This window comes from Telopea speciosissima, chromosome 3, assembly GCF_018873765.1.
Source record: "Telopea speciosissima isolate NSW1024214 ecotype Mountain lineage chromosome 3, Tspe_v1, whole genome shotgun sequence".
Lineage (NCBI taxonomy): Eukaryota > Viridiplantae > Streptophyta > Magnoliopsida > Proteales > Proteaceae > Telopea > Telopea speciosissima.
The window spans coordinates 65461405-65605583 of NC_057918.1; the positions used below are offsets into that span (position 1 = coordinate 65461405).

At 39.5% G+C, this 144179-nt stretch overlaps 5 protein-coding genes and 1 pseudogene across 6 annotated transcripts; 3 read left to right on the plus strand and 3 right to left on the minus strand.

Moving 5' to 3' along the window:
• Positions 1 to 11058: 11058 nt before the first annotated feature.
• LOC122653951 (BRCA1-associated RING domain protein 1-like) lies at positions 11059 to 32824 on the plus strand. The gene is made up of 13 exons (XM_043847915.1): positions 11059 to 11214; positions 11360 to 11413; positions 11525 to 11595; positions 11682 to 11795; positions 11942 to 12387; positions 14759 to 15088; positions 15750 to 15850; positions 25894 to 26080; positions 26222 to 26328; positions 27001 to 27094; positions 27860 to 28025; positions 32172 to 32290; positions 32409 to 32824. Exons 1-13 carry the CDS (start codon positions 11120 to 11122, stop codon positions 32742 to 32744), a joined length of 2220 nt encoding a protein of 739 aa, XP_043703850.1. The 5' UTR covers positions 11059 to 11119; the 3' UTR covers positions 32745 to 32824.
• A 26229-nt stretch (positions 32825 to 59053) lies between these two features.
• Positions 59054 to 64389, plus strand: LOC122657132 (protein NRT1/ PTR FAMILY 5.2-like). Its single transcript, XM_043851910.1, has 4 exons — positions 59054 to 59220; positions 61217 to 61434; positions 62904 to 63469; positions 63558 to 64389. The coding sequence occupies exons 1-4, from the start codon at positions 59106 to 59108 to the stop codon at positions 64384 to 64386; spliced, it is 1728 nt and encodes a 575-aa protein (XP_043707845.1). The 5' UTR covers positions 59054 to 59105; the 3' UTR covers positions 64387 to 64389.
• A 3077-nt stretch (positions 64390 to 67466) lies between these two features.
• On the minus strand, positions 67467 to 72510 carry LOC122656349 (protein NRT1/ PTR FAMILY 5.2-like). 2 transcript variants are annotated; one of them, XM_043850826.1, is made up of 5 exons: positions 72159 to 72509; positions 71817 to 72034; positions 70055 to 70099; positions 69525 to 69991; positions 67467 to 68417 (listed from the first exon to the last, which is right to left on the minus strand). In XM_043850826.1, exons 1-5 carry the CDS (start codon positions 72346 to 72348, stop codon positions 67544 to 67546), a joined length of 1794 nt encoding a protein of 597 aa, XP_043706761.1. In that variant the 5' UTR covers positions 72349 to 72509; the 3' UTR covers positions 67467 to 67543. The 2 variants fall into 2 exon arrangements, with proteins under 2 accessions (XP_043706761.1, XP_043706760.1); XM_043850825.1 differs by having other exon boundaries at positions 69525 to 70099; positions 72159 to 72510.
• A 10751-nt stretch (positions 72511 to 83261) lies between these two features.
• On the minus strand, positions 83262 to 91072 carry LOC122655542 (protein unc-13 homolog). The gene is made up of 5 exons (XM_043849733.1): positions 90528 to 91072; positions 85199 to 86071; positions 84623 to 85078; positions 84317 to 84503; positions 83262 to 84232 (listed from the first exon to the last, which is right to left on the minus strand). Exons 1-5 carry the CDS (start codon positions 91068 to 91070, stop codon positions 83268 to 83270), a joined length of 3024 nt encoding a protein of 1007 aa, XP_043705668.1. The 5' UTR covers positions 91071 to 91072; the 3' UTR covers positions 83262 to 83267.
• An 18936-nt stretch (positions 91073 to 110008) lies between these two features.
• LOC122655546 lies at positions 110009 to 127658 on the plus strand (annotated as a pseudogene).
• A 10103-nt stretch (positions 127659 to 137761) lies between these two features.
• On the minus strand, positions 137762 to 139367 carry LOC122655419 (uncharacterized mitochondrial protein AtMg00810-like). Its single transcript, XM_043849613.1, has 3 exons — positions 139147 to 139367; positions 138853 to 139044; positions 137762 to 137786 (listed from the first exon to the last, which is right to left on the minus strand). Exons 1-3 carry the CDS (start codon positions 139365 to 139367, stop codon positions 137762 to 137764), a joined length of 438 nt encoding a protein of 145 aa, XP_043705548.1.
• Positions 139368 to 144179: the final 4812 nt, after the last annotated feature.

Genomic DNA, 144179 nt, shown 5'->3' on the forward strand with positions numbered 1-144179 from the left:
GCTGAGCCCAACCTGATCCGACCCTATTTTAAATTTATAGAATTTAGGAAAAATTTCACAGACACCCCTTAAAAGTATCCAATATCTCATAAACTTATCATACTTGGTCAAAATGTCACAGACAGTCCCTATTTTTATGAATTTATTTCAATTTAGTCCACTCTGTTAGTCTCTGCAGTTAAGTGTCTGTTAATTCTTTTTAAATGGCGAAATTACCCTTACCATAGTGAAATCCCTATGATACCCTTAATGATGAATTAATGATGTTAGAAGTTAGTTTTTAGAAAAAGACAATGTTGCCCTTATTTTTATTCAATACTTTTTTTTTATTCCTTTTTTCTCCCCTTCTTCTTCTCCTTCTTCTCCTTCTGTTGTTTCTTCCGCCGCCGCCACCACCACCGCCACCCCCACCAGCCCTCCTTCTATGTCTGCACAATTTCCTCCCCATCTCCTTCTTCTCCGCCCGGGTTTCCTCTTCTTCTTCCTAATCTTCTTCTATTTTTTCTGCTCCACATTTCTTTGCACCACAGCCGACAATGGATTCCAGAGAGCTTGAAGAAAAATGATGGCAGCCAATGGATTTTGATTCTGTGTTGGGTTTGGAAAAATGGGAATAAAAGAAAAGAAATAGGGATCTGATGGTTATTGGGAGGGAAAATGGAAAAGGAAATCAAAGACATGATGGGATCAGAAATGATAAATTAGTTGAGGATGGGTATGGTCATGGCTGGAATTCAGATTGGGGTTTTGTTTAGACAAGGATGTGGGTTAGATTAGAAGTGAAAAGAAATGGAGAGGAGAATCGGTGATGGTGGGATGAGGGTTTTTAGAATGAAAATGATAAAAAAAAAATAAAGAGAAAAGAATAGAGATGAAAGGAGAAATAGGGGTTACTGGAGATGATGGCGGTTTTAGCAAAGATGGGTTTTGAGAGAGGATAGGTGATGGGGTTTCGGAAATGGAAGATGTATTTGCCTCGTTTTGTCACCCTTTTTCACTTCGCTTTCTCCTTGCCTTGCCACTGGTAATGGTCGTCGTAGCCGGAGCAGGTGATGGTCGCCGGAGCCGGAGCCATAGAGGGAAGAAGATGAAATGACAGTTTTGTCCTTTTATTTAAATAACTAAGGGGTAAAATGGATATTTCACCTTTGGGTACCAACTGTGCTTAACGTTTGGGGTGTCTGTGACATTTTGAACAAGTATGGTAAGTTTTTGAGATATTAGATACTTTTAGGGGGTGTCCGTGAAATTTTCCCTAATCTTTAAACATCACACACATTTTGTTATATAATATACTATATATGAAGATAACAAGTGATATAATATATTTTATTATAGTGTTGTTTTATGTAAAATTGATAATTCTCTCCTCGGCCCAACCTAACCCATGCATCTCCCTTCCCCCTCCCCATCAGGGCCAATCAGGGTCAACCTGGCCCGACCCTGAGGGTGGGTCCAGCTAAGGGAACTTAGGGTTGGGCTGGGGTTTTAAAAAGCCTGGCCTAACCTGACCCTGTTGCAGCCCTAATCTGTATGTTGGCAAGGATTAAAAAATTGGGCGATCCCAATTTCGATCGATCTAGATCATGCCGATCCCAAGTAAACCGATCCAATTAGGGATCTAGATTCTGGGTTTTTAAACCCTAACTGTTTGCTCGTTTTGGTACATATGTTGGTAATAAGAGACTTAAGTGGTCCTTAGTTCCTAACTCCAAACAAGGGATTGAGGTATTGGCCACCGTCGCCGATACCAATCTAGAGCGGCCCGAATCAGGCCTAGATTGGCCAAAAAACAAAAAAGTACCAAATTTAGGAATAGGTCCCCTGGTCAGCTTGGAGCAATAAAAAAATAAAAAATAAATCTGAAACTTTTCCAAAAATTCAAAAAGTTGAAAAATACCTACTTTTAGTGAAATAGTCATAGTTGGAAAACCGAGGTTTGATTGGGCCGAGACTCCCAAGTCGAAGCAAAATTTTGAAAACCTGTTCAAGAGTCATGTAGACTAGGCAAGGGTAAAAAATGATGAGACTGGGTCATAAATGGTCCGAGTCAAACAAAATTTGGTATTTATTATCTGAGTCATAACAAAATCGGCAAGTTTAGTCGTTTTTAAAAAAATTATAAAACTAGTTCACTTAGAAACATAGTTAACTAAATAGTAAATCCATAATCTAAAACAATAGGAAAGCCTAAACTCCTTGACTCCCTTCTCTTGTTCAATGGTATAAACTCAAAACTTTTATGTGGTATATGATCTAAATACTTGTAGTATACAATCTATTTTATAGTACGGAAATAAGATATCGTCCTATATAATTGATTTTTATGTGATGGAATTTATAATCCGTCTTATATAATGTAATTTATACGACGGACATAATCGTTCGTCGTTTATAAGGTACTTTATATAACGGAGTTAATTGTCCGCCGTATATAATAACTGAACTGATGAACCAAATATTTCCGTCGTATATGGTTACGACGGCAATCTAGCCAACGGATGTGCGATGGAACTTTTACCGTAGTATATAATATTTTTTAGATGGAAACAAGTTTTTTTCCACGAAAAATTTATGGCACAAAAGTCCTGATTTGTTGTAGTGCTATACGCATCAAAGTTGCCAATTTGGGTTTGGTCGCGAAAGGAATCGAAATCGGAGTCAAACATGGCAAGTTTGGGCTTCTTGAATTTGCACAGAATCGACATTGAACTAGAGTCAAGTCAACATCAAGCAAGGGTTAGATCGACATCGAGAGGCTGTCAATGAACAACTCTCGACATCGAGGGAAAGGCTTCGAATGTCAGCGTGAAAATTCTGAATGTCGAAGTGGGATAGACAGTAGGAATGCTTTGCTTGACATTGGGTGGAGAGGGCTCGATGTCAATGGAAGATTGGGTCGATGTTGACTCCGGGTCTTCGATTGTCAACCTGGACTTCGGTGTCGATAGAAAAGGTTTTGGACTATTTGGGCCAGGTTCTATGCTGGACCAGGCTGGTTCCAAGGGTTCTAGGTCAAGGCTAGCTTTTCCCAGGGATCTTGGGGGGCTTAGAGGCTCTAATTTTGGGCTTCGATAAGGGGATTGACGATCGGTAAACGGATTCGAGCAGTGAACATTGACGCTACATCTACAGATACATCGGCTCTATGCCTTGGAGGGTGCTCATCATTGCCATGAGAAACCTCTGGGGAGAAAGGCAAAATGAAGTTTTTACAACCTACAAACATGAAAATTTATAAAGCCTCATTGTGTAAAAAGGTGAATACATTTTAAAGAAGCTCCTTCGCTTAGGAGTTCTACTACAAACCCAAGTGAGGGTAGCTTAAAGTCCCTTTTTTTTTGGGTTAAATACACGTACCCCCTAAAATGCACCCAATATTCCTCGTACCCTCCTAAGGTTCTGAGAAGTCCATGTACCATCCCTGAAAAAGTGAAAATTCCACGTACCACCTCTACTTTGCCCCCTTAAAGCCATTTAAGTCCACATCAGACATTAAATGCTAAAATATGACCAAACTACCCTTTGTTGTATCTTTTCTAAACATTGAAAAGACCTAATTGACTTGACCTATTTGCTAAAAATTGAAAAGACAAAAATGCCCTCATCTTCTTTTACATACCCAATACCACCACCACCCACCATTAACACCATCACCACCGTGAAACCCCACCTCCAGCACCACCTCCAACTCCTCCATCGTTACCAATTCCACCACCGAGTCCCCCTCTCTATCTCTTTCCCCATTTTTTCGGTTGCTCCACTTTGTTGGGCAAAATTTTTGCTTTTTTTTTTTCCAGATCTGAAACTAAGTCATGGGCAAATCCCAAACTTTTGCTGACTCTGTATTGAGTTCAGTTTTAGATCTGGGTTTTCCTTATTTCACTTTGAGATCCTTCTTCCTATTTCACTTTGGATTTGGGGTTTAGTCTGAAAGCCCCTCTTTGATCTTGAGATTGCTACAAACAGTACTGCGTTCCGGTGGTTCCGTCGGTGAACTGGGTTAGTAACGCAAGTAGATGTGGATCCAAAGAAGAACAAGGAAGAAGATGCGACCTAGAGTTTTAGATCCAAAACGGCTCCGCCTTCAGCAATGATAACCCCGATGCTTGTTCATCTCTCTCTCTTGCTAGCTTGCAGTTGTTGTTACAGATTGCATTCATGGTTTTTCTAATTTTCATGGCAATTTTTTCACTTGGGCTCCTTCGGCTTTTCATCTAGGACTGAATTTTCAGATGCCTTTTTTGATTTTCTGAATCTGAGCTCAATTATAGATTTACTAAATAGATAACTTGTGAGAAGTGGGCTTGGGAGGAATAGGCCAGGGAGGGGGGACTAGGTGGTGGAATTGGTAAAGGTGGATGAGTTGGAGGTGGTGCTGGAGATGGGGGCTTCACGGTGGCGTTGGTGTTAATGGTGGGTGGCGGTGACGGTGGTGGTAGTATTGGGTATGTAAAAGAGATGATGACTTGGGGAAGATGAGGGCATTTTGGTCTTTTCAAATTTTAGAAAAGATAGAAGAAAGGGTAGTTTGGTCATTTTTTAGCATTTAACACCTGGTGTGGACTTAAATGGCTTTAGGGGGGTAAAGTAGGGGTGGTACGTGGACTTGTCAGAACCTTAGGGGGGTACAAGGAATATTGAGTGCATTTTAGGGGGGTATGCGTATTTAACCTTCTTTTTTTTTTTTGTAGGAAAAAACCCACATTGAAATAGCATGGGCATAACCATTGCCATTTCTTTATACATGTGAGAAAGAGTGGAACTCAAGACATGTCAAGAGGAGCCTGATATCCAACAAAATGATGAAGGCCTCAACCGTTGGGGGCACAAAGTCATCCAAAAGGCATTTGATCAACACTTGGCAAAATCCGATAACCCGTCTCAGTCTATCATCAATAGCGGTCTTCAAATTCAATCTCATAGTCATTGCTTCCCAAACAAATGTCGAACTAGGAAAAGCATGATCAATAGCTACCATATAAAGATGGCCTCTATCATTAGGCACAAGAAATCCCAACCCATTGTTTGAGGTCTCGAGGATAGAGATGCATCATTGTAGATGTAGTGGACTCTTGCAAGGAGGCATGTGAAGGCCGAGGAGTAGGGATAGGCTTATAGGAATGGGAGGCAACTGCTGAAATGGTCTCATCCATATACATGTTAACATATCCATACAAGGGCGAAAGGTTGGGACCGTCCTCTTGAAGGCTATGGCATTCTTGTGCTTCCAAATCTCCCATAATATGTTTGACTATGTGAGTTGTAAAACACCCCTTCTGTTGCCTCTTCGTCATACTCGGACACCGGCCCCATTGCAAAATCCAATTCGATATAGACCATATCGGGTGGGAAGATGAACGCCTGGAGACACACGAGGAAAACCAATCACATTAGGTATGAGGGCACTTAAGAAGGGCATGCTCAATAGTCTCTCTAACAATCCCACAACAAAAGTACACATTTTTGCATTGGAGACTACCATGGACACCAATATCATTTATGCAAGCCTTCCAATAAAGTTTTGGTGCCACTCTAGAAAACCATCAAATTTTCCATACTGCCTGAGTCTAGAGATAGAGGTGGAAAGTGGTGGGGATAAGAAAATTCTTAGATGATATGCTTATTTCACACAGAAGAGCCTTTGGAGTGCCCTCCCCAACAAATATCGTCGTGGAAATTCTCAAATCTGAGGGGGATCATAAGAACAATATCCACTTCACTTGGAGTAAAACAAGATCTTCACCTTGGAGGTGTCTCTATACTCCTCATTAGTAATAAGCTAAAAAACCCAAACAACTGTGTAATTTGGAAGTTCGGGGAATGTACTTTATAGCCTGGGAGAGAGGGAACCTAAAGATCGCCACATATGGAAGCCTCTACCATTCCCCACAATATAGAGTAAACCTTTATGAAGGTTCTACCTTTTAATATGCTCCTCCATGCCCAGAAGGGCTAAGCTCCATGTTGTGCTTGTAGTAGATTGCCATCCTTATAGTAGATGACACCAAGCGGATGTGCCCATAGAGAACCCTAGTTATTGAGAAGTTGCTACCCAATTTTGCTAATAAGGTCACGTTTTGGATGTGAAGGTCTCTAATACCAAGCCCTCCTTCAAATTTTGCCTTGTATAGGTTTAGACACTAAATTTAGTCACCCCATATGCCCCCAAATTTTGATATCAGGGATCATACAGTAAAAATGACAATTTTACCTCTAGAGTGATTTGAGTACCCAAACCCTTTCGGAATTGACCAAAATTTATAGGATGAGCATATTTGAAACTTGCAGAGGAAAGAAGAGACAAGATGAAAAGTGGTGGAATTTAGACTAGGGCAAAGACACTAAAGCAGGCCCGATTCAAGTCTATCTCTGAGGAGAAGGAGGAATAAATCTTTCACTCACCCGTCCATGACTTTACAACAACTATTCCCATTCTAAGTCCATAACTCCTAGACTAGTCCAAAAGATCCAATTCCTATACCAATTGCATAGAACATAAACCCTATCTTTAAAAAATTCTACATCAAAATGATGCTAAATCGATATCATCATGAGTATTGTTTAAGATTGAACACTTGCGAATCCCTTCCAAAGATGGTGAACCTTAGGTTAATCATTTAAATGTTACATTTATGAGATCTACCAGACCTCCTAAGAGAAAAAAGAAAAAAAAACCCCGAGGAAAGGAAAAAGAAGGGGATGTCCCTTCGATCAACCCTAGACCTCCCCAAGGAATCTCCTTGGAGGATCCTCCAAGAAAAAAAACAGAGGGGAAAAAAAAGAAATAAAGGAAAAAGAAAGAGGAGAAAAGCATATGCGAAGAAGGGAAAAGAAGGAAATGGTCATTCGACTGATCCCAAACCACCACATAAAATCTTCTAAAGGAAGAAAGGGAAAAAGATAAAAGAAAGAAAAAAAATTAAAAAAAAAAGGGAGAAAGAACTCTACTTGGTCTTGTAGGTAGAATATATTCCACGTTGGCGGTCTTCTTACCGTTAGATTAGGACTAACCATTTAAGGCCATTGATATAATTAAGGGAATAAAACAAAACCAATTCAATTAAATAATTAAGCAATTTGTAAATGAAATTTACTTGTACAGGTAACCGGTTGGTTTACCATAAAAATTATTTAATCATGCCAAGATTCTCTACCTACAATTAAGGCAATAAAAATAAATCAATTGAATTAAATAAGGTAGGCATAAAAAACCCTCTCCCCCCCTCTCTCTTTCTTCTTACTCAACCCATTTGGTTTTTTTTTTTTTGGGTAAGTAACCCATTTGGTTATGAATTGAGTATAAAGCTGGATTTTTTGGCAAGAAACATGGAGAAATTAAGGAGATATAGCTAGCTACCTTATAACAAAATAAAAAAATCTGTACAAGAGCAGTGGAGAAGAGAGAGAGAGAGAGAGAGAGAGAGAGGGGGGGGGGAGAGGTTTTTTTATGTCTATCTTATTTAATTCAATTGATTTCTTTTTATTGCCTTAATTGTAGGCAGAGAATCTTGGCATGATTAAATAGTTTTTATGGTAAACCAACCGGTTACCTGTACAAGTAAATTTCATTTACAAATTGCTTAATTATTTAATTGAATTGGTTTTGTTTTATTCCCTTAATTATATCAATGGCCTTAAATGGTTAGTCCTAATCTAATGGTAAGAAGACCGCCAGCATGGAATACAATCTACTTACAAGACCAAGTAGAGTTCTTTCTCCCAACAAAAGAAAGGTTAATTATCCTTCTCAATGCCCAATATTGGCACGCATGCGTTAAGTCCTTTTCGTTGCACCACAAACATTGCTCTGTATTACACTAGACATACCACATTAAATCTACCTTCACATAGTGTCTAGTGCGATAGTGTTTGTACCCTATTTTCAGTTAAGAAATAAGGCCAGTAAAACCTGGGTCCAAAATGGCATAGGCCAGGGAATGACTGAAGCAATGTGGCAGGTCTACCTAGGCTTGACCAGGATAAGTGAACATAGTTATTCATACTACGTGTGAGGCAATTAAGATCAGTCTATCACCAGTATAGATGATTATGGGCGGTTAGTAAAGGAGTTGTAGACACTAAAATTTTGCCACCACCCTTGGCAATGATGATAACAAGACACAGATTGAAGGAATTTCACCTAAGTCTAGAGGAGCCCATAAAAGCCTATGAAAACCCATAAAAATGGGAAAAAACAAAAAAAAATCCACTAAAAAGCCCATTTTTAAGGGGCTAGGGACATCCTTCAACCACAGCGTCGCGATCTTTAGGCCCTTGCGACACAGAAAATCTACAAAGCCATGTAGAAGGGAGGACCACAACCTCACGTCAGTTGAATGACCTCCTCTGCGGCGTCACGAAAATTTTGTCCACGACGCTACGTAGGTGAGGTTCACCCCTATAAATAGAAGGGACCCCCACCCTTGAATCAAGGAAGAAAAAGAGGAGGAAGAAGGCCCAACTCCGTGTTTTTTGAGTCTTGAGAGTGTTTTCTCTCCCTCTTTCCGATTATTTGAGGAAATTTCGAAGATCATTCTCTCTATGGGTAGATCTGTCAATTACCCCGCTTGAGCGATGATCTTATTGATCATGTTTTCTCTACAATCAGCATAGCCGTTATTCTGTCTGCATATAGGCAACAAAACCCTCGACACAACCGTTATTCTGTCTGCATATAGGTAACAAAACCCTCGACACAACCATTGGTCTATCTTCATAACCAAATGGGTTAAGTAAGAAGGGTAATGATCTGACCATCTGTCTCCACCTGAGTCGAGGGACGATAGACAATCTGAGGTCCATTGCATTTTTGTGTACGAAGGTATATCATCTTAGCATGATGTAGTCTTTTAAATTTCATCGCTTTAGTGTACATAATAGTGATATATTTGTTGCTATTTCTATTTACGTAAATAGACTTCAATATGATGCATGTTCACTATTATTGTCCTATACAGTTTCGATAATCTTTTAGTCTCACATGATAATATAGAAATACCACACAGAGAAAATATCCGACATTAAGCATCTAAACTAGTAAGACTCGTTTAATCGGGCGAGATGGGGTACTAATACCTTCTCATCATCGTAACCTGACCCTTTATCCATTATCTGACCAGACCATTTGGAATCATGTGATTTATCCATTAACTTAAATAAAGTCACACCCATTGGGTCCTAGGCCCTAATCTTAGATGGTGACTTCATTTATTATAATTTGATAAGCATGTCCCCTATCTCGTATATGTCAAGCAAGATTGGTTTTTATATCCCATTGTCACAAAAAAGAGCCATGTAAATCAACGGATCGTGCCTGAAGGGCAGAGAAACCCACATCTGAAGGCCATTGTACCTGCAGGAGTTATAACTGCTCCTGGGAGAATGTGGAATTGACCAATTATGTAAACTGCTCTGTATAAATAAGAGAGTGAAAAGAGCAATAGAGACCCTTTTTGTCAAAATCACACTTAAATTACTTATCTTTTAAGAATAGGAGTACAGCTAAAATAATCTTAGGATCCTAGTGTAGCAAACCCTCTCAGGGGTTACTTTTGTGTATCTAACCGTTCCAATGAATGGTCACTTCAATTCCATCCTCAGTTACTTCTGTTCGTTTGTTTCTTTCCTACAAATATTTTTGGCATTATAATTCGAGATCATTAAAAGTCCTTGAGCGATCGAGGTAGGAGAACAACTCATATTTCTCCTGGTAGTAGTCATGTCGATACCTTTAATCAATTCTACTCTTTGAGTCCTTGCAACTCTAGCACGTCCGCGCATCCAACAATAGGTTTGTGACCAAAATTGTCACCAACAGATAGGTTTGTACCCCGATTCGGTTCACTAGGTTCACCACTCCACCTTCACATTGTGTTTAACCAAATACATTTGTACCCTGATTCAGTTCACTATATTCACATCGCCACTCCTCCTTCACATAGTGTCTAAATCAAACTGGTCTATATCCTGAATTTTTTTGGGTAGAAAGAAGGCTATTCATTCATGCACGTCCAACGCCAAACAAAGGAAAACAAAATACATAAAACAGATAGAGAACATGATAAACGCAAGATATGAATATACGGTATCCAAAACCAATGAGCGAAAATTGACCCGGTATCACATGCCATTGACTGGATCATCCAGACTAGGAGATGGGTCATAATCACTTCCTTAGATGAAAATCTATAGACACAGCTAAAATTAAGTGCATGCACATGCATGCCACTAGAGGGGCTCCATACGTGCCAAAAAGTTCAAAGTCACACCACCCACGTGTGCCGATACGCTGCCACAACCTACTTTCAAATAGATTTGTCAAATTGGCAAAGATCTGCTGGATCGACAAGTGAAGCTTCGACTAATAGCAAAAAGACCACTAGAATTGCTGTCTCAACCTACTTTCGAATAGATCTACAAATATCTACTGAATTGGCAAGTGGAGCTTCATCCGATGACATGGAAGGGTTGGTGAAAACTGAACGGTGGGTGGAGCTTCGAAATCGATGATAATCTACAAGCACCTGAGCCGATCCATATCACGGTTTGGTTCACTATGTTCATTAATCATTACTTCGTATTCTTTTTTGTTTTTTTTTTGGTAACAAATCATTACTTCATATTCATGTAGTCTATCGTGATAGGTTTGTAACCCCAATTCGACTGCCCCTTATGTTTATCATACTTTCCGAATTCGGATTAGAATCTACGTTCAAAATCAGCTTGCGCACGTTAGCAAGAAAAACCTGGAACACGTTAGCGAGAGTACGCGGTAAAAGTGGGCGTTGGGAAGACCGAGCGGTGTTCCCACAATCTGATCCAACGACGTTTTTCATAGAAAACCATTTAATGAGTCTTAGCTGTCCACGCGAATGCAACTTTCAAATCGTATCCCAGATGGCAGTTGATGGATCTCTCCCGCCGCTCCGCGCAACTCTCGAAAAGCAAAAAGCATGTCAGAAGTCATAACCCAGAACCGCCGTTTTTCTTCTTAAATCTTAAGCAGTGGTTGGGTTCCTGGGCTTTCACTTTGCATTAAAGAAGCAATAGCAGGCCTGCCCTCACTCTCTCTTGTGTTCTTTCTTTCCTTTGAAACGAGTAACCACAGGAACCGGTAATGGCGGATTCTGTGAAAAGCGGTCGCTTTCTTTTCCTCAATCCATGGATACTCCACTTGCAGAAGATGTGTCTAGAACTCAAGTGTTCCCTATGGTATCAGTTCGATTTCGTTATTTCCTTGATTTTTGGTAGTCTCATATTTTGGCCGGCAGAGGATTGGACTACATATAATCGGTGATGTTTGCTATTTTCTGCTATTTTAATGGAATAACTTTAGTGCCAAATTTTCTCGCTGCAGCTTGAACTTGCTGAACCGACCATTACTGATGCCATGCGATCACATATTCTGCAGGTTCTTAATCCTTTTTTTCTTTTTCACGAGTTGTTTGTTCATTAGACAATTGAAATTCTACTTCTTTATGTTGTATTTTTATTTAGGTTTTAATTTTGTTTCCTTCCCCAGTTCTTGCATTCTTAGATCAACAGAGTTCGGTTCCGAGTGTCCCGCCTGTAGATCACCTTTTGTTGATGAAGGTAGAGTTAATGTCTGACTTTTTTAGTTTAGATAATGAAATTTACAGACATTCTCAAATGATGCGAGTGAGAATACTTGTTTACAGATTTAAGGCTGGCTCCTCACATGGAAAATATGGTTAATATCTATAAGAGCATGGATGCCGCCTTTGGCACTAATCTCTTGCACTGGGTACCTCAAAGTCATATTGATGCGGCTGGTAACGTCATGTTCATCCTTACTAACCTATCTCCCCTCCCAAAAAAAAAAAAAAAAAAAAAAAAACCTCTGTTACAGTCTATTTGCACTTTAAGTTGGTAATTTTATTGGGATGTTGTTCTGTGTTTTGCATTTTGATCCTTGTAGTTGTGGCAAGGGCATCAGACCGACTCCCAGTTACGTTTACTGATGTTATTGAGGATAGATCCAGGAAGGAACCAGTTAACACCAAGCGAACTCGAACGGGAACCTCTGGCAACCCAAACTCATCCCCTGCATTACGTGCTACTGAAGGGGCTAAAGTTCCTTTGCAACATTCAGAAGTCAAAGTTGAGAAATCTGAAATTCCTGATGAATCTCATGTTCCAAGTAATAGTGGTGCGCTGAAAAAGTTAGAGCAACAGCTTGGGGAACAGAGGGTGCTTCAAGGGGAGGAGAGTGCCCCGTCATCGCAGGCTCAGCAGCTTAGAGATGAGAGTGGAGCTCCAGAAGGGTATTCGAATCAATTCACGCAAACATCCCCGGACAGCCCGCCATCTTTTGGCGCTGGGAAGGATTCGGATGATGACAGCACTTATCATGGTAGCCAGCATGTATGTTATAATCAAATTTTGGCCTTAAGGGTTGATGGAGAATTTCATTCTTAATAGATGGAACTACATGAATAAGGAGCATATGGACAAGTTGCTATCGTAACCAATAATTTACCAGTAGTAATTGAGTTCTCATTTTCTATACTTAGCTTTTTTAATAGTTTAGAAATGTTCATTTTGAGATCCTATATGTGCTGTTTCATATTTATAATTTATTCTGTGACTGAATAGCCTGTTTCACCTTTCATTAGCTGATTGTAATTTTTTTTTTTTTTACTTTGTATTGTTTGCCAAACTGTTCTTTCTTTATGATTTGACCATTTATGATATTACCAATAATATCTTTAATGAGATGTGCCTTTAGTGCACATTTTGCTCCCAGTGGTTGAATGACATGGGGAAGTTGAATCGGATTTTTTTGTGATTTTGATAGCAGTTCTTGTAAATCATATGAAATGCTATTTAGCATGTATCTCTCAAACAATCTGTAATGGACTAACCCAGTGCAATTCCAGGAATGCTACTACAAATGTTGAGAATATTCGTAGAGCTTTTCATTAAATGAACACCTGTGGGATACTCCCCTCCTCCCAAAACAAAAAGGGGAAGGGAATTATTCTATTTAGGTGATAGGTTTCTGCAGAAAAATCCAATCAAAGCTAAGTTTAAACTATTCATTTTGGTGGGTCCCAGTAAACAAGTAAACATGGAATCTATTGTGTGTGGCAGAAGATACTTAATTCATTAGGATGGTGGACAGGAAGGATATCATTCGTTAAAATGAAATGGAACATAAGTGTTCGTATTTTCATCATAGTTTCTTTATACCAATTTTTTTTTTCTTTTTTAAACTTTTGTTGGGATTGGAATTTTATATGGTAAAAGTCAACAACAACTCAGCCTTATCTCAACTCGGCTACATGGATCCTAGTGAAGACAATATATTAAAAGAAAAGAAAAGAAAGGGAACACATCAACAACAGATACAAATCAGTCTTACACACACTAGCTGGGATCGGCTACACGGATCCTTGTCCTCCAATCAGCTCTATTCGATGTCATACTTGAAACAAGGCCTAAACTATGCATGTCTTTCCTCACCACTTCTTCTAGGGTCATTTTAGGTCTACCCCAAACTCTTTATTACCTTCAATCTGGATCAGGTCACTCCTCCGAATTGGAGCACTTGAAGGTCTCCATTGAACATGATCATGCCACTTCAAACGACTTTCTCGTAGCTTATCTTGAATCAGAACTACTCCCAAACCAGATCTAATATGATTATTCCTTATTTTATCCTTCCTGGTTTTGCCACTCATCCATCTCAATTCTCAACATTCTCATCTCCGCTACACGTAGCTTATCTATATGATGCTTCTTAACTGCCCAACACTTCAGATGCACTTCTCCACTTCATCCATCCTACATTAATCCTCTGTGAGACATCATTTTCTATATCATCTTCCTTATTGATGATTGATACTAGATGTCTAGATACCTAAAATGGTCGCTTAGAACCAACCCTTGACTTTTATATGGAAAAAGTCATGGGTTGGAATTTTTTTATGGTACTCATTGTGCAGTTAAAGCTCTCTCCGATGGTCTTTGCATGTGATTCTAGGCACATTGCTGAACCGAGTAAATATGTTGTGTTTTGGGTGTTCCTTCTGCATTCTTTCTCTCTGTGCTACTGAGTATCTCTACAATAGTCTTTGTCAATTTAGTTTTCACAAGATGGTCAACATTAACTACCCTCCTATTTGTCCTGGCAAATTTGATCTTACGTTAGAAGTCTGAGACATTCTCATTGTCTCTGTTGGGTAATCTTTGACTGGCTTAGCATAACGGCATGGGGGCCTAAGTTCTATCATAGCTTATTTATTCTGACTCTTGTATGTGTCCTTTTAAACTTTGGTAGTCAGTTTTTTTGGTCTCTCTGGCTTAGCATAACGGCATGGGGGCCTAAGTTCTATCATAGCTTATTTATTCTGACTCTTGTATGTGTCCTTTTAAACTTTGGTAGTCAGTTTTTTTTGGTCTCTCGTATTTATTTGGTGATACATTTCCTCATTTCCAGCTTTGGCAGTTGAGGTATGGGTGCCTTCATCATTTCCTCGTTACTCTTCAAATGGCTTGTAGAACTTGGGTCTCACACTTCATACCTTGGATTGACAACTTCTTAATAGTAAAATTTAGCTTTTCTGTATAGATTACATTGCTACTCTACTCAATAGCTTCGTTAATATTGCTTTTAAGAGTTTTAATCCAATATCAGTCTGCATTTGCATGCATTCACTTAATCAATACCTATTCAAGTATGTATTAGGGTTTTAGTATTTCTCAGATTTGTGGAATTTGCGTACTTCTGCAGAGTGTTGATAAATTCTCAGCAAAAAGCATGCTGAATAAGGAATCAGTAGATGGGTTTGTAAGAGAGATGGGTCGAGGACCATCAACTCAATCTGGAGAAGATCATGGTAGAGAATCAAAGAGGATGAAGTTGAACCATGAGGCTAGAGATATTGCCCCTGAAAACGACATTCATAAGTCACCTTTTACTGGTTCTGAGAATGTGGTGATGTCTAAATCCATACCCAAAAATTGGTCATCTGCTACTGTGCAGCCATCAGTTGGTCCAGACTGTTCAGTTTCAAAATCAGCTGTGATCTGTGCATTTTGTCAGACATCAAGTTTGTCGCAGGTAATCATTCATTTTGGATAATGCCTTCTATTTTCCTCATGTTTCCTATAGTACCTAAATTCTATTTTCTAATGTAAAAGTATTGGTTTGACATTATTTAATTGATGCAATAGCACTTGATTGGTTGGACCAACATGACCGCATTTGGGAACCCAAACCCAGAAAAAACCTGTCGAACAAGGGTTGGAAGTAGTTAGTTAAATTTTATGTCTTTTATTTGATTGGATAGGATACAACGTAGGAATAAGCTGGTTATTTTATTTGCACCTTATTTTAGTTTAGAGTTGGATTAGGAGATAGTTTTACATTCCCAATATGATTCTTTTGAATTTTACTTATTTATACATATACATTGTCACCCAACGTTGGACACAAAGTCAATTGAATATGCTGATGTATACATTGACGCTGCCCTTCCCTAACAGTTCGAGCTTTTAGGTGAAATACTGAAATGGTAGCAAACAAAACAGAAATTTGAATTGGGTTTGCTCTGCCTGAGTGTGTGGCTGTGTGCTTCCTCTTTTCCCCCCTGCAACTGAGATCTCTCAGAATCCTCCCCTTCTCCTAATTGGTCCTCCACCATTAATAGAACCTTTATCTGTACAATGTCTCAGCATTCATAAAGTTTAATTTTAAGTCTTTTTATTGTGGTTTCTTCCAGTATACTGGGCCAATGATGCATTATGCCAATGGGAAGGAAGTAGTGCCAGACAAGGTAGCACAATCCAATGTCTTGCATGTACACAAGAAGTGCATTGAATGGTAAGACTTAATCCATGACTTCTGATTACCAAAATTACAGTTGCAATTTATTAAGTCTCCCCCTAACATGTCTATTTGTTTAAGAGAGATTCGGTGAGGGAACAACTCGTATAAGAATATGGGTAGCTGTCAAGTACACGAAAGATGGATTATGAACAATGGTGTCTAAATGACCAGGCAAAAGTTCCTATCTGATTCCTTTGAACTCCTAAGAATGTATAAACATAAACAAGTAGCTTTTCACCTAGTTTACAACTTGTTACAGTGGAACATAGCAATCTTAAGGATGTGCTGATCCACTTCCAGATAGACAAATGCTGTGTTTTGGATGTGTGGGCAGCTAGTGCTTTCCCTATTTTTCTTGCTGCATACTGGGTCCTTACCGTGGACGTAGGTAATCTTGCCGAACCATGCAAATCTTTATGTGCGATTATGTGATTGTTGTTTATGATTTCCATTTGTTTTCCGCATCGTTTATGGTTCTTGTTTTTCTACACTTAAGTGGGTCGATGATGTTTAGATGTCCGGTTAGCTGGTGCTTTCTGCTGGGTGCTTCCTTAAAAGACATTGGCCAAGCTATCAAGCTGCTGGGTGCATCATCCAAGGATGACCCACTGATGCCCAACAGATTTTGCCTTTTGCAACCACCAAAAGTGGCTGGGCATCCCACGTTTCCAAGCATGCTTTAAGCATAGAATGCAGAGAAGATTTGAAAAGATTTGGCCATGAAGAGAGCCATTGTATACCAAATAATGTAGAACCAGTTCAACTAAGAACCAATTCTACAGGAGGATCAATACTCTAAGAACCAACAACTACTTTCAGTAGTAATATCAAGCCTTCGATTGTCTCTCAATTGCAGGTTAACTTGCAGAACACTAAAATAAAAGATGAAGAGTAAAACAGAAAACAGGGAAGAAGGGGAAGAAGGGGATAAACGGTTTGAGTCTCTCATTCGCACCTAGGCCTCTCACCTCATATAGGACTCTCTCCTCGCTGCTTCGCACGGTCATCGGTAAAACCCAGAATTCAAGGTTCATTAAATTGTGAGGAATCTAAATGGTCCATTACATATGTAGTGATAGTTGCTATTACAAGAAAAGAAATAAAACAAAAGAAAGTCTGTTACAAGTCAATATTGGGACTTGTATGATAAGAAAACTGAATAACAACCTAGCATCCTAGTCTTTACCTCAAAATAGAAATTACTAACAAAGACGAGAAAATAAAATCTCAACTAGATAAAAAAAATGGAAAATAAATAAAGTAGAAACTAATAAAATAGAAAGTAAGAGAATTTTCCCCAAAAATGGAAACTAAAGACCAAATACAGTCTTCTAGTAGAATCCATCGAGGAAACCACCACTCCAGCAGTACATATATAGTGATAGTTGCTATTACAAGAAAGGAAATAAAACAAAATATAAAGTCCGTTACAAGTCAATATTAGGACTTGTACAATAAGAAAACTGAATAACAACTTAGCATCCTAGTCTTTACCTCAAAATAGAAAGTACTAACAAAGACGAGAAAATAAAATCTCAACTAAATAAAAAAAAGAATGGAAAATAAATAAAGTAGAAACTAACAAAATAGAAAGTAAGATAATTTCCCCCCAAAATAGAAACTAAAGACGAAATACAGTCTTCTAGTAGAATCCATCAAGGAAACCACCACTCCAGAAGTCCATATGGGGGCCCACACCTCTGTTAATGTGAACACTGTTTTGGTTCTTTTCTTCATGCTTCGATCTACATCACTGAGGGTAAGTGATGTAGATCACAAGTCCAATTGTACCTACAGGAACAAGCCCCAAAAATCAGCCCAGCAAGGTTGTGGATTCGACTGCTGTGAGAGGCAGCCTGGTTTGATGATGTGGCAAGTTTTTGTTGGTTCGATGGAGCATCACTTAAGTCAGCCCCAGTGATGTAGGACAAAATATGAAGAAAAAGAGGTCAAAAATCTGTTCACATTATTGTTTACGTGAACAGTGTCACAGCCCCTTATTTTGCCTTGGTGAGAATAATATTAGAAGATCCTTGGTGGGGACCACATGAGAATCCAAGCTTTAACAAGAAAGAGGATCGGCTGCTAGAAGACTTGAAGATCTGATTTTATTTTGTTACTATTCTCTTAGTAGGACTTAGTTACTATATCTATTAGTTTCTATTTTAGTTATTCTTGCATGTGGCTGAACTATATAGCCTTATTGGCTTCTAATTTTTAGTACCTTCTGTTTTAGTTAGGATTTAGTAGCTTCTATTTGCCTATGTTTCTATTTTAGATTTGTTCTTATTTTAGAAGTCTCTATTTTCTAATGTAAGCTTGCCTAAGCTAATAATAGGCCTCTTATTGTAAGGAAGGAACACAATTTACAGAATTAATGAATGAAGTTATGAGGCATTCTTGGACTCGATTATGGGAGTAAGACTGCTGTTCAACAGCTGGGATAGCTGTGGGTGAGAGACCCAGGGCTGAAAGGGCCCTTCTCCTACCCCCTTCTTCTATCTTCTTCTTATCCTTTTTATATTCTTCATCATATGTAACAGAAAAGCAGCAATAAAAAAAAAGAGTTTTAGTTATTTAATGTGTTCCTTATCGTGTTGATCCTGGCTGCAATCGATCTCCCACGGATGTCCCTGGTTCGAGGTCGACTTTTGCATTAGTAAGACTAATGTAATTCTAGATGGCTAGAATACCAACTAGAACCAATAACCAGGATCTGCTAAGGATTGGAGGAATCAGCTAGGTCAAAATATGTGAGATTTTGAAATTAGGGTTAGGGTTAGATGGAATCTAGGGTTTGATGGTAGTGTTAGGGTAAGTTGGTGTAGAGAAGTCTTCTAGTGAAGGTCCTGAGATGTTTATGGAGGTGAAGTGTGTAAGCAAGGAAGAATAATGAATTAGGGTTTGGGTTTTTGGGTTTTGGGAAAATGGAAGAAGAGATCTAGGGTTTAGAGTTAGGGTTCAGAGCAGAAGTTCAGGTCGAGTTCTCCTAAGGGTGTGATGGTTGCTCGATCCAAGTTTGGATGGAATCTAATGGCTGGATTTGCCTGCACAGAATTTAGGGTATGGGGAATGAAGTTCGGGTATGGGGGAATGTTAGGGTTGGGTTTAAAGGATTAGGAGAAGAAGGGTTTGGGGATGGGGATATGAACTTACTTGTTAGCTTAGTGTTGCTTTGGGGATGGGGATATGAACTTACTTGTTAGCTTAGTGTTAGATTATATGGGCCAGAATACTGTGGGGGTATTCTGGACTTTTTCCCCTTTTTATTATGTCTTGTATGTGTGGTTTAGTCCCACATTGCTTGTGTAATTATTTTCCATACTTCATTATGATTATAAATAGATGTGCTTGGGATGATAATTAATCATCCAAGCATTCAGCCTAATTCTAATCTGTTAACATGGTATCAGAGCAGATTTCAAATTAGGGACACCCCTTCTCTTCCATTCTTGATTTCAACTTCTTCTTCTTTCTTTCATTCTCGAGTTCTTCCATCTCATCTTCCCTTGTTCTTCATTCTCCCACTAGGGCAGCACTGATGAGGTGATCTACATATCCAGTTGCTGCCCTCAATTACCTCTTTCCATGGTGCAATTTTCTGCTCGATAGGGACACTACTACCTGTCTGGGATATTTGGAATCTTCAGTTTTTTGGGGTGTGCTTCCATCTCTGCTACAAGGGACCACTCCTCCTATTTGAAGACCAAGAACTGCAGCAGGCCATCTCCTTTACATTTGTTCCTATCTTCAGATCTGTTCAAGACCCCCTAAGATCGATTTTTCACCACAAACAGGGTTTTTTTCAAAACCCTGACAACTATCAATCGAAGGGCTGGTGACTTCTATTGGTTCTAATTTTTTGAATGCTGGTTCTCTACTTATAAAGACACACTCGACCTTGGTTGGAGCTGCAACACTTCAGTTTTTGGGCATCTTATATCCTTCATCGATTTCGGCAATTCAGGGTTTTTTCAAAACCCTGAGCAATATTGATCTAGGATTTGCAGGTTTCTGTTGCGGCTGATATTTGGCAGGGTGATTCAGCATTACTAGAGGACCATTCGATCCTATTTTCAGCTCCATCTGCAGTGCTTTAGCTCTCCTTCTTCCCTACATCGATTTCAGGAATTTCAGGGTTTATTCCAAAACCCTGTAAAAATCGATCTAAGGGATTCCCTATACTTCTGTTGCTGATTTTTGGAGACCATTATTCTACCATTACCAGAGGGCTCTCATCCACTTTTCAGCCCTTAACTTGAAGGATTTCTTGGGTTTCTCTTCACAACAGCCCCTCTCTGTGATTTGGGCTTCTCTACTGTTCTAATGGGTGACTCAGTGGATTCGACTGCTACTTTTGTTGGTGATGGACACAGCAAATCAGATTATCATACCTTTCCTCCTAATCCAATCAAGTTGGATGACACTAATTACTTGCTTTAGTCTAGGTCTGTTTCCTTTGTCATTGCTGGCCGTGGCCTTACTGGTCATGTTAATGGCACCAGTGTTATGCCAACTGAGATTGGAGCTGCTCAAGACAGGTGGCTGGTCAACAATGGAGTTCTCATGTCCTACCTCATTGGCTCTATGACTACCGATCTGCAGCATAATTTTCTTCTCCTTGACACAACTTTGGAAATTTGGGCTGCTTGGCAATGATGCCCAGGTATATGAACTCAGGAAGAAGGTCCTTCACACTACTCGGGGAGAATTGACAGTCTCCAAATATTATGCTACTTTGCGCAGCCTTTGGCAGCAACTGGATCACTTTTCTGACTTTCACCCAAGTACAACTGCTGATATTACTTCATACAAGAAACATGTGGACAAGATCAGAGTTTATGATTTTTTGGCTGGGTTAAATGTGGAGTATGATCAGATTCGGGTTCAAGTGTTGGGACACAAACCGTTTCCCACACTTGAACAGTCCTATGCCCTGGTCTCCTCTGAAGAAAACCGTAGGGCTGCCATGTTGCACCCTCCTATTACTGACAGATTAGCTCTCAAGGCTACCGCCCCGGCCCCTCCTACACCTAGTGGCACTGCTTCTCTTGGTGATTCTACTACAGGGACTGTTGTTTGTGAGTACTGTCATAAACCCTACCACCCCAAAGAGAAGTGCTGGAAACTTCATGGGAAACCAGCTGATTTTGAAGCTAAAAGGGTTGCCAAGACAAATATAAAGACAAAGACCAAGGCCCATCAGACTGAGACTGTTACTGCAGCCCCTGCTACTGACACTGGTCTATCCCAGGATGATCTACAAACACTCCTATGTATGCTAAGGTCTTCTGCGGCTGCTGCCTCTACTACATCAGCTACTGCCAATTCTTCTGCTCCTTCAGGTTCACACTTTGCCCGGTCAGGTATCCCATTTGGAGGTCATTATGCTTCTGTAGCTTCCCATCCTTGGACTATAGATTCTGGAGCTACAGATCACATGACCGGTTCCTCTAGTCTATTTCACAGATATTCTCCCACTTCTGGGAAAGACAAGGTCAAAGTGGCTGATGGTTCCCTTTCTTCCATAACTGGAAAAGGAATCATCGACTGCACTTCCTCTCTTCCCTTGTCTTTTATTTTGCATATTCCTAATTTTACTACTAACCTTCTTTCCATTAGTAGTATCACTAGTGATCTTAACTGCAAAGTCACTTTTTTTCCTTCTCATTGTGTGTTTCAGGATCTGGAATCTAGGAAGCCGATTGGATTGGGTAAAGTGCACGGTTGGCTGTACCTGCTTGATGATGGTCGCTTCTCTCCACCACCATTACCTTCTCTGCTACACCAGAGCTCCTTGGTCTCTTCTGAACTCTACCAGTGGCACTCTTCGTTAGGTCACCCCCCTTTAGGAATTTTAGCTCATTTATTTCCTAGTTTGGTCACCCTACGTACTAAGGATGACTTTTTTTGTGAGGCTTGTGTTCTAGGCAAACAGACACGTTCAACTTATCCACTTTCAAATAAAAGGAGTTCGTCTTATTTTCAATTTGTGCATTCTGATGTTTGGGGCCACAGTCGTAGGACATCTATTTTTGGTCATCGTTGGTTTGTCTCTTTCATTGATTGTCATTCTAGGAACACCTGGATGTATCTTTTGCATACAAAAAATTAGGTTTTTCATGTTTTCAGCGTTTTCATAAAATGATCCAAACTCAGTTCCAGGCTACTCTTAAAATATTGAGAAGTGATAATGGAACCGAGTATACTGAATCCCAATTTCAAAAATATTTGGCTGATCATGGAATTATTCACCAAACTAGTTGTGTTGATACCCCTGCCCAGAATGGTGTGGCAGCATTGTTGTCAAGGCGTTGCCTAGGAGTCCAGGCACCTTGGTCGACTTGGGCGCCTTGGTCGCCTTGTTTGCCTAGTTGGTGTCGCCTTAAGCTTTGGTCCTCTCCACCTCCTTGGGTCGCCTAACCGCCGTGACAACTATGTGTGGCAGAAAGGAAAAATCGCTACTTGTTGGAAATGGCCAGGGCTTTGATGTTTGCGAGGAATGTCCCATCTCAATATTGGGGGGATACAGTTCTCACTGCAACCTATCTCATCAATAGGTTACCTTCTCGGGTTCTTAATTCCTGTAGCCCCTCTGATGTTTTACTGGGACATTCCTCCTTTATTGTGCCTCCCAAAGTATTTGGTTGTGTATGTTATGCTAGAGATACCCGATCTCCAGGCAAACTTGAACCTAGGGGGTTCCGTTGTATTTTCTTGGGTTATTCTCCAACCCAGAAAGGTTATAAGTGTTACCATCCCCCTTTCTGCCGTACCTTGGTTAGTATGGATGTTGTTTTCCATGAGACCCTTTCTTATTATTCTTCACCACCTCTTCGAGGGGAGAGTTCTAGTGAAGATGTGTCTTTTGAGATTCCTCCACTGGAGGTTCCTCTGGTTACTTCCCAGCCTTTTTTACCACCACCCACGGCTACCGCCCAGCCTCCTTTGACTTCTGTTCAGCCTCCTTTGGATGCTACCCATCCTACTTTAATTAATGCCCAACCTCCTCTGGCTGTTCCTCCCTCACCTAACGGGAATCCTTTACAGGGGGAGACCATAGAAAATAGTGTTGTTAATGTTCCTATTCAGGGGGAGCTGACTCCAGTCCAGAGAACTATTGGTGAATTTCAGAAGAGAATTGACAACTCCAACATACTCACGTATACAAGGGGCAGAACCAACAGAGGGCAGCTGCAGTGGACTTCCACTTTAGCACCAATACCCATCCAATTGCCAGCTCCAGATTTAGATCCTCCATCTCCTGGTAATCCCTCTTCTTTCGACCTACCTATTGCTCATCGCAAAGGTACTAGGACTTGCACTTTACATCCCATATCTTGTGTTGTTTGTTATAGTTCTCTTTCTCCCTCTTTTCGTGCTTTTGTATCTTTTCTTTCTTCTGTTTCGATTCCAAAAAATTAACAGGAAGCATCTACAGATGGAAAGTGGAAGGCAGCAATGTTGGAAGAAATGAGAGCACTACGTAAAAATAATACATGGGATCTTGTGGCTCTTCCTCCAGGAAAAAAATAAATTGGATGTAAATGGGTCTTTGTGGTAAAAAAGAAGGTTGATGGTTCTGTAGATCGATATAAGGCACGTCTGGTTGCAAAGGGGTTCACTCAAACTTATGGAGTTGACTATCAGGAGATCTTTGCACCGGTGGCAAAACTCAACACTGTCAGGGTGTTAGTATCTTGTGCTGTAAATCTTGGGTGGGATCTTCAGTAGTTAGATGTAAAGAATGCCTTCCTCCATGAGGAGCTTGAGGAGGAGGTATATATGGACATTCCACCAGGCTTCTTGAATGACAGGACCAAGGGCAGGGTTTGTAAATTGAAGTGTGCACTTTTTGGGTTGAAGCAGTCACCTAGGGTCTGGTTTGGCAGATTTCACAAGGCTATGATTTCAGCAGGTTATAAGCAGAGCAATGCTGATCACACTTTGTTTATCAGACGAGTTGGTGACAAGGTAACTCTTCTCATAGTCTATGTGGATGATATTGTGGTCATTGGTAATGATGGTGATGCTATCAAGAATTTGAAGCTCTTCCTTGGTCGTGAGTTTGAAGTAAAAGATCTTGGCCCTCTAAAATATTTTCTAGGGATAGAAGTTGCTCGATCTTCGAAGGGCATCTTTCTTTCTCAAAGAAAATATATCCTTGATCTATTGACTGAGACTGGGCTGCTTGGTTGTCATCTTTCAGATACTCCTATGGAAGCTACTACAAAACTTAAGGAGAAAGAGGGTGAACCTGTTGACAAGGGTTGTTATCAGCAATTAGTGGGCAAACTGATCTACCTCTCTCAAGCACGACCTGACATAGTCGTTGCTGTAAGTTTGGTGAGCTAGTTTATGCATGATCCCTATTCCTCACATATGGATGCAGTTCGTCGTATTTTTCGGTATTTGAAGTCTGCTCTAGGAAAGGGAATTCTTCTCTCTCCCAATGGTCACTTGAAGATTGAAGCTTATATTGATGCCGATTGGGCTGGTTCTACTGACAGAAAATCTATCTCTGGCTATTGTTCCTTTATGGGTGGGAACCTTGTCACATGGCGTAGCAAAAACCAGAATGTTGTGGCTAGGTCCAGTGCTGAAGCCGAGTTTCGTGCGATGGCCCAAAAAATTTGTGAACTTCTATGGCTTAGAGGATTATTGCAGGATATCGATGTTGCTGTCCATCTTCCCATGTTGCTTTATTGTGACAATAAAGCCGCCATTTGCATTGCTCATAACCCTGTCCAGCATGATCGTACTAAGCACGTGAATGTTGACCGACATTTCATCAAGGAGAAGCTTGAAGCCGGACTCATTTGTGTTCCCTTTGTGAAGTATACTGACCAATTGGCTGATGTGTTCACTAAGGGACTAAGTGGCAAGCTGTTTCTTCCTATCTTAGTCAAGTTGGGCATGCATGATATCTATGCTCCAACTTGAGGGGGAATGTTAGATTATATGGGCCAGAATACCGTGGGGGTATTCTGGACTTTTTCCCCTTTTTATTATGTCTTTTATTATGTCTTGTATGTGTGGTTTAGTCCCACATTGGTTTTGCCCATACTTCATTATGATTATAAATAGATGTGCTTGGGATGACAATTAATCATCCAAGCATTCAGCCTAATTCTAATCTGTTAACACTTAGGGATCCTTGAACCTTGTAGCAGAAAACCAGGAACTGAATTAAATCTTCAAGCTATCCGGCTATGGCAGAACTGAAACTTGAATACTTGAATGCAGATCGATGGAGAGAGAGAGGCATTGAAGGCTATCTCAGCCTAGGTATCTCACCCTCACAGCCTATCTCAGGGCAATGACAATTGCAAAAGCAAATTTCTTATTCATTCAATCGTGGGGGCTCAATTTTAGCTCTTACATATTTATAGCCTTATGGCTGGAAAAGAAAACAAACTCTAACTATGACTCAAAACATAACTAGGACTCGCAACTGAACTAGGAATACTGAGTTACTAACTAGGACTTCTAACTAGGATTCAATCTTACACACTAGGAATCCCAATTAGAATTTATAATTCAATAAAAGATTAACTAAAAGAATTATCAAATTAAAATCCTAACTTCAGCCCACGATTGCTGTTGTGGGTGTAGGGATTCCCCTACACCTACCTGATGGCTACTCCTGCTGGTGTAGGGAAGAATCCCTACACCTGCGGATGGTTTTAGACAACCAATTTACATCAAAGACAGGTAGGCTGTGGTCTTCGTCAACCAAATTATCATCGACCCAATTTTTGAAGCTTGTTGGGTGATTTGATTCATGTAATGAGAGATTTGAAACTACACATTGGTTTATTGGATGGATATCTTTGTTCTGGGTTACAAAGAGGGAAAGTTTATTAATCTATTTGGAACTTCGGATTATTTTCCTTCATTTTAGTGGTAAAGTTTATGTTTTTGTTAATTTTGAAAGTGGTTCTGAAGCCTTCTATGCATTTTCTAACTTCCTTGACTTATGCTTTTTTCATACTACCGACCTTTGGTCTGGATATGTATAATATTTGATGTTACAGGACACCCCAGGTGTATTTTGTTGATGATACTGTTTATAATTTGGAGAAAGAAATTTCAAGGGGTGCAAAACTTAAGTGCAGCCATTGTGGGCTGAAGGGTGCAGCTCTTGGCTGTTATGAAGAATCCTGCCAAAAATCTTTCCATGTTCCCTGTGCAGTACAAATTGAAGATTGTTGGTGGGATATTGTAAGCTATCTATGCTCTTTAATTTTTTTGTCATGGGCAGTTCTGCTTTAAAGATGCAGAGCTCTTTTTCTTTTAAAAAAAAATTCTAAAATTTCGGTGCTCGAATTGTTTGTGCTTGTTGATTTGTTGGACTTTTCACAGGAAAATTTTCTAGTGCTTTGTCCTACTCATTCTTCAAAAAAGTTTCCAAATGAAACCTCCAAGCTTGGGAAGAGAATGGGAGCTTGCCATGTTTCAGAAAATCAAATGTAATCTCAATATTTTCTTTTCATTTGACCAACTGCTGCATAAAGCTTCCTCAATCTTCCGAATTGTTAAGATTCTGCTTTCTTTTTTAATTAATATTTTTCAAAATGTAGTGAACTGTTTTATTTTTTGATAAGCTTTTGGATATATATATATATATATATTTCAACTAATCATGAAGCTGGTACACATTGGGCTTTCCTTTTACATGCGATTAGAGCATAAGAACAGGTAATTTGTACTTAATTAAATATGCACATATTTCTTCTGTGTATGTGGGCGTAATTGGATCCCTTCTTGTGTGGTGGATGTGCTATACCAAAATATGGTTGTTAATGGGAAATTTGCATATCCATTTGTAGCACTGAATCTGAGCAAATGATGGTTAAATATCCCAAGTGGTGGTTTAAGTATTTCCTTCACTTTTTATTAGTCCTTTGTGTAATGATGATAGTGACAATCAGATACCTTTGCCACTGATTGTAAAGGGGCAGGGTGTCCTCATGTGCCTATGCTTGTGTATGTGTGCTCTGTGTAGATTTTTTGATTAACTGTCCATAATATCTGAAGTTCCTATTTTTTTACAATATTTGGTTTTCCTGTTATGTGGATTTTAGCGTTGGGTTCCAGAAATGTATTCTTATGGTGGACTGTATATCCTTTTTTTTTGACAGAGACAGTTGTCAACCTATCAAATCAGGGGAAATGCTGGCTGGTAATCATCAAGGATGGGTTCTGTGTGGATCTTCACTCTCCGTTACAGAGAAGGTAAGTTGCAGATTGGGTTGGTATCTGGGTTTTGTGCATGTTTGCTGTCTACTTATTCTTCTTAGAACTTTTGGGTGGATGAGATGGTTTTTTTTTGGTAATAACATAATATTAAGGGCCCACAAAGCGTGGAGCAGCAGTGTTACAATAGTCTAAATACAAACATTGGGATAAAAAGGGGAGAGGAGGGGTGAGGAGAGGTGTCCTAACTGGCAGAACTGCAGAAGTTCGATTCTTAGAGGCAAAAGAGGCCAGGGCATCTGCAACCGAATTACCCTGCCTATGGATATGAACAAAAGTAATTGAAACAAAATGAGAACTGAGATTCCTAAAATTCGCAGTCACTGTAGGTAGTCTCATGGTATGTCACTTTCCTTATCATTCAACAAATCAATGACCAACTGAGAATCCCCTTCTAAGATAATATGTTGATACCACTTTTGTATACCTTTATGTTATACAAAGCCAAAGCAATGAGGAGTTTGCTTCATCATTTGTCAAGCTGTTAATTGGATCTGGTTATCTCAATGCAGCTTCTTACAGTCTTACATGGGCCTGTGATAAGGGATTTTTCATTTTGGGCACTGTATTGCATAAAAGACCATTAGGTTTTCATTGCATGTGAAAAGCTTCTTATTGTTTGGTTGAATCCAGTTGACTCATTTTGGTCCCTTTTCTTGGTTGTCCTTTGGTTTCTCTGAAGGCACTGATATGATTCAGCAGCAATAGAGTATCTAACTTGTTCTTTTGGTTACTGTTGTGTAGAATCTTTTGACCAAGTTCGCAAAACTGACTGGTGCTACTATCTCCAAGGTTTGGAAGCCAAATGTCACCCATGTGATTGCTGCGACAGATGAAATGGGTGCTTGCAGCAGGACTATAAAAGTCCTTATGGCCATCTTGCATGGGAGATGGGTCTTAAAAATTGACTGTGAGCTGCTGTCTTTTGCTTCTCTGGACTTGTCTGTTATGTTCTGTAGTCTTGTTACTTCATTCAAGTGTTTGCTTCATCAATTATGAACTTATGATGTGGTAACATGAAATGGGATCCAGTTGTCTGTAATTTTTGGCCATGGATTTGGTCCCAGTTTATGTTTGTTGGGAGAATCGTGGGTTAGAAAGAGAGAAGGAAAATAATAGCTTAGAATGTTATTTCATCATTGATAGTTAAGCCCCTCTATTTGTAATAGAGGGGAAATTACAAAGAGACTAAACTAGGCGAAGTGGGATTAAAACCCACATATCCAACTTAACTTAATAATATAAAAAGAATAAAACTACCCCAAAAAGATCAAAATACCTCCACGGTATTCTGGAGTACATATTCCAACACTCCCCCTCAAGCTGGATTATACAAATAAGTAAAGAAAGAAGATCCAGCTTGAACTAAAGAAAAAAAGAACTCCTAATAATGCTAACACTCCCCCTCAAGTTGGCGCATACAAGGTACTAGTGCCCAACTTGAACAAAATGGGAAAAAACTAAGTTGCAGCAGAGTCCAGCTTGACATATGAATGCAGCTCCCAAATAAATCTTCAAGAACTTGCAAAATAGATCTTCAAAACTTGGGTAGATTTGCTTAGCAAACAGGGGCTGGAATGTCTTCCAAAAAAGGCAGTTTTCACCAATCTTCTAGTGTTGTCCAGTGATGAATCTCTGAATGATAATCTTGAAGATAAGTAACTAGGATATCGAGCAGATGAATCAAGCAGCAGAAAAGATCAAACAACGGAAAAAATCAACCCAACTGTAGAACCTCATATACGCAGGCAATAACCAAACATCTTCAATATTTTAATACTTCATTCTCCCCCTTGCGGTAAACTCAACCTAATAACAAAGTAGATGGCAATGGCAATAGTGGAAACTCTGATCTTCTATGTTTTGCATCAAGTGTTCCTGCAAGTTCTACTTCTACAATGTCTGTAGGTGTACTGTACATAATCCCCCCCTCACGTGTAGTACACGTGGATATAACAGAGATGATGTAAGAGATAGGGCAAAAATATAATATTCCAGAATTTTCCAAGAGGTGCTAAGGGTAATGGAAAAGGAAGAAATGGCAAATTAGAGAATACCATTATCGTCCAAAGTGGTTATGGGTATATGCCAAAGGTATGTTTTGGGAGGTGGTGAAATGAAAAGAGCAGTGGGATAATGAACCATGGTAAAAAACAATGCAACAAAGTAATCTTCAACCTTATTCAATTGATCAAACTAAGTCCAAAACACCAATCTCCAATGATCAGATCTGAATTATAAAAAAACAGGTCTGATTTTTAGAAGGAGAAGGCACTACCTTCAAAAACTTGATCGATCTGTACACAAGGAAGAACAAGTGTGAAAAACTCCAGTTTATAAACTCCTACATGCTAAATAGAATAGACGAAGATATTTGGACAGCAATGGATGTAAGAAGCTTCAACAAAAAACTTGGATCGGATCTGAATTTGTGAACAATGCTAGGATCAAGCCTTCAAAGTAAGCCGGATATGAACCAGAAAAGCTTCACATAACTGAATCGGTTCGTAGTTGCAATCAATAACTTTGGAACACACTGTTGTAATCCCAAATAAGCTGATTTCCAGGGTAGTAGATTCGAGTCTTCAATAATGAAAGAAATTCGATCTCCAATAGTAGGATACTTAGTCTCAATAACAGGGCAGCAGTAGTCCTCATAAAGGCAGCAGTAACATGTCAACCAGTCATGCTTACAGAAGCCAATCAATAAAACCAGCAATATATGTAGTAAAGCTCAATAGAACCAGCAAATATAAGATAAAGAACCCGAAAGATCCATAGGTAGTTGAAGCAGCCGGCCACATAGGAACAAGTAAAAAAAAAAGGTTGATAATTGGAGAAACCGAGCCATAAGAATGAATCTGAATTTTTGCCAAAAAGAACTGATGAATGTTGCTGAAATATGGGTTGAATATTCCTCTGATGGTTATAAAACTCTCCTAAAAAAATCAGTAAGAGTGGACTGCCTTAACCCTTAGATCGATTATAGTTAGGGTTTTTTTACTGAAAGTGAAGATCGATTGTAGGGAAGGGGGCTTCAACAAAAGTGATGATGACTTGTCAAAGGTGATGTCTTCTGGTAATAGATGCTGACCACAACTGCGGGAATGGATCTCCAGTTCGAATAACCAATCTCCTTAGTGATTGAGACTTGATATTCAAGTGAGAGAAACACCAAAATTTGCAGGAAAAATAGGGCAGCAGCTATCTTGTGTAATATAACTTCTTTTAGCCATGAATAGTTAAAGTAGAATGTCCCTCTTGATGGTAGAAACACCTCCAAAAAACTCCAACAGCAGCAATCAACCCTAACCCTAAAATCGATGTGTCAGGGTTTTATAAAACCCTGAAAAGGAGGATCGATTGGGGTTAGGGGTCTTCAAACACTTGGAAAGAGGCTAAGACTGAGGTCAAGTGGTCCTTGTAGTTGGAGTAATCATCCCTCAAAAAATCAACAAAAATTGAAACTTGTAACCCTAATGTCGATTTGAGTTGGGGTTTTAACAGGTACTCAAAAATAACAGGTTGAGAAGGTTTTGCTGTAAGAACAAATCCAGCCATCAGAAAGTGTCCAGTTGCATCTGAAAAGGGAAACCCCAAAATCGATTGGAGTTAGGGTTTTCAGGTTGAGATCGATTTGGGTATGGAGGCTGGAAAAGTTAATAAAAGATGGAGAGAAAGAAAGAAAGGGAAGGAATACTATGGAATAGGGTAGAAGAGTGTTGGAAAAGGCTGCATAGGGGGCTCCAACAATGGAGGATCAGTCTTCATTAGGTAGAAATCAGATCTCCAAAAATTCTGGACAGCTCCAATATCGCAGGTAAGGCTCCAGCAGATTTCGAACAGAATTTTTTTAATAAAAAAAGGTAGAAAGGGAGGGGGGCAGCAACTAAATCTTTGATATGCTGTGTTTACCTCATTAGTGCTGCCCCTTTACAGGTTGAGAGGAAGAAGAACAGAAGAAGGAGAAGCCGAGAAAGGGAGAAGAAGGGAGAAGTCGATTGAAGAGATGGATGAGGGTTTTCTTCTCTTTTTCTAACCTAGATCAGACTAGCTCTGATACCATGTTGGGAGAATCGTGGGTTAGAAAGATGGAAGGAAAATAATAGCTTAGAATGTTATATCCTCATTGATAGGTAAGCCTCTCTATTTATAATAGTGGAGAAATTACAAAGAGACTAAATTAGGCGATGTGGGACTAAAACCCACGTAGCCAACATAAACTTAATAATATAAGAAGAATAAAATTACCCCAAAAAGACCAGAATACCCCCATGGTATTCTGGGGTACATATTCCAACAATGTTGCATGGACATTCCGTTTCTCCTTTTTTTGCTTAGATTCTCCAATCCTGTACTTTTACTCTGCTCTACTCAATTTGTGGATTCTTGTTCCATTAAAGCAGTGTTAGTGCATATGTACACACACACACACAAATATTGGAGTGTGACATCTTAGGTGTCCGTGTTGTGTTTAGTTTTTTTTTTTTTTTTAAAAATAAATTAGTTGGAGGTGTTTTTGTGGTAAAAGTGACATGTTGTATGTTTCTAACTGTCATTGTGTTGTCGTGTTGATTTCCCTGGAGTTTCCTGTTTTGTTGTTTAGTTTGCCACTTCAAATGCTTCTGGACAATAGCTTGTTTGGAAGCTTTGTGACAATCATGGTTGTTCTGATGGCCCCAAAAATGGTTGCTGCCTCATTGAATGAATTTAAGATGTAGGTATATGGACTTTTGATCTGGGTTCCAATTTTTCGGTCCCGGTTCATTCTTAGAAGTTCCCTCTTGTGGCTTTACATTGTTGTGCCCTACTTCATTGCCTGAATTTTTATGCACACACACACAGAGTGGCATTTGGGGTTTTGATTTGTTTTTTTTTTTGGGTTGTGTGTGTGTGTGTGTATGGATGGAAAGGGTAGTGGAGGTTTTATTTTTTTTCTGGCAGAGGTGACCAATGTGTTTCATGTGTCTTATTGTCACTATGTTGTGCTGATTTCCCTACGAGTTTTTATTTCGATTTCTTTGTTTAGTTTTTCCACTTCAATTGCTCCTGGCAGGGATAAAAGCATGCTTGGAAGCTGTGCAGCCTTTGTCTGAAGAGCCTTTTGAAGTTCAGCGTGACATCCATGGTTGTTGTGATGGCCCCAAAAATGGCAGACTTAGGATATTGGAGAAGGTAGCACTCTCGCAATGCACTTAAAACACACTTATTTAATTGCTTGCACACATTGCACTGTGAAATATGAATGTTTATGGTTGGTTGAGGTTTAGTGATCTCTGCAATTATTATTTAGGCACCAAGGCTATTGACTGGCCTCAACTTCTACTTCTTTGGTGATTTTGTGCCATCATACAAGGAATGCCTCCAGGATTTAGTGTTGGCTGCTGGGGGTACCTTTCTTACGAACACGGGCATCTTGCTCCCACAAGATAGTAAACACGCAACTTCCTCGACATTCATTGTTTACAACCGTGATCTCCCGGAAAATTGCACTTCAATGGAGGAGTATATGGAATTTAGATTCAAAGAAGCAGAAGATTTTGCTGCCGAATTCGGATGTCGAGTCATTGGCCATACATGGCTTTTAGAATCAATAGCTGCTTGTAAGATACAGCTTCCTAGATGCTAATATTTTAGGTTCAAGAGCTGTGTTTTTTGGCTTGTGTAGAGAAGCGTGCTTTTAACTTCATGAATGAGGAGGGCAAGTAATCTACCTTTTTTGGTTTTGTATATATTTTATAAAAACCGGATCAATACTGTTTTTATTCTACTAAATCCAAACCAAAAGGTTTTTTTATTTTTTTATTTTGTATATATCAGAACAGACTTAAACTGGACCGATACAATTCCTATCGATTTGTTTTGTTTTGGTCAGTCGATTTTGATACGGTTTAATTGATTTTGTTTGATTCACTTGGGTCAGTGACTAATGACACCCCCTAGTATCAGGACAGTGAAATCGTATCACTCAATATACGATTTAAGTTCAAGATTTCTCTCGATGCCTGGAGAAGGAACTGATTCATCTTCTCCCTTCTATTGCTATCACTTCGACAACCCAGGAACACCTCGCAATAACTCCCAGGAAAAAAGTACCCATTCTGGAAGAGAGCCATGAGGACTGCTCTTGATGCCAAGTTCAAACTTGGCTTCTTCAATGGCACCATTGATCAGCTGGAGGAAGGTGCATTCAACTATGCTGCTTGGAATCGTGGTAATACCATGTTCGTGCTTGGTGCGTTGGTCAAGTGCTCACTTGCTGAGCGCTTGGTCACAAGTTCAAGTCCTGGAAACAGCCTCTTTGAAAACAGGGGTAAGATTGCGTTCATTTGACCCTCTCCAGACCCTGCTAAACGTGGGAGCTTCGTGCAATTTCTACTACAAAGAGCAATATCTTCACTATGGATCCATTGCCTTCCATGAACAAAGTGTATACTTTGATACTTCAAGAAGAACAAAAATGAGCAGTTCAAGGATTTTCTTGAATAATGTTAACTATTTTGAAACCATGAAAGAAGCATGAGAGGCATGTAAGAAATTTTTTCACAAAGGTAATGTCGCTCAAATTTATTGCGTTACTCGTGATATTTCCAATCATGTTCATGATCAATTTTTTTGTCTTGCAATATTACGCTACGCTTAAAGGGTGTTTCAGTTCTTCATGGGCCTAAATAACTCATTTTTCATTATAAGGAGTAATATCCTTGGAAAATAATCCTCTCCAATTCCCTAAAGTGTGTAGTGCGGCAGTTCGAGATGGAGATGTCGACACCTAGTAGCTTAGATAGCCAATGGTGCCGAGCTCAAGAAGAAATAATAAAAAAAAAAAAAGAAAGTTGATGAGCTCGGACCATTGCATGTTCGAGCTGCCAGGTGCCGACATCTCTACCCCAAACTGCTACACTGCACATTTTAGGGAAATTGGAGAAGATTAAAATCCAATATCCTGACTATGGATCCATTGCCTTCCATGAACAAAACATATATTTGATTGTTCTTCAAGATTAATGGAAACGAGCAATTCAACTTCGTCCCGCACAGCCCTTGGAAGATGCTGCTATGGCTGCAGGTAATTTGGTGGAAATAGATGTGGGGAGGCCGAGCTGCCGAGGACATGACATGCCTCATTGTGATCACTACGACTATTTTTCATAAAATAATTGTAGTTCTTGTGAAATTTGCCTGGTAGCCAAGTAAACTAGAAATCCATCCCCTTTAAGCAAGGTTTAAAGTATCGGTATCGGTCGGGTCATTTTAAGAGACGTATCGTATCGTTTCGGAGATACGTATCGAACAATACAAATATGCATAGAAATGGTCAAGATACATATGAAAATACACTTTTGGAACAAAAAACAATATAAATAAGCAATATATAATAAATGTCTTGCATAAAACCTAAAATGGTGAATAATGTATAATCAAACAAGTGCATTGAATTGAAATTGTTATAAAAGAAGAAGTTTCTCACATGTTGTTATCGCCTATAGCCATGAAGAGTATTCGATAATGCAAAGGATGATGTTGTAGCACTCCTTGATTCATTTTTTAGTTTAAAAGTGTGAAAAACCAAGATTAAATGCAAGATTTTAGACTCTTAGTTGAGAGTTTTCCTTCATTTTTTCGTTAAATTAGGAATTGTATGTGAGTGAAAGTGGATTTTTTTATGGAATGTATCAAATGGTATCGGTATGTATCGGTGCGTATCGGTATGTATTGGTGCATATCGGTATATATCGAGCCGTATCGGCCGATATGTATCGATACGTATTAAACCACCCATTGAACCCTTTACTGAACGTATCGATACGTATCTGTCCGTATCGATCGATACATTTCGATACAATTTGAGACAGTTCATTTTTTTTTAAAAAAGGAGACATATTGGTATGTATTGTATCGCGATACGTATCGTATTGGTATCGATCGATAGCGATACATATCGTATCGATATCTACCGATAGCGATACGTATCGATCTGTATCGTATCTTATCGATCGATACTTTAAACCATGCCTTTAAGTTCTATAATGTGACCATAAAAATCCTTAGATCCAATAATGACTTTGAATTTTTCTCGCATCCAATGCAAATTTATGAGTGAGAAAAACATTATACACCAAAGATCTTGCGTCTCCACACCCTACAACAAAATGGTGCGGTTGAACACAAGCACATGGCTGTACTTAAAAAAGCAAGAGCCATTTGCTTCTAAGCTGGCCTACCCATCATTTTTTTGGGGAGAATGTGGTTTTTACTAACACATCTAGTAAACCGATCGATCCATTGCCTTTTTTCTGTTTTACAATGACGCTCTCCTAATGAGGTCTTGTTTAATGCTAGTCCTTCCTACCAAGCTCTTATCGACGACTTGTTGGGTGTCTCATTTATTTGACCATCACTCAATTGGAAATCACTTTCTCAATCAATTCATGCAACCATCGAGGCAACCTCATATGGATGCAGCTATACGTGTTCTCAGATATTTAAAGTCAAATCCCGGAAAAGAAATCCTCATGCCAACTTCAAAGTCATTTTTAACTCTCAGCATATTCAGACTTTAACTAGGCAAGTTGTTCCACTACCCGTCGTTCTATAACTGGATATTACACATATTTTTGGAAACAACTCCATCTCTTGGCGAACCAACCAAGAAACAATCCATCGTATCTAACTCATCTGCCAAAGCTGAGTATCGGGCCATGACCACCACCACGTCTGAGCTCATTTGGCTTAAAAGTCTTTTCCAAGATTTAGGAGTTACACATTCACAATCCATGCATCTCTATTGTGATAATCAGGTTGCCTTACACATTGCATCCAACCATGTGCTTCATTAGCGCACCAAACACTTGTTCATGAGAAGTTACTTGCAAGCATCATCTAAACTCAATATCTTTGAACAAATAATCAATGAACAGATATTTTTACCAAGCCTTTTGGAAAAGAGCAATTTACTTATTTACAATTCAAGTTGGGTGTTATCGACTTACACACACCGATTTGAGGAAGAGTATTATGGATAAAGTTCTACATGGGCACATTATGATAAGGATGTCAATGGATATTCGAAAATTTGTATTTGATCCGCGTTCGTATTTGTTAAGGAGAATCCGAATCCGTACGAAATTAATCGGATACGAATATGATAAATCCCCTGTTCGACCTATTATTATTCGATTCGTTTAGGAATCCGACAGTAATAAAATATTTGAAATATATCTCTATGTCCGTCTATCCTTTTAAGTTACCTTATTGGATTTTGTTATCTTATTATTATAATTTTATAAGTTAAGATAATGTGTTTTTTTTTTCTAGATTTTCTATTGGTTTCTATATAGTGTTTTATGCAATGTGATACATGGAATCACATATCTATGTGAGAAAATCAAAGACTATAAAAAGAGTAAAAGAAAAGGTAGCTTATGAACTCTCAAGTCTCAACCCTAACCCTCATCATAAAAATGGTAAGGATGTCAATGGATAGTCGAAAATTCGTCTTCGATTCATGTTCATATCCATTTAGGAGAATCCATATTCAAAAAACCATTATCTGAAAATTATTTGAATCCGTCCAAAAATCGATAGGATATCATCTGAATCCGTCTGAATATAATCGGATACAAATATGATAATGCCACTATTTGACCGAATTCGATCCGTTTACATCTCATTATCCCATCCATAGCTGTTACATGGCTGTAGTATTTTGAATTGATTCCTTGTAATCTCATACGGTTCCTAAGTTTGTGGAATTGATTAGGCAATTGTAATTATGAAAGTAATTGAGGGATTTACTGTGTAACTGTTACTATACCTTTTGTATTAATATGGATAAGATTAATGAGATGAGAACAACCATTTCACACTCCAATAACATCGAATTTTACATCTACTAATGCAGATAAAACATAGAAATGCGCTTATTTTAGTAGAAATAAGAACTTTGATCTAATGGGCTTTGTTTTTGTAATAGACCACTTTAATGAGCCTAAAACATGGTTAGGAGGAATGAATACATGATTTCCTTTATTAATTGGTGTAATTGGAGTTACATTTATTTATTATATTTGATATTAAGTGTTTTAGTTAGGCTGTAATAGATCTCTAAGAGGTTAGCCTTATTTCAGTCTTCTTCCTTTATTTTTAGTTTCGTAGTTAGTTGAAGTTACCTGATCAGTTTATGATTGATTTTGGTGTTTCTAATTTGAGTTTTAGTGGTGCTTCCAATTTGAGTTTTTGTATCATCGTAGTTCCTGGGATGCTGTTTTGGCTATTGCTTTGACATTTTATTTATTTATTTGTTTATTATTAACTTCCTTCTATTACATGCTTTTATTTCTATTACTGTCATGGCCTCCTCGGAGAATCGTTGTCCCCTCCAATTCGCTGCCCCCTCCAATTCTTCCAATTCCTCACATGGGGCCGGAAATGACCACCTACCATCTGCCCAAAAACACTGCCCAAGGTGGGGTCCACTCCCCCTATTAGAGGAATTGGAGGAATTGGAGGTGCCCGCAAATTGGAGATGATAATTATTCCTCTTCGGATCCATGTAGACCCCATTTAGTTCGGATAAGGTTATGATTGTTGTTGTTGTATATAGTTTCAAAAGTCCAAAAAATTCCTATATTTTCCATTAAATTTTAGTTTCTTGCTTCAACTTGGATTTTTCCTGTTGCGTTAGGAAATCGTTCAAGGGTCTCTTCGAGTGCCGTAACCTGCAAAAGGACCAGGGTGACAAAGGAGAACCGGTGTGGTTCCGGCCTAGGACTCTTCGATGCCAAAGTTAGATCTTCTGAACAAACAGATGAATAATAGTATTCAAGATGAGTTAAGATGTCCCTTGATGGGGTTGAGTACCTTTCTTTTTATAGTAGAGCATGTCGGTGTGGAGAGTCCCAGTTGATGTAGAGTGGCCCTCGTAGTTGATAGAGTCCCTGGGTAGCAGGGTTCATCCTTGATTGGTTGTCTTCCCGCGAGACGTAGTGTCATGATAGATGTGGTATCCTTAATGGATAGACCTATCTACGTGGTAGATGAGGTTCCCAGGGTATAAATCCGTTCAGACTACGTGACTGGTCGACGGTGGCCTAGAGTCCTTGGTAATGGGACATGTCTTGTTGATGGTGGTGGTCACCGTGTTCGAGGGAGACTGCGTCCAAAGGAGTTGTCGCCCAAGGGGGGTTGGCGCCTAGGTCCACGCCCCTAAGGGGGTTGGCGCCCAAGGGTGGCGCACCCAAGGGGGTTCACGCCCAAGGGTGTTGGTGGTTGGAGCCTGCGGTTGGTCCTTCACTGGTTCTGTCATGACCCAATTCCTTGGGCCGGGACACATGGCGACCTCTGATTGGTTGGTATGAATTTGGGTTTATCATTTCCAAATCTCTTGTTTTAAAAATGATCTTTAAATTCTGATTTCGGTGTTCTGTTATGCTATATTAATTTTGAAACTTATGACCGTTTCAAAAATCTGTAATTTCCAATTAAATCTTGAAATCTTATTGCAACAAGGATTCATATAATTCTGACAGATTTCTATTTCTATTTTGGAAATTTCTGCTTCTATTCAATTAGTTATTAGAGCCTTAGTTGATCGATCTCTGTTTAGAACTCTAATTCTATCCGCTCTAATTCTATCAATCAATCGTGGAGTTGTTGGGTTGATCTTTTCCAAGTAGGATTATTCATAAGTGTGAATTTGACCATTAGAATTTAATTACACCTTGTAGAAATCTTTTGTACACTAAAATCAGACCCTTTGACTTGATGGTTCACGTAATCAAACCTACTCCTACTCTGATATTAGGTTTCTTTTCAAATCTAATGTATCCTTTTTTTTTCTTCCTATGATTATGTAGCAAGTTGATCTCCCACTGGAATTCACTGGTTTGGGATTAGCACTGCATACCTTCAACTAATTAAGTATATAGTATCACTATAGGTGGATCGGCTCTAGATAGGAATTTTAATTTCATGGGAGGCAGAGTGGTAATTTTGCATATGTACTCTTGTGTTTAGGCACAGGGGCCACATGATCAGGCAATGCTCTTGTTTTTTTTTTCCTTTATTGATGGAGATGGTGAGTGAATTATTAAGTTAACAAACAAGTTCGAGAGTGAATTTATTGTTGTATGATATTTTTTTGGTAGCTTGTTGGTATAGGAAAGAGGGGTAGGAAATGAATATTTTCTTCTTGAGCATGGTGGGAGAGGATTGACCATATGGACACACTTCCTGTCACATCTTAAACTATTTTGGTCAAGCCCACGATCTAATAATGGAGGAGGTCTTGAAATCATAAGCACATAGATTCTCGAGTCATCTCAATCTTGTGGTCCACCATGTATTTAATTTTCCATAATTAAAAGTGTAGTTGAAAGACTCTTCTAATCATTTCAATAGCTACCTAAGAAGACTATGAAAATCTAGGGATTTCATGAACCATCTCAACCTTGTGATCCACCATATATTTAGTAATTTTTCATTATATTTTCAATTATTAAACTAATCCGGTTATCACGATTGAAAATCAAGGAATTTTCTGAGTCATCTCAACCGTGTGATCCACCATATATTTAGTATTTCTTCATTATATTTTCAATCATTAAAGTGGAGTTGGTAGGTTAATCTAGTTATTGAGATCACTACTGGGGGAGGGCTATAAAAATCAAGGTTTTAAAATATAGATTGGTTCAGAATCGACCGGAATTGGTCTCCAAGAACCCTAAATCGGTCCTTAAATCCAAAAACAAAGAATTTTGAGGGTTTTTGGATGTAAATCAACCATATTTGATCGATGGGAATTTTGGGATCGATTATGACCAATTTCGATACAAATTGGAAAATTCATCAATCCGATTCTCGATTCTTAAAACCTTATTGAAAAATAGCCATTTGTCAAATCTCTGCCAAAACCATGCAGCCATAGATTAGATCTTTAGCCTTTTATCAACTACCCCTTTTAGTTTTCATCCAAAAAAAAGAAAAAACTATCCCTTCTAGAAGCGGAAACGTGATTTCTTTTGAAACCTAACAAAACGTTGTAGAAGCGGAAATGTGTTTATTTATGATTTTCATATTTTTCTGCATCATTTTAGGTTGTCATTTTTCTATAAAAGAAAGGACTATGCCCACCACACTAGCCGATCTCATCATTATCTCATGGAATTCTGGACAATGAAACTCAATAGAAATAGTTTATACCTGCCATGTGATGGGACTGTAAGATCACATTTTCTGCTACATTTTATTCGGTTTCAAACAAATTCATATTTCGCGTTTCTAGAAGCTTTTTGTTTTTTTGTGGGTGAAATCCCGTTTCTAGAAGCGACAGTTAATAAAAGGTAAAAGATCCAATGGAGGACTGCATGGTAAAGTTAGGCTGAGATTTGAAAGATGGTTAATAAATAATTGGGAAAATTACATGATTAGTTATTTTTGAATTTTCATTCATAGAACTGTCCCCCCCTATGTTTGAGTTAACAAAAATTGATAAAAATAAGTTAAGTTTTACAAAACTAGACAAATCAATGACTCTCCTTCCTTCCTTTGGCACTTCGTTATTTTGTTATTAGGACTAAAGGTCGTCCATTCGTTTGGTTGGGAACTTTGTCTTGAAATCTATGTCATCACCATACCTATCTTTCTTGGACTTCTTGACTCTCCCCTCCCAATGATGTTATCGTTGACATTCTGTATCAATCTCTGTTTTCTTTGTTCTATTCAATGTATATGGGTTCAAATTAGTCATTTTAAAAAAAAAAAATTTCATTAATTTTTATGGTTTTTCTATTTTTCTATGACCTTTGAGGCTATAAGTATGTGTTTTTCCTCCTCTTTGTTTTGTCATGACCCATGACTATAAAAGTAGTCCATGAAATGAAATGCAAGCTTATCTTAAGTAGTCCAATAAATGCTAAGAGAGTAATGGAGGTAAGAGAAATAAGAAGTAAAAAAGAAAAGGAAAAAAGTTCTCTTTCTGTGAGTGTGGCCTACGCCAGTACTCCCATGAGTTTATCTCTTTCCTCTCCATGTGAAAAGACACCTCTGCCCCCTTGTTTTAAGGAGGACAGAGATAGACACATAAGAGTGTTGGCGTCGGTCACACTTCCGTATAGAAAACTGCTTCCCAAAGGAAAATAAGTAAAAGTAGAAGTCGAAGCAATAGTCAAAGCAGCATCCTACAAACATTCTTCTGTAAGGGGTAGATTACACGGGTCCTTGTCCTCCAAACAATTCTATCTGTAGTTATATTAAGATCGAGCTCTACCACATGCATATCCTTTCTTACCATTTCATCAATAGTCATCTTAGGCCTGCCTCTACTCTTTTTAACTCCGTTAAATTGAATTTGGTCACTTTTCTTTATTGATGCATCCATGGGTCTCCGTTGGACATGACCATACCACCACTTCTGGCTTATCTTAATTTAGAATATTTTATTCAGATCAACAAAATCAATCAAAGGATTCTAGAATTGTTAGACTTAATGTCTTACAAGAAACTTCTATTTTGATAAGGTTGTTTAAACTTTGAAAGTAATCCATGAAATGCAAGGTATCTTAATTTGGAATATTTATTAATTCTAGAGTCCTTAGATTTGTCAAAGATGTGGATGTGCACGTGGGTTTTCTTTTTCTTCCCTAAATGAGAATGGTGAAGAGTGGGGTTGTCCATCAAAGTCTTGTATGTACTTAGTACCTTATGATCAAAGACTCTTTTTTACTTTTTATTGATAAAAAACAAAGTAATAGTAACTTTGAAAAGAATCTGAAAGAAGCTGTAATGTAAGACTTGTTTTGTCAAATGGAGCTGCTATGAAAAGTTTAAAAATAATTTTGGTCTTTTACTAAACATGACAGATGCTCATGTAATTATTGGAATGAAAAAGACAAAAAGAAAAAAGAAAGAGATATAGTTCTTATGGATCAGAGGAGGTTCATGGAAATATATATATATATATTTATATATATTTCTTTAGTAGAAGGTTCATGGAATCTATGACTAAGAATATGTAACTCTATGTCATTTAACACCAAAAAAAAAAAAAAAAAAAAACTAATTTGAATGGCCTGGCTTTGTTAAGTTTTTCAAGGGTTCATGTTATTGTGCCATATAGAATGATGATGTGACAAATCTTACTATTGCGTAATTAGTATATCCCATGGATTAGCCGTCTATCAAACTTTATAGTCTAATTCACTGTTAGCAAAACACGTTTAAAATTCCGTTTTAAACATGTTCTCATTTTTTACCATTTTAAGTATGTTTTGTCGTATGTTACCTAAACATACGGTAAAAAAGGATAAACGGTAAGCATTCCCATTTTAAATGCGTTTAAAACACGTTTAAAATACGTTTCTATTTTTTTGTCGTGTTTTAAGACCTTGGACTTAATTGGCCATATCTTTCTCTACCGAACTTTGATCCGCTTGATTCTTTCACTGACGTAAAGATGACTCGAAGGGCTACATTTTTCATGATATCACCTTCAACTCAAGGTCAATGCACGGATACTGAAAATAGAAACATATATTTTAAATAAAAATTCCTCAATTTATATGAGAATAATGCTTTTTTTTCAAAATATAAACGTTTAAAATCCATACTGTCCGTTTTCCCTTTTTTTACTGTTCTCTGTTTTTTTGACCATTTTATTTGATCGTCTGTTTGTAATTTTTTACTGTTTAAAACCTGTACCGAAGGACTCTATTTTTTTGCCGTTCTTGTTTTTGCTAATTATGTTCTATTTTAATCAAATACTCTGTCATGCATGGACATGCATATCCATGCATACTTACATTACTCTGACCACCACTCTAGAGTCTCTCATAGACTTGATTTTCAAACCTCTATTTATGCTTGCTGAAATTTAAAATGTAAGCATAGGACTTTGTCGTTTATCTGTCTATAAAATTTAAGCTTCATCAGATTTACTAGATTGCAAATATTAGGACTGTGTTAATAAACTTATTATTAAGGTCGTTCGTTTTGAAAAGCTTTGTCCTATTAATAGAAGAGTAAAATTGATCGTGAGATGCCACTTAATCACCAAAGGTTAGATTTAAAAGAGAAAAAATAGAGAGGTTAAATAAAGAGTTTGAGAAAAAGTTTTTTTTTTTGTTGACCTTAAACATTTCTCGATATTTATATCCTCTTGAGTCTTGAGAGATGTGACGCTTAGGGAAAGAGAAAGGAATTTTGCATAAAGGTGTATAAACTTTGACCATAGGCATGTCTTTTCCTTAAACCAAGGTCTCTCTCTTTCATTCATTCACACATGTTAAGTTTTATTCTAAATTGGGTTAGCAGTGTTAAAACAAAGTATATAAAATCCATGATAATTACAAGAGTGAATGCTGATGTATTTATAATGGATCGAATTCGGTCGAATAGTGACATTATCATATTCGTATCTGATTATATTTGGACGGATTCGGATAATATCTTATCGATTTTTGAATGGATTTGAATAATTTTCGGATAGTGATTTTTTTAATACAGATTCTCCTAAATGGATATGAACATGGGTCGAATATGAATTTTCAACTATCCGTTGACATCTTTACCATTTTTATGACAAAGGTTAGGGTTGAGACTTGAGAGTTCAGCAACTACCCTTTCTTCTACTCTTCTTAGTCTTTGATTTTTTTACGTTTTTTACTTTTGATTTTCTCTTGTATTTATTTTAATAGATATGTGATTCCATGTATCACATTGTATAAAACAATATATATAAACCAATAGCAAATCTAGAAAAAGAATAACATTATCTTAACTTATAAATTTATAAAAATAAGATAACAAAATCCAATAAGGTAACTTAAAAGGATAGACAAACCCAGAGATATATTTCAGATATTTTATTACCTTTGGATTGCTAAACGAATTGGATAATAATTGGTCGGATAGAGGGATTATCATATTCGTATCCGATTAGTTTCTGACGGATTCGGATTCTCCTAAACGGATGCAAATGCGGATAGAATACGAATTTTCGAATATCCATTTACATCTCTATGTATTTAGGGATGTAAACGGATCGAATGTAGCAAAGGGGATCATAGTAGCCTGGAATAAGCTCTGCAAGCCCAAGGAGGAAGGGGGACTTGGAATCAGGAGATTAAGGGAGCTAAATTTGGCTCTAATTGCAAAATTGGCATGGTCTATTAAAAAAGGAAAATCACCTCTGACAGTATTTCTGCGTGGAAGATTTGTAAAGAGGGATGGAACATTAAAAAGTGGTGTAGGGGGTTCGACTATTTTACCGGGACTAAGAAGGATATGGAATTTAGTGAGCTCTGCAGAATGGTGGGTGATTGGGAATGGGGAATCTATTAAGTTCTGGTATGATAAATGGGTAGGTGGTAACAGTATTGATGAAATGCTTCCGTCGAACCGAATCCCTGGCATGCTATCAGCGACAGTGGCTGAGTTTCTAACTGAGGAAGGTTGGGTGCTGCCTGAGGTAGATGAACCAGCTTTACAGGGAGTTTTTGCCAAGATACAGAGTATGGAGATAACCACATCAAGTAGACCGGACTGCTGCATATGGTCACACACAACGTCAGGAACTTTCACAGTAGAATCTGCTTGGAACGCCATAAGAGCTAAAACCAATACAACCGAGTGGTTCTGGTCAGTTTGGTCTCCAACACTGCACCCAAGAACTTCCATTTTTGGGTGGCGACTAGCTCACGATGAGCTACCCACAGACGAGAAGGTGAAACGCAAGGCAGTACCATTGGTATCCAGATGTGAGCTCTGCCGGACAGCGTGTGAATCCAGAGCTCATATGTATTTAGAATGCAATTTCTCAGCACAGGTTTGGCGAGAGATAGTTTTCCATTTCAACACAAGGTGGTGCAGTGTCCCAACGATGGAGCTTCTATTCTCATGGTGGAGAAGGAAAATCAAGGTGGTAAATTTGTCGAATATATGGAAAGACCTGTTGGTAATTGCTGTTAGGGTTAGGGTTTAAGCACAAGGTTGCTTAAAGCATTACACCCTGAGTATCTAGTTTGGAATACCCGGACTGCTGCCTCCAGCTAGTATTTATAGGAAACTAGGGTTTAGGTCAGATGGACTAATTACTAGATTACCCCTCACAGCCTGAGTATTAATGCAAGTAGGATTAGATGAGAACATATGAAGGGATATTACATAAATACCCTTACAATCTCCTCCTATGTTCTACATATATCCACCACACATGTATAGAAAACATTGTTCAATCAGTAATTGAATCAATATAAATTGAATAAATTGAATATCAATAATCCAAAAAATCAAGTAAGCAATAAGTAAACTTCAAGAAATAAAACTAGGGTTTTAGATCAAAACTAAAGCCAACAATAAATCCGAAGTTCCACATGCAAGTGACTAATCTAAAAGAAATAATCAAAAGAAAAAGTCCTTGCAATCCATGTGACTTTACTCATCAATTAAGTCATCCTCATCGAGATTCAGATTCAACCGTTCTCCTTCATCTTCGTCATTCTTTGTAATTTGTCAAATATGAATTTCATAAGATAATATGAATTCAATCATTTGCACAATAGTATCTAGTTCAATAATAAGAACTTAGTACATTCCATATATGGCTGAAGGTAAATAAAAAATAATAAGCATCATCATCAAGTTTCTTTACAAGAACTCAATCTTATATAGTCTCTATCATAAGGACCGTACCATGTTTCCATTTGGAATACTATGTTCGTCATATCAGTCATAGATTTATGTTGTATCATCAAATTTAGAATGGTACACCATACTATGAAAGACATGTCATCAAATTTAGAATGACATAAAGACTAGCACAATATCATTGAAATATATCAGACATTTTTCATATTCTTTTGTGGAATAACAAAGTAAGGAAACTTCACATGAAGAATTTGCTACACCATCAATTTTGGAATGGTTTCACAAACCCCCGTACTTAGTAACCTAACTAAGTTATCTGAAACATATAAACTGTCCCGAATGTTTACCAAGGCTAGATGAGATTCGAATAATTAAAAATAATACTGGGTTAGGTAAAGACTTGACTAAATGGTCTTTAACCCTATCTCCCCCATAGTTTTAAATGTTCGATCTTTGTTCAATCCCTTTGTAAGGGCATCTATCGTATTATCCTTCGATCTCACATCAATCAAAGTGATAATCCCTTGTTCTGTTCTATAATTCAGCATGGTCTATTTTAGTCTGATATGTCTCCTCTTACCATTAAAGAGTGAGTTATTCACAATTGTCTTTGTTGCTTGATCATCACAGAATATAGATATAGAGTTTAAATTAAAACTCATCAATGGAATATCCATGATCAAATCCTTTATCCACTCTGCTTCATCTCCCGCAGAAGCTAGAGTATAAAGTTCTGATTCCATAGATGACAGAGCAATACTAGTCTGTCTTTTGGATTTCCATGCTACAACTGCTCCTTCTAGTGTAAATACATAACCATTGGTGGATCTGCTGTCTCCCAAATCTGACCACCAAGATGCATCAGAATATCCTTCCAAAGTTGGAGGATGTCCAGTATAACATAGAGCATAACCTTGAGTACCCTTAAGGTATCTCATCAGCCTCGATAGGACATCCCAATGCTCTTTTCCAGGATTACTAGTGAAACGACTCAGCATGCCGTAAAGGCTATGTCTGACCTAGTGCAACTCATTGCATACATGAGACTACCAATCAGTTTAGAATAATCTAACTGATTCACGGTGTCACCTGTGTTAGGTTTCAACCATTTGTTACAGTCATAGGGTATCTCAATCGGTTTACAATCACTGTATTCCCAATTAGAAAGTAGCTTTTCAATGTAATGAGTATGATTAAGGGTGATCCCTTGTTCACTGGAGCTGACTCTCATCCCAAGAATGGTGTCTACCACACCAAGATCTTTCATGTTGAATTCTTTGGACAAGGTTTCTTTAATGTCACTCACTACAGAGAGATCAGAACCTAGAATCAACATGTCGTCTACATACAAGCAAATAATCGCGACCTTGTTTGACTCAGACAAAAAATAAAGGCACTTATCCGAGTTGCTGGTTTGAAAATCAAGGTTCTTTATTGTCTTGTCAAACTTCTCATGCCACAATTTCGTTGCTTGTTTAAGACCATAGAGAGATTTGTTTAATTTACAAACTCTATTTTCAGAAACTTCCATGACAAACCCTTCAGGTTGGTTCATGTAGATTTCTTCTGTTAGGTCTCCATTAAGGAAAGCTATTTTTACATATATTTGATGCACAACATAGTGCTCAATAGATCCTATGGCAAGAAGAATCCTTATCGTTGCCAAATGGCAGACCGGAGAGTAGATGTCAAAATAATCTATCCCTCTCACCTGTTTATAGCCCTTAGCTACTAACACATTTTGCATTAAAGAGTTCATTTTCTCATCAATGGCTTCTTTCCATAGCAGTGAGTCCCTAGATCTCATCGCTTCCTTATAGGTGGATGGATCATCCTCTAAATGGTAGGACACAAAATCCTCACCAAAATCTTTAGGTACTCTATCTTTAGTAGATACTCTTCTAGGTTCTAATTCAGAGAGCATTGTGGGAGTAGTGTAAAAAATAATTGGTTCAGATTCTAAAGGTGATTCTGTAACCATTTCAGTCAAATCAGGAAAGGTCAGGCCTTTATCTCTAAGGAATTTATCTTTAAAGAATATGGCATCCCTAGATTCTATCACTACATTGGTTGATAGATCCAAAAATCGGTCTGGAGCACTGTCTTCTGCCCAACCTATATACACACAAGTGTTTATTCTAGGTCCCACCTTAGGTTTCCTAGGGTCTTGTATCCTAACATAAGCTATGCAGCCTCAAGCTTTAAGAGTGTCATATCTACAGGGATGGTTATGCCATAATTCATAAGGTGTAGAGGTCAGTTTTGAATGTGGTAGTCTATTTAGAATATGATTTACAATCAACACTACTTCTCCCCAATAGCAAGAGGGCATGCCAGCTGTTAATAACATGGAGTTTAACATCTCTGTTAACGTCCTGTTCTTTCTTTCAGCTAGGCCATTTGATTGAGGTGAGTAAGGAGCAGCAATCTCAAGGATTATGCCCACAGAGGCACATAATTTCTTGAACTCTATCAATTTGTATTATCCTCCCCTATCACTTCTAAATCTTTTAATTTTCAAGTTCAACTGATTTTCTACCCTATTCTTGAAAATATGCTCCATCTTTAGATTTTAACAGGTATAAATGACAATATCTAAAAAAATCGTCTATAAAAGTGATCAAATACTTCCGACCTCCTCTAGTTGTGTAGCTTTTAAAGTCACAAATGTTAGAATGTATAAGTTCAAGAAGTTGAGTGTTCATAGAAATCGGCCTGAAAGGTTTTCTAGTTATTTTGGTTTGAGACACACTTCACATCTGTTAAATCTAATTGAAGTGTCTAATGGTAAATTATGAGTTTTAGCTAGTTTGAGCATTTTCCTATAGTTCACATGTCCTAACCTACAATGCAGAATTTTGGGATCAAGTGAATTATGGTTAACTTGGTTTATTGTCCCATTAGCTAAACTCAACCTAAACATACCATTCAAATTATAAGCATATCCAAAATAAAAAGAGTTAACAGACAGTGTTACTCTACCACTACTAAAAGTAATAGACATGCCAGCATCAAGTAAAATTTCAATAGAAATTAAATTCTTTTTAAAACCAGGAAAGATTTTAATATTTTTTAAAGTAAGGATTTTATATGATGAAAGAACCAGGTTCGCTGTCCCTTGTTGAATCACTTCCACGATGTCTTCATTTGCAACAGTGACAGTCTCTGCTACTTGAACAACATTAGTGAGCAGGTTCTTACTATTACAAACATGACAAGTCGCTCCAGAGTCTAACCACCAATCTGAAGATGTACTGGCCAACCCCTTACCCTTGCCAACCATGACAACAAATTAGTAGGCTCAGTCTTGTCCACCAGCATGTGAACTTCCTTCTGTGGTGTGTCAGTGTTCCCTTTCTTAGGACCCCTACACTCAGATGCATAGTGATCCCATTTTTCACAGTTGCGACACTTACCCTTCTTTTTAAAGTTAGTCTTTTTGGCCTCCAACTGTTGGGGTTCTTTTTTAGGTGGCTTAGACTGCCTAGGATTTTTCTTGGGTTGTGAACCGAAATTGACAGATGCCTGTTGTTGTTTCACCATCTCCAAGTTATTCCTGGCTCTGTTCTCATCTTCGATTCTAATGAATCATTTGAGATCATCTAGCCCCACTTGTGTTTTCTTCCTATGCATCTTAGTTTTAAAAGAATGTTAGGTAGAGGGTAGCTTAAAAATAATTGCACCCACTAAGAATGCATCAACAACATGGATATTTTTTTTGGTTCAGTTTTGTTCTCAAGTTCTCAAAGTCTGTAACTTGAGGAGTGATTTCCTTGTCTTCTTGAAACTTGAAATCATGAACTTATCAACTAAGTGGGTCTTTGATAGTTCCTCCTCTTTTTTGAATTGGGCATCAAGGTTTTCCCAAATCTCTTTTGCAGTCTCATATTTACTATAGGTCTCTGCCAGCCTATCTGACAGGCAGTTCAATAGATAGTCTTTGCAAAAGTCTTCATCACTTATCCATTGGGCTTCAGTTAGGTCCGTACAATAAAAAAAAGTATTTACCACAGTGTAGAAAATATTAAGGTACTTCAGTCCAAACTGAGTTTTCCTTTTCTAAGAACTGAACTCAAAGTCACTAAAGCTTTTCAATTTGATCATCTCAATTGGAACAATATGTTTATCCATTATGATGTGATTTGTTTCTATGCCAAAGAAGAAATTCAAATAAAAATAAAATCTCCAAAGAACAATCACACCTGAGATGAAGAACACTGGATTTGAGCAGCAAAGAAAAGGATCGCGATAATGCGACGATGCTGGTGCTGGTGTGATGATGTCGATGCTGGTGCGATGATGTCGACGCTGGTGCGATGATGTCGGCGCTGGTGCCGATCTGATTCGATTATGTACAGCCGAAACCAAAAGGAGAAAATCCGTGCAAATGTTCTTTTTTATTTTTATTTTTTTTTAATAAAGCTTTTTGTCAAATCAAACTGTCTTTGGATCAAATCAAAGCTTTAAATCCTTTTTCCTTTCGATCAAATCAAAAAACATATGATGAACGTTCTCTCTTCACAAAGTCGATCGCAAGAAAAGCTTATGAATCAAAGCCAAAATCGATCGCAGAATCGATCAACAAAACCAGAAGCCGAATGTTGATTCCAAAAACCGACGAACACCGAAGTCAATCTACTAGAAAATTAATCTAATGCTTTAAGATTGTTAAGGTTAGGGTTTAAGCACAAGGTTGCTTAAAGCATTACACCCTGAATATCTAGTTTGGAATACCCAGACTGCTGCCTCCAGCTATTATTTATAGGAAACTAGGGTTTAGGTCAGATGGACTAATTACTAGATTGCCTCTCACAGCCAGAGTATTAATACAAGTAGGATTAGATTAGAACATATGAAGGGATATTACATAAATACCCTTATAATTGCCTGCCAGCAGCTATGGCTGGAATGCAATCGACGGCGATTCAATAACTCGAGCAGAACGGCGGTGCAAATAGTAATGCTTTGCATCAAAGAAGTTAGGGGCTGCTCTAACTCAAAGGGTACCTAGGTGAAGAGGATCAATGATCTCATGTTGGCGAGAAGATTCCAGATTAACACCAAACCACCCCCAGTACAAAGAATATTGGAAGTTTCATGGAGAAAACCACCACCAGAATGGTGGAAGCTCAACATCGATGGCTCATCGGTGGGAAATCCTAGACATTCTGGCGCCGGTGGAATCATCCGAAACCATCTCGGAGGTGCGGTAAGGTGTTACGCATCATATGAGGGTGTAGGAACAAATTACTTTGCAGAATTATCTACGTTCTTCACAGGCCTTAAGGAAGCTCAAGAGCTGCAAATACTGAAATTATGGATTGAGTCGAACTCTACAGCTGTTGTAAACGTAGTACTCACAGGAAATACGCCGTGGATTTTTCGACAACAATGGTGGGCAACATTGAAATACCTAGACACCATTCACTGGCGGATCACAGACTGCTATTGGGAAGGAACTCGGTTGCGGATGCATTAGCCAACCATGCGCGAAGAAAAAGAGAACAGACAAGTGGAGCGACACCCCTCTTTCATTGCAAGTAGAATAGTGTGGGAAGCGATGAGTTGTCCTTACTACAGATTCACCTAGAGGTTTATCACCTTCAACGGTTGGCTAGCTGTGGAACTAGTCTTTTGTGAATGTAATGAAAGGCGAGCTCAGCTAGAGGGTTCTTGATTGTATCATATTTTCTTTTTATTAATACAAACCTTGCTGACCATTAGCAAAAAAAAAAGTAAACGGATCAGATGTGATCGGATCCGGATATTCCTTGGCCATATACGGATACCTTTAAACGGATTCAGATGCGGATCGGATTCGGATTTTCGATCATCCTTTTACATCTCTGCCTTGTGTAACCTAGACCTTCCTCCCCCTAGCAGATTCAATTCACTCTCAATCCATATCTCTTAGATCATGATCCTCTTTTCATCAAATTCTAGAACCTGTTGAATCTTCAAAACCCTCAAAATTATTATTTACTTATTTTTTTATTATTAAGTATTCAAATTTTTTTTTTGAACGGATTTTTATCGGAGTCTTTGAATATTTTTTCGAATATCTCTAAACGAATACGAATATCCCTAAGTGAATACAGGCGAATACGAATACGAATTTGGATTCGAATTTCAATTATTCATTTACATCCCTAGATGTATTGGAGAGCATATAATTGATTTTGACTTTAAAGTTTAACACTAGACCAATCTAGACTACATAGGAGAGCATACAATCATCATGCATGTCCCCACTTAATCACCTTTGCGCATGAGTTATAAGTGAATTAGAAAAAAGAAATTAACGCCCTCACACATGCTACAAATGCATAAATAAGACGAATTTAACGTTGTTGTCATTTGAAATTTGAATGACAAGAAGGCATATTCTTGATAAAAGGAGAATCTAGTTTGGAGCACAAGCGACTGGCCGAGTAGCCAATGACAAATGAGTTATGGTGTGGGTGTGTGGTCCAAAGAACAGTATGTGCATGCAGACATTGTCTTCTATTCTCAAATGTGTTTTGCAATTTTATTCTATCAATTCCGTTGTCCAATTCACATTTCTGACACTCAAACCTTTATATCTCCATGTGAAACAAGTGGATTAGACCAAAACCTTTCAAACTCTTGAGAGTGTTGGTGTAATATCTCGTACTCAGAAAAATATTTAATATTGAATTTTATGACTGGTCGATACTTAACGGATTTGTTTTGACGGAATCCGTTTGATATTGGTTCAATAGAGAAATTTTGACAACACATGTAAATTTGAATTTTCATTATTTACAAGCATTTTGTGGGTTAGATTGACCCTAAAAATATTGTGGATCCTACCGGTGTTACATAATAAAGGGAAAAGATTATCAAATGTACAATGTAAGATGAAACAGTAATTTTACGTGAGTTTTAGAGGACCATCTAATCAGAGTTTGGGGAAACCCAAAACATGAGAAACAAAGGTAATCAAATTACCTTTCAAGTGGAAAAAGAATTAGAGCAATTGAATTTGTATCGGACGTGATACAGATGATTTAGTAAGCAAAGGTCAATCAAAGTGTTCTGAGTAAGCAGGAGTCAGTTTACTGGTTCATGAACTCGATCACAGTAGCCCAACCGGCTTGAGCCCATTGAGAACCGGTTGGAGATTTCCGACCGGTCATCATCCGATTGACCAAGTTACAAGGTTGGTTGTTCAACCGACCGATCGGTTGCGCCAAAAGTGACTATATTAGAGCCAATCAGCTCATTTTCAAGTGTTTTAACACTTGAAAACCAGAGAGGAAAGAGAGAAAGAGAAATATTGAGGCCAAAAGTTTGAAAGTTCAAGCCTTCATTGTTAGTGGAGGCTCTTGGATCGAAGGGGAACCAGAAATAACAATAAAAAAAAAGTAGTCCAGTGAAGTTTTTGAGCTTGAAAAGGTAAACCTAAGCCCCTTTTTGATCATTTGAGTGTTTTATTGTGATTTGATCCATTAGAAAGTTTCGTAGTATTGTTAAGTTATTAAAGTGATTTAAAGTGAAAGGGGATAAAATCTCACAAAATTATTGGAGAAAAAGTAGTAAAAACCCTTTTTAGGGTTTAGATTTCCCATTTTGGACACCGATTCGACCTAGGGATCGACTGGTAGTGTCCAAGTGCCCAAGTAGAGTAGTAGAGACAAGTTTAGTTAAGTATGGATGGTGAGAAATTTAATGATTATGGAATGTCATGTAGGGGTCCAATTTGATCCGAAGATGGCATAGAGATAGTAGGTACATTGTTTGAGGATAGTAAATAGAGTACAATACAAATACACAGATAGGTAAGGGGAATTCTATCATATCCTTGCATGTTTCCCAGTAAGAGTATGTTTATCATTTCCTTTGAGACTGTATTATATTTTTTTTTTGTAAAAGAAATGCTATTTTGTGAATTGTATAAAGTAAGCTAATGAATGATAAACTAAGAGAATAGTAAAGAACAAAAGAAAACTGAAGCTGAAGGTTTCATTAATGCTTATTTCAACAAAATGAATAAGAATGATAATGAGGTTCCTCAATGTCCACTCCACTAGTGTGGGAAACAGTAGGAATTCCATCAATGTCCAATTCACCTTGGAGTTGAGATAGACAGTGTGGACAGGAAGTGGAGTTAAGGAAAAGTAAAGTAAGGAAAATCAAAGGAACACCAGTGGCTCAAGAAGAGAAAAATAAAGTAAAAGAAAAGAACAGTAAAGACCGTGTGACTATCAACGCTTTCCAATGGGGGTATAAGTATTGGACGAGGTATATAGAGATTAGAGTGTGGACTTCCCTGGCATTGAGGTGACCGGCCAAGGTGTCGCTTCACATTCCTCCAGATATAGTTGGATCCTCACAGATCCCTAGAGGTATAGAGTTTTGTATCCTCACATTTACAGAGTTCAGTGGTAGTTCACATGGGGAGCCAAGCACAGTAAGCCATAGAAAGAGAATAACAGACACAATAAGACATAGAAAGAGAATAACATATAAGCAATGTTTTCATTGTTTAAAGTATCATGCATGCCAGCTAATGTATGATCATACATAGTATACCAGATTGATAGATATGATTCTTACAAATTTTTTTTTTGATAGTTATGATTACAACTTGTTCATATCATGATTTACACACAACATAACCTGATTTATTACATTCATGAGCATGATATGAATTGCATTCTTTCTCACTGAGCTAGTTAGCTCACTCCATAGTTATGATTATTTTACAGAGCATACGCATGTTGAGTACGAGTGTATGAGCATGATATGAACATGATTTATTACATTCATGAGAATGATATGAATTGCATTCTTTCTCACTGAGCTGGTTAGCTCACTCCATAGTTATGATTATTTTACAGAGCATACACATGTTGAGTGCCAGTATACGGATTGTATTCGGAGAGCTAGAGGAAAGGACGTTAAGCCTTCCGAGTAGATGGTCATAGATAGAGATAAGAGATTTTGTTGTCCATACACATTTTGAGATGTATATAGTAGAGATGATATCTTTTGATGTGAATGACAGTAGTAACAAAAATGAATTAGTACTTGATGTAATTAACAACAATTTCAGAGATGTAGTAGATGATAGATGTTTATAGTATAAGATGGTTGATGCCATGTTTATAGTTATATAGAAATATTTTAAGTTTTTCCGCTATGATATTTTAATGTATTTGATATATGTTTATATTTTTTGCATGTAGAGAGTAACATAAATGAAATTACAACCGTTATTTAACGACAATGGGTCAACACCATATCTTTATCCAGATTTAGTAGTAGAGCAGCTCCTCCACAGAGTTGGTAGAGGACCAGAGTGCAGTAACAGCAGGGCTGGGGGCAGTGCCCCAAGTGTGGGAAACTGCACAAAGGGGAGTGTAAACTTGGGTTCCCTGGTTCTTATTTGGCCCATACATAATATTTTGACCTAGGGTAAAAGTCTAGTTTTTACTGGGTGGACCAAGGTTCCTTATAGTTCCCCAGACCACATCCTGACAAGGACCCCAACCTTTGGATTGGATCAGTTTGGATGAAATTATCTTTATTTATTTTTAGTAAGGGTCCTAAACCCTATTATAGGTTATGACTCATTGTCAATAGAAACATGGAGGGAGGGTCTCCCCAAAAACCCTTTGCCCTCACATAAACCTTGAACAAAATCTAAGCAAACACCAAAACATAAACAACAAAAGTAGAAAGCGAACTCTATCTTGATACTGAAATCAAACCCTAAAAGATAACCCTAACCTCAAAACTAACTTTAGCATTTAAATAAAATGACTGAAAACAAGTAATCCAGAACAAAACACAAGAATCAAGAGTAGAGAAAGATAGAAGTCTTTATCGATGCCAAGGTATACATGAACAGAGGTAGACTCTAAGCTGATTCAAGATCCGGAGCTGTGATGATCATTTTTGAGTTTTCACACCACACGAACAACCAAATGGCCCAACCTTATAGAGAAGGAGAGCCGCTCTTGGGATTCAGATCCTCTACCACCGAGCTGCCCGACAAGACCGTGCTGCCCAGACATGGTGAGGCACGCAATGACCGCCTTACCCCCACTCGGGTAAGGCGCTCGGATAGGAGTAAGGTGGTCATTACACGCCTCGCCGTGTCTAACCAGCATGATCCTGCTAGGCAACTCGGCAGTAGAGGATCCAAATACAGGAAAGTAACCCTCGTGGTGCAAGGCTTGACAACCCTAGGTGGTGACACGGCCATGTCGGCAAAGTCATTCATTAATTTAGGTTTAGGTTCCTTTTAGAATTTATTCTCTTCTCTAAAATCCTAAAGATGAAGTATACGATACGCTTCTAAAAAAATCTATTAAGTTGAATGGACCAATGTGGTCTTGTATTCTACCGTAAAAAAAATGTGGTTTTGTAAGATTAAATGATCATTTTAAGGAAGGAGAGGTGGACCAGTCCGGTCCAAGATGTGACCCAAAATTAAACAACAAAAAGATATCGCACTACCTATGTAGGGCAGTAAACGGATCATCGGATAGTGCTATATCCGCATCCGCATCCGATTAGCTATCGGACGGATTCAGATAGTGCTAAACGGATATGGACACGGATACGGATCGGATATTTTATCCGTTTACATGTAAATATAGCTTTTCGGATAGCTATGGCCAATCCGTATCCGCATCCGTTTAGCTTTCGGACGGATTCGGATAGTGCTAAACGGATACGGAAACGGATTTCGGCTATTCATTTACACCCCTATACCTGTGGCCCTGACAACAGTTTTTGTTGGTTTCTATATAGTATGGATTATGGACTTCTTTTTTTTTTTTCTGATTTTCTGGCTTTCTACTTCTATTCATGTTTAGGACTCTTTTGACTCTGGATCTAGATCTTCTATGGTGCGGGCTACCCATCCTACTGTGCTGTGTAGACACAAGGCGGTGCGCATTGACCACCTTACCCCTACCCGAGTGGGGGTAAAGCGGTCATTGCGTGCAGCTTTGTGTCTGCACAGCACAGGCAAGATAGGGCAGCGCGCCATAGAAGATTTTTGTTGTTTGACTCTTGTAGAGTACTACGACCGTCATAAAAGCAGACTTGGTTTTAACTCATTTTAATCCAGAAAAAGTTTGGCCCAAAAAACAAATGGAAGTTCAACTTCAATCCAACCGACTGTTAGGCTCATAGTCCACCCCTGACTTCCTTGCTTGCCAAATGTACTGTCATCTTCGCAAGTAGGGATGTACACCCCAAAATTCGAATTTGATTCACATCTGTATTCGTTTAGGAGTATCTGAATTTTTATTCGAATAATCTGAAAAAAAAAGTATCCGATCCAAATAGATATCCTACTAATGATATATATGGGGCAATTACTATCACTACCCTACACTTAGCCTATATTTACTAAAACTACCCTACCTTAAAACTTCTTTTCTAAAACTACCTTGCTTTTAAACTTTTACATCTCCTTCTACTCTCATGTTTTTAAATACCCAGATTGCCCTTCCTTTTCATCTAGTAACCTGCTATTCATCTTCTACTTTTTACTATTTTTGTCATTAAAATAGTAAAAAATGAAAGCACTCACCCGCTTCTTCTCTCTCCCATTTTTTACTTCATTTGGTTTATTTTCTTCAATTTTTCTATTTAATTAATTTTTTATTCAACATTTCATCCTCATCGTTCTTCTTTGAACAGATCATGGTTCTAAGTATTGGTATCGTATCACCCACCCGTATCGGGCGATACGTACCGATTTTGCTAGTCACCGATACCGTATCGATAGCACGGTACGAAAAGGGGGTAAAATGGTTTAAAAAAAAACTCATTTTAAAGGAGATTCAGGGGTAATTTTGCTTGATACAGCTAATCCAGGCCGATACTGTATCGATTTTACAGGTTACCGATACCCGTTCCGATACCATGCACTAAAACCATGGAACAAATGGACTCTCTTCAAAACACCCCACTTCTTCTCTCTCTTCCTCTTTTTATTCAATTTACTTCTTACTATTTTTGATGAGAGTCGATCTGTTCCATGGTTTTAGTGCACGGTATCAGAACGGGTATCGGTAACCTACAAAATCGATACAATACTGATACGGTATCGGCTTGGATCTACTATAGCGGGCAAAATTACCCTTGAATTTCCTTAAAAAATGAGTTCTCTGACTATTTTACCCCTTGTCAGTACCGTGCTACCGATACGGTATCAGCATGGTATCGGTATCGGTGACTAACAAAACTGGTACATCGCCCGATATGGGTGACACGATACCGATACTTAGAACCATGATCTGTTTGAAGAACGATGATGATGAAATGTTGAATAAAAAGTACTTAAATAGAAAAATTAAAGAAAAAACAAAAAAACAAAAAAAAAAACTGAATGGAATAAAAAACGGGAGAGAAGAAGTGGGTGGGTGCTTCATTTTTTACTATTTTAAAGATAAAAATAGTAAAAATTAGAAGATGAATGAAAGTTTAAATAGATTAGCAAGTTACTAGGTGAAAAGAAAGGGCAATTTGGGCATTTAAAAATATGAGGGTAGAAGGAGATGTAAAAGTTTAAAAGTAGGGTAGTTTCAGAAAAGAAGTTTAACGTAGGGTAATTTTAGTAAATATAGGCTAAGTGTAGGATAGTGATGGTAATTGCCCTGATATATATAGATGGTTTTTGAAGATTCAACACTTTCTAAAGAATGAGGAAATGAAAATTACGAGACTAGGACATGGATTTAGAATGAATTGTATTTATTGGGGAAGGAAGGTCTGGGTTACACAATCAGAGATGTAAACAGATAGTCGACGATTCAAATTTGATTCGTTTCCGTATCCACACAGGGAAAGATCTGATCATACTAATCCGCATCCGATCCATTTACATCCCTATTCACAAGCCGTAAGTGCAATGGCAGGCAGGCCAGGCCAAAGTATTTCCGGCTTCATCTGGACCACTTGCGGAGTACTTGTCTTGTAGTGCACCACAATCGAATACAGGAACGATTGGGGCCCGAGAAAACGTGTTTGTAGAGATTGACTTAACGAGGGAGAGGGTCCATCGCGCCGCTTTAGAATCAAACCTTTTGTGAAGCGGTAGTATCTAACACGGAAGCAGTCAAAAGCTAATTAAGCCCCAGAAGAGATGGATGGCATTCTTGTAATTAAATACCCTTGAGAGAACAAATTCAAGAACTGATAAAGAAAAAAGGGCTATAAATAAAGATGGCTGTAGGAGTCATGGACTCATGGTCTCAGCATAGACAGAGAGAGAGAGAGAGAGAGAGGGAGAGAGAGAGAGAGAGAGCCAAGTGTTAAGTAAAGTAAGGGTTTACCACATCAGTTATCACCAAAAGGAATGGCTGAAGAAGAAGGGCGTGGTGAGTTCACAGAGGATGGAACTGTGGATCTCAGAGGAAACCCTGTTCTTAGATCCAAGAGAGGTGGTTGGACTGCTTGTTCCTTTATTGTTGGTAATCTCTCTCTTTCTCTCTCTCTCTCTCTCACACACACACACACACAAACACTTGGTGTAGAAGTAGCAGTAGCTGCAAATGGACTCTTTTTAGACCTGCAATGGTGGGTTTAGCTCTGAAAATCTTACAGGGAGCACCAAGAGAGACAAGACTGATTAATTAGAGCAAGTTCTATCTCAAAGTGTTTGCTTAGAAATTGCTATTTCTCAGTGATGATTTGGTCCTGCAATGGACTCTTTTCATTATTTTTCAGATACCCATTACAATGAGAAGAAAACATTAGATGAGTAGATGACAGGTTTTGACTTCTGGGTACTAACACTCACCAAGTCTTTACCCCATCAACCATATTTTCTTTTTCCTCTAATTAATTCATGTTCCATATTATCTTCACCTTTTTTTGCCATTCATGACGTCTTTTTAATTTGAATCTAATCTTTTATGAGTTTGTGTGTTCTTCATTTTGGGTAGCTAATCTACCCATCTCCAATAGTCTCTGGAGTTTGAAGTGGGTCACAGCAGAAAATGGTTTTCTTTACGATATTGCTATTGTTGGGCTGACATCTAAAGGATAAAAGTCATTACCCTTTGTGCTTGAAAGGAAAAAGAGGAGGAAAGGAGGTTTGATTACTTCCGATCTCAGTATCATCATTGGGTCATTGGTCATCACTAGGTTACCTACTTTTGAGTCTCTGCATCATTATTTTTTTTTAGGTGAATAAAATAAAGGAATAAGTTTCTCTTCACCCATTAGGGATGGTTCACCCACCATCTTACGGTTCACAAACCCTTTTTAAGGTTTTTGTATGTTCCAAAATACCTTTTCTCGATCTCTCCCGCCCTGCAGTGAATGGGATGTCATTCACCATGGGTGAAGGAAAACTCGATCCTAAAATAAATTATTAAAAATAAAAATCAACAACAATGAAGTCAAAGAAGGTTTATTGAGAAGAGGATGGCAATCGTGACGGAAAGGAGATTCTAAGATTGGTTGCATGATGGCATCACTTAGCGTAGTTTCCGGTAGCTCTTTCAAAGTAGCGATAGATTTCCTTTTTTGATTGAGGGACCGATCGGGATTCAACTTTCAGACTCACATCAGAGCCAACTTTAGAAGCATACTTCTTACATTTTTTTATTTCTTCCTCTTATGAGGACTCAATAGGGTTGGGAGAAATGATATCTTCCGAATGACTCACATCATTATTAATGTTAGAGAGAAAGAACGCCACCCGATTGTGCAGTACACGCCATTTCTTAACCCAGATACAAGTGCACGCGAATGACTGCCATAATCACCCTAAAACGATGGGAATAATAAAAAATGTGACAGTCATTTTGCACGTCCCTATGTTTGGGCGTAGGACTTCCCCTTATTATTATTAATAATCTAATCAAAGATTAATTGGATCCCTAAAAAAAATGGTTGGTTACTAGTCATTCAAATCCTCGACACACATGCTTTACTTATTAAATGCTCATTAATTAAGATTTTGGGATTTTGAAATCTGGGCACATAGGAGATATCCTCTACTTATCATCCAATCCTAACTTTTTCTAACCTAAAATATTTAATGTATGTCACACCATCACTACCCACTCAGTTTGCTGTCAAACTTTATCAGATATTTATGACATTTATTTCTTCTCTCCTAACTACATTTGCAAGTTTGTAACTAATATGTTGGGCTCTGTTTGGTATGTATTTATTGAATTAATTCTGTGACTAGAATGCATTCTCACACCTAATTTTTCTTTCTTTTTTCGTCTTAAACCCATAATCTACTCCACGAATGCATATTAAACACAGCCTTAATTTATAATAAGACCCATGAATCCAAGCCTCATGTATTGGACCATGGGCTAGCCGAATATAATCTTCTGTGATTTTAATTTTCTTACAGATTAAGCTTAATTTTTAGTTAAGCCTTACAAATTCAGATTTTTGAGTTATTAATTTTGAATTGTTTTGATTTGGTTGTGGGGCTTGAAGTGTATGAGGTGTTTGAGAGGATGGCTTACCATGGAATATCATCTAATCTGGTGGTCTACTTAACAAAGAAGCTTCACCAGGGAACCGTTGCCTCTGCCAACAACGTTACCAACTGGACCGGTACCGTATGGATGACTCCGATCCTCGGTGCCTACATCGCCGATGCCCATCTCGGCCGCTATTGGACCTTCGTCATTGCTTCTTCCATATATATCTCGGTACTTTCTCTTACCCTCTCCTTTCTAATCAGACCAGACCAAATGATCAGAATTGATCCAGTCCTGACCCAGAACTATTACGGGTAGGGATGTAAACGGATTGGATTTGGATTCGGATCGGAGCCGGATATTCCCTGACCGAATACGGATATATCTAAACGGATTCAGATGCGGATCGGATTCGGATTTTCGACCATCCATTTACATCTGTGCCTTATGTAACCCAGACCTTCCTCCCCCTAGCAGATACAATTCACCCTCAATCCATATCTCTTAAATCATGATTTTCTTTTCATCATATTCTAGAACCTGTTGGATCTTAAAAAATTTTCAAAATCATTATTTATTTAATTTTTTATTATTAAGTATTTAGATTCTTTTTTGGACAGATTTTAATCAAAGAATATTCAGATTATTTTTCGGATATCTTTAAACGAATACGGATACGGATTCGGATTTCGATTATCCATTTACATCCCTAATTAGAGGGTGCAGTTTCCAAATGAACCCGGTTAGACCGCTGTCAGGCCATATTTTAAGAGCATCACCATCATTTAATTCCTGTTGATGAGTATGGATACCAGCCACACCATGGAAAGAGACATACCATCGATACTCACGTGGGAGTAATTTACTGAGTGGTGGTGGCCTTTAACTCCTGTTGATGAGTGGTGGTGGCCTTTAAATGTTGGGAATCTCAATCGAGAAGCGAAAGATTATAAAAAAATATAAAAAAGTATTCACGAAGAAGAAAGAAGAAAGACCGATCAACCGTCTAACTGAGAAGTTGGACCATTTATACAAATCTTCAAGTTGGATATTTTGTCTTTTTCTATTTTACTAAAATAGAATAGGACAAAATATATATTGGGAGAGGGTTTCTTACAGGCAGCGTGGCCCCTGTACCAGAACGGGTCAATAGACGTATACACAGCCAGGATTTTCGTCTTTTTGGGAGGTGAGATGGTCATTTTGTGCCTCTCTATGTCTGGATGCACAGGGACTACGTTGCCTTTAAAGGGTTATTTCAAAAAAGAAACTCAAAACACAGACATCATATAGGAGGAGCAAGAGATCATTGCAAAGGAGAGAGAGGCCCACTAACGTGGGTGGTGTTGCGCAACCTTTTCCCATATTCTATTCTATTGTCTTCTTCTGTTTAAGGTTCTGTTTAAGGCCAGGCTGTGACAGAGATCTATGGGCCCAAGCCCAAATTTTGGCTCTTCAACAGTACAACTTAATTTATGGGCCGCCAAACTAATCTGGGGGTTGGAGTGTGTAAGGGTCCGGTGAATCTTCATGTACGTGAGCGTACGTGAACAACTCACAGCCTTTCAGATGGAATATTCTCATAGATTGGATTCCATCTAAACGTCTGTGAATCATTCACGTACGTGAAGATTCCCCACTCACGGGGGTAAGAATCTTTACTAAGTTTGCAATTTTTGACCTTTGACTTTTGATTGCAGGGTATGTGTTTGCTAACTCTGGCTGTTTCACTACCAGCACTGAGACCTCCTCATTGCCACCAAGTAGATGTTAATTCATGCAAACATGCTTCACCATTACAATTGGGTGTCTTCTACTCTGCACTTTACATATTAGCAATTGGAACTGGTGGAACAAAGCCCAACATCTCCACCATTGGTGCTGATCAATTTGATAATTTCCATCCAAAGGAGAAAACCCATAAACTCTCCTTCTTCAATTGGTGGATGTTTAGTATCTTCTTTGGTACACTCTTTGCTAATACCTTCCTTGTTTACATTCAAGACAATGTGGGCTGGACTCTTGGTTATGGGCTTCCAACAATTGGGCTTATAATATCTGTTTTGATCTTTCTTGCTGGTACACCATTCTATAGACACAAGTTACCCACTGGAAGTCCCTTCACTAGAATGGCCAGAGTCATTGTGGCTTCCTTAAGGAAATGGAGAGTACCTATCCCTTCTGATCCTAAACAACTTTATGAGCTTGATTTACAGGAATATGCTTCTAAAGGAAAGTTTAGGATTGATTCCACAAATACCTTAAGGTTGGTAGTTAATTATCTCCAAGATTTGCAACTAAGTAAACTTCCTTCTTAGGTCATGTCTTATCTAATCAGTGTATGTATCATGTAGGTTACTCAACAAGGCCTCTGTGAGAACAGCTTCAAACTCTCCATGGATGCTATGCTCTGTTACCCAAGTGGAGGAGACAAAGCAGATGCTCTGTATGATCCCGATTCTTATCGCAACCTTCGTGCCAAGCACCATGCTTGCTCAAATCAATACTCTTTTTGTCAAGCAAGGTACAACCCTAGATAGAAGTATTGGGAATTTCTCTATTCCCCCTGCAAGCTTAACCGCATTCGTAACGATATCAATGCTTGTTTGTGTCGTGATTTATGATCGATTCTTCGTTAAAATGATGAGAAGATGGACTAAGAATCCAAGGGGGATTACACTTCTTCAGAGAATGGGGATTGGACTTCTTCTTCACATAATAATCATGCTAATTGCATCTCTAACTGAGAGAAGGAGACTAAGTGTGGCTAAACAACATGGTTTAGTAGAAAATGGAGGGACAATTCCACTATCCATATTCATTTTACTCCCTCAATTCATTCTTATGGGAACAGCAGATGCATTTTTAGAGGTTGCGAAGATCGAATTCTTCTACGATCAGGCGCCGGAGAGTATGAAGAGTTTGGGGACTTCTTATGCCATGACAAGTCTAGGGATAGGCAATTTCCTTAGCAGTTTCCTTCTTTCAACAGTTTCTAGCATTACAAAGAGTGATGATGGCCACAAAGGATGGATTCTAAATAATCTCAATGCCTCTCATTTAGACTACTACTATGCATTCTTTGCAGTACTAAACATACTAAATTTCATCTTCTTTGCTATGGTGACCAAGTTTTATGTTTACAAAGCAGATACATCTGAACAAATCAATGGAAATGCTTAGAGAAGAAGACAAGTTGTCAACATTTATAGTCTCTAAGCAACAAAAGCCCTAGAAGGAAATGCTTGCCGCAATAGTTCTGATGATCAGTTTATGGCAAGGAAAGTTCACATTTGTGTAGGTAGTGTTTTCCCCTTGAGCTCCGGGTTGCTCGGAAGAAGGAAAGGAAGAGAAGGGATGTGAAATTGGTTTGAAAAAGAAGAGGAAAACTTTTGTAATCATGATTTTATAACTTGGTAATTTATAAGTCATACCACGCATAGTAATTATAATATTTAGATGTAATCTTTATTGCAAAGTAAAGCAAAATTTAATAATCCGATTTGGAGTTGGTTACACAATCATGTCAAGTAATGGTTACAAAATTTTCTTTTTTATCTTTAATTATTATAATTATTATTATTTTTGCAACTAGATGGAATGTTAAAGATAGGATAATTGATCCTTTGACAACCTGATTACTAAAGGGTTTGTAGTTCCATTTTGTGAAATAATTGAGAGATCTTCCATAACTTTATGCATGCGAAAAAAGAAGTCTCGATATTGATTTCTATTAAGGGTTTACTTAGAGTATGAGGCTCCCACCACAGTGGGGCCTAGGGAGGGTCATAATGTATGCAACCATACCCCGACGTGCAGAGAGCTTGTTTCCTGACTCAACCTATGACCACTAGATCGCATGCAATGGAGTAACCTTACTATTTCTAATAATTTAACTAATGTTAATATTAACAAGAGGGCTTTGTTTTTAAAAATAAAATTATTTAGAATTAATTAATGTGAACTTTGTCATATATTATATGTGAGGTTCTAAAACTCGGGTTTCGACCAGCCGAAAATCGAGTTCGTTTCGGTTTCGACCATATCTCGGTTGAAACCTGGGACTTTCTCCAAGTTAACTCGAACCTTGGTTTCGAGGCCCAGAAATTGTTATTTTACCCTGATTCTTGTTGTGCTGCCTATTTTTGTCATTTTAAATCCAATCCATGCATTAGATTCACATAGAGAACACTAAAAATATTATTTGTGGTTTTGATCCAAGTTTGATACTGTATATTGTTCTTCGACATGGTATCGAATAAGGTTTGACCGGAACATAACTCCTTCAATATAAATGAGATTTAAGCGATTTTGGATTTGTTAGAAAGCTTTGTTTTGATAGCTTTCCAACAAGTCCAAAATTATTTTAATCTGATTTATATTGAATGAGTTATATACCAGTCAAACTTAATTTGGTGTTCGTGAATTCAATCAAAATCGCTCCGAATGAAAATATTTTTTTGGACATCAAAACAAATGAATATTTTATCACATTTTTTGTTTTTAACAATGTTTTATCATATTAAGATTTATAGAATTTTTAGACTTGAGAAAAACCCCAACATTAGAAAGTTGAAAATTGCACCTATCGTTGAAAATCCAGTTTTTGTTCTTGTGCTGGGAGGTTGATTTTTTTTTTGGAATTTAATTTTTTAAATATTTTTATTGGATTCAAATAGGGGGTGTTTGCTTATTTATGAATAATATCTTAAGTAAATGAAATACAAATACAAAAACATTTACTTAAATGATAACTGTCTGTCCTGGTTTCTAGCTTGGTTTTTGGCAGTTCTGGCATACATACCTGTCTGTCCTAGTTTCGAGCCAAGTTTCCCCTAGTTTCGATGGGCATATGTGTCGAAACCACCGAAGTATGATCGAAACCATCAAAACCAGGTCGAATCCAGGGATTTTATAAAATCCCCCTTCAACTCGTCTCGGAAACCTGCGAAATCAAGTTAACTCGATGGTTTCGACAGGTTTCGGTCGAGTTTTTCTTCCATGATTATATGTGCAAACTTGGTCAAAACTCCTCTATGCCCTAAAACTAAATAAAATATTTGGCTCACATAGCCCGATAATCCAATACTTATATAATAAAATTAATAGTACAAAAGTTTCTTGAACAACCCATTCAAATAGGATTATCTGAAATTCTTTTTTATATTATAGGGAGCCAAAACTTATCTTTCTTGAAAAATGGAAGAAAAAGCCCCTTCGTTAGGAGTTAAAAACCTGCTATGAAAAACCTAAGTATTTATCATGTGTAAATCGAAATGGGATCCAAATTAAATTTTATGATTAAAAAGTTCCCAAGATCCCCTGTCTATCTATCAAGTTTCATTAAAAAAGGAATCGTCATGTGGCAAAATAAAGCTTTGAAAATATAGAGATTGCAGGAGGATTCATAGACATGCATAGATGATTGAAAATACGTGGATGCATAGTGTTGTGGTGAAATCTGAGCTGATGTCTACTTGACCGAACTGATCTGCACAAGTAAACAATACAAGACAAAAGAGTGTCGGTCTGGGCTGGTAAGTACGCTCCGATGCCTAAGTCAGATCTATACAACAGATAAAAAACTCAAATCCAAAGAAGTAGGAAATGAGAGAGTCCCCCATACCTAGAATAGGCATTGCTATTTATAGGTATGACATTCTAGATCGATATGAGAATTACCTGATTGGAGAGTAAAAAGCGTCTCTCGTAGGTCTAGGTGTCCCCTTAAGGATGTGACACTTGTCGGGTAGGTAGTCATGAGGAAAGTGTGACCCTGACCAGTTTGGGCTATGGTCAGGTTAACTAACTTGGTGGGTTTAGTTATTCATTGCCCGAGTCCTAAGTTCAATCTGAGTGGGCTTGGCCGGTCTTTTACTCGACTCAACGATTGTTCGTCTACTCGGGTTGGTATCTATGTGTTGGGCTGCGTGCCTGTGCGCTGCAGATCGTTGGATGGTGCGCTACACGCTGTGTCGCATTACAGAGGATCCAAATCCTATCAAACGGGCCAAGAAAACAAACTTTGCCCTAAATAATAATGTGAATAGCTATGAAAACAAACTTTTCCTAGATAATAATGTGATTTTCTTATGTTTGTTATGAATTCTACTATAGATGATCCAAACTTATTCTAGTTAAATCCCTTGTCTTCCCAATTTTCAATGGCTGGTCTCTTTGTAGTCTCAATAGAGAAGAGAAGAGAAGAAAACTTCAAGATTAGTTCAAATAGGCAAGGAAAAATATTAAGTGAAGAGGGAAACATAAAAAAATGCCGGAGGGCAGGCTTCCAAATTCCATTTATGTAGCAGAATAGATTACAAGAAATTTGATAATTAAGCTAATCGCATCCTTTTAAACCTTCTTCATCTTGAGCTCTAGCCATGTCTGGACACACCTCCGATTCGCCGAAATCAGTATTGTAGACATAGAATTTGGTAACAATCAGAAAGAAAAGGAAGTTGAGAAGGCTCAATGCAGCATATAACCCATAGAAATAGTCTAAATGAGACTCATTTAAATTGTCTGATATCCATCCTTTCTTGCCATTCTTCTTAGTGATATCACATACACTTTGAAGAAGAAAACTATTAAGGAAGTTTCCAATTCCCATACTACTTGTGTAATAGGAAGTTCCAAGGCTCTTCATCCCTTCTGGTGCTTGGTCATAGAAGAATTCAATCTTTGCTACTTCAACAAAGGTATCAGCTACTCCCATTAAAGCAAATTGAGGGAGTAGTATGAAGATACTAAGAGGGATTGTTTCACCTCTACTAGCTGAAATGCTATTATCCCTTGCAACATCCAATCTTTTCCTCTCAGTTAGTGATGCTGTGGCCATTATAATTACATGCATCACAAGCCCAATTCCCATTCTCTGCAACAATGTAATCCCTCTAGGGTTCCCTGTGTATCTCCTAGCTAATGGCACAAAGTATTGGTCATAGATTATAAGGCTCATCAACATCGAAAGCGTTACAAATGCGGTGAGACATGCCGGAGGGATATCGAAATGTGGCCCCATGCTTCGATCTAAGGTGGTTCCTTGTTTGATAAACAATGTTTGCACCTGAGCTAGCATTGTGCTTGGTATAAATGTAGCAACCAAAATAGGGATCATTCTGATCATCTGTTTGGTTTCTTCAACTTGTGTCACTGTACACAGCATCCATGGATTGCTAGAACTGCTCCTTACTGCTGCTTTATCAAGGTTTCTACAGGCAAAAACAAGGTAGTGTAGGAATACGAGAACCTGAAAAGATGTAGAAAATAATGGAAATCGCAAACAAACAATCACACACAATGCACATAAGGATTTACATGGTTCGACAAGATTGCCTATGTCTATGGTGAGATGAGATCTGCTTCACTATCAATGGAGAATAGGTTTTACAGTCGTTCATCCTTACACCTGTCTCAGATTGATTTCAGAGAAAGAACCTCGCTACAAATATATAGCGAAACCCTAATTTGTAATTTACTGAAATACCCATATATAGCCTTAAAAAAAAATTTCCTTAGGAGCCCCGAACGGCCACATAGACCTGCTAGTTCATTGTGGCCTCACCAATAACGAAAATTGTCCATTCCTCCAAGCCTCTTACGGCCCTTTTGAATCAGTCTGCTTTATGAAAGTAATGGAATACAAGACATATTACCCCATAGGGGCGAAACAGGACCGGGTTGGGCCGGGTTTTTGAAAACCCTAGCCCAACTCTGAGTCCTCTTAACTCAACCCAAACCCAACCTGGTCTTAGATCGGGCTGAGATATTTCAGCCTAGGCCCAGCCCTGTCGGGCTCAGCCCAACCCAGCCCAACCCGGACTTAATTGACCCTAATTTTTGCCATTTACATCATCCTATGCATTAAAAAAATGAGACACATGTTATTGGGTATTGGTTTGTTTCATACTAAAAAAAAAACTTAGCCTATCTAAAACTTGTAAATATTTTCGTTCAACAGGTAATTAGTTTTTTTGGGTAAACCATGAGATAATCAGATATTAAACAAAAATTGCAATAAGTAAACAATAAATTGTAAAGCATAACCTAACACAGGATCGGGCCGGGCCGGGTTTAGCGGAGGTCTCAAACTTGGCCCAGTCCGATCCTGATCCAGGGCCTGAAAATTTCAACCCTAACCCGCCCTTAAGGTTGGAAAATCCAGCCTCAGCCCTGTTCGGGCTCAGGGCTGGCTAGGGCGGGCTCAGGCTGACTGGGCCAAACTTACACCCCTAGTACCCCAACAAGCAAACATACTAGTAAGTACTTACTACACATGCCAAATAGGAATGCAACCAAATTGAGAAAAAATAACTGACCTCATTGAAGGTGTGTGATCAATCCTAACCTTGGCAATTGTAGCATACTCATCCAGGCTCAATTCATGAAGTTCTTTGGGATCATATGGGACAGGTAACTTCCTTTTTTTCATGGCAGCCACTAGTACCCTAGCCATCCTAGTGAAGGGACTTCCTGAAATGACCTTGTGCCTGTAGAAGGGAGTGCCTACTAAGAACACCAAGACTGAAATTGCTAGCCCAACTGTGGGAATGGCATAGCCAATGGACCAACCCACATTGTCTTGTAAGTACACAAGGAAGGTGTTGGCTAATAGGGTTCCAAAGAAGATACTGAACATCCACCAGTTGAAGAAGGATAGCTTTTGAACTTTTTCTTTGGGCTCAAAATAATCAAATTGGTCTGCTCCCATGGTTGAGATGTTGGGTTTGGTTCCACCAGCTCCAACTGCAATTAAGTATAATGCACAATAGAAGATACCCACTTGAAAGGATGAGGCATGCTTGTTACAACTCTCTTGATCTCTCACTCCTAGCCCACATGATGGTGGCCTCAATGCTGGTAGTGAGACTGCTAGGGTTAGGAGACACATCCCCTGTGATGTATAAGCAAAAAGGGTCAGTAGGCACAACCCTTTTCTGCAGTTCAGTGACTTCAGATCACAAGTTTAGATTTTATGTCACCAAAGAAAGCCTTAAAATGGTAAGAAGTAATATTCCTAAAATAGTTAATCCGTAAATAAGATGTAAAAGAAAAAAAAAAAAAAAAATTCAATCAGACAATTTGCAATTGGGAAAATACACATATGGCCAATGGGTAGGGTGAAATTACCATTATCTCATTAGTTAAAAAAAATTAATTGACTTAATCCCTTACTTACAGAATATTATTTTAAAATATAAAGAGAAGAAAAATAATAACCTGCAGCTTAGTAAAACAAAAAAGAATCGATATCCTCTACTTTTGATTGCCCCTACTTCCGTGTGCGCCCTACACACAACGAGGAGCGCAAAGACTGCCTTATCTCTGCTCGGGCAAGGCGCTTGAGCAAGGGTAAGGCGATCTTTGCGCATCCCATTGTGTGTAGGGCGCACACGGAAGTAGGGGCAGGAGAAGTAGAGGATCCAGACTCTAAAAAAAAAAAAAAAAGGAGAAAAGAAAATGCACACTTTTTTAAAGGTTAAGCTGGCTAGTGTTGAGTAAGCTTCTTTTTCCATTTTATAAATTTTAGCTCCATTTACCTTGCCACATGGAAGTTTTTTTTTTTTTTTTCCCGGTAAAAAGATTCATACACATTGTGTATGAACATGGTCAACACTTCAGCCATTGGATAAGAATACTCAATTCTTAGATGTCTATGGCAGAAGTAGACCATATATGAAACCAAAGAGGGATCGAGTTTCTCTCCACCCATGGTAAATGAGATCCCATTCACTGAGGGAAAGGAGAGGACAGAAATGGATATCGGGAGGATATTTTAGAACATACTAAAACCCTAAAAAGGATTTGTAAACCCTAAGATGATAGGTGAACCGTTATCGATTTATAAGCAGAGGAAAACTTTATCCAACAAAAAGGATTTGGGGTTAGTTATTCAGTATAGAACATTTTGTCGACAAAGAAAGGAAATACTGGCCCGGATGCCTTCTTCTGATCAAACAAGTTTACCAATACAATTGAATGATGATGGTACTTGGTCAAACGATTACCTCTAAAATGAGCCAAGAATAGAAACAAGGATACTAAAGACAAAAAAAAAAAAATCAAGTATGTGTGGTTTCTATTGTTTCCTGATACTAACATACGTGTTTCAAAATGCTTGGTGTGTCTATTGTGTCTCATATGCTAAATTTTATCTCCTTCACTTCTCATATTAAAAAAATAAAAAAACAAAAAAAAAGCCGTACCCAATGCACAAGACTCTCGCATTTAGCAGCGTCTGAGGAGGGTCAAATATACACAGCCTTACCCGTGTTTCAAGAGAGACTGTTTCCAGTCCTTCACTTCTCATATTATCACATATTATACTAATAGTTTCTCTCTGTATCTCCAATTCAGATTGTCTATGGCGTAGCTGCCCATAGCAGCCTGAGCGGTGCAGACTGAGCCGTGCATGTAATGACCGCCTTACCCTCGTTCAGGCTTGGGCAAGGGTAAGGCGGTCTTTGTGCACACAGTTCAGCCTACGCCACTCAGGTCGACGGGCAGCGCCGTAGAGTATCTGGATCCGTGTATCTCTCTATTTTCTGTGAATTATGTGTTAAGTGTGTAAGCATGGATGTGGGTATATATATATTCTAAGTATTAATTACCACAAGGTAAATGCCTGATGAGATGACAAAAGTCCAGTATCTGCCAAGATGGGCATCAGCAATGTAAGCTCCTATAATGGGTGTCATCCACACTGTTCCAACCCAGTTGGTCACATTATTTGAAGATGAAACTGTCCCTTCATGGAGCTTCTTTGTCAAATACAACACTAGATTTGATGCAATTCCATAGTATGCCATTCTCTCAAACACCTCATATCCTACCCAAAAAACAAAAAACAAAAATTAGTTCTACCCTTTGGGTTGTGTTTAAAGAGCCATGGAACAAAGAAAAAAGAAAGAGAAAGAGAAAGAGAAGAATTCCCTTAAAACATGAAATCTTACCTACAATGAAAGAACATGCTTTCCATTTTCCTCCTTTTGATCTTAGGATTGGGTGACCCTTGAGATCTACAGTTCCATCTTGTGTGTAATCCTCTCTGCCATCTCCCAACCCATCCCCTGCTACCCTTGTGCTCATATTGGTAATAGAGAGGAAGGAGTTGGTGTTTGGTTGAAGATCATGTGAGCCCATATGGCTTTTTATAAAGTTGAGGAGAGAGATTAGCTAAAAGGAACTCTTTTCAACCTCTGAATTGATTACATATTAGATATTCCACTTGTTGCCAAACTAAAGAGGGAATGAAAAAGTGGACGAAGAGGAGATCTCACATGTTTATATCGGATATTCCAGGAAAAATGCAATTCCAGATGTTTATTTTCTCACCTCTAAAATTATTATCATTATTATTATTTTTGAATAACATCACTAAATTTAATTAACAAATATCGGCATAGGAGAATCTCTGACCAAGAAAAGAAAATTTTAGATGACTCTAAAAGTATTTCTCTTTATTAGTGTTGTAACTTGAAAGGGTTTTACTCTTAATTATTAAATAAGTTTGTGATGAGGGTAGGTAAAGATTCATTCTTCAGGGCATGGTTCGAAATCTTGGATCAAATCGATTGAAATTGGCCGGATCGGATCGGTATTGGCCAAGGCCAATCCCAAGATTCGACCAATCTGGCAAGGTATTCCTATATCGTTTAGTGGATCGGTTAATTCGGTTGGATCATCCGATCCGATTTGATACTTGTCATTTTTGGGGGCATTTTTTATTGATATTTTGAGGATTTTGACTGATTTTTAGAGTTTTTGACCAATCTGAATTTAAGTATTTTATCATATTTTTGATCGATCCAATTCCAATAAAACCTAGATTTTGTTCATTTTTGACCTATCCAAATCGATTTTGACCGATCCGATCAGTATTAGATCGATATCGGCCTTGACCGATTCCAATCCAATACCTGGATTACGAACAATGCTTCAAGGTGAATTATAGTTGTTGGAAAAATTTCTTGCCTTGAACAATGTTAAAGCTAGTTAAAAAAATATTTGAATTTGTTAGTATTTGACCTCTTTTAACCATAGTTGGAAAACCAGATTTTCTGGCTTGATTCGTCTTTCAGAAAAACATGGTGACTCAGTCTTGTCAAGCCCGGTTAAAAAGACTCATGTATTTTTTTTTTATTATTTTGTAATACAATAAATATGTATAAATTAATAATATAAAAAAAAAAGAAGAAAAATATGGGCAAATTAGGGGAAAAAAAATCAAGGAATCACAGACCATTGCATTTTGAGTTCATACCATTGAACAAGAAGGGAGTCAAGGAGTTGAGGGTTTTTTATTGTTTTAGAATATGAATTTACTATTTTATTCAACTTAGTTTCTAAGTGGATCGGCTTTATGGTTTCACACTTAAAACTTGCCACTTGTTCCTCCATAAGAATAGAGAAATTAAAGGCTTTATACATTGTTAGTGTGTACAATCCTTTAACAGTCTCTCTCTCTCTCCCTGACACACTCTCTCCTTCTTCTTCTCATCCTTATTTCATAAACCTTCTCATGCTCTCCAATTGGTGGAGTGTGTAGATATACCAAGGTGTAAGGGTTGGTGGTGTCTTCTATTCTGCGGGTCCATATAATTATTATTGGATTTGTATTTGTAATTGAATATATTTAGAGGTCATTCCATGCACAAGCTAAAGGGTTTTTTCAGGAATTCTCATATATTATCTCTATGTGAAAGCACTAGACACTTTAGTGCTCATTTCATGTGCAAGCTAAAATTGTAATTGTGTGGGGATTAGAGTTTTTTAGGAAGTCTCATATATTATCTCTATGTGAAAACACTAGACACATGCAAATGGGAGATCGTATTGTGATTTGAGAGTTTTGTAGAGAGTTTTTCTGGCATAGTGAAAATTCTTTGATTTTCTTGCGTGGATGTAGGCATTCGTGTTGAACCACGTTAAATTTCTCATGTTATGTATGATTGTTTGTTTGGTTTCTTTCTTGTGATTATCGCATTTATCCCCAACAAATGGTATTTGAGTGAAATTTGACAGATCATTACAGGGTGTGTATGGACATATTAGGAAAAGGTATTGTTCAAAGAGTTTTTCCCTCTTCATCGACTGAATACTTGGAAAAGAGAGAGAGAGGGACAAGATATACATAAAGAAAATAATTGCACGGTCCCATAGTCCAATGCTGATTTTATACGTGAGAGAGGAAAGGAGGGAGGAAATTCCGAAGTCCGATCCAATTGGATATGTGACGGTAGAAGGAAATAAAAAAATTGAAGAGAGAATTGGTCCATATTCGTACGTTTTGAAAAGAAATAGTTACGAAACTCAAAGATGAATTGTGTTGTTTCCTAGATAGATTAGAAAGCCATAACGTGGAGGGCAGTTTGTACCGTACAAGGAAAAAGTAAGCTTTGTTGTTTTTTCAAAAAGGTTTTCCAGTCAGTTCTATTCGAGTTTGGGTTATGTACATAATATTTCATGTAGAGGGTACATCATAGATGTTGGGTGTTCCTAAGTTTTTTTGGCATTCCAGACTCATTATGTTTACTATCAATGGTAATAAAGTTTATTGAGGTTGATGTCATGTACAAATGACTTAGATCGGGTAAATGTGATAGTGGTGAAGATTTCAAGCTCCCACATAGAACGCTTTAATGACCATAATGACTTCATCTTGTAGCAACAACAGGTGAAGAATATTCTTATGCAGGAGGGGATAGTCAAGACTCTCATGAAAAAACCGTAAATGCCAAAGAAAATGAAGAAAGATGAGTGACAAGAGTTGAAGGATCTATCAAACGACATGATCCAGTTGTATCTTATGGATAATACTCTTTATGATCGAGGTCATCGTAGTGGATCTAAAGGATGTCTAAGCAAGACTTGAGAGCAGGTACAAGTCCGGGTTGTTGATAAATCAATTGTTTTTGAAGTCACATTTGTATGAGTTTCAATATTAGAGAGAGAGCAATTTGAGGTATACTTGGATGAGTTCAACATGATATGGATGAAATTGTCTAGTCTAGATGTTAAGATTGAAGAGTGCCTTGAGTACCTTTTACTGACGGAATTGTCTGCTTCCTCCTTCCATGAGTGCCTTTATATGGAAGGGGAGTGACAACAACAAATATTTTCATACCATCAGGTGGGCCTCTGTGTGACTAGTAAAAAATGAGGGAGGCCTAGGTCTAAAGAGAATGAAAGATGTCAATAAAGCCGGTATTCTTAAGATTATTTGGAAAATCGCTGAAAAGAGAGAAGGTTAATTTATGGACTCTGTGGATTTACTTTAAGTATCTCAAGAAAGATTCTATTTGGACAATCAAATGTCTCCCTGATACTTCTTGGGTTTAGAAAAAGATTCTAAAGTTGAGACATCTAGTTCAAGATCACATTGTTTACAAGATTGACGATGGATCCTCCACTAGGCTTTGGCTAGATAACTAGCACCCTTGTGGAGTCCTTCTCTCAATCTTTGGGGATAGAATCAGGTATGTTACTTGCATTGATAAGATGGTGCTTATGTCTTTTATCATTTCAAATAGTTCTTGGTGCCCTAGTCCTTCAGCTTCTTCTGTTCTTAACTTTGTTTGGGAGTAGTTGCAATATATAAGCAACAGGGGTACTGGTAGTGGTGACATTGTTGAGTAGTCCCCATCTTCCAATAAGATGTTCTCTTCGGCGTCGGCTTGGGAGCTTATCAGGTCTAAAAGATCCAAATTGCCTTGGGGGAGTTTGGTTTGGTTTGCCCACCACATTCCTAGACATAGTTTCATCACCTAGCGTGCTCTCACTTGTTCCCTCCCTACTCAGGAGTTCCTATCTCATAGGAACCTCTCCATCCCCAACTGTTGCCTTTGTTGGAATGCTCTAGAAAATATTGATCAACTATTCTTCAATTGTCCTTTCTCCAAGGCGAACTGGATTGGGATTCTTCGCAAATGTTGTCCTTCTCACTGTCCCCTCCCTTTCTTTGAGAGTGAATGGTGTTGAATTAAGGAGTTTAAAGTATAGTTCATCTGCAATAGAGCTGTAAAGATGCTATTTTTTCTACCAAAAAAAGTAAACGTGCTATTTTGTGCTTCTATATATCACATATGATGGAGTTGTCTTCATTGTAAAGAGATAGTTTTGGATCATTTGTCCATATTTTTTGTATGATTTATTAAATATGACAATTTCCTTCTTGGTTGCAATATTCTTTGACTAATCTCCTTTTTCACACTATACCTATTAATTATAGCTGATCGATTTGTTGAAAATTGTTGGTTGAAAGATATTTGTACCATACAATGCATCTAAAAACCCACTAATCCTTATCCAAATTTCTTGGTCTCAGCTACATAAATCCTGTTTTACCATTCCACTCTATTTCAGGGTAAATCGACTATGATCATGGTTACCATACTCCGAAATGTACAAGTGCACCTAATATTTTTTCAAAATAGATTTCATATGAAAACAAAAGACCATTGTCATAGAATTGTATCATTCTATGTTTTTTTAGTGGGAGCATGACCCCTATGCACATAGGAGCGAATGAAAGTAAGAGCAGAAGTATCATGAGATTGGATTTCCACCTTTCATTGGGGGTGGGATGATCATTATACCCCTTGTATCTAGGAGTGGGTGATACACTTGTTGGACAAGTGTGTGTCCATCAAACCCGGTTCGGTCCGGTTCAACCCGGTTCACCTTTGTATTGAACATTTATACATTTTAGTTTAATATTGTCACATGCGATATAAACTTTTTGAGCATTATGTGTCCGTAAGTTATACTTAAAATGGTAGTCACGACTAGGGTTTGGGCTGGGCACCCTTATCATATGGTCGTCGCATTGGGTATGCCTAGACATGTGATGTCAGGGTATCGAATGCGAGTGCTCACATGTTTGATGTGTGCATTGGCGAAGAATCTACTTTGTCGATTCCCTCATGTATTACTGCCGGATGTAGGAAGGGATAGACATGTGTCACCGACACCACTACTGAGGGAACCCTGTCACTGCAAAGTGTGATCGCATTCTTTGGTTCATCAATGACTGAGACTCAAGCGAGTCAAAGCCGGTGTTCTGGGAATGCGTGAACACTTTGTGAGTGAAGGAGTTATCCAACACGATCACCACTGCCCGATTGGGGAACACCAAGATAGAGACTGCTCGTGCATGGTCGGATCGAATCGGATCGATGCCGTTTTGGAAATGGTTTTGCAAAATTTATTTTACATAAAATGATACATTATTTATAGTTATTTCAAATAAAGTGTTTTATCGAGTTTTGCGGGACCCGATCGGATGCACAGACGCTCTTATATGGACATGTACTATGGATTGGGGTTTGGCAGTACATGTGTACATGCCCTAGATTCCATAATGATGGTGTTGATTAGTGGGGGGGGTTGTATATGATAAATTGTTATCATATAGGGAGTTATTTGGAATTTGCTAATTTAATTGGCTCTTTATTTAATTAATGGATTTGGTGCTAATTGTAATTATCCATTAATAATTAAATAAAGAATCTAATTAATACTTTCCCTATTAGATTCTGCTTCTTCACTGTGTAGCACTTTGAGTTTAAACAGCGCGATCGAGAGAGAGAGAGTCGACTCTCACTAGGGCTCTATTAAATCTATCTAGGATTTAATTAAACCCTATTATTATAAATAGGGGACCAAAAATACGCAGAAGAGCAGCTCTCCACGTTTTTGGAGCAGACACTCTCTCTCCTGCGTTTTTGGTTTTTCTCTCCCCTTCTTGTGATCTCTCTTCTTCTTCTTGCTTATCTCACCTGTGTTTGAGAGTTAGGGTTTGTGAAACCCTAGATCTGTGCTGAGGAGTTTGAGGGCATCTGGGATTGGCGTGTAGAACCTTGGTAGCACCATTGGAGGTTCAGATCTGTTTGCTTGGAGCGCTCATTGGAGGAAGAACCACTATCTATTGGAGGAGCAACACTTGAGGCTCACCAGGTTAGCAGTTCTTTATTAATTCCTTCTGTTCATTGATTATTAATATTTATGGGATGCGAAAGAAACTCGAATCGATTATTTTCCGTTGCGCATTCGAGTATGGGATGGATCCCTCTTGCCATGTGATGGACTAGAGACGAATTTCTCCGTCCCTATTGTGATAATTAATTTTATGGAATGCAATAGGGAAGGAGAAACCCTAATAGGGATGCACCAGGGTTCCCATGGGCGACCATGGGAAACCCTAAAATTAAAATGGGGCACCCATGGGACACCATGGGCAAACCCAGGGCGTGCAAAACCCTAAAGATAAATATCTTGGTCTCCCTAGGGAACCATGGTTTGATCCCTGGACCGTTGTTTGGCCAACAACACTCCCCCAGAGATTTTTTCTCATTTTTTTTAATTGAAGGTTGGAATTTCTTATCTGACCTGACCTTTGAACTTGCCTAATTTTTTCTAGGTCTTGGGTTAATTAACCTTCTTCAGTTTACATTTGGATTATCTATGTATGACCTTTTACAAATCAATCCCACATCAACCTGTCATGGATTTGATGCAACCCGTTCCTTTATGGAAGACCTAAAAGTGGCAACTCGCCTAAGCTAGGGCTAGCTAGTATAGAGCCTAAATCCTCTCCAATGACACTAGCCACCAGAGTCGATCTCACACCATTCATGGGGTGTGATCCCATGGATGGTGGGAGATTGACTTGGCAGTTAAATGTCATTGGAGAGGATCTAGATTCACTAGTATATTCCCAACCAACCCACATGGGATCACTTATTTGGACTCGGATAAAACTCATCCTCAAAAGCTAACTATAAGAAGAGGTTACTCCAATTTGTATGTCTTCATATCAGTCTACTTACATCCAATATGGGATCAGTTATTTCGCGTGAAACTCCAACATTAGTAACTCAACCCCTACCAAAGAATAGTGGTGATCTTTGGTCAGAGATAAATCCAAGAATAGGGTTTTATGGAATCACTCGTTTGGACTCGAATAAAACTCACCCTTAAAAGATAACTATATTAAGAAGTTACAAGCTTACTCAAATCTGTATAAATCTTCTTATCATTATATTTAAATCCAATATGGGATTAGTTGCTTTCGCATGAAACTCCAACATTAGTAACTCAACCCCTACCAAAGAATAGTAGTGATCTTTGGTCAGAGATAAATCCAAGAATAGGGTTTTATGGAATCACTTGTTTGGACTCGAATAAAACTCATCCTTAAAAGCTAACTATATTAAGAAGTTACAAGCTTACTCAAATCTGTATAAGTTATCATTATATTTACATCCAATATGGGATTAGTTGCTTTCGCGTGAAACTCCAACATTAGTAACTCAACCCCTACCAAAGAATAGTAGTGATCTTTGGTCAGAGATAAATCCAAGAATACAGTTCTATGAAATCACTTGTTTGGACTCGAATAGAACTCACCCTTAATAGCTAACTATACTAAGAAGAAGTTACACGTTACTCAAATCTGTTTAAGTCTTCATATCAGTCTACTTACATCCAATATGAGATCAATTGCTTTCGCGTGAAACTCCGACACTAGTAACTCAACCCCCCAATCAAAGAATAGCAGTGATCTTTGGTCAGCAATAAATCCAAGAATTGGGTTTTATTAAACCATTCACATTGGTCTAAACCTTAGAAAATGACCACATTGGAAACATTTCTATCGATAGTAATGTGAAAGCCTACATTCAAAATGGGAATAGGCTATGATATTGACAAGCCCTAGCAGAGGATGACAATAAGCAATAAATACAGACAAGCTAGGTGGATAAAACATACAAGTATTACTAACCTATAGAAACAAAATGAAGAAGAAGAGAGCTCTAATAAGTCCAAAAAATTATGAATATTTCTTGTTGAGTTGGATTTATCTAAGTGTGGACACGCGTACACTCAACAAATCTAGTTTTGGATCATTCCAAAGAAGTCATCTACCAATCAAGATAATAAACCAATCACAACAATACACGACTTAATCTGTCTTCATTATAGAGATTTACAGAAATGGGTTAGATACACTGGACTAGGGTTTGTTTGAATCAATTGTCTTTGTTTGTTTTGAAGGAATGGATTAGGTTTCACCAAAAAGTAGATATTGTTGATCCTTGGTCAAATAGTTTGTCCAAAGCTATCTAGAGACTTTAATTTGATAGTGAGAGGGAAGCTATAAAAGAACAGAAATTTGTTTGGAAGTCTCATTTGAAAATTTATGGCCACATTTTTATATCCACAATAGATAGGGTTGATAGGGTTTCAGTTATCTGATCGGGTTGAATTAGCCTATTTGAATCATGAATAGATAGGCCAACTCTAACTTCAATTAATATCAAAATTTACAATTTATTTTAGAATTAATCATGAATATTAAATTTTTTTTATTAAAATAAAAAAATTTACCTCTTATTAGGAAACAAATTAACTTGGCTACTTAGGCGTGTGTGGTGCGTTGCCCATGTACCCAGACACAGGGGCACACAAAATGATCGTCACACCCCTTGGAAATTATGTATTTCTATGGGGGCACGATAGTCCTGTGCAACGCATTGCACGTGCCTAGTTAGCGTTCTTTCTCCCATATATAATATATATAAATATTACTGGATTACAATTATAATTCAGGGTCAATCAGTGCCAACCCGGTCCCGGTCCTGCCCAATCAGGGCCGTGCCAGGCCGGGCTAGGGAAAACCCTAGCAGGGCCGGCATTGGGTCGAGAGTTTGTTAGGCCTTGGCAGGGTCGGGCTGGGTTTGGGCCCAGTTTAAGACCCCTAGGGTTGGGCTGGGGTTTAGGGCAAGCCCGGTCTATTGACACCTCTATATGTAGGGAATTTTTAGGATTTACATGGGGGTAATTTCAAAAATTGCATCTTTATATTTTCTTTAATAATTGATAGCAATGAGGGTCATTAGGGTTAAGAGGAAATTCTTTGTAAATAGAGAGGCAAGTGGAAGAAAACTTGTAATCCTTTCTCGTCTCATTGGGGTTTTGGCTCAACCCCACCTCTGTTATCCCTATGTTACATTTATGCTAGAAACTCGATAGAATTATAACCCATTTTTTCATGTAAAATAAAGAAACTCATTTCAAAAATACTTGACGTTTGGATAATGCTTTAACAAACTAATTAAATATATTTTTCTTCCTGTATTATTTTCTATTAGGGGAGGGTTTTTATGCACGGTCGCATATAGGGGTAGGGATTACCATGCATGAAATAGGGGGTTTCATCATTTGACTCATTTCGGCCCCTATAATGAATGAGGATAAGGCTGTGATCGGTCGTGCATGAAACTTTTAGCTTTTCTATTAAAGTCCTCTCTTCTATGACATTTTCCCCCAAATAACAGAAGTTAATTTTTGACCTTCTATGCATTGTGAAACAATGATTTAAAATAGGGTTTTTTGTATTGATACATCTCAAGTTGTCAAATAATTTATAATTTTTTTACCCAAAATAATAATAATTTATAATTTTACTTTTTTGCTCTTTTAGTATTATATACAATTTTTTTTCAATAAGGATAATAGTGTCACTTCTTATGTGTACTCGAAAAATATACTTGACCGAAAAATATACTTGACAATGACATCTATTATTTTCTTTTTGCGTAAACCAATGATACCTTTTGATAATGACATAATATATTGTAATTGATCAAAAAATGCACATTTCTTCATATGATAATTGATTGAAATCTTAGAATTAAAACCAACGAGAAGCAAAGATTTTCACAAAACTGTGATTATTTTATAGTTTTTTATTCAAAAGACTTGTAAATTTTCCTTCAAGAGTTAAGTTTCATTGATTTTCTTTTTTAGTTTAACCCACGTGCATCCATTCTCCCAACCAGAAGAACAAATCCTCTTAAACTGAAAAAGAAAATTGTAGCTAAATAGGAATTATTATCGCCTCCAATTTGCCGGCACCTCCAATTCCTTCAATTCCTATAATAGGGGCAGTGGACCCCACCTTGGGCAGTGTTTTTGGGCAGGGGATAGGATAGTCATTTCCGCCCCCATGTGAGGAATTGGAGGAATTGGAAGGGGCAGCGAATTGGAGGGGACAACGATTCGCTAAACAGGGGCTAGACCAATCCTAGAAGATGAATGACCACCATCGACTGAAACAGCTTGTGTAGTGGTCACTCATGTGGAGCTCTACAGCTAAATAGGTCCTTTTAGGCCTTTTACGTGTGTTTCAGAAACAAAACGGCCCGCCGAAGAAACCCCACAACACTTTCTAGACTGTATCAGGCTTCATCAATAACACAACATAGATTGCATGAATCGGCATTAATCGTAATCAAGCAACATGACACCATCTTAAATTTCTTTGTTGGAGAGATTGGATTATCTAAAATCCATCTAGCATATTTTGCTAGATTACGGTGTTGTGGTACTTCTCTTGTATCCCACTCATTGTACTATTGTGCACCACTTATCTATAGCATATCATGTTTTAAAATTGGTGAGTTAACATGTAGAGTTTGTTGCCTTACACCCACAGTGATCAAAAAGTGTATTCCGTTGGCACAACTATCTTGCCTTCCATCTGTTCGATAAAAGTGAAACTAGTTTGAGGTGTATGAACACTCCAATCTAATAGAGAAAGGAAAAGAATTGTACAATTGTACAAAGGTTTCTGGGTTCCCTACAAGATTGTATCCCACTCATTGTACTATTGTGCACCACTTATCTATAGCATATCATGTTTTAAAATTGGTGAGTTAACATGTAGAGTTTGTTGCCTTACACCCACAGTGATCAAAAAGTGTATTCCGTTGGCACAACTGTCTTGCCTTCCATCTGTTCGATAAAAGTGAAACTAGTTTGAGGTGTATGAACACTCCAATCTAATAGAGAAAGGAAAAGAATTGTACAATTGTACAAAGGTTTCTGGGTTCCCTACAAGAAATATTGAGACCAAAGTACCAAACTAGTTTATAAATAAAAAATGAATCTCCCCCCTTGTTCTGGTTTACTTCTTTAGTAATATGGGAGGGAGGAAAGGATGAAGATCAACAGTATGAATACAACATGGGCCCCTTCCATGATCTCAGTCCAGAGCTTCATCTCCTCTTTGCCAATTGAAATGTCTTCTTCAGGAATCGATTAGCCGCGCTGTCATTCCTATGGCACAGAACTCTCAAGATCGTATTTGGGTCTGCTCTGTTCCACCTCCCTGTGGTTGGAGGCATTGGCAACTTCTGCCCTGCAGACACCCCCCCTAACCCACTTGCTTCACAAGCCACAATGCTGAAGTCTTCCACCAATTGTTCTGTTGATTGATTCATCAATGCCAACACTCCCTCCACCTTATCTGATTCCTTCTCCACCACATCCTCTGCCACTAGTCCTTCACCATAGGTACAGAATATGCGCTTAAGGCTCTCAAAATCCTCCAAAATCATCTCATGATCCAACTTGGAGAATACCCGACCACTTCCCCCAGCAAGAAGTACCATGAGGAAGGCCTCAAAGGAGGCTTTCATTACTTCTTTAATTGCCAATGGCTGCGCCCGGTCGGTGAGAATTGCTGCCAAGAGTGCCAAATTCTGCTTGAGTATCCGCAATGCAGGGGGTATGCGAGAATTCACAATGTCTCCCACATAGAGACTGTCATAGAAAACAGAATTAGAATCAAGGAAGATGAGACGGTAAGCAGCCACCTCTGAGACATGTTGAGTGGCTGCGTGGATGGAGGAGCGAGCGAGGTCCAAGTGAGAAGGAGAGGTGGAGAAGCGGTGGTTGCGGGGCATTGGGTTTGCACGAGGTGGGAGAGAGAGGGTCTTGTCCAAGGAGTTGAGGTGGGAGAAGAGATAGTGAAGGGTGTTGAGCCTGATATAGAGGCGTTGTGTCCCACGGCTTGTGGAGGGACGAGGATGGTCACCATCTGTAGATCCTCCGGGCTGGAAATCCATATCCTCTATCCCAACTTTGCAAGGAGTCGCTTTCCTCAACAAATTTTGGAGTTTTGAGCCTCGGTTGCATCTGGTTAAAGGGGGAAGTGCAGGGATATAGCTTTGCTTTGATCCTGAACAAGATATAAAACAATTATAAGCAACTCTTCTAATATAGTACCTTTCTCAATTAACCACCAGAAGATGCATTGGCTTACCACATGATGCAACAAAGGTAGAGTACTCCTGGAAGAGAAGTTCTAAGCCATCGGAGAGATCTTGCACTAGATCCTCAGAATTTTCAATTGGAATTTCAAAGAAATCATCCACAGTTTCCTTGGCCAACCTCATTAGCTCCAAGGCTGATTGCGCGTATGGCTCTGATTTTGATTTGGGATTCCATGTCTGAAAGAAAGAAATCACAAGCCCAGAGGAAATTAATTTTAATTTCTCACAAGTATTCACAATAACCAACTCAACCAAACTAGAGTTTCCAAAATCTGATCATATACAGTAACACTCACCTCAGTTTCTTTAGCTCTACGAACACACTCCTTCCCTCTCCTCAACCTTTCATCAATCCATGTTTTTAAAAGGCTCAAGATAATGGTTTCAACTTCATAGGGATGCATTTCCCTTACAATGGCTTTGCCTCCATCTTCACAGTCCACTGAGTCTTCAACCACCATCTGAACCAGAACCTTCTCTAGTTTTCCAGCTCTCTGCAACACCAGAATGGTGTCGTTGGTGAGCATGGACACCCCAGACAAGTACTGTTTCAACACGGTTCCGTAGCAATTGTGGAGGCTCACTGCTGCAACTCCGGCTGCAATTGGGTGCCATCTCTTCAGCATGGGACTGAAGGTCTCTTTCTCCTTCATTGCTAAGTCCTCTGTTTCTTGAGCCAATTGAAGGAGAGCTTCACTTGCCTCTTCTGCAACTTCGGCATCCATGCTATTGGCTTTTCCATTTTCCAAAAGCTTTTGATCACACAACACAAGAAATTAGACAAAGATATCAAAGCAGGGCAATCACTCCAAAAATATAGACATTGTAACAGAGAAAATGACAAACAAAGCTGCTAATCAATGGATGCTTACTTTGGCAAATGCATTCCTCATGGAAGATCTTATGTAATAATCCATCCGATTCCCTGATGACTCCATGGCTAGATTGGATTTCTCTAGCCCCAAAGCTGAAGGGTCTTCTTCCAAAATCCTTGCAGCAGACAGTGATAGAGGCAGAACACTCTCCATCAACCCAATTCCACTTGTCTGAAAATTCTCATGATAATCTAATAGCTTCTTCTGCGCCCACCTTTGTATTGATGTCAATACCGACGACAAAATCTTATTGTATAGAACATCCTTATCAGCTCTCTTGGCCTCGTTGGCCACTTCGGCTAACATTGCAATAGAAGCACATAACAGGTCTTGTTCAGATTCTGCAGTAGCAACATATTGTTGAAATAGGACCCAAGTGAAGCACACATTGTGGATGAGCTTGTTGATTCCTAGAGTGGACCATGTCTTCTTCATGAGCTCTAACAACTCATCTATCTCGTCGAGGACAAGTGTTTCGTCCTTGAGGTCGAAGATGGAGTGCAGGAGGGTGAGGTAGAGGTGGATATTAAGAGGGAAGCCATCAGCCCAATGGCAAACATCATTGGATGATCCATTGTCATTTCTCCATGCTAATGAGACCACACAAACGGATATTGTTTTCATCGTTTCGGAGTTCTTGCCGGTATCGACAGTCTTGATCTCGCTTGCTCTGATGATATCTCGAAGACGCATTGCAAAGGAGTTGGATTTTTCTAGTGGGATGGATGGATATAGGAGGAGACCTGCTTCTAGCACTTTGAATTGCCTCTTCTGCCAAATACTGTACTCATGGGGATTATGGAATTCTGATGGTTTTAGATGGCGCAGGAGCTCAAGAGGGAGAATTATTGTCTCTGCTTTTCGACTTATCTGTTCAATTCAAGAAAAAAAAAATGGAAAAACAGACAATGGCTCCTTCATTAATCCAAATTGATCAAAGAAAGAAATTGAAAACAAACAAACCCAACTACTGCGCCTTTGGTGACCTGCTTGCACCGGCAGTGTACGTGGGTTGGCATGGCCCTGGGCCTATCATATTTTCAATTTCCAACTGATCCATAGGCGGGGCCCATTAACAAGCCTTCCATATCTGATCCATGGGTGGGGCCCATTTACAAGCCTATACTAACTGAAAACAACATGAATATGTTAAAACGACCATAAAAATTTTTATTTGTTCAGTTTTGATTGCGAGGAGTTACTTTGGTTAACATTTAATGAGCCTTGCTAATTGGCACACCATATCAATAGGATCCTTTTCCCTTTTAATAGAGCTCCTAAGTCTTAGGGCATTTCCTTCTTGGTTTCCCTAAGCGATTAGGGTTCTTTTTTTCCTCTTCCGCCGCCGTGCCTTCGAAACCATTTTCTTTTGCTTTGAACTTTATATCTCCGCCGGTATGGCGTGCTACCTTCTCTGTCCGTTTGTGGCATGCACCTTCTCCGCCCGTTGTAGCGTGTAACCTCTGCCTTGCCGACATGAACACTGACACCGATGCCAATGACCATGGAACAGCACCGCCCCTCCTGGGCTATCCCTCACCTTCAAAAGGCCACTGCTCACCCTCTCCGCCTTCACCCTCTCCCCCCGGCTCACCCCCACACTCAGTGCAAACCCCTGCGCACCCTCTCCACCGGCTCACCCCCCTACTCACACTCAACGTAAACCACTGTTCACCCTCTCCGTTGTGCTCACTCTCTCTGGCGGGAGTTGCAATGTTTATTTTGAGCTTACCCCCACCGCACCCACCCACGTGCTCATCCTCACCGTCTTCATCACACCCCCTGGTCACCCGCATCGTCTTCAACGCACCCCCTGCCCACCCCTGTCCATCCCTATGCATCCACCTGGCTCTGTTTTTCCTTTTCTTTTTTTGTTTATGGCTGTGCAGTTTTTGCAGGTTCCGACATTAGTGGCGCCTTGGATTTGGTCAAAATCTAAGCCCTTCCCCTTTTCGATTGGGCGGTCACCGTCGCCGGTGATGGTGAAGCTACTCGGAATGTGCGCCCTGGAATCGATGCAACGACCATCAAGAACTTCATTGGGTCGTGTGCATACTGTGACTTTTCCTGTCTCCCAGGGTCGTGTCTAGCATGCGACATAAAAAATGATGTCTTCTTTTTGTTTGTTGCTGATGTATTCCTTTTTTATGGCACGTTCATGCATGCGCTTCATTATGTAAGCTGTGTCTACAGCGAGTTTCCTTAGGATGTGGTTGTTACCCATTCCCTCCCCCGACTAGTCCCGCCTATGACATGTATGTCAAGACCATATGTCTCTCCCTGATTTTTGAACCTTGTCAGTTTTAAAACCTTGTGTATCACGTCTCAACTATCTACGTTATGTTTCTTGTTTTCTTTCTTTTGCCGTTGGGCGCGCATAAATGAATAGCCCTGCTTTCTGCCCCCCAAAAAAAAATAATGTCTTAGGGCATTTTGGGCCTTTTAGCCTATTTAATAATTTTTTTTTACTGTCAAGCCCATTTAACAATCAAAAGAATATAAGTGGACTGCAATGAGGATGGACCTTGGCGCAATGGTAAGGTTGCTCTATTGTAACCTAGTGGTAGCAGGATCAAGTCAGGAAACAGTCTCTCGGTGAAAGGGGATAAGGCTGCGTACATCATGGGGTTTCGAGTCAAGAAATAGTTTCTCCGCGAAGTGGAGATAAGGCTGCATACATTATGACCCTCCACAGACCCCACAGTGGCTAGAGCATTGTGCAGTGGATACGTTCTTTTTAATAACATAAGTGGAGTTTCAATTCAATGCATGGTAGAGGGTTTCTTCCACCAGAAAGAAGCTTGTGAAATACACAAATAAGGATGCCATTTTCTTACGAAAGTTTTCCAGCCCATATCTACCTAGCCATAGCAGGCCCACCCATTTATGGTCAAAATCAAATTATTAAATGGTCAATTGGTCATAAAAAGGAGCATTTTAGTAGGTGAAAGTATGTAGAAGATATGGTGCGCCAAATGAAGAGATGGGATGAGCAATGCATGAGATGGTTGAGGTGGGGACGTACATACGCACCTGGCCAACGAGAGTTCTCATGAGCGTCTTCCTAAGCCGATAGTCACTCTCCTCCGACACCCTCATTTGCTGCCTCATAATCTCTGCCGACGTCATGGGCCGCCTCAACTTCGTCGGTGGTGGCGCCGACAATGATATATTGGCCGAGTTTAACCCTCTCGGCGATGATGGGTTCGCAGGCGTCCCGGCCGTTAACACCGTCCTTCTAAACGACAATCGCTTTATCGTCTTTAACCCAAGGGCCCTCTTTAACCTACTCATCCCCACCAAGCCTCCTCCGATTGCCCTCGTGATCCCTACGCTACCACCTTTTCCACCTCCTCCTCCGCCTCCCTCCGTGCTCTCCTGCGTCGTGGGGTAGTATGTCAGCGCATTTCTCCCCCCGAAACCAGATGACGATCGGCACATTGTGAAGAAAATCTCATAAGCCATCTCCCTGAGATCATCCTGGTCTATGCCGTCTACCTTACCAAAGGGCCAGTCGAGCTCCGCTACGGCATTGTAGTCAGAAGATTGGGAAGCGGTCGAGGCGCGGCCCATGGTGGTGGTGGAGGATGTCCGTCAGAATCCGACGTGGGTAAATTGTCAGATATCTGGAGCAAGAGGAGAGGGTGGGGTGGTCGAGGTTGACATTTCTGGGAGAGAGGCAGAAATGGGTGAGAGGGGAATGGAGAGAGGAAAGGATGGGTGTCTTTGGTGTTGCCAGCGTTGCTTGTTGGTGCGAAGGACACGAAGAGCGACATAAGTGGGATTTGGTCTTTGGATAACTAAGTCTGGCCAAACTAATTAAATTTGAGCGTATGGAGAGAGAGTTGGAAATACATATTATCCCTTTTTTTTTTTTCTTTTTTTTGTGTGGGACTGCCTCTATATTTAGTGATCCTACCATTCCCTATTTTTGGCGGAAAAATCTTACTGGTATGTGAAATACACAAATAAGGATGCCATTTTCTTACGAAAGTTTTCCAGCCCATATCTACCTAGCCATAGCAGGCCCACCCATTTATGGTCAAAATCAAATTATTAAATGGTCAATTGTTCATAAAAGGGCGCATTTTAGCAGGTGAAAGTATGTAGAAGATATAGTGCGCCGAATGAAGAGATGGGATGAGCAATGCATGAGATGGTTGAGGTGGGGACGTACGTACGTACCTGGCCAACGAGAGTTCTCATGAGCGTCTTCCTAAGCCGATTGTCACTCTCCTCCGACAACCTCATTTGCTGCCTCATAATCTCCATCGACGTCATGGGCCGCCTAAACTTCGTCGGTGGTGGCGCCAACAATGATAAATTGGCCGAGTTTAACCCTCTCGGCGACGATGGGTTCACCGACGTCTCGATCGTTGACACCGTCCTTCTAAACGACAACCGCTTTACCGTCTTCAACCCAAGGGCCCTCTTTAACCTACTCATCTCTACCAAGCCTCCTCCGGTTGCCCTCGTGATCCCTACGCTACCACCTCCTCCTCCTCCGCCTCCCTCCGTGCTCTCCTGCACCGTGGGATAGTATGTCAGTGCATTTCTCCCCCTGAAACCAGGTGACGACCGGCACGTTGTGAAGAAAATCTCGTAAGCCGTCTCCCTGAGATCATCCTGGTCTATGCCGTCTACCTTACCAAAGGGCCAGTCGAGCTCGGCTACGGCATTGTAGTCAGAAGACCGACAAGCGATCGAGGCGCGGCCCATGGTGGTGGTGGAGGATGTCCGTCAGAATTTGGCGTGGGTAAATTGTCAGATATCTGGCGCAAGAGGAGAGGGGGGTGGTCGAGGTGGACATTTCTGGGAGAGAGGCAGAGATGGGTGAGAGGGAAATGGAGAGAGAAAGGGATGGGTGTCTTTGGTGTTGCCAGCGTTGCTTATTGGTGCGAAGGACACGAAGAGCGACATAAGTGGGATTTGGTCTTTGGATAACTAAGTCTGGCCAAACTAATTAAATTTGAGGGTATGGAGAGAGAGTTGGAAATACTTATTATCCCTTTTTTTTTTAAATTTTGTTGTGGGACTGCCTCTATATTTAGTGATCCTACCATTCCCTATTTTTGGCAGAAAAATCTTATTGGTATGTGAAATACACAAATAAGGATGCCATTTTCTTACGAAAGATTTTCAGCCCATATCTACCTAGCCATAGCGGGCCCTCCCATTCATGGTCAAAATCAAATTATTAAATGGTCAATTGGTCATAAAAGGGTGTATTTTAGCAGGTAAAAGTATGTAGAAGATATAGTGCGCCGAATGAAGAGATGGGATGAGCAATGCATGAGATGGTTGAGGTGGGGACGTACGTACGCACCTGGCCAACGAGAGTTCTCATGAGCGTCTTCCTAAGCCGATTGTCACTCTCCTCCGACACCCTCATTTGCTGCCTCATAATCTCTGCCGACGTCATGGGCCGCCTAAACTTCGTCGGTGGTGGCGCCGACAATGATATATTGGCCGAGTTTAACCCTCTCGGCGATGATGGGTTTGCCGGCGTCCCGACCATTGACACCGTCCTTCTAAACGACAACCGCTTTACCGTCTTCAACCCAAGGGCCCTCTTTAACCTACTCATCCCCACCAAGCCTCCTCCGGTTGCCCTCGTGATCCCTACGCTACCACCTCCTCCACCTCCTCCTCCTCCGCCTCCCTCCGTGCTCTCTTGCGCCGTGGGATAGTATGTCAGCGCATTTCTCCCCCCGAAACCAGGTGACGACCGGCATGTTGTGAAGAAAATCTCGTAAGCCGTTTCCCTGAGATCATCCTGGTCTATGCCATCTACCTTACCAAAGGGCCAGTCGAGCTCGGCTACGGCATTGTAGTCAGAAGATCGGGAAGCGGTCGAGGCGCGGCCCATGGTGGTGGAGGAGGATGTCCGTCAGAATCCGGCGTGGGTAAATTGTCAGATATCTGGTGCAAGAGGAGAGGGTGGGGTGGTCGAGGTTGACATTTCTGGGAGAGAGGCAGAGATGGGTGAGAGGGGAATGGAGAGAGAAAGGGATGGGTGTCTTTGGTGTTGCCAGCGTTGCTTGTTGGTGCGAAGGACACGAAGAGCGACATAAGTGGGATTTGGTCTTTGGATAACTAAGTCTGGCCAAACTAATTAAATTTGAGGGTATGGAGAGAGAGTTGGAAATACTTATTATCCCTTTTTTTTTTTAATTTTTTGTGTGGGACTGCCTCTATATTTAGTGATCCTACCATTCCCTATTTTTGGCGGAAAAATCTTACTGGTATCATATAATTTTTTTGGGTGAAAGAATGTCACCCAGTCGCGCCAGACACATTGCTCTTGCGCCTTGACAGAAGGGAGCGTGAAATGATCATCGCATCCTTAGTCATTTTTAGGGTTCCAGGGGATGCAACGGTCATTTTACACGCCCCTACGGCACAGGGGCGGCATGCGCTACACGACCGAGTGGCATTCTCTTTCCCTAATTTTTTTTTTGTAAAAAATAGTAAGAAGGCATCATACATGGTGACAAATACATTGTAAACATAGCACCTAGGGCTGCAACAGGGTCGGGTTAGGCCGAGCTTTATAGAACCCTAGCCCAACCCTAAGTCCCCTTAGTTGGGCCTAGGCCCGACCAGACCCTGTCTCAGGGCTAGAAAACTCCTACCCTGACCCACCCTCAGGGTCGGGACGGGCTGATCTTGATTGGCCCTGATCATGGGGAGGAGGAAGGAAATGCATGGGCTAGAATAGGCCAGGGAAAAATTTTAAATTTTACGAAAACTAATACTGTAATAAAATATATTATATCACTTATTGTCTTCATATATAATATATTGTATAACAAAAGGTGGGAACCGTTTAAAGTTTATAATATATATATATATATATATATATATATATATATATATATATATCAATATATATTTTATAGTATAATTTAAAATAGGGTCGGGCTGGGCCGGGCCAGGCTTAGCCAGAGGCCTCAACCCTGACCCGCCCTCAGGGCCAAATATCTCAGCCCAGGCCCTGTTCAGGCTCAAGGAGTGTTCGGGCCGACAGGGCCAAACTTGCACCCCCTAATAGCACTAATTATCTAAAAAATTATCTCCTTCAGTTCCCTGTCCGACCCAATTCCCTAGTTCCTCTAATAAAGGGGGGGTGGACCCCACTGGGGCAGAGTGTTCAGGTAGGGGTAGGGTAGTCATTGCGCCCCCTTGTTAGGGGCACCGAGGAACTGGAGGGGATAAAGATCCCTAATTATCCCCGCGAAGGAGTGATGTGGTCAATCTAACCCATTGATACATAAGAAGTGGTTTAGATTAGTCACATGTCAAATTTCAACTTCAAATTCATGCTTTTGAAATGACATCCCCTTAGGATTTACAATTTGACACATTTTTTTAATTGCCTTTTATATTATTCCCAAAGTTTTTTAAATTTGAGTTATAAACTAATTTTCAAAAATAGGTTGAAAGTGACATGTCATTATGTCATTATCAAAATATGTCATTGTCATGCATATTTTCAAGTACACATGTGAAATGACAATATTTATCTTCATTGGAAAGAAAAATATATGTTACACTATGAGGGCAAAATATTAAAGTTACAAATTATTTGACACTTTGAGGGGTGTCAACGAGAAAATCCCTTCACATAATGGTATTCCCTCCCTATATATGCACCCCTTTAAGTCCTATACACCCTCTTTGTGGGCCGGAATTTTTTAATTGTTTACTCTACAACGTACACAACTCTAGTTGGACTGAAACTTGACAAGTGAATAGGACCACGGGATTTTCTCATCCACAAAATTTCAACCCCATCTGAATTTCACGTGTTGAAAATGATATATCGTTAAAAAAAAAACAAATTTCATCAAAATGGTGATAACAAGTTAAAAGAAGGATTCCTTTCCTCATCAATGATAATGGAGATAAGGTTGATGATCCAAGGAGGATGGGCCGTATTTTTGCACAACATTTGGAGAAAATTTTTCTCTCTTCCAATCCCTTGGACACTCATTTTGTGGAATGTCGTCTTTTCCCTAGAATTGTAGATATTTCAACTGCAACAGCTTTGACCTCTCTTCCCACACCCAAAGAAATTCAACAAGCTATTTTTGCTATTGGAGCCTACAAAGCTCCTGGCCCTGATGGGTATCAAGCTTGTTTTTATCAACAATTCAGGGATTTTTTGTTGTCTTTAATATAGAGATGATGAGTAGGAAATGGAATCGAGTTGAAAAAGATAATGTGGGTCTCACCCTTTTTTGATATTTATAAAAAATAAAAGGGAGAATTGCTATCTTTTTTTTTTGGTTAATGAGGGAGAATTGCTATCAGACTATATGTCCCTACGTAGGAGCCAATGAGAGAAAATGAAGAATATCCAACGGGAGTGAGATTTTTATTTTACAAGAAGCGGGGTGATCAATTCGATTCCTATGTCTAGCACAGGAACCACGTGGCCTGACAGTTTTTTTTTTTTTTCTTTCTAAAAGAGAGTTTAAAAAAACAACAACAACTACTACTACTACTACTTTGAAGAGGTTATCTGTTGTAGCTAAAGGAGTGGGAACAATTTGGATCATCTACTGCCGCTCTGCCCATCTTGCTGTCGTGCTTCCTCACACAGGCAACGCACAATAACCGCCTACCCACTGCCCGAGTGCCCTACCGTGATGGGGTATGGCGGTCATTGCGTGCCTGCCTGTGTGTGGAAGCACGATGGTAGGACGGGCAACGCACTGTAGAGGATCAGAGGGAAGGGAAGATGCAATTTCCTACAGCCGAGCTGCCTGGTAGGATCGTGTTGTGTAGACAAAGCAAGGCGATAAATGACCGCCTTACCCCTGCCTGAGCACCTTACCGGAGTAGAGGTAAGACGATCATTTCCCACCTTATCTGCACAGCACAGTCTTGCCGGGCAGCTCGGCAGTAGAGTATCAGGATCTGGACAGACTTTGTATTAAAATGAAAATTTTTGTTTTTTTTTTTTTATAAGAAAATTTTATTAACGTTGGAACCAAGTTCCGGAGGAGTCTACAAACAAGGGGAGAGAAATACAGGAGGGTGGCTGGTGCAGCCAAGATCTAGAAAGTTGAGAAGAAGCTCCCATCACTGCAAGAGAGTCAGCTACAACATTTTCTTCTCTAAGAGAGTGATTGAAAAGAACCACCTGAAACAAGGGGAGGAGACTCCAATAGTCATGAACAATAGAGCTGATTCTCCAAGGGATGATTGATGCCTGTCGGTTGAGGATGTTCACCACCATTAGATTGTCGCTTTCCACAAGGAATTGGAGGTTCCACCGGTTCGCGTAGCAAAGGGCCTAACGAATGGCAAGAGCTTCGGCGACGAGAGCGTGAGAATAGCCTATTCCAGTCGAGAAGCACCCCAAGAAAGCGTTAGAACTCCTACAAATTCATTCAATTTCTGTTAAACCTGGATTGCCTTGACTGGTTCCATCAACGTTGAATTTAACAAAGGAATCAGAGGGTGGATGCCATTTGATGAAGCGAATTCTGCGGTGCTTAGTGACTGAGGATTGGTGAATGAAGTCTTTGGCATTTGTAGTAGCTCGGAGGATGATGCCTGAATAGTTGAAAGGGATGTGTCTGAATATGAGGTCCCAGTAGCAAAAAAGTGGTGTTCCAATTAGTTATACAATAAAAGGAAACCCTTGATTTTACAAAAAAAAAAAAGTGATGTCCAAATTAGTTATACAATAAGAGGAAATCCTTGATTTTACCCACAAAAAAAAAATGGCATTATTACTTTACCCAGAAAAAGACACGGCATTATTAGCCGCCAGAATCTGGGGCCACCACTCTATATGCATGGTCCGACACTCCGATCCCTAAGTAATTATTAGACCCCCCTCATGATATCAGAGATTATTCAACCTTTCAATTGGAGATCTTGGTTGTAAACGTCAGAACAAAGGTTTTTCTAGCTTCTCTGTTGGAGTGACACCAGTATTCACCAGTCACTCCCTCACTTGGTTGAATCAATCCGAGGTTTTCGAAAGAAAAAAAATATTCGAGTTTGTGTATATAGTAGGTGGAATTTTTATCCTCCTCTCAATGACACTGCTTGTACTTGACGTCAAGTACATCTAATAGAGGGAGGTGGACCCCATGTAGACCCCATGTAGACCCCACCTCGGGTAGTATGTTCGGGTAGGGGGTAGGATGGTCATTTCTGCTTCCTTTGTTAGATGTACTTGACGTCAAGTACGGGCAATGTAATTGAGAGGATAAAGATGCTGACATGGAGTGTTGCGCACGATACCAATTTTGATAATTTACATTATATTATTTTATTGATTATTATTTTTTACGTGTATTCAATTAGGGGTGCAAGTTTGGCCTTGTTGACCCGAACAGGAGCCTATACTGAGATATCTTGGCCCTAAGGACAAGTTAGGGTTAAAAATTTTGAGTCTTGAGTCAAGGTCGGGCCAGGTCAAGCCTAGCCTTTAAGTTATACTATAAAATATATATTGATATAATAGATATATATTATAAACTTTAAACATCACACATATTTTGCTATATAATATATAATATATGAAGATAATATAAATGATATAATATATTTTATTATAATATTATTTTATGTAAAATTGATAATTTTCTCTTAGGCCCAACCTAACTCATGCAACTATCCCTTCCCCTCCCCATAATTACGGCCATATAAGGTCAGTCTGGCCTAACCCTGAGGACGGGTCAGGCCATCAGGGTTGGATTTTTCAAGCCCTGAGTCAAGGTCGGGGCCGGGTGGCTTGGACACAGCTATGGAGACTAAGAGTAGAGTTGGGGTTTTAAAAAGCCCAGCACAACCCGACCCTGTTGCAGCCCTAATTCAACACTATTGTATATATACTCTATCATGCACGAATGTAATCAAACAGAGAGTTTCACAGAGTCACAATTTGAAGGTTCAGAACTTGTGGTAAAAAGAATTCTTCAAATTGAGGCTCAGGTTTCAGGTATTTCCAAATGTTTGTTGCTGCTCTGCGACTCCTTTTTTTGACAAACGTGACATTCTTCGAGTACGGAAAAAATTTCTCTCCTTTTCATCGATTTTTAGCCTTTTAGGAGTACGTGAGTAACATCAGGAACGTCTGCTGTAAAGTTCTTGACTTTGGAAAAATTTGCATCAAATTTTGTCAATTTTTAAGTCTGAAAGTAAAAAAAATTATTGATTTGAGCATTTCTCCATTTGTTTTACTCTGTAAAAAGTTCGTTCTTTTCTGAAATCTGAATCTCTTGGTCTCATTTTTGAGCTTTTGGATTCAATGAAGCAGGAAGCGGAAGATTTTAGAACGTACAAAAGCTAACTAGATAGCTAGTGAAGATGCGAGTGGCAGTGATCAGAGCAGGGATAAGTGGCCTGATATCTGCTTACGTACTTGGGAAAGCAGGGGTTGAGGTTGTATTGTACGAGAAAGATGACTACTTGGGAGGCCAAGCCTGAACTGTCACCGTCGACGGTGTCGATTTGGATCTCGGCTTCATGGTCTTCAACCACGTAAGTTCTTCTTCTTCGATCATGCGATCCGGATCACTTATTCATGAAAGTTTCACGCATGGGTGGTGGTGTCGGGCACCTCTCCATTGACCCCCATCTCTCTGGGAGTGTCTAGTGAGAATCCAACAGCTAGGTTGATTGAGCCCATCCCGGGATGTGTGACTGCGTGTATCTCGGCGCACACCCAGTCAACCCAGCCATTGGATGCCTCACTGGGCACTCCTTGGCGATGGACTCCCTAGAGAGGAGTCAGATGAGGACATGTGTACTATCTATGGTCATTTAGTGTATGGAAGTGTATTTATAACTTTGGTACACACGACTGTGATCGTCCCATAACCGCTCAAAATTTTTAATTATACACAAAAGAGAAATCCGTAGGTCAAACTACGGTCCATGGGATCGAGTCATGATTCCCTAGGGAAACCAATTATAAACCAATTAGGGTATTGCACGTCTTGGGTTAGCCCATGGTCGCCCATGGCACCCTATTTAAATTTTAGGGTTTCCTATGGGCTAGTGCATCCCAATTAGGGTTTGGCCTGTCAAACCAATGCCTTGCCCTACTGTTTTGTGTCCCATGCAATTGTGGAAGCCAAAACAGATGGAGAAAATTCATCTCTAATCCATCACATGGAAAGTGGGATCCATCCCATACCCGAATGCGCAGCGAAAATAAATCGATTCGGGTTTCTTTCGCATCCCATGAATAATCAATAATTAAAACAAGAGGAATTTATGAAGAATTGCTAACCTGGTGAGCCTCAAGTGTTGCTCCTCCAATAGACAATGGTTCTTCCTCCAATGAGCACTCCAAGTAAACAGATTTGAACCTACAATGGTGCTACCAAGGTTCTTCAAGCCAATCCCAGATGCTCTCTAGTTCTTCAGGCATAGATCTGGGTTTCTTAAACCCTAACTCTCAATTACAGTAGAGAGTAACTAGAAGAAGAAGAAGAGAGATCACAAGAGGGAGAGAGAGAGACCAAAATGTAGGCTAGAGGGGGCTAGACAGAAAATGTGGAGCAGTACCCCCTCTGCGTTTTCTGGTCCCCTTATATAATGATAGGGTTTAATTAAAAACCTTGATTGGATTAGGATTAATCCTTGTGAGAATCTAACCCTCTCTCTCTCTCTTTGTTTAGCAGTTCTGTTTAAACTTAAAATGCTTCCAAAAGGTGAAGAAGCAGAATCTAATAGGGAAAGATTTAATTAGTTACTTTATTTAAATTTATAGATAATTATAATTAGCACCATATCTAATAATTAAATAAAGAACCAATTAATTTAGCAAATTCTAAATAATTTCCTATATGATAACAAATTATCATGTACAACCCCCCCCCACTAATCAACACCATCATTATGGAATCTAGGGCATGTACACTTGTACTGTCAAACCCCAATCCATAGTACATGTCCATATAAGAGTGTCTATGCATCGATTGGGTCCCGCAAAACTCGATAAAACACTTTGTTCAAATAATCATACATAATCTATTATTTTATGTAAAATAGATTTTTACAAAATCATTTTCAAAACGACACTGGCTCCAGATTCCGATCCAACCATACACAGACAGTCTCAATCTTGGTGTTACCCAATCGGGCAATGGTGACTATGTTGAGTAACTCCTTCACTCACAAAGTGGTCACGTATTCCTAGAACATCGGCTTTGACTTGCTTGAGTCTCAGTCATTAATGAACCAAAGAATGCGATCACACTTTGCAGCAACAGGGTTCCCTCAAGCAAAGGGTGTCGGTGACACATGTCTATCCCTTCCTACATCTGGCAATTATACATGAGGGAATCAACAAAGTAGATTCTTCGCCAATACACACATCAAACATGTGAGTACTCGCATTCGTACCCTGACATCACATGTCTAGGCATACCCAATGCGAAGACCATATGATAAGGGTGCCCAGCCCAAACCCTAATCGTGACTACCATTTTAAGTAAAACTTATGGACACATAATGCTCAAAAAGTTTATATCGCATGTGATAATATTAAACTAAAATGTATAAAAGTTCAATACAAAGTCAAATCGGATTGAACCGGACCGAACCGGGCTTAATGGACACACACAAGTCCAACAATCTCCCACTTGTACATCAAAGCCAATTCCCCAAACATTTTAAACCCATTTTGTTATGGCATCAGACACATTTTCAGTTGTGTCCACTTTGGAGATACTCACGTCGCCCTGTTGGATAATCTCACTAATGAGGTGATACTTCCGCTGCACGTGCTTGTTCCTTTGATGAGCCCTAGGCTCCTTAGCTTGTGCAATGACCCCTCTGTTGTCACATAATAGAGGAATAGGGCCCTTGACAAGGTCAGGGACAATCTCCAAATCTGATAGGAATTTTCTCAGCCAAACACCTTCTTTTGTTGCATCGCAAGCTGCAAAGTATTCTGCTTCGGTAATAGAATCGACTGTAAACTACTATTTTGCACTCCGCCACACAATGGCACCTCCACCCATTAGATATACCATCCTGGACGTGGATTTTCTGCCATCCTTGTCAGTTTGGAAATCCGAGTTTGTGTATCCCAAGACTGACAACTGATCAAATTCAAAAACCAAGAAATATTCCTTAGTCCTTCTCAGGTACTTAAGGATATTCTTGACAACACTCCAATGCTCCCGTCCAGGGTTAGATTGGTAACGACTTACCATACCTACTGCATAGCAAATGTCTGGCCTCATACACACCATAGCATACATAAGACTCCCTACTGCTGAGGCATAGGGAATCCTCTTCATCTCTTCAATGTCTGTCTAAGACTGAGGACATTGAAATCTGGAAAGACTGACTCCATGTCGGAAAGGAACAATTCCCCGTTTGGAGTTTTCCATGCTAAATCTAGCCAGGACTTTGTCTATATAGGTTGCCTGTGACAAGCCTAGCATCCTTTTCTAGCGATCTCTTACGAGTTTGATCCCAAGGATATAGCTACCTTCACCAAGGTCTTTCATCGAAAACGTTGTGGATAACCACTGTTTTACTAATGAAAGAAATCTTACATCGTTACCAATCAGCAATATGTCATCTACGTATAAAACAAGAAAACATACTGCCCTCCCATTGATCTTCTTGTAAACGCATGGTTCATCCATATTTTGATCAAAACCAAACGATTTGATTAATTGATCAAACCTGATGTTCCAGCTCTTGGAAGCCTGCTTCAGTTCATAAATGGACCTCTGCAATTTGCACCCTTTTCTTTCTTCCTCCAAGGAAGAGAACCCCTCTGGTTGTTTCATGTAGATTTTCTCTTGAAGAAACCCATTCAAAAATGCAGTTTGCACATCCATCTGCCAAATCTCATAATCAAAGTGTGCAGCGATAGCCAATAAAACCTGATGGATTTCATCATCGTCACTGGTGAAAAGGTTTCCTTATAGTCTATACCCTCTTTCTGGGTATAGCCCTTTGCCACCAGTCTCGCTTTGAATCTTTTGACCTTTCCATCTGTGCCCTTCTTCCTCTTGAAGATCAATTTGCATCCAATCAGCTTAACGTCAAGTGGTGGATCGACTAGAGTCCAGACCTTATTGGAATGCATCGAATCGATTTCAGAGCGCATTGCCTTCAGCCACCTAGTGGCATCAACATTCTTAAGAGCCTCTGAGTATGTCATCGGATCATCATCTAATTCAACCGATACCATGTGGAACTCTTCCACTGTTTCCTCTTCGGTTAGAAGAGTAAGCCTAGTGGGTGGTCTAATAGTCCTCCCACTGCGTCGAGGTTCTTCAGGTGTTGGTATTTTAGCGGGTATGCCAATTGGTCTCACTTCTAGAAGTGAAGTTTCTGAGCTATCCAATAGCTCTTTAATAACTACAGGTTTGGACCTCTTGATCAACATTTCTTCCTCCAGAAATGTGATGTATTTACTTACAATGATCTTTTGGTCAACCGGGTCATAGAAATAATAGCCTTTCGTGCCTTTAGGGTAGCCCAAGAAATAACATCTTGAAGTCCTGGATTCCAACTTGTTTGTCTGTTGCTTTCACACATGTACTATACAACCCTATACCCTAAGATGTTGAATACTGGGCTTGCGCCCTTTCCACAACTCAAAGGGTGTCTTAGCTACAAACTTGGATGGAACCCTATTCAAGATACAAGTCGTCGTTTCTAAAGCGTACCCCCATATCCAATAGGGTCCGATTGCGTTGTTCGGATACACCATTTTATTGTGGTGTGCCTGGATTAGTTAGTTGACTAACTATCCCTTACGATATGAGGTATTCTTTAAATTCATCTGATAGATACTCCCCCCCACGATCTGATTGTAAGGACTTGACGCGTTTATCGAGCTGTCTTTCGACCTCGGCTTAGAATTCTTTGAATTTATCAAAGGCTTCTGATTTTCTATGCATCAAGTATATGTAGCCATATCTAGAGTAATCATTGGTGAATGTTATAAAATACTCATACCCATACCTTGCTTGTATGTTTATGGGTCCACACATGTCAGTGTGTATCAACTCTAACAGATCTGTGGCTCTAATACCTTTATTGCTAAAGGGTTTCTTGGTCATTTTGCCCTGAAGGCATGACTCACAGTTGAGGAATGGTTCCACCCTCAGACACTCTAAGGGCCCATCCCTCACCAATCTACTGATTCGGACCAAATTAATGTGACCTAATCTTAGATGCCATAGATATGTTGAGTTCACTGGAGCTGCTTTTCATTTCAAATCAATATTCGAAACAACATTCATTCTAATAGGGCAATCTAGGAAGTACAAACCACTTTGCATATATCCGGATACCACAAAAGAATTATTAAAACAAATAATTAATTTAAAATTAAAGGAGAAACTATATCCATCCAAAACAAGTTTTGAAACTGAAATAATCTTCCTCTTAAAAGAGGGTACATAATAGCAATCATTTAAAACTAATACAAGTAGAACTAAAATTCAAAGTAAAAATCCCCACAGCCATTGCCATGGTCTCAGCTCCAGTGCCCATCAGAAGACGCACCTCATTTCTTTCCAGGTTCCTTGTCTCCTTGAACCCCTGCAAATCATTGCAAATGTGAACAGTGAAACCACTATCCACCAACCAAGAATTGGTCAGTTCAAAAGATAAATTAGACTCATAAAGAACGTGAACATCACATGTACCTTCTTTAGTAGCCTCTGTTTCATCCGACTTCTTGTCTTTCAAAGTCGTCAGGTATGCATGACAGTTCCTTTTCCAGTGACCCTCCTTCTTGCAATAGAAGCACTTACCTTTGCCTTTATTGCCAGACTTCTCACCTTTGGGTTTCAGGGTCTTACCCTTACTTCCTTTTTTCTTCTTCTTCCCATTTGAAGAAGGCTTCACATCAATTGCATTGACCTCAGTCTTGTCCTTTTTCTAGGAAGCTTCTACCTCTACCAATGCGTTAGTGAGCTCGGTGAGCTCCATCTCCTTATCTGACATCTTGTAGGACATCTTAAAGGGTGCATAGGTAGAAGTGAGTGACGCCAAGATCACATTGGTCTTGTATCGTAGGCTGAAATCAGTCCCCATGGATTCTAATTTTTCAAATAGATTTATCATTTTCATTATATGATCCATCACTAGAGTCCCTTGGGACATCTTGGAGTTGTGAATTTGACTCACCACATCAGAATGGACGTGTGTCAACTGCATGTTGAACAATTCAGCAAGCCTATCCATTTTACCCCCAGTGGCACGTATATCCTTGACCGAGTCCAGAACTGACTTTTTCAATGATCCTAGGATATAAAGTGATGCCTTGAAATCCCTCATGAGGAAATCCTGCATCTCTTCATTTGCCTCAAAATCATTTGGGTCTGGTTGAGGATGAACTTGTTCATCTAGAACTGTGTATAGTCCTTCAGCAGTCAGGAGTAATTTAATGCTCTGGTACCAATCGACATAGTTTGCACCATTTAGTTGGTATTCGCTAATGAGTGCTAACAGGTTGGAATTTACGGCAACCATTGAATAATAATCTACACATATACAAGTAAAAATACATGCATATTAACAATCATTGAAAGAAAAATTAAGCACACACACATCAATGGTCGTTCATGATTTGGGTCTCCCTCATGACCCAAAAGATGAATTGGATACCTACAACCCTAGCATTCATAACTTACCCTGTCGGGAGTCATTATACACACCGTAGTAGTGTGGACTAAGCTGTCCGCCTCATGGGCTTCCAATATTTTTGGCCACCTAGGTGTCATATTCAGATCCTGTTGGCTGATATACACCCAAGTCATGTATTTACCTATTGCATTAGTTAGAATCATGGAATCATGAAGGATGACCCACTGTCGCAGTGCCTTCTCACTATCCATACCCTAATGTATCTAGATAGAGGTAAATATAAATAACCATGTGACAGCTGTCCTAGCAATGTCCTGTCGGCTTATGCGGGGTCATATCACATAATTTCTACATTTATCTTCAATAGGAGGCCATGGACACGTCTACTGACTTAGACTAGTCCATATCATATAAGTATTATGATCAAAGAGGGATTAATCAACTCTCACATATCATGGATGGAATCAAACAACACAATTAATCAACATTAATTAAAAGTGATTATGGGATGACGGCATTTTTATCAGAAGTAATTGAAGAACCCTCCCAATAAAAATAAAAATTAATAACTTGGGTGCATCAATCATGTCATGGATGCCACGCCTCGATCATCTCCTCCGCTCGATCACGTCTTCAAAGTAGGAGATTTGCATCTCCATAAGCTTTGAGCACCACATGTGGATCACCATCAACATGCCCTGGGAGTCCTAGCTCCTCTAAAATTATAATGGAAACCTAGAAAAAATATTCTATATATTTTTCTTTCCATAATAAAAAAATGCCGGATGGAGAAACCAACCCACCATTTGAGCTGCCCATGGGGTGGAGTACATTTGTTTATAAAAAAGATAGGAGGAGAGAGAGAAAGAGAGAGAAGCATCACATCCACCCATAACCCCAATGCATCACATACATTAAATTTTCATCCATTTTATTAGAATGTCATTCCCATAATTTCATGCATTGGCGTCATTAAAGAAAGTAAACCAAAATATGGATTTCTTCAATTATTGAACCACCACATCACATGTGATAACATGTATCCAAGCCCTTAAAAATTAAAATCATATTTTAATTGCAAGTGGGTGGAGAGAGGGATCTCTGCACCCATCTTCTTCCTCCAAAAATAAAAAAAACAAAAAAAAAATTATGTTTTGAAAAACACCTATTTTTTTTAAATTAAAACTGAAGGGGAATCAAGGAAGGGTGCAACCCGCAGGCTACACACCCACGGGCAGCAGCCCACAAGCTGCCACCCACAGGCAGCAGCCCGCGCACAGGTCGCGTGCGCTCAACCAGTGTGTTGGTTGCTGCCAGGGCTGCTCATGGGCAGCGCACAAAGGGGCCATGGTCAGGGAGAGAGGGGGGGCATGCGCAGAGGCTTGGCAGCGTGCGTTCCCCCCCCCCCCTATGTTCATAATGAAAAAATTTGTAAAAAAAATAATTATCATCATCCCACTTGGATATCATGTTTCAACAATTGAAATAATAAATCAACTAAATCCATCATCACATGGGCAAGTTGTTACATCTAACAACCTTGTAAAGAATTTGAAACTTGCATCCCACTCATGATAATTATATTAACCATTTAATTATTTGATATTCATGGGTGGGAAAGGTGGCTCTGATACCACACTGTAGGTCAAATTACGGTCCATGGGATCGAGTCATGATTCCCTAGGAAAACCAATTATAAACCAATTAGGGTATTGCACGTCCTGGGTTAACCCATGAGCACCCTATTTAAATTTTAGGGTTTCCCATGGTAGCCTATGGGAACCCTAGTGCATCCCAATTAGGGTTTGGTCTGTCAAACCAATGCCATGCCCTACTGTTTTGTGTCACATGCAATTGTGGAACCCAAAACAAATGGAGAAAATTCATCTCTAATCCATCACATAGAAAGAGGGATCCATCCCATACCCGAATGTACAGCGGAAATAAATCGATTCGGGTTTCTTTCGCATCCCATGAATAATCAATAATTAAAACAAGAGGAATTCATGAAGAATTGCTAACCTGGTAAGCCTCAAGTGTTGCTCCTCTAATAGACAATGGTTCTTCCTCCAATGAACGCTCCAAGTCAACAGATCTGAACCTCCAATGGTGCTACCAAGGTTCTTCAAGCCAATCCCAGATGCTCTCTAATTCTTCAAGCACAGATCTGGGTTTCTCAAACCCTAACTCTCAATTGCAGTAGAGAGTAACTAGAAGAAGAAGAAGAAGAGAGATCACAAGAGGGAGAGAGAGAGAGACCAAAACGCAGGCTAGAGGGGGTCAGACAAAAAACGTGGAGTAGTACCCCCTCTGCGTTTTCTGGTCCCCTTATATAATGATAGGGTTTAATTAAAAACCCTGATTGGATTAGGATTAATCCATGTGAGAGTCTAACTCTCTCTCTCTCTCTCTCTCTTTGTTTAGCAGTTCTGTTTAAACTTAAAGTGCTTCAAAAAGGTGAAGAAGCAAAATCTAATAGGGAAAGATTTAATTAGTTACTTTATTTAAATTTATGAATAATTATAATTAGCATCATATCCATTAATTAAATAAAAAACCAATTAATTTAGTAAATTCCAAATAACTCCCTACATGATAACAAATTATCATGTACAACCCCCCACTAATCAACACCATCATTATGGAATTTAGGGCATGTATACTTGTACTGTCAAACCCCAATCCATAGTACATGTCCATATAAGAATGTTTGTGCATCTGATCGGGTCCCGTAAAACTCGATAAAACACTTTGTTCAAATAATCATACATAATCTATTATTTTATGTAGAATAGATTTTTGCAAAATCATTTCGAAAACGGCTCTGGATCCAGATTTTGATCCGACCATACACAGACAGTCTCAATCTTGGTGTTCCCCAATCGGGCAGTGGTGACCATGTTGAGTAACTCCTTCACTCACAAAATATTCACGCATTCCCAGAACATCGGCTTTGACTCTCTTGAGTCTTAGTCATTGATGAACCAAAGAATGCGATCACACTTTGCAGCGACAGGGTTCCCTCAGGTAAAGGGTGTCGGTGACACATGTCTATCCCTTCCTACATCTGGCAATAATACATGAGGGAAACGACAAAGTAGATTCTTCGCCGATACACACATCAAACATGTGAGTACTCGCATTCGTACCTTGACATCACATGTCTAGGCATACCCAATGCGATGACCATATGATAAGGGTGCCCAGCCCAAACCCTAATCGTGACTACCATTTTAAGTAAAACTTATGGACACATAATGCTCAAAAAGTTTATATCGCATGTGATAATATTAAACTAAAATGTATAAAAGTTCAATACAAAGTCAAACCAGATTGAACCGGACTAAACTGGGTTTGATGGACACACACAAGTCCAACAAAATCGAGGTTACTCATAACCTCACAAGTGCAAGGCCTCCACGGAGCCTTAACCCTTCCACGATCAATTCTTATGTGTTCAACTTCAACCTTACATACTCATAAAAACTAGTGAGAGGAAGAGGGGAGCTCGATATTTGATGAGATGGGGAGAGATTGATTATCGATCGGAATCAATTATTTAAGGAGAGAGAAATTCACAATTGCAATTAGCAAGATACTTTTTTTGCCCATATACAATCGTTTTTATACACTTTCTTAAAGCTCTTTTATGAATATTTTGTGATTTGACATATCATATTGTACCCAATTATCAATCAAGCTTTTTACTAAAAAAAAAATTATCAATCGAGCTCGGATCACATTCTTGTACGCCCCAGCCCAGCCAAATGGAATCAACTTCTTCTCGAGCTAAGGAGTGGATTCCATTTGGCCAGGCCAGGCTAGGCTGTACGAGATCCATTCTCGTACAAGAATGTGATCCGGCTATGGTATGATTTAGTTGTAATTTGAATTCACAATTCAAAAAGTGCAGAGAAAATATTTTTTGCGACATCAACTCCCAAATCTTGATGTGAGGTCTCATCTCTCATTAAGATCCTCATCTAATTGATATAATCTGAAAGACTATGGCCAACAATAAACATGTTACATAAATGGGTTGAACCAATAGAGAAGGGAGGGATCTCATTAGGATTGCACCCAACTAACTTGCCACGTGTTAGGTTAATGATGCATTCTCCAATATTGTAGCATTTATCAGCATGTACATTGCTAAGCATGTGTGTACTATCATAACCCCAGTCTATAGTAAATTTAATTTCAGAGGTTATGTAATACCAATTGAACTCATAAAAACATTTTTTTAAAAATTATATGTGAAAATAAATAAAATTAATTTTAAAAAATTTACAATATCGGTACCGGATTTATGTCCAATCAAGTATATTCATTATATCTCCTCGATATTCTTCCAATTAGGGCAATGGATACCACATTGAACATCTCTTTCAAGTATGACCAAACATTACGAATCTAGTACACTGATAAATAGACGAGGAGACATCAATTGTTGGTGCCAAAATTTGTAATTGCACTGATAAGGACCCATCAGGACAAGGGATCGATCGTATACTACTGATGCGAATTTCATTCTAATTCAACTGACAATAATATGCATGTGAAATTCTTGTATGATCCGGTTTAATGTCACATCGTATATACACTCACACTTCTACCCTCGAATCTCTATTTGTACATCTACCCCCGGGGTGTTTACTGTTTAGTTACATCCTTATCGTAAACAGTTTTAGGTTAAAATCCTAAGGATTATCAAGACTTGTTATTAAATCATACAAATTAATTTATATATTCCATATATATATGGAATTGATGGACACAATTCCAAAATTATCAACCAAATCCTATTAGAATTCAAATTTTAGGGATAATAGCTATGGATGTCAATTTCAAACTAATGGGAAAAGTTTTACCCCAAAAAAAAAAAAAAAAAGCATTGTAAAGGTGTTTTGGTCTTTTCAATGTTTTGATGTTAAATCAACAAAGCACCCTTTAATTCTTTGCACTTTCATGGAGGGTTTACCAAAAAACAGAAAATCGCTTGGAGGGATTATCCCTAGAATTTGCATTCCAGACGATTCTCGACTCGTCACCTGTGAGCTCCCGCACAGAAAAAGGAACTCAATGATGAGGATGGAATAATTTGATTCAATTGATAAGGCTAGATGATTCTAAAAAATAATGGGTTGATGTTCTCTGTACCACAGCGCAGCCTGTGCCCACACATGGGCTTGTCATTCAGAGGGGTAGGATGGTCATTTTGCCCACTCCCATGTGTCTGGGCGCAGCCTGCACCCCCTGCACATAAAACATTCTCCCAAAAAAAATTACAATCAGGAATCAGGATCAACGGGCAGTGTTAAGCCTAGGCCCATACCACCAAAATGTCGAATGGGTCGGGTTAAAACGAGGCTAATCCTTAGCCAAAAAAACTGGTCCACAAAACTTTTTTTTTTATTTTTTATGTAAGTGTAATCACACAAACCACACACCAATCCCAAAAGGTTAACCGACTTTTAGGACCGTGGAATGGCGGATACACACAACACTGTCCACGAAGCTATTGCACATCTTTGTTTAGGAGTCTACACATCGAACGGTTGAGAATTGAGGCTCGTCATTTTAATGGGTCCGAGCAAGGAGAGGGTTGATGTTTGTAACAATTGGTCCCCTTAATCGGATTCAAGTGATGGATTCCTAGAGAATGGATCATCTGCGCCTATATGTAGGTGAACGTACATGTGAGAAGTAACCACTTGTCTTTTTTGTTTCCATTAATACCCCTCCTCTTCTTGTAAATGGCAAAAATGGGACAGACGGTTACCTCTCACATGCACGTATGTGCAGAGGAATTGGACTCGTGGAATTACTTTCAATTACAGACCTTTTTGCCACATGGTAGTGGTAGTGTCATGGCCTTGGTACCAAAACTTGATCTCTAGTAAGCTCAAAATTTGTTGAGTTGTTGTCCACATTATTATTAGGGAGAATGTACTCTGTGCCGTAGCGTCAGCTACGCCCAGGCACATGGGCCTGCCACTCAAGGGGGCAGGGTGGTCATTGCGCCCACCTCTATGTGCTTGGGCCCAGCCTGCGCTGTGGCACAGAGAAGAGCACCCTTTATTATTATTATCTAACAATGAGTTAATTTGTTTACCAAAAAATAAATAAAACAATGAGTTAATTTCCAGTTTAATCCAACACATAGTTGGAAAAGTTCTTTTAAAATTGCGAGAGAAATCACTTCTTTTGATGAACTTTGATAATGCAAGAAGAAAAAAAAAATACCATATAGGTTGGACTTGGGGTGTCAAATTATCGGTTTGATCTGATTTGATCGGTTTAATTTGGTTTTATGCATGTACTGAGCAAAAACCGAGGCCGAACCATTACAGTATTGTTTCAGGTCCTTATCAATTTTCTTAACAGGTTCCTAGAGGTCTGCTATCGATTTGTTAATGGTTCGGTTTCGGTCTTCAAATATGACAATGAAAATAATGTAAGAAATCGATTTTATCAGGTTTTTTTCTTCGATTCTTCATTATTCATTTCCCAATTTTTGTTGGTCCTAATGGCCAGTAGTTGGAAAAAATTTTGCTGCTATAAGGCTAGCAGCCAAGGAAATGGAATAATTCACTTCCCCGGTTCATAAATACCCTCTTAGGTTTTGGTATTTTCTAAAATACCCTTTAAGATCCCATTTCTTTGGCTGCCAGCGTTGTTATGTTGTGCTACAAGTTCAGCAGCAAAATTTCGTCCAACCCAGTCAATTTTGATTTTATGATGGTTCCTAAAACCTAAAACTGAATGCTAGGCATGCGGTCTGATTTGGTTCAGTTCATTCTTTTGGTCAGTCCCACAAATTTGGACTGATTTTTGACACCCTTAGGTTGGACCATACCATTAAAAAAAAGCTACCCAATTATCACATGGCCTATCTAACGACGAGAATGACTAGCAAAAAGAGAACAGTATTTTGAGGACAGCTGCCAGCCCAGTTGGAATGGGATAGTGCACTTAGGCACCAAGAAGTCTCGGTTCAAATCTCTTGTTCTCACTCCACCCCACCCCAACCCAACCCGAAAGATCCCCATTTTAACATAAGAAAAAAAAAAAGAGCAATACGTTTTTTTTGATAATCACACAAACCACACGTCAATCCCAAAAGGTTAATCAATTAATTGCAGTACTTTTTTAATTGGGTATACTGAAATGAAAGAATTGTATGAATTTTTATGATAGGTAACGTGTTCAAATATGATGGAGTTCTTGGAGAGTCTTGGAGTGGAGATGGAGGTTTCGGATATGTCATTCACAGTGAGCCTACCAGACAAGGGGTAGAGGGGATATGAATGGGGAAGCCGTAATGGGTTATCCAGCTTGTTTGCCCAGAAAGCTAATGTTTTCAATCCTTACTTCTAGCAGATGCTTCGGGAAATAATGAAGTTTAAGGTTGATATTCTCAAGTAAGTCTTTCTTTTCTTTCCCCTACTCTATGCATTCTGCAACGAAATATCATGTTATCTTTTCGTCTCGTTTTTTAAACCTGTTAAATGTACCCGACGACCTGTAATCATGATTGTGTAATACTATTTAAAATTCAAAATATAAAAAAAAAAAAAGGTTGTCAAGCTGCTTGGGGTTTGGGTTCAGACACAAGAAGGGTGAAATGACTACTCCACGTATTGGGAAATGAAAAATTCCAACTTTATTGAACGTCTCTGTATTCTCATTGGCCCTTGTGTTTATGTGGGGGCCACACAACCTGACATCTATCCCCCTCCCGTATAAGTCTTACCATATTTGATAAAAGGGAGGAATGTTGTATTATTATTTTATAGAAGTATTTTTTGAGTCAAAGCACTTGTTTCAAAAAGTACTTTTTCAAGTGTGTCAAAGTTTCAAAATTGTGTTTTGTTTCATTCCCTCCTCTTCTGTTCCCTCCTCTATTTTGTTTGAAATTGGTTATAATCTTTTGTGTGCAAGAGACTAGAATTGAGCTCAAGAATAGTCCCACATTGGTTGTGGGAGAGTTACTTGAGGGGTATCTTAACCTTAAGGTGTGAGCCCTGTGGAGGGGTAGTAACCCTACCCTCTAGTGTATGGCGGGTCCTTAGGGTGTTTTTGAAAAACGTGCATATACGCACGCGGAACTGAGCCGAGCCGAGCCAGACCGGATCGGGGTGTGGGTGTGGCAAAACCTTATTTTTTATATAGGATAAGTTTTACACTTAGAGTTCTAGTTTTCATATTAAAACTCGGTTTGGTTCACCCATGGTTCACTATACAGATGAACCATACACACCTATTTGTACACGTATACGGATAGATACACCCCCTCCCTGTACGTGAAGGAGATACGTACATCCTCTGTATCTGTATGGATATATCCCTTCATGAAAGGGTATTCCAACTCTATATATTCACCAAGACATGCTTGCCTTTGTAGGTACAACAGAAATGTATTGTCTCTGCAACAGTCCGTTCCAGAGACAGATACTTACTGTATTTTCGTTTAAGTAATAAGAGGGTTGTATAGCCATTTGGTATCCTTGGTACTCATATTAGGTTCTGCAACCTATATGTTTAGGAGTTGTATTTATCTTGGAGAGTAAGGTGCGAGGTCAACCCCGTTGTAGAAGAGGGGGCATCTAAATCCTTAAGGAAAGTATCTTTCAGATACGAATCAACTCGGTCGTCCGTGCTTCTTCCTTTCTGGTCCGTTTCACTCTGCAACTGTTGTGCGATAACAGGTATTTCTCTATTTCTGTATACCTGATTTGTCTTACAGTATATGCCTAGTATAACAAGGAATCAAGAAAATACTAGTACCCATTGACATTTTACATACCAAGCCAATAGATACATGGGAGTGAATGCATTATGGTTTGTATGTAGGGTTCACATGATGAGTGAGTGAGTGAGTTTAAGAGAGTGTGCATACCATTTTTTCATTTAATAATTACACTTTGGGGAAGTATTTCCTATGAGGGAGCGTGGCTCCTACATACATATAGGCCCAATGGGAGCATGTGCGGAAACATCAATTCAAGTGCCATTTCCACCTTTCATTAGGGTTGGGATGGTCATTTCATTTCCCTCTGTGTTTAGGTGCAATGCACACGTTCCACCACAGAGTTTTTTTCCTTACACTTTATAGATTGTTTTTTCAAGAATTTGGTTGCAATTTATATTTTAAAAGGGAAAATGATGGGTACGCTTTTGGTATCATGCCCGTCCCAAATTTTCTTCTCTTGACATTTGGGGTCTCTTATATACAAACTTTGGCAATCCCTCTCATACTCTTTATTGGGTTGACATGGGGATATGCATGTCTCACGCACAACTTGTTGATCTCTTGCCCATATAATAATCAGAAATTAGATTTAAAATGAGATTGGCTCCTCTCATAGGAGAGAGGAGAGAGGAGCGAGGAGAGAGGAGAGTGATAGATCCAAGGAGATGCTAACATATGCAACACAATATGATAATGCCTTTTTTCTCATTCAAAATACAGAAGCAGTTTTCTGTTCGGGAGTGTGGCCTATGCTAGTGCTCCCACATGTTTATCTCTCTCCTCCTCAAAATAAGGGGCAAATGTGTCTTTTCTTATGATGAAGAGAGAGATAGACTCATGAGAGTGCTAGTGTAGGCCACACTCCCGACAAAGATCTTTTTTCCCTTCAAAATAATATGAGAAAATGTTTTTCACGCTGCTAGTGTGGGTGGTATCTCCCACGCCACTTCTTCTCGTTTTATAACTAGCTATGCCTTGTATGCTATGGGGGTGCCCTCTCCTTGTTTTCTATAATGATTGGAGCCAAGTTCAAGCAAACTGCATCTCCTTGGGTTGGCAGAGGTTTTTGTACAGAGACTGTTTGAGATTGAGGCTCGAACCCAGGAAATTACGTTATTCTTGCAAACATGTATGCAGAGAGGAGAATATGGGATGCATCAAATAGTGTGAGGGGAAAGAAGAGAAAGGGTTTATTAAAAACATCATGAAGCAGTTGAGCTCTTGACATCAACCGGTGGAGTTTCTTATTCCCTTTCGAGTCTGGGGATCATTTTTGGGAATAAGATGGTTCCAGTTAAGCAAAATGATTGTAAGATCCTGCTGTGATCAGTTTTGGTGAATGAGAGTTATAGATTCGGAGGATTTGAGCAAATGTAGAATCTGATATTTCATGGATGACATTGTGCAAGAATTGTAAACATTTTTCTGTCAGAAAAGCCCTTGGCAAGCTGTTAGGTATTTCTTATATGTTGAACTAGAGAATATTTTCATTTTTTTTTTCTATTCTAAAGAAATTCTGTAGTGGGTACTAGTTCTTGAGGTAAAATTGAATAAAGAAGAAGAAGAGCAAGAGAAAATTATGTTTCGTAGTTCATAGCATTTATATGGCAAAGTGTGAATCCGAGTGAATTTTTTAGGTAGTCATGACTAGAAATAACCTGATCTGTTAATGTATTCCTAACTTCATTTTATATCATTTTTATGGTTCAATTCTTGAGGATTACTATCTTTCATCTTTCATTTGTCATTTTCAAATTTTCATTTCTCTTCTCTTTTCCAATCCCTCCTTTCCAATCTTTTCTTTCCCTTTTTTGGTTCGAACTCAGTTTTTCTTACTGTGTTTTGTTTGGATCCATGTAGCCAACCCCATTAACTTGGGATAAGGCTGAGTTTGTTGTCGTTGTAGTAATCGTTGAGGGATTACAATTTACAACCCAACATCTACTATAATTCTTAGCATTCAGGAATAATCCTCTTGATTCATAAAAAACTGAAACTGACAAAACACCACTCCTATAATTCATATATGGTCTGAGTGAATGTCCTGCCTGAGAAAATGTCAAAGCCATGGTGAATTAGGGGATGGGTACCAGATTTTTTTTTGCAGGGTGTCAATTGCTACAGAAACGATGAGTAGTTTAAACTTATTCAGTGTTCAGTACATTGTCTTTTAATACTAAAATCTCAATTGAGGAGACTGCAAGACGAGAAACAACAAATTTCAAGTCACTTTCACATGGTAAACTTACATTTCTACAATTAGAGATTTAGTTGCATGATAATTAAAGTAAAACATGATCTTCCATCAATAAGAACATCTGAAGTTTATCAGAAATTCTGCAATAAATTCCATCTAATTGGATATAATAGGCTAGTATTCTTTTTCTGGCTGATGACTTCATGCTTAATGATATTCCCAATTTTTTAGTGTTATTGAAGATGAATTGCATATCTTTCCTATGTTACCACCTCTTTGACTAAAGTTAGATAGAATATTCTGATGTGCAGGTACCTCAAAGAGCTTGAGAACAACCCTGACATTGATCACAATGAAACCTTGGGGCATTTCATCAAATCACGTGGTTACTCTGATTTATTTCAGAAGGCTTATCTTGTGAGATCTCTGATGCCTTTTGACCTCTTGCGTCTTGTGGCTTATTTCTAAATTTGTACTTCCAAAAGCGAATTTTCTTTTGTCACCCATTGTGTATTTAGGCACAGTTGTCAAATTCTGCAGGTGCCAATATGTGCTTTAATTTGGTCCTGCCCTTCAGAAGGAGTGATGAGCTTTTCAGCTTTCTCTGTTCTTTCATTCTTCCGGAATCCTCATCTTCCTCAGGAAAATTCCTTAAGTTTATCTCAGGTTTCTAGTGTTCTTGCGTCTTGTAGTTTTTCTTTAATGCTCAAAACTTTTTTCAAACATCACCAGAGGTTTTCCCGCCAAACGTTTTGAAATGTAGGATTAATTTATTTTGGTTTATGCTGCAGCTCTTTGGGCATCCACAATGGCTAACTGTCAAATTACAGTCACATACTTTTGTCAATAAGGTTGTATTTTTATATTCTTTTGCATTCTAAGTACACTAAATCATTTAGCTTACTGAATGTTTTATTATTTTCTAATTTTTTAACCACTATATCTGTTTCTTTTAGACAACTAAAACACTGGTTGTAATCAATGTGGGGAACAAATTAACAGGTTAAAGACGAGTTGGAGAGAAGAGGTTGTCAAATTAGAACTGGATATGCAGTGCTTTCTGTTTCAACTTATGATGGGGGTAAGTAAGTTCTTCCTTGGCAGACTATTTGATGTACTTTCAAGAAACATTATTTCATGAAATCTCATTTTATTCATCTAGTGTTTATCGTATAGGAACTTATCTCAGAGTTTTGCATGGAAATCTGCTTCTTTCTTTATAATGTCTCTTTCACAGTGTTCAAGATCAACAGGGAGAAACCTCACCCTTATAGTGGATGTTAATCTTTCCTTTGATTTTGAAATTATTGAGGTGGTTATTGCATTTGTACATCTTGAAATTATGGAGACATTTGGTATGCGAGGATAACTGTGCCATCTTCAATATTGCAGGCTCCTTAATTGTTGAGACACCATTTTTGAAGCATGTTTCTCCACAAAAGAATTAAAGCTATAAGACTATTTGAAAGCACATAAAGGTTGTAAAAGGTCGTACCCAGTGCACAAGGCTCTCGCGTTTAGCAGGGTCTGGGGAGGGTCAAATGTATGCAGACTATTTGAAAGCCCATATCATGTTTTATTTTTGCTAATTTATGTGTAAAGCTGAATGCAGAGCTGCTTAAGGCTTCAATTTGCAATTAATTTAGGTTTTTTGGGAGAGGGTGGCAGGAGTTGGATGGGTTCTTTAAACAGGATAGCATGAACCCAATGGACAAACTTTTCCTACTTTCTTTCTTCTTAAAAAATGGAAAGTATGATTTCTTCTAGAAGGTATCCTTTAGCGTGCATGAATTGAGCTACTCCAGTGCATGACTTTAAAGCTAAAATGATAAGTGTATCTTATCTGAAATTGACGGTATTAGATGTTGGCTCAGGGTGATAATACAATTGTGTACTTGAAGATTTATCAGAAATGAACTTCTGAGGGTAAGAGAATGTTTCAAAAATTCTAAATCTTGATGTTGGTAGTACTACTGCAGCATCAGAAGGAAGGATATTCTTAATACATTTGAATTTTTTGTTATGCCATAATTCCATCAATCATAACCATGAAAACTTTGCTGCTAAATTGGCAGGTTGTACTGTGTTGGGTGTAGATGGCTTACAAGAGACATATGATGGGTGTATTGTTGCTGCACATGTGCCAGATGCTTTAAGTTTGTTGGGTGAACAAGCAACACATGAGGAAATTAGAGTGCTTGGTGCTTTCCAATATGTTTACAGGTGCCTTCTTCCTGACCTATGCTTTTTGTAGCTTTGAGGTTAAGTTGTGAAGTTGTCAAGGTCTTTTTTCATGGAGATACTAATGAAAATAGTATAATAAAACTTAGTCAAATAAAAATTATGAATCTTTGGATCATACACCTTGTTCTTTCAGCATTATCTATGATTTCAGTTCGCACATGGGACTAGGTCTTATAGTATACCCTTATTTTTGTGGCTATATGCCATGTAAAACTATGTAGGGATCGAAAGTTTTGATGAGACAAATAAGAAAATAATGACTGCAATTCTAGTGAAAAATGAATAGAAAAGAGAAAAAATTTTAAGACTGATGCGCAAGGAAGGCAACAATTTTCATTTTCCTTGTTTCTTTGTAGCCTTGACAGCTGGACTGACCAATTTTCATTATCTTTACTTGTCTACCTTCCCACTCTATGGGGAAAGTAGCCCTGACTATTGGCTGTTTGATGTTTGTCTTCTGTCATGAAAGATTTCCCTTTCTGATTTCACCTCTTGTTTCACTGTTACACATATCACATTAGATAGGTCAAAAAGCAAGTCAATGATAAGTTGATCTAACATCAACAAATATCTTACATGATGGAAACCTCAAACCTATGTCACATGGGTTCTGCTGTGGTACCTAGAGTCAGACTTTTCGAACCGTTAGATAATCGATACAGCGACTCAGCTGATATGGATTAGCGAATTGGATGGGGTACCTGGTCATACTCTCAGTAGCAATCATATATGTTGAGTTATGTAACCCGATAAGGGTATTTTGGGGTTTTTTCTTTGTTTATTTCCTGTTGTAAGCATAGTCGGCTATACAGGGTCAATATTGTAATTCTGCCTTATAAGTGAATGTTATAAATGAAGGGGCTGAATGTGAAGATTATTCACTCAAGCCATTCTCTTAATTTCTGTCTTGCTAACATGGTATCAGAAAAGGACTCTACATTCTACAACCCTATTCTGATCTAAGGCCAAAAACCCACCTCCTTCCCTCCATCGTTTTTCCCTTCTTCCCTCCTTTCTTCGATCTTCTTTCTCCTCTTCTTCTTGGTTCTTTCCCTTCACCTTAGGCCAGCACTAATGAGGTGATCTTACGATCTAGTTGCAGCCCTTCAAACCACCTCATCTTCCTCATGACATAAACCATATTTATGCCCGATAGTTGCTACCCTTCTCTTTGCGGTTTTGAAGTTTTCCAGGTTTTGAAGATTCAGCCTCGATACCTGCTGTGGGATGATCTTCTCTTGATTGGAGCTTCCTATGCAGCCCTAACCAGCAACTATCAACCTTTCCCATCTCCTCTTTGCAGATCCTAACCTCTAATCGACCTTTCTTTTTCAGTTTTTTGTTCAAAAACTACCTCCAACCGATTTCTAGGTTTGGACTGCTGGGCTGCCTATTGGTGCTGCCTTTTTTGGAGCTATTTACTACCCTCACAAGCTTCCCTCGACCTCAGTTTCAGCCATTGGTTGTTCACCCTTTCAAAACATCTCACATTTCAACTAATCAATTTCAGCATACAAAGGTGCTCAACAGGTGTTTGATAAATTGCCTCTTATAGTTTTCCTTCTCTGATTGGTGTGAATTTTTGAGGACTTCTTCCATCATTGAAGAGTACTCGATCAAGTTTTCAGCCTATTTCATTGGAGATTTCTTGGGGTTCCTATTGTTACCTTTTTCAGCAATTACTTTCTTGTGTTGGTACCTTTTGTTGGAGCATTTCTTTGCATCATCATGACAGGTTCAAACTCCTCTTCTGCAACTTCTGGGCTTGATGGACAGTCTCGGACAGAGTTCCTTCCCCTTGCTGCTCCTATCAAGCTCAATGGGACAAATTACCTCAAGTGGTCGGACTACCTACTTGACCATTGCTGGTCGTGGCCTTACTGGCCATAATCTTGGTACTAACACCATGCTGGTTGAAACTGGTTCTCCGCAAGAGAAGTGGATGTCACATGATGCTATGGTGATGTCTTATTTGTTCTACTCTATGCAATCAGATCTATTCGACAATTTCTTACTTTTAGAGACAGCCCATCAGATCTGGTGTACCGCCAAGGAGACTTATGGACGTGTTGGGAATGCTGCTCAGGTGTATGAGATCCGCAAGAAGGCCCATGGCCTCACTCAGAAGGAGTTGTCTGTCTCTGCGTACTATGCTGCCCTCAAAAGCTTGTGGCAGCAATTGGATCATTACTCTGACTATCAGCCCTCTACACCTACTGATATTGTTGCCTACCATAAACACGTGGACAATATCCGTTTGTACGACTTCTTGACGAGTCTGAATATGGAGTATGGCCCTATTCGAATGCAAGTGCTGAACTAAACTCCCTTTCCTATACTAGAGCAGTCATTTGCTATGGTTCATACAGAGGAGACTCGTCGGGCTGCGATGTTACATGCTCCTATTGTTGCTAGATCTGCCCTACAGACTACTTCCAACCCCACTCCCATTACCATTACTAATGGTGGTAATGCTGCCTCCAAGGAGCTTGTCAAGTGTGAACACTGCAACAAGAATTATCACACCAAGGCTCTATGCTAGAAGCTACATGGGAAGCCTGCTGATTTTGAGGGCAAATCTTACGGAGTCTTCTGCTGTTGCCCCATCTATTGACCTTGGGTTTACTCAGGATGAACTCCTGGCTTTCCGTCGCATGCTACAGGCCTCTTCCGCTGCGCCTACCACGACTTTTGCACCAGCTGCCTCTTTTGGTTCTTACTTTGCCTCAGGTACTCCAGTTTATAGTCATTGTGCATCTGCTGTCTCAGTTCCTTGGATTATAGACTCCTGTGCCACGGACCACATGGCTGGTTCTTCCCATGTGTTTCACCAGTATTTTCCCTGCTCTGGCAAAGACAGTGTTCGAGTAGCTAATGGTTCTCTTTCCCCTATTAATGGAAAGTGCTCCATTCGCTGCTCTCCTACCCTTACATTGAATTTTGTTTTACATATTCCTTCATTTTCTACCATTCTTCTTTCCATTAGTAGTCTAACAAAAGACTTGAACTGCAAAATAACCTTCTTTCCCTCTCATTGTGTTATCTAGGATTTGGTGAAGGGGTACACGATTGGGGGTGGTAAGGTACATGGTGGTCTCTACATACTTGACACGGGTCAGACTTGTTCACCAACAACTTCATCTCAGCGTCATCAGTTACATTCAACCACTTCTTCGGATCTCCATCTCTGGCATTGTCGGCTTGGTCACCCTCCTCTTCGAACTTTAGCTGTTTTGTTTCCTCAGTTGACTAAAGATTGTAAAAAGGATGAGTTTTTATGTGAAGCCTTTGTTCTGGATAAACAGACTCGTTCCACTTACTCTCCATTAAATAAAAGAAGTTCTTCTCCGTTTGCTTTAGTTCATACTGATGTATGGGGCCCTACACGTTATGTTTTTATTTCTGGCCATAGATGGTTTGTTTCCTTTATTGACTGCTTTACGAAGACCACTTAGGTGTATATGATGCAGCACAAGAGTAAAGTTTTTCGATGTGTTTAGCTATTTCATCGTATGGTTCAGACCCAATTCAATGCCACCTTAAAATTTCTGCGGAGTGATAATTGTAGGGAGTACATGGAAGGCCAGTTCCAAAATTACTTGGCTGAAAATGGCATCCTTCATCAGACCAGCTGTGTAGACACCCTGACTCAGAATAGAGTGGCTGAAAGAAAAAATCAGCACCTTTTGGAAGTGGCTCGGGTGATTATGTTTGCACGGTAGGTTCCTTCTCCATATTGGAGTGATGCTATCCTCACTGCTGCCTACCTCATCAACCGTATGCCTACCCCTGTCTTTGATGGTTGTGCCTCTGTTGACCTTCTCCAGGGTTCTTCTTCTTTTGTGGTCCCCCCAAAAATATTTGGTTGTGTTGCTATGCTCGCAACCATCATCTTCATGGCAAGCTTGATCCTCGGAGTGTTTTGAGCTATTCTGCCACCCAGAAAGGATACAAGTGTTATCACCCACCCTCTTGGCATACATTTGTTACCATGGACATTGTCTTCCATGAGTGCCTGGAATATTATTCTCAGCCACCTCTTCAAGGGAGCATAATCTAGTGCTTGAAGATGTGTCTGCTCTTCTACCGGCTCCTATTTAGGGGGAGCCTTCATCTCTAGAGCCTCCAACTTCAGTCTCTAGTTTGCTTCCTATTCAGGGGGAGCGTAGACCTGTGAGTCAAATTCCTGTTGATCAAGTCTACACTCGGCAGCATAAAGAGCAAGTTGAGACTACCACTACTGTACCACTTGGTCCACTTCTCCAACCGTCAGAACTTGATCCAGATTCAAATTCCACTGCATTACCTGGTAAGGATCTCTCTCTTGATTTACCTATTGCTGCCCGTAAAGGCATTAGATGTCACACCCCGGCCCGGTCAATAAGGGCCGAGTGTAACTGGATGTCAGAGACATCCAAACAATCCAAAGGATCGCAAGTGCAGTACTCCATTTACAAACATATCTCACAAATACAATAATCAGACGCAGCAGAAACAATTTAAATAATAGAGGTAACAACATTAATAAGAGAAGTCTAAGTGATATTTCATTTATATAAAGGATTAACTTGTATTACAGCTATACAGTTCTCAAAAGTACCACAAGGTAAAACTATACAAGAAATTATACTATAACTATACAAAAAATGTTTATATGCACAAAAGAGTGGAGAGATAGCTTGGACTGTTAGGCCAAGATCAAGAGAATGCGCAGTCATCTCGTGCGCACGAAGCATCGTGTACTTCATACTCCAGTGCCGCAACTCCACCACCAGAAGTAACCAAGTTATCTGAAAAATAAGAATATCCACAGGGGTGAGCTCCACTAAGCCCAGTAAGGGAAACACACAAGCAAATGTAAATAATCCATGATGAATGACCTAGAACTAAGAATGCTTCTAACAATAGTACTAAGTCTCATGAGGTATAAGTGCTACTGTAATAGAATGCTAGCCTCGGTCCCAGAAACACATAATCAGATGTCGGTCACCCGAGCGAAACCATTCTACTACGGTGGAAACCCGCCAGTTCCGGAATGAACACATCGGACCCCAGCAGACCCCCAATGGCTTACCCTACTGTTTGTTCCCACAGCGGAGTACACACGCTAACATTAGATAGTGAATGGCATTCCGGAATTTACCCTTCGGACCTACCACAGGTTATCCAACACCTCAACCCCTGTTGGTAAGGGTCGTAGCACTGGGTTTATGCCCATCCTAACCATATGCATACTATCATGATAACATATGAATCATAATAAATAATACAGCAATTTTGTCCAACAACATCATCATCATAATAAATTCCAAGAGTCAAGTAATAAATGCAAAATGCAATATGGAAATGCAACCTAAAATCATGCACATCTAATGCAAAGTAGTTAAAGCTAACAAAAATACATGATCAGTGTTATTAATATGATGCATGACATGGCAACCATAACAAATAGAAATTAATACAATAAACACTCTGAAATTAAGTCAAAATCCCCTTACCTAGAGTTGGATGTTTGTAAAAGTCCGTAGATGAATCTTACTCCCAAACACACCTCACCAATAAGAAATTACAGTCCTAAATAGTAGTAAATAGCATGTATTAGACCCTATTTAAGCCTAGGTTAAAGCCTAAACCAACTAGGACCAAAGCAGAGACAATAGGGGTGGATCGGATTCAGACCAGTCCTGAATCCGGTCGACCGTAGGGGTCACGGGCTCTGAATCCGGTTGGTCATACAGTGCCTATTTTTGAGTTCCAATTTCATGGATCTTGCCATGCATGGAGTCTATTTTCCCAAATTGGCTTAGGGCTATACTAGGGTATAGTCTTGGGTCTAAAATGACCCAATTGCATGTATCATCCATGTAAGGATTGAAACCCTAGAAAGGATTAAAAGGAATTTCTGAGTTTTGTAATTAATTGGGCAGATATGTATAAGATTAAAAGGATTAGGGTTTTAATGGTTGGGGTTTGCCCTAGAATGGTAGATTGGTCTAATTAGGTTAGGGTTTAGGGTCATTAATAACCCATTTGCATGGTTGTTGAAGATCATTACAACAATTTGCTTAAATTCTTGAGTATGGGCTGAGATGAACTAAGAACTCAGCAAGAATACTAAAGAGGAAGAGATTTTGGGCAAAATCAGAATTTGATTGGAAGGCCTACCAAGGTTTGAGATGGAGAAGAGGCTAGCAGTCACAATCCAAGCTTTCCCAAAGCTTCAGCTCCAAGTTCAAGCAATTCCAAAGCTCTAGGTCTCCTTCTCCCTTCTTCTTTTTCTTTTTCTTCTCTAGAGCAGAATCGGTTTTCCTTGGTTTTGTTTGGTAGGAAATGAAATCTAAAGCTAAGTGTTTTCTTATATAACTAAGGCCAACTAAGGCTTGGTTTGGTATAGCTTAGACTAAAAACAATTTGTGAAATTTATTTCTTTAAACTAATTTTATATAGTAATAAATACCTAATTAAGTATATTCCAGTCATAAGAGTGATCATGTGACACAAGCGGGAATCCAGTTGGGGTTATCTACTGGAAGTTGGATTCCACACTAGGGATGTGGGTCCCACAAAATGAAATTACCATTCTGCCCCTTATTATACTATTTAAGTAAAAATACTATAATTATACATACAGGAGGGAATTCTTACCCATCAATAGGCCAAAGACAGTGTGAGGTTCCGCAGACTATCAATCTAACATGCCAAGCTTATGTGTTGCCTTCCGTTAGATACCTCAGACTCATTTAAGGCCAAGGTAGTTGGCTATTCGAAATGCCTTAATAGACGAGTCATGAGATTAGTCCGAATTTCTTAATTGAGACAGCTCATAACTTAGAGGCTAGCATGGGCAATATTGAACCAGAACCTGAAATCACACAGGTTTCAAAAGTTTAAATTTTGCGGGTTTCACATTAGATCTTGCACCCAACATCCCATCACCAATTTTGTTTTCTATGATGCTTTGTCTCCTTCCTATCATGCATTTGTGTCCTCTCTTTTTCCTCTATTTCTATTCCTAAAAAATGGCAGGAGGCAATGGCAGGAGGCAATGGCAGGTCTAAAGTGGAGAGCAGCCATGTTGGAAGAGATGACGACCTTATCCAAAAATGAGACGTGGGAGCTGGTAGTTCTTCCTTCGGGCAAGAAAACAGTGGGTTGCAAATGGGTGTTTGTTGTCAAACAGAAGCCTGATGGAACAGTGGACAGTAATAAGGCCAGGCTGGTGGCTAAGGGCTTTACTCAGACCTATGGGATTGATTATCAGGAGACATTTGCCCCAGTGGCAAAATTGAACACTGTTCGGGTTTTGCTGTCATATGCTGTCAATCTTGACTGGGATTTATAGCAATTGGATGTGAAAAATGCATTCCTTCATGGAGAGCTGGAGGAGGAAGTTTATATGGAGGTTCCTCCATGTTTTTCTTGTAACAAGACTCATGGGAAGGTTTGCAAACTGAAGAGGGCATTATATGGGCTGAAACAATCTCCTCGGGCTTGGTTTGGTAGGTTCCATAAAACAATGATCTCTGTAGGATACAAACAGAGAAATGCTGATCACACCTTGTTCATCAAGCGAAATGAAGATAAGGTCACTCTTCTCATAGTCAATGTCGATGACATAGTGGTGACTGGCAATGATGCAGATGAAGTTTCTCACCTGAAGACTTTCTTGGGACGAGAATTTGAAATAAAAGATCTAGGACAGCTCAAGTACTTCCTTGGGATTGAAGTTGCCCGTTTTGCCAAAGGCATATTTCTCTCCCAAAGGAAATATGTTCTGGACTTACTCTCAGAGACTAGTTTGTTAGGATGTCACCCATGTGACACCCCTTTGGAGGCTACTACTCGTCTACAGGCAAAGGATGATCCTGTTGATAAGGGTCGCTATCAACTGTTGATGGGAAAACTAATCTATCTCTCCCATACTAGACCAGACATTGCATTTGCAGTTAGCTTGGTCAGTCAGTTCATGTATGATCCCTACTCCACCCATATGACTGCTGTTCTTCGTATTCTCCACTACTTGAAGTTAGCTCCAGGGAAAGGGATTCTCCTATCTCCACTTGATCATGATGCAGATTCATCATCAAATAGGGCTTGTTTAATTGGGAATAAGTCTAGGGTTGGGTTACATATATGTTGGGCCTTTGATCCCAAGGGTTTTCTATGTAATAGGCCACTTTAAGGAGCCTAAACTAGGGGTATATAGGTTGCATACGGGATTAGCCCAATACTTAGTCTTATTTTTGTGTTTTTAATTGAACCGGTTTAAATTGGTTGCATCCAATTGGTTCAATTGGTCTAATTTAAGTGAAGTGATCCTATTGGCTAAGAGGTTCTTATATCCTATTGGCTAGTAGGGAATCTTCTTTTATTTTAAGTAGTTTAAGTTGTTTTTAAGTCATTAGGACTCTATTTTGAGTCTATTTCAGTTTTCTAGTCAGTTTAAGTTAGCTAATAGGTTAAGGATTGGGTTAGGCCATTCCTTTTTAGTGTCTAAGTCTAATTTTGAGTCTTTTATATAAGGTTCTAAGGGGGCCATGTATTGAACACGAATTTGATTAATAAAAACTCAGCTTTATGCTTGCTGCCTTTGCTCCATCGTGAGTGTGCCTTGTGAGTAATATCAAGGTGAGGGATTGGTGGACTCCGATCGACTCCTTGCATCTTGTAGATCGGGAGGTCCTTCTTCTAGTTCTTCAAAGCTGCTGCCATTGAAGACCTGCAACAAGTAAGAAATTTTGCAACTATTCTTCTTCCTTCTAGAAGGTCACATACAAGGTGATTTTCGTGAGAATTCTGCCCAGCCAAATCTAACCATTAGAACCTGCTAAAAATTTGATCAAGTCTTCCTCAAACCCTAAGAGAGACTCGATTCAAATTTCAGCACCATCCACCCAGCCGATTGTCTGAAATTATAGTTTTACCCCTCTCCCTACACTCAATTCCAAACCAAACTTCTAGCCTATATCCCCCACACCTCTCCCTACACTCGATCCAAAATCCAGCTCATAACTCCCACTCTATTCCCTCCATTCCTCCAAGCCATTAAAACCCATACCCAAAACCCTAAATCCAATTCTGCCCTAAATTGCAGAATTTCAAAACTCATCCAAACCCTAACCTTTTTATACCATATTGACCCCCTAGACCTGCCCATTAATACCCTATAAATCCCTTTCCCAATATCCAACCCAAACCCTAGGAATTGACCTAAATTCTAGTGCTGTCCATTCGAACCAGCAGCTCCTTTTGTTATTTGATCCTGTTGTTTGGCTCCTAGTAGGTCTCCTACTTACCTAGGACTACATTAGATCATAGTTGTCACGGCGTCACGGCGATCCAAGTCGGTGGAGGGGTGTCTCGTCGATTTATCGACATGTCGCCATGTCGACCATGTTTTATTTTTTATTTTCTCTATTTTTAATGTGTTAATAGATGTATACTCAAGCCATGTTTTATTTTTTCTCTATTGTTTCTCAAGTTTTAAGAAGAAAATTCAGAAATCGAAGAAGAAATCGAAGAGGGAAAGAAGAAATCGAAAGAAATCGAAGAGGGAAAGAAGACAGGAAGAAGAAATCGAAGAGGGAAAGAAGAAATCGAAAGAAATTGAAGAGGGAAAGAAGAAATCGAAGAGGGAAGAAGAAATCGAAGGCAGGAAGAAGAAATCAAAGAGGGAAAGAGAGACAGGAAGAAGAAATCAAAGAGGGTCGCCATGGCGTAGGTCGCCATGCAACCCTCTCCAGCGCCAGGACGCCATGGCGACGCCATGACAACTATGCATTAGATCATCTTCGTATTGAGGCTTACACAGATGCTGATTTGGGTGGTAACCCTGACAGGAAATCTACTTCAGGCTATTGTACCTTTGTAGGAGGTAACCTTGTCACATGGCGAAGTAAAAAGCAAAATGTGGTGGCTAGATCCAGCACTGAAGCAGAATTCCGTGCCATGGCCCAGGGCATATGTGAGCTATTGTGGCTTCAGAGCTTACTCCAGGATATTGGTGGTTCTGTTCATCGTCCAATGATGTTGTACTGTGACAACAAAGCAGCGATCGGCATTGCTCACAATCCAGTGCAACATGATCGTACCAAGCATGTGGAGATTGACAGACACTTCATCAAGGAGAAGTTAGAAAGTGGGCAGATTTGTATACCTTTTGTGAAATCTGATGATCAACTTGCAGATGTATTTACTTAAGGGTTAAGTGGAAAATTATTTCATCCTAGTCTAGTCAAGTTGGGTATGTGTGATATCTATGCACCAACTTGAGGGGGAGTGTTGAGTTATGTAACCCGATAAGGGTATTTTGGGTTTTTTTCTTTTATTTATTTCCTGTTATAAGCATAGTCGGCTATACAGGGTCAACATTGTAATTCTGCCTTATAAGTGAATGTTATAAATGAAGGGGCTGAGTGTGAAGATTATTCACTCAAGCCATTCTCTTAATTTCTATCTTGCTAACAATATACAACTTCCAAGTAGGCATGCAAGCTAATAATCTAGATGCCAAAAACTGAAAACCTCTGAGTAAACTAAGTATGCATTTATGAACTTGGAATATTAAAAACTCCAAATGTAATCTTGTACAAAAAATCTGGTGTAATAGTGTGCCAGGAAAAAGAAATGTATTGAGCAGTTTTTATGCAAGATATGAACACAGCCATATCTGCTAGGGTATCTGACATGACATCTGAAGAAGTGAGAAATCTATAAGGGGTAAATGCCCTGCAAATCATAACCATGAGCTTTATCTTGTCATTTCTTATCAACGGTAGTTATTGCATCAACAGTAGTTATTGCAATCGTTTAGACCTTGAAATTCTTTGAGGATGAATGCAAACTGTGCCTTCTCAAAAAAAAAAATTATTTCAAGTGAGCAGACGTCATAGGATTTATGTTATTAGTGTGCTGATTTGTGGTAATGTTTTGGTTTTTCAGTTCATAAATGCATTGTTCTTTAATTCTTTAAAGTCTAAATTTAAAATCCTTGAATAATGTTCTCTATTGGCAGTGATATTGTCCTTCATCATGATAAAACCTTAATGCCGCAAAACCCATCAGCATGGAGTGCATGTAATTTTCTTGGAACCGTAGACAACAAAGAATGTTAAACATATTGGCTCAATGTGCTCCAGGTATGCAACATACTCTTCTAATGGGTGTTCTGAAGTTGTTTCCTAAAACATATAGGATTTGGTATATGGGTAATTATATTGCTATCATAGTCTTTGTATAATTTCCTTGCTAACTGGTAAACACAGGTGTAGTCTAGAATAAGGATGCAGGTTTCAGTTTTTAATCACATCAAGATAGCTTGAAACTCTTCCCTGCAGTTAAAGTTCTCTAATTATTTCATCAAATCCATGAACTTGCAGAATATTGGCAAAACCAATTTACCATTCCTTGTGACTCTCAATCCACTACATACTCCAGAACATACCATGCTTAAATGGACAACAAGCCATCCTGTCCCATCAGTTGCTGCATCAAAAGCGTTGTTCGAGCTTGATGGAATCCAAGGGAAGAGAGGAATATGGTTCTGTGGCGCATACCAGGGTGGGCATTGTTTTCTTTGGATGTCACTATACAAGACTATTGATTAAGGTTAAAGGGAATGCAATAAACATAAATTCATGGAAATGATATTGGTAGAAGAAACAAGCATTCTGCGCATTGTCTTTTATAAGGCTACTAGGTGTAAAATTGGCACTTTAACAGAAGTATCTGTAGAAAACCTAGGACCTGTAACCACTAACTTTAGAGAGAAGAGAAGATGGAAGAAAATTGTAATGCTTGAGTGATCTAATTGATCAAACAAGCCCTCTATTTATAATAAAGGGAAATATTACAATAGGACAGAACTACCCCTACCCTAGCCGACTCTATTAGAAGAGTCGGCAGTACATAATGAGATAATAAATAAACAAACCCAAAAAGGACTGGGTATGGGGTTATTCTGGTCTACATATTTCAACACTCCCCCTCAAGCTGGAGTTTACATATATCAAAAGAAAGCTCTAGCTTTGATCAATAAGAATAGGAAAACAGCCAGTGCCCATCTTCACTGGCAGCCCGAGGCAGATTCTTGCAGATGGAGCCTCCAAGTCATCCATCTCACCATGATAAGCAGCTTCGACAATGAACTTAGATGCTGTCTCGAATGTCATCTTGCTGAGGGGAGATACAGATTCAGCAATGCCATGTCTGCTCATTGGGCGGTAACGACCAGAATGGGTCATGAAATCAGCAATGAGGATCAGGTGCCGGATATTGACAGATATTCCATAGGACCCAAATACACCTTTCACCTCATTTATGATGGTTTCCCTGGCAGCCTCTACTCCATATGTCTTCAGCACAGCGTGTATGTCATTGGAAACTAAATTCTCGATATTAAGGTCATCCTGCATATTCCAAAATGCATGGAAATCCACCCCAGCAGTCTGCAGTGCCGGAGTATCAAGATCTACATTCTGGCTAATCACTGTACATTGATCTATTTTCCCAGATTTCTTGATGTAAACATTCTTGGCAGTCTTCTGGGCAATCTGCAAAATCATCGCACCAACAAGAAAATACATTCAGCTGTTTCACTATTAAAGCAAATTGAACATCAAATTGAGTTAATTGATCCAAATCTGAATGCTTTCTAAGTAGTTAGGTGATATGAGATTGAAAAATGATTCCCAAGCCACGTGTAAAGGAAGTTTAAAGCTTTCATCACAGGATTGTTATATTGTCAATATGCAACGTACACAAATGATCTAGCACCAATTATAAAAATAATCATGGGAGTGCTGAACAAAATTCGAGGACGATTTTTTTTAAGATGGGAAGAACTGATGTAGGTTTATCACCAAATGGGGCTTCTTTCCCTAGAAATAAGTTTAGGGTTGGGTTATGGACATGTTGGGCTTTTGATCCCATGGGTTTTCTATATAATAGACCACTTTAATGGGCCTAAAATATGGGTACATAGATTGCATACGGGGTTAGCCCTATACTTAGTTTATTTTCATGTTTTAGTGTTTAAAATTCAACCGGTTGAACCACTGGTCCAATTTAAGTGATTTTAGAATATTCTTTTAGGGTAGAATCTTTTTAGGGTTTTTTTCACGTACTTCCCCTGAGGTATCACCCAATTATAAAAATACCCCTCAGTTTTGGAAAATTCTGCGTGCCTCCCTGAGGTTCTTAAAAGTTAACACATGCCCCCTTTCCGTTAGTTTAGGACTAACAGTGTTAAAATCAAGGGATAAAGTGAAAAAAATGCCCTTGCAAAAAAAAAGCCTGCAACTCATCTTCCCCAAATCGTTTAGGGTTTGAAAAAAATGAAGATGAGTTGCAGGTATCCTTTCGGTCCCTGCAACTCTAACAGGTAAACACCAAACCCAGTCGACAGTACTTGGGACAATGATGGAATCATAATAAAAAACTAATGAAACAACGAAAGAAAATAAGAGTTGCAGAATAGATTGTTACCTGAGAGTGGTCGGTTAGTAGAGGGAAATCCCTGGTTTACAAAGCAGTGCAAATGGGTTGAAATTAATCTTCGACCTGAACAAGGGAAATGATACAGTACAATATGAAACTAGGGTTGGAATTAGGGTTTAGTTGAGGGGTTTATCAGGGTTTGGTATGTAGGTTATGGGGATGATGTTTGGAGTCAAGTGCAGGATGCAGAAAAATAACCTAAAAACAGAGCATCTACAGGGAGTGATATTGACTTGATTGATGGATTTCAATTTTCAATTCGAGAGATCTGCAGGGTTTGAAGTAGAAACAATAGTGCTTGATTAGCAGCAACAATGGAGATCAGAAATTCCTTCGAATAGCCTGGGGAATCCACCCTCACTCTTAAGGAGAATCTTCTCCTTTATTCACAGTGAATCCATACTGAATTGACTGGCAGCAGCAAAATTATATTGATAAAAACTTGTGTAATGGCACCTAGTTAGATTTCTACAACGTTAAAAATTAAAATTTTTTTATTCCATTGAAACCTCCCAATTCATTAAGGTTTACACAATTCGTTGGGGATATCGCTCTGTAATCTTTTCAAGTCTGCCCCAACTCTGACTCAGCAGGAAAAACAGATCCCTGGTTCGCCTCATCCCTAAGTTCTTGTTGTCAAAACAGAATTGATTAATGCTTAAGTGAATCAATATGATTCCCTAAGCCCTTTATTTATAATAATAAAACAGAATTACATGGACAAATATGCCCCTACATAGCCGACATAGCATAAACAAAGGAAAAGAAAGAATAAACATAAGAGAATAAAACAAAAGGAGGAAAGGACCAGAATACCCCTACAGTATTCTGGCCTATATATCTAACACTCCCCCTCAAGTTGGTGCAAAAATGTCACACATGCCCAACTTGGCTAGAAAAGGATGAAACACTTTGCCACTCAGCCCCTTCGTGAACACATCAGCCAGCTGATCAGTAGACTTCACATAGGGAACACAGATTAGTCCAGCTTCAAGTTTCTCCTTGATGAAATGTCTGTCCACCTCCACATGTTTAGTACGGTCATGTTAGACAGGATTATGAGCGATGCTTATGGCAGCCTTATTGTCACAATATAACATCATTGGAAGTTGGACAGCGACCCCAATATCTTGCAACAGCCCCCTAAGCCACAACAATTCACAGATACCATGAGCCATCGCACGGAATTCAGCCTCAGCACTGGACCTTGCCACCACATTCTGTTTTTTACTACGCCAGGTGACAAGGTTCCCACCTACAAAAGAGCAATATCCAGAGATGGACTTCCTATTACTTGAACCAGCCCAATCCGCATCAGTGTATGCCTCAACCTTCAGATGACCATTGAGAGATAAAAGTATCCCTTGTCCCGGAGTAGACTTCAAGTATCGTAAGATGCGAAGGACTACCTCCATATGAGAAGAATAAGGATCATGCATGAACTGGCTGACCATACTAACTGCAATGGCAATGTCGGGTAGAGTGTGAGACAGGTAGATGAGTTTGCCCACCAACCGCTGATAACGACCTTTGTCAACTCTTGTGCCTTCTTTCTCCTTGAGTCTTGTCGTAGCTTCTATGGGAGTGTCAGAAGGATGACACCCTTGCAGCCCTGTTTCAGACAATAGATCCAGGACATACTTTCTTTGAGATAGAAATATGCCCTTTGAAGAGCAAGCAACCTGTATCCCTAGAAAATATTTTAGAATCCCCAGATCCTTAATTTCAAACTCACGGCCAAGGAACAACTTCAACCTGTTGATCTCATCACCATCATTGCCGGTCACTACAATATCATTAACATAGACTATGAGGAGAGTAACCCTATCACCCACACGTTTGATGAACAAGGTATGATCATCATTGCTTTGCTGGTAGCCCACTGAAAGCATAGCCTTGTGAAATCTACCGAACCAAGCTCTAGGTGACTGCTTCAAGCCATAGAGTGCACGCTTCAGTTGACACACCTTATCCTTGGTAGCAGGACTTGAAAAACCCGGAGGAATGTCCATATATACTTCTTCTTTGAGTTCACCATGGAGGAAGGCATTCTTCACTTCCAACTGCTGAAGATCCCATCCAAGGTTCATTGCACAGGATAGCAATACCCTTACAGTATTGAGTTTTGCTACCGGTGCAAAAGTCTCCTGGTAGTCAATGCCATATGTCTGAGTGAAGCCTTTAGCAACTAGACATGCCTTGTACCGATCCACTGTACCATCTGCCTTCTGCTTAACCACAAACACCCATTTACAACCCACTGGTTTTTTCCCTGGAGGAAGAACTACAAGATCCCACATATTGTTTTTGTTCAATGCTCTCATTTCTTCCAACATTGCTGCCTTCCACTTCCCATCTGTAGATGCTTCCTGCCAATTTTTAGGAATGGAAACAGAAGAAAGGGAGGAAACAAAAGTACGAAAAGAAGGAGAAAGAGAACTATAAGAAACAAAATGGGAAATGGGATGTAAAGTGCAGGTCCTGGTACGTTTACGATGTGCAATGGGTAGATCAGAAGAGGAAGGCTCACCAGGAGAAGGAGGATCTGGATCCTAAGGCGGTAACTGGATGGGTATTGGTGCTGCAGTGGACTGATTCTGTCCTCTGTTAGAACATCTCCGGTTATAAGTGAGAATGGAGGAATTGTCAATGGTCCTCTGAAAGTTACGAATGGTCCTCTGTACTGGAGTCAGCTCCCCTTGAATAGGAATATTACCACCACCTGTTTCCCTGATCTCCCCCTGTATTGGATTCCCCTCAAGTGAAGGGACAGTAGCCTCGGGAGGCTGGGCAGCAGCCACGGGAGGCTGGAAAGCAGCCACGGGAGGCTGGACAGCAGCCTCGGGGGGCTGGACAGCAGCCGGAGAGGGCTGGTCAGTAGCTAAAGGTGATGAAGGGAGGGGAAACCTAAGAGTATGAACCACATCTTCACTAGAACTCTCCCTCTGAAGAGGTGGGGAAGAATAATAGGAAAGGGTTTCATGAAAAACCACATCCATACTAACCATAGTACGACGGGTAGGAGGGTGGTAACACTTGTAACCTTTCTGGGTTGGAGAATAACCCAAAAAAATACACCTTAACCCACGGACGGGGTTCAAGCTTGCCAGGGGACTTAGTATCCCTAGCATAACAGACACAGCCAAAGACCTTGGGAGGTACCATAAAGGAGGAATCTCCAAGTAAAATGTCAGTTGGGCTACGGGAATCCAGAACCTGTGAAGGTAACCTATTAATAAGGTAAGCAGCAGTGAGAACAGCATCACCCCAATATTGGGATGGAACATGTCGAGCAAACATTAATGCTCTTGCCACTTCCAGTAAGTGGCGGTTCTTCCTCTCAGCTGCATCATTTTGGGCCGGGGTATCAACACAACTAGTCTGATGTATAATCCCATTATCAACCAGGTATTTTTGAAATTGGGATTCCTTATATTCAGAACCATTATCACTCCGTAAAACCTTAAGAGTGGCCTGGAATTGGGTCTGGATCATTTTATGAAAATGTTGAAAACAAGAAAAAACTTGATTTTTAGTTTGAATAAGATAAACCTAAGTATTTCGAGAATGACAATCAATAAATGGGACAAACCAACGATGGCCAGAAATAGAGGTCTAACGACTAGGGTCCCAAACATCCGAATGCACCAAATGAAAACAAGAAGAACTCCTTTTATTTGATAAAGAATAAGTTGCACGTGTCTGTTTGGCCAGAACACAAGCCTCACAAAAAAAGTTATCCTTATTACATTTGGTGATCAAAGATGGAAATAAATGGGCTAAAATTCCTAATGGAGGGTGACCTAATCTAGAGTGCCATTGATAAAGTTCAGAAGAGACCAAGGAGTTCTGATGTAGTGGAGAAGGAGCCGGTGGAGAGAGACGGCCATCATCAAGCAGATACTGACCACCGTGTACTTTACCCAATCCAATCATCTTTCCAGATGCCAGATCCTGAAAAACACAATGGGAAGGAAAAAAGGTTACCTTGCAGTTAAGATCACGAGTAATACTACTAATGGAAAGTAGGTTAGTAGTAAAATTAGGTATATGTAAAACAGAAGACAAAGGAAGGGTGGACGTGCAGTTGATGATTCCTTTTCCAGATATAGAAGAAAGGGAACCACTAGCCATTTTGACCTTGTCAGCTTGTCTTTCCCAGAAGTGGGAGAATAGCGATGAAATAAGCTAGATGAACCAGTCATGTGATCTGTAGCCCCGGAATCAATGATCCAGGGATGGGATGCCACAGAAGCACAATGACCACCAAATGGAATACTTGACCGGGCAAAATTTGAACCTGATGGAGCAGAGGAATTGGCAGTAGCAGCGGAAGTAGTAGAGGCAGCAGCAGCGGAAGACCTTAGCACACGTAGGAAGGCCTGTAGATCGTCCTGGGATAGACCGATGTCTATAGCCGGGGCTGCAGGAACAGTTTCAGATTGATTTGCCTTGCCTTTCGGTTTCTTCTTGGCAGCCCTCTTGGCTTTAAAGTCAGCTGGTTTCCCATGAAGCTTCCAACACTTGTCCTTGGTGTGATAAGGCTTGTGACAATGTTCACAAGTAATAGGGCCTGGAGTAGAACCACCAACAGATACAATACCAACAGGTGGAGCAAGAGCCTGGGCAGCAGTCTGGAGAGCCGATCTGGCAGAAACAAGAGGATGTAACATGGCAGTCCGGCGGTTTTCTTCTGAAGAGACCAGGGCATAAGACTGTTCAAGTGTGGGAAAAGGAGAATGGCCCAACACCTGAACACGAATCTGGTCATATTCAACATTCAACCCGGCCAGGAAGTCATAAACCCTGATTTTGTCAATATTTTTTATATGCAGCCACGTTGGCAGGTGCATCAGGGTGATAATCCGAAAAATGGTCTAATTGCTGCCAAAGGCTGTGGAGAGTGGCATAATGCTTAGATACAGTCAATTCCCCCTGAGTAGTATGAAGGACCTTTTTTCAAAGTTCATAAACCTGAGCATCATTACCAAGCTGTCCATATGTCTCCTTACAGGCATACCAAATCTGAGAAGCCGTATCAAGGAGGAGAAATCCCTGTGCAAGGTCTGAAGTCATAGAGCCAACCAAATAGGACATAAGAATACCATTGTTGGCAAGCCATCTAGTCTGGGCAGCACCTGGAGCAGTCGGCATAGGTATAGAGCCATCAAAATGGCCAGTGAGGCCCCTTCCAGCAATAGCAAAAGATGCAGATCGTGACCACAGCAGGTAGGTGCTGCCATCTAACTTGATAGGGTTAGGATGAAGATCACGATAATCAGATTTATCATGGCTACCCTAATCAGAGGTGGCAGTCGAAGTATCAGTGGAGTCACCCATAGAGCTGAGAAGGGCTGTGATGTAGAGAAGCCCAAAAAAAGCTAAATCAAGGACTGAGAGCAGAGCCGAGTGCCCCTCTGTGATGAGGAACACACCCCCAAAAAAGGCAGCAGCAATAGAGGAGACCCCCCCAAGATCGATTGTGTTAGGGTTTTGGCAAAAACCCAAAAAAGAAAAATCGATGTGGGGAGGGGAACCCAAAAAAAACCTGCTGCAGAAGAAGCCTGTCTGAATATGTCCAAGAGCCTACAGGGAATGGCTCAGATTAAAAAAAATCCAAAGTGAAACAGCAGCCGCAAGCAACCCTAGTCCCAATATCGATAATGCAGAGGGTTTTGTTGGAGAAAAACCCTGAAATTAAGAGATCGAATGGGAGAAGGGGTCTTCAGCACCTGTATGAAGCTTGATAGCAGCAGTCCATTGTCGCAGAAGGTCTCCAATATAGGGAGAAACAGTCCCAATAAATCACAGCGTCTGATCTTCAAAAAAAAAAAAAAAAATGGAAACTCCAATTAACGCAGGAGAGAACCAGCAGCATCCATCGAACATGAAAAAAGAAGGAAGAAGAAAAAAAAAGAGGTGGGGAGAGGGCAGCAACTAGATCATCTGATCACCTCTGCAGTACTGGCCTTAGAGAAGGAGAAGAAGCAAGGAGAAGGGGGAGAAGAAAGATCGAGAGAGAAGGGAAAGAGAGGAGAACACGATGGGAGGGTGGGGTTTTTTTTGAAAACAGATCAGAGATATCGTGGCTCTGATACCATGTTGTCAAAACAGAATTGATTAATGCTTAAGTGAATCAATATGATTCCCTAAGCCCTTTATTTATAATAATAAAACAGAATTACATGGACAAATATGCCCCTACATAGCCGACATAGCATAAACAAAGGAAAAGAAAGAATAAACATAAGAGAATAAAACAAAAGGAGGAAAGGACCAGAATACCCCTACGGTATTCTGGCCTATATATCTAACAGTTCTCTCTCTCTCCCTCTCTGGTTGCCTCCCCTGTTTTGTCTCTCTATCGGTTACAGGATTAAGGATTAGGGCTCCTGCAACTCTCCGCCTCTTCTCACTCACCCCGAAATGCAGCAAAACCAGGTAACACTCCCACGAGTTTGGCGAATTCAAGGGCCGATTGAATTGGGCTACTTCATGGGTTCTCGTCATGGTGAACAAATTCAAGCTTCTCCTCATGACCCAGAGCCAGAGATGGATGCAAAATTACAGGGTGGAGATGCACCTGTGGCTGAAGAGGTAGGTGATGATGCTTCACAGTCCCCTTCGCCTATTGTGGAATCGCCAGCGACGATGGCTGGGATTCGGTATTTCAAGCATCAAGCTGGGTCTTCGCAATCGACGAATGACTCTGCTAATTGGATGCTGCTGCCAAAGAAGCTAAGGGTTTGCTTAAAGCTTAATTCCCCAATCGTTTAGGGTTTGAAAAAACCTGCAACTCATCTTCCCTTTTTTCAAACCCTAAACGATTTGGGGAAGATGAGTTGTAGGTTTTTTTTTTGGAAGGGCATTTTTGTCAGTTCACCCCTTGTTTTTAACGTTGTTAGTCCTACACTAACGGAATGGGGGCATGTGTTAACTTTTAAGAACCTCAAGGGGGCACGTAGAATTTTCCAAAACTGGGGGATGTTTTTGAAATTAGGTGATACCTCAGGGGAGGTACGTGAAAAAAACCCATCTTTTTAACTTAAGTTTTATTTTAGGGTCCACACCTCTACACGAATTTATAGGGAGTGTTTTGTATTTAGACTCAGCCTGGGATTTATTATTCCTAGGCTACATAGGAATTTAGGCCTCAACTCCTCTTCTCCTGAAGACATGCTTTGTGAATGAACAAAGCAAGGTGGGATTGGTGTGTGATCCAATCGACACTCCATGGTGTGAAGCCTGAGTGGTTCTCTTCAGTTCTCCTTCAAGTTTTCTGGCCAAGATTCGATTTTTACTCAAGTTCCTCTATCAACAAGCTGCTGCCGATTACATTCTGTTATTACAAGTAAGTATGAAATATTCCCCATCCCACAATTCAAATCCTCTACAGCCCCAAACCCTAGCTTTCCCCTTTTGTTTTTCAATTTTCCATAACCCTAAGTTACCCACAGACCTAGCCAACCACCCAAATCTCATCAAACTTTGACCATAGCATCTCCATCATACTCCTCACACTCGATCCTAGCTAGCAGATCCTGTTGCTTGGTTCCTAGCTGGTATCCTTGCCATCTAGGACTACATTAGATTCCGTCAGCCTTGATCAAACACAAAACAATTCTCCTTAGAGAAGACAAGTTGCAACAACAGCTTTGAAGAGAAAATTTTCAACTTGTGAGGTAAAGAGGAGCCCCACAATTTATTTATTTATATGGGCCAAAAGGCCTTTTTCCTACTCAGCCTAGGAGTAGAAACCCTTGGCCGGTTTTATTACATCAACACTTTCCTTCTCCAAAACTGACAGGAATTGGACCACTTAAAAGGTCATGTGACCACTTAAGTAGTCACATGACTACTAAACCAAATTAAAATAAAATCTACTAATTCGCTTAAAATTGAACCACTGGTTCTAACTGGTTCAATTTAATTACATTAAAATAAAACTAAGTATAAAAATCTACTAACTACTAACAACTACTTGGACAGCTTGGACTTCTTCTTTCGAACATAAGTCTTCAGATCTGCATCATTTAGCAAGTAAACAAGGTTCACGGTGAAATACATGGGAAGTAGAAATGGAAGAAAACAAGTAGGGCAATTGTTTTTTCTTAACACCAAAAGAGAGATGATCCAAGCGTGGACGCCAAAGCATCACAAAATCAGCAGTACCACTGTCAGTACGCCCACACATGTAAGACTGAGCAATAGTAAAAAACGGTGTCATGGGTTCAAATAAGTAGGGCCTTTCTCTTCACACTCACTGTCAATAATCCTCTTTGTCCCAAATCCTGAAATAGACAATGAGAAGAAAAGAAAGTAACACAACAATTCAAGAATTTGGTTAAGTGACTCACAAACAAGAGATTAGTGTCAAAGCTAGAACAAAGTCAAGGGAAATTGAAGAAGTAACCTAAACACTATCTTCACCAGAAATGGTGGCAAGGGAACCATCAGCGACCCTAACCTTACCTCTACCAGAGCACACAAAATAGGAGTCATAGCACTAAAACATAGAAGTCATATGATCAGTGGCTCTAGAGTCAATGACCTAAAAAGAGGAAGTGGAAAGAGCTGATGTGGAGACCTACAAGGTAGAAGTTGATGAGTTAGGCACTGAAGGTGTGGAAGTGGATCTTCCCAACTGTGACATAATGTGACAAAAGGCTGCAATATCTTCCTGTGAGAGGGAACCACGATCTGTTAGTAGTCCAGAAATACCCCATAAACTCAATCTCAGCCGTCATGGTGTGTGCTCTAGCTCCCCCTCTCCTGCCACCACGCATACCGGTAGGTCCACCACACATACTAGGGGGACGACCATGAAGCACCCAACACCTCTCTCTAGTGTGCCCAGATTTCCCACAATGGTCACATTTAGGTTTGTCTTTGTCACCTCACGGTAAGGCCCTTGGCCTTTTGTTAACAGATCTGAATTAGGGAATAAGGCTTGGATGATCAAAGGCTGATCCCAAGCAATGTATTTATAATAATAAAAGACAATTACATTGACAGAATTGTCCCTCATATAATCGACTCAATACATAGCAAAATAAAAAGGGAAAAGACTAGAATACCCCCCACGGTATTCTGTCCCATACAACCAACACTCCCCCTCAAGTTGGTGCATATATGTCACAAACGCCCAACTTGACTAAAACAGGGTAGGAAACTTTGCTACTCAACCCTTTAGTGAACACATCGGCTAACTGGTCAGCAAACTTCACAAAGGGAACACAGATGAGGCCAGCTTCAATCTTCTCCTTAATGAAATGTCGGTCAACTTCAACATGCTTGGTATGATCATGCTGGACAGGGTTATGAGCGATGCTTATGGCAGTCTTGTTGTCACAATACAGCATCATGGGAAGATAGACAGCAACTCCAATGTCTTGCAACAACCCTTTAAGCCATTGCAACTCACAAATTTCTTGTGTCATAGCACGGAATACAGCTTCAACACTGGATCTTGCCACAATTTTCTGCTTCTTACTACCCCATGTGACAAGATTCCCACCCACAAAAGAGCAATATCTAGAGATGGATTTCCTGTTTGTAGAGCCAACCCAATCAGCATCAGTGTAAGCTTCAACTTTCAGATGGCCATTGGGAGATAAAAGTATTCCTTTTCTAGGAGCAGACTTCAAATACGGAAGAATGCGAATAACTGCCTCCATATGAGAGGAATAAGGATCATGCATAAATTGGCTCACTAGACTAACTGCAACAGCTATATCTGGCCGTGTATGAGAGAGGTAGATTAGCTTGCCAACCAATCGCTGATAGCGACCTTTGTCAACTGGTTCACCTTCTTTCTCCTTAAGCCTTGCAGTAGCTTCTATGGGAGTATCTGTGGGATGACACCCTAACATTCTTGTTTCGGACAACAGATCTAGGATATATTTCCTTTGAGAAAGGAAGATGCCCTTTGAAGATTGAGCAACTTCTATCCCTAGAAAATATTTTAGAGTTCTCAGATCCTTTATTTCAAACTCACGGCCAAGGAAGTGCTTCAATTTCTTGATTTCATCACCATCATCTCCGGTTACCACAATATTATCAACATAAACTATGAGAATAGTTACCTTATCACCAACTCGTTTGCATTGCTTTGCTTATATCCCACTGAAACCATAGCCTTGTGAAACTTGCCGAACCAAGCTCTAGGTGACTGCTTCAACCCATAAAGAACACGCTTCAATTTACAGACCTTGCCCTTGGTCTTATCATCAGAGAAGCTTGGTGGAATATCCATATATACCTCTTCCTCTAGCTCTCCATGGAGGAAGGCATTCTTCACATCCAACTGCTAAAGATCCCACCCAAGATTTACAACATAGGACAATAACACTCTTACAGTATTGAGTTTAGCCACTGGTGTGAAGATCTTCTGATAATCAACTCCATAAGTTTAGGTAAAGCACTTTGCAATAAGGCGTGCCTTCTATCGATCCACAGTCCCATTAACCTTCTATTTGACCATAAACACCCATTTACATCCCACTGGTTGTTTCCCTAGAGGAAGATCTACAAGATCCCAAGTATTATTTTTTTTCAATGCTCTCATTTCTTCCAACATTGTTGCCTTCCACTTTCCATCTGTATAAGCTTTCTGCCAATTTTTAGGAATGGAAACAGAAGAAAGAGAGGACACAAATGCACGAAAAAAATGGAGAAAGAGAACTATAAGAAACAATGCAGGAAATGGGATGCTGAGTGCAAGTCCTAGTACCTTTGCGATGAGCAATAGGTAGGTCGGCAACTGGATGGGTATTGGAGCTACGGTGGATTGAGGCTGCCCTTTTCTGGAACATCATTTTTGATATGTTAAAATGTTGGAGTCGTCAATCCTCTTCTGAAATTTATCAATGGTTCTCTGAATTGGAGTAAACTCCCCTAGAACCAGCCAAAGGAGATGGGGTAGCAGCCAAAAGAGATGGGGCAGCAGCCAAAGGTGATGGGGCAGCAGTCAAAGGAGATGGGGCAGCAGCCAAAGGTGATGGGGAAGCAACCAAAGAAGATGGGGGCAGCAGCTAAAGGTGATGGGGTTTCAAGAATAGTAGGCCCAAGGGAAGGAAACACATCCACATCTTCACTATAACTCTCCCCTTGAAGAGGTGGTGAAGAATAATAAGAAAGGCCTTCATGAAAGGTAACATCCATACTGACTAGAGTACGACGGGAAGGGGGATGATAACATTTATAACCCTTCTGGGTGGAGGAATAACCCAAAAAAATACACCGCAATCCATGGGGTTCAAGTTTGCCGGGGGACCTGGTATCCCTAGCATAACACACATAGCCAAACACCTTAGGTGAAACCACAAAGGAGGAATTCCCAAGTAAAACTTCAGTCGGACTACGGGAGTCAAGGACCCTAGTAGGCAATCGATTTATGAGATAGGCTACAGTGAAAATAGCATCTCCCCAATATTGGGAGGGAACATGTTGAGCAAACATTAATGCCTGGGCCACCTCTAGTAAGTGACGGTTCTTCCTTTCAGCTACATCATTTTGGGCCGGGGTATCAACTCAACTAGTCTGGTGAAGAATTCTGTTCCATTGTCACTTCTCAAAACCTTGAGAGTGGCTTGGAATTGAATTTGGATCATCTTATGGAAATGCTGAATACAGGAAAAGACCTCACTTTTCGTGTGCCAAAGGTATATCCATGTGTTTCTAGAGTGACAATCTATAAATGACACAAACCAACGATATACAGAAATTGAAGTCTTACGACTAGGGCCCCAAACATCAGAATGAACCACATGGAAAAGAGAACAACTTCTTTTATTAGAACTAGAATAAGTTGAACGTGTCTGATTGGCCGAAACACAAGCCTCACAATAGAATTCATCTCTATTACTACCTTTGACTAAAGCTAGAAACAAATGAGATAAAGTTCCTAGAGGGGGATGACCTAATCTAGAGTGCCATTGGTAAAGTTCAGAAGAGACCAATGAATTTTGATGGAGTAGAGAAGGTAAGATTGGTGGAGAAGGACGACCATCATCAAGCACATAGTTCGAGAACTTGGGGGGCGAGATCTCGCTGAGTTTCTCAGTTTTTGGAAAAGCCGATACGAGACTGCCTACGAGTCTCAAAAGTGCAATATCTCGGCGAGATCTCGGATCTCGGTTTCGACCCATTATTTTAACCCACCTACCACCATAGTTGTCACGTCGTCACTGCGATCCAAGTCGGTGGAGGGGTGTCATGTCGATATATCGACATGTCGCCCGCCATGGCGATCATATCGACCATGGTTTATGTTTTATTTTCTCTATTTTTAATGTCATTTAGTATGCTATAGTATATACCCTATAACATAAAAAATTAACATTGAAGTGTACTATTAATCTACTATGGTTTAATGCATGAAAGTGTAATATCCATTAGTGTATATGAAATCATGGATTATCAAATAATTGATAGCAATAGTCTTACTGATAATAAAGTTGAAAAATTATGAGAGTTGAGATATGATTCATATGAAAGTGACTACAAAAGTAACAAAACAAAAAAACAATTACAAGAACGTAATTTATATTGAGTGAATAAAGCTAATAAACAACCTATCTAAATTAAAATTTTTTTTTTGCTGATGTGAATATGTGATTGTGTATTAGTCAATAGTGTATTAGTGTTTTCGGTTTGATTTTTTTTATGTTAAGGAAAAAGCATTAAAATAAAAAATGGTTAAAAAAAATTATTGTTAAGAAATTAAGTTTTATAATTTGAAACAACTATGTCGCCCGATATGGCCATATGTCGTGGTATGGCGTCGATGGCGGCGCCATGGCGACGACATGGAGGCCATATCGGTCGATATTCTTACATCATCCATATCGGTGGTCGATATGCCCACTTCTCCAGCGATATGACGCCATGGCGTCGATATGGCGACGCCATGACAATTTAAGTGATAGGTTAAATACCTTACCTAATTGGACAAAACTCGACATATCTCGGCGAGATCTCGGATCTCGGGTTGACCCAAAGTTGAGGCTTCGAGTTGAAAAAAAAAAAATGCGCCAACTCGGCGAGATCTTGACTCGTCTCGGTTTTTCCAAGAGTCGAGTTGGTACCGAGACCCGAGTTTTAGTACCTTGGGAATTATCCACCTTGCACTTTACCACATCCAACCGTCTTCCCTGTCACTAGATCCTGAAAAACACAGTGAGAAGGAAAAAATGTTACTTTGCAATTAAGGTCACGAGTAAGACTACTAATGGAAAGAAGATTAGTAGTGAAATTAGGAATGTGTAAAACTGAAGACAAGGTAAGGGAAGAGGTGCAGTTAATGGATCCTTTTCCAGAGATGGAGGAAATGGAACCATCAGCTACCCTGACTTTGTCCTTTCCTGAAGTGGGACAATAACGATGAAAGAGACTAGAAGATCCAGTCATGTGGTCTGTAGCACTAGAATCTATGATCCAAGGATGGGATGCTACGGAAGCACAGTGACCACCAACTGGGATACCTGACTGAGCAAAATATGAACTTGAAAGAGCAGAGGAATTGGCAGTAGCTGATGTAATAGAAGCAGCAGCAGCAAAAGTCTTTAGCATACGTAGGAATAGCTGTATATCTTCCTGGGATAGACCAAGGTCAGTAGCAGGGGCTGTAGTAACAGTCTCAATGTGATGAGCCTTGTTCTTTGATTTTTTCTTGGCAGCCCGTTTTGCTTCAAAGTCAGCTGGTTTCCCGTGAAGCTTCCAACATTTCTCCTTGGTGTGGTAGGGCTTGTGACAGTGCTCACAAGTAACAGTGCTTGTAGTAGAATCACCAAGAGAAAGGTTTCCAACAGGTGCAGGAGTAGCTGGGGCAGCAGTCTGGAGGGTTGATCTGTCAGTGATGGGAGGATGTAACATAGCAGACCTATGGTTTTCTTCAGAGGAGACCAAGGCATAGGACTGTTCAAGTGTGGGAAAAGGAGAATGGCCCAACACTTGAACATGAATCTGGTCATACTCTACATTCAATCCTTCCAAGAAATCATAGACCCTGATCTTGTCCACATGTTTCTTATAGGCAGCAATGTCAGCAGCTGTAGTAGGGTGGAAATTAGAAAAGTGGTCCAATTGTTGCCAGAGACTGCGCAGAGTCGCATAGTGTTTAGAGACAGATAATTCTCCCTGAGTAGTGTGAAGGACCGTCTTTCTGAGTTCATAAACATGGGCATCATTGCCAAGCTGCCCATATGTTTCTTTATAAGCAAACCAAATCTGAGAAGCTGTGTCAAGGAGAAGAAACCCATGTGCCAGGTCTGAAGTCATAGAACCAATTAGGTATGACATGAGAACTCCATTGTTAGCAAGCCACCTACTTTGAAGAGGACCTGGTGCAGTCGGCATAACACTGGTGCCATTAATATGGCCAGTAAGGCCATGGCCAGCAATAGCAAAGGCTGCAGATCGAGACCATAGCAAATAGTTGGAGCCATCCAGTTTGATGGGATTAGGGGGGAAATTGTGGTATTCAGTTTTGCCTTGACCATCTTGATCAGAAGTAGCACTGGAAGTAGTTGAGTCACCTATAATTGCAGCAGAGAAACCCAAATCACAGAGAGGGACTGTTGTGAAGAGAAACCCAACAAATACTCCAAGATAAGGGCTAAAAATTGGTGGAGAGACTGCTGGAAATACAGGAATAGTTGTCTCCAAAAATCAGCAGCAGCAAC

Bases quoted from the DNA above. Each gene is read 5' to 3' on its own strand.
- LOC122653951 (XM_043847915.1), top strand. From the start codon at position 11,120: ATGGCGGATTCTGTGAAAAGCGGTCGCTTTCTTTTCCTCAATCCATGG. The intron at 15,089-15,749 runs GTAATCATTCAT...GGTTTCTTCCAG, and splicing joins AGACATCAAGTTTGTCGCAG to TATACTGGGCCAATGATGCA. The intron at 32,291-32,408 runs GTAGCACTCTCG...ATTATTATTTAG, and splicing joins GACTTAGGATATTGGAGAAG to GCACCAAGGCTATTGACTGG.
- LOC122657132 (XM_043851910.1), top strand. From the start codon at position 59,106: ATGGCTGAAGAAGAAGGGCGTGGTGAGTTCACAGAGGATGGAACTGTG. The intron at 59,221-61,216 runs GTAATCTCTCTC...TGGGGCTTGAAG, and splicing joins TGCTTGTTCCTTTATTGTTG to TGTATGAGGTGTTTGAGAGG. The intron at 63,470-63,557 runs GTTGGTAGTTAA...TGTATCATGTAG, and splicing joins GATTCCACAAATACCTTAAG to GTTACTCAACAAGGCCTCTG.
- LOC122656349 (XM_043850825.1), bottom strand. From the start codon at position 72,348: ATGGGCTCACATGATCTTCAACCAAACACCAACTCCTTCCTCTCTATT. The intron at 72,035-72,158 runs GTAAGATTTCAT...TTTTTTGGGTAG, and splicing joins AGCATGTTCTTTCATTGTAG to GATATGAGGTGTTTGAGAGA. The intron at 68,418-69,524 runs GTCAGTTATTTT...TTTTGCCTGTAG, and splicing joins GATCACACACCTTCAATGAG to AAACCTTGATAAAGCAGCAG.
- LOC122655542 (XM_043849733.1), bottom strand. From the start codon at position 91,070: ATGGGCCGCGCCTCGACCGCTTCCCGATCTTCTGACTACAATGCCGTA. The intron at 85,079-85,198 runs GTAAGCATCCAT...TGTGATCAAAAG, and splicing joins TGAGGAATGCATTTGCCAAA to CTTTTGGAAAATGGAAAAGC. The intron at 84,233-84,316 runs GTAAGCCAATGC...TATCTTGTTCAG, and splicing joins TACCTTTGTTGCATCATGTG to GATCAAAGCAAAGCTATATC.
- LOC122655419 (XM_043849613.1), bottom strand. From the start codon at position 139,367: ATGTTAGGGTGTCATCCCACAGATACTCCCATAGAAGCTACTGCAAGG. The intron at 139,045-139,146 runs GTATTTGAAGTC...CTCTACAAACAG, and splicing joins GCAGTTATTCGCATTCTTCC to GAAATCCATCTCTAGATATT. The intron at 137,787-138,852 runs GTATTGTGACAA...TGTCTATTTCAG, and splicing joins GTCTATCTTCCCATGATGCT to GATTTGGGACAAAGAGGATT.